The sequence below is a fragment of the Lissotriton helveticus genome, chromosome 1_2 (assembly GCF_964261635.1).
Source record: "Lissotriton helveticus chromosome 1_2, aLisHel1.1, whole genome shotgun sequence".
Classification (NCBI taxonomy): Eukaryota; Metazoa; Chordata; class Amphibia; order Caudata; family Salamandridae; genus Lissotriton; species Lissotriton helveticus.
In genome coordinates, this window is record NC_136058.1 from 441866889 (window position 1) to 442011067 (window position 144179).

At 45.1% G+C, this 144179-nt stretch overlaps 2 protein-coding genes across 4 annotated transcripts in view; one reads left to right on the forward strand and one right to left on the reverse strand.

Annotated features, from left to right (window-relative positions):
• The window catches only part of LOC144808016 (uncharacterized), a 4529-nt gene extending 2999 nt beyond the window's left edge, over positions 1-1530 (forward strand). The window contains exon 2 of the mRNA XM_078673580.1: positions 1-1530. This exon is cut by the window's left edge and continues 575 nt beyond it. The gene's annotated coding sequence lies outside the window, so the exon portion shown is untranslated.
• A 52450-nt stretch (positions 1531-53980) lies between these two features.
• Positions 53981-104268, reverse strand: LOC144807681 (uncharacterized). 3 transcript variants are annotated; one of them, XM_078673319.1, is made up of 5 exons: positions 104116-104268; positions 100996-101130; positions 98733-98787; positions 63198-63368; positions 53981-63017 (listed from the first exon to the last, which is right to left on the reverse strand). In XM_078673319.1, exon 5 carries the CDS (start codon positions 62023-62025, stop codon positions 60916-60918), a length of 1110 nt encoding a protein of 369 aa, XP_078529445.1. In that variant the 5' UTR covers positions 62026-63017; positions 63198-63368; positions 98733-98787; positions 100996-101130; positions 104116-104268; the 3' UTR covers positions 53981-60915. The 3 variants fall into 3 exon arrangements, with proteins under 3 accessions (XP_078529445.1, XP_078529444.1, XP_078529446.1); XM_078673318.1 differs by lacking the exon at positions 104116-104268 and having other exon boundaries at positions 100996-101173; XM_078673320.1 differs by lacking the exons at positions 98733-98787; positions 100996-101130; positions 104116-104268 and adding exons at positions 91193-91268; positions 91709-91863.
• Between the last annotated feature and the right edge of the window lie 39911 nt (positions 104269-144179).

Genomic DNA, 144179 nt, shown 5'->3' on the forward strand with positions numbered 1-144179 from the left:
GACATAGACAAGAGCAGAACAGTGCAGTTACTGTGAGAGGAATGAATTACGGAAAAAGATTCAATTCAAATTATGTGGGACATTGAAATGCCAGGTGATAGAAGACCGGACTAGCAGTAAAGAAGGAAAACAGATAACAGTATTTACAGAATTATAAATGTGTTTGTTTTCAGTGATTATTCACTTCCGTACACATAGCAAAGCAGCATGATGTACCAGGATACACAGTGGGAGGCTAGCACAATGTGGACTAAAAGAAAAGAAAAATTGTTAATTTTTATTTGGTGAAGAAGAGATACAAAGAAAAACATTCAATCGCACCTGACCACACATCTGTAAAAGCAACACTGAACAATACTGGGACTAACAACGATATTTTCAGCTAATTTGTCGGATTAGTGATAACACCTATAAACCAAACACACCCAGAGTGGACATGTTGTCAGGGCTCTGGAGATGGGAAACTTCATTGGTAAAATGTAGATATTACTATTAACAAATGCCACAGCAGCATATATAATGAACTAAAGTGAAGCACAGGTGTTCAAGAAATAACCTGCTTTGAGATATAAAAGAGCATATACCTTGTTTTTAAGTAATGTTTGCTGCATCTTTTACACTCTGTTATCGGTTGATGGATCAGCTCGTGCCTCAGGCCTTATAACTAAGTGTGACCCGTGGCTCCTCACCGACATGGCTCACCCTATTCATTTTGTAACTTGCCCAACTCTACTTTTTACCAGAATTGAGCCATTGTAAGCAGTCGACTCTGTTTGAAGAATGTGGTGAAATAGCGAAATCCCACATCAAAAGTATATATGTGACTGGACAATCAGTTGCACTCCCAGCAACTTGTCTTCCACACTGATTGTCCCTTGGTCTCAAATGTTCTGAAGGATTTGTCGTATGAATGCCAGAAGTGGCAGTGACATTCATGAAGCTAACGCTAACAGGAGTGTGTGGAAGATAGAGAGGGTGAGAGATAAAGAGAGCGAGAGAGACAAAGAAAGGGGGAGAAAAAGAAAGAGTAAAGGAAGGAGGGGGAACGGCAGGTAATATGTATTCACCTAAAAATAGAAGAAGCAGCCGAATACATGTCAATGTGTGACATCACCAGAGAAACAGGGTGAATACCTGTGAATTTATAGATTTATTTTTAATACCTATAGACCAATGTCATGCAAATAAACAGGGAACAAGTAAGGAAAATAGTGAGGGAGCCCATTATCATATGCAAATCACAATGACATCACATGTAGTGATGTCACAAGAAGTGATGTCAGGCCCTCATAATAATTTTCACGTGAAAGGTTGACGGCATGTTTTAAAAACAAAAAACAAGAAACATAAAATAATGTAAAAATAAGATTTGGTTTCAGTTTTTATTCATCATGTGTTTTTCCCACTATCAGTTTGTAACTAAACTCGGAATTGACTGAAAGTGTAAATATTTTTAAACAGATATGTGGAACTTGGAAATAAAAATTTTAAACAGTTTTCAGTGAATAAATAAAATGTGCTTTTAATTTGCGTTTGTTTCCTGACATTATTCTTTATCCAGCCCCCAAGCCCCAAACTGTTTCACATTTACAATGTATTAAGCAATAGAAGGGCTAATTTTGTCAAGTTCTCTGTTCCTCTCTTACACCACTCACACAAACAAACACTCAGAGGCCTGTGTCTGCAGTACTGGGGCACAAAGTAACAATTACCAGTTGCAGGCTAAGGGTCTAGGTGGAACTAAGTCCCGTTTCTAGATAATAGTAGGGGGGCCCCTTCAAACTGTGGCTACCCCAGACTTGTGCCATGCTGACTAAGCAATAGTGACTTTGAGTAATTTATAATGAATTGAAGTGAGAGAAAGAGAAGAAGAGAGCGAGGTGCAGGATATATTAAAGAAAATGAAAAAAAGAGACACAAGACTTTACCCTGTTCTGTGTACTAGCACTTTACGTAAACAAGCTCTGCTGTGCGTTGTGAACAGGCTGTCACCCCCGTTTGTATGTAAATGAGCTTCTGTGACCAAACACCCCAGGTTCCCATCTCTTCTAGCGTGGATGATAATGTGAGCACTGTAAGGTAATCACAAAGAAGAGCTTTATTGAGAAACAATCGGCTTCCAGGTCACACAGCCGTGGTTATGTAGTTCTTTATTCGTTTTTTTAAAATTAACTTTAATTTGCAGGAATTCTCCTGGTTACTTTTTCTCAGTACTACGCTTCAGGTCGCTCATAGCTCTCCATCAGTTAAACGTGAGGTTTGATGTAGGATTTGTTGTTAGTGTCCCTAGACCATGTCCCAATCCATTTGTCCTTGATTTGTCGGCATGGATTTTGTCCACACACTGGTCTACGACGGGCCTTCTCAAGGTAGAAGGCGCTGTAAGAGGAATAATAAATCAGACATATATGAAATTGTATGTAAACAAATATGTGCCTTTCAGTTATCAGGCATCACCAGACTCACGTCTACACATGTAATTGAGCACCAGACTAAAGTGACTCCTCACTATATAAATATGTGCCATCAGTAATCGGGCTGATGGTTCCACTGATACGCATAGCAAATAAAGTTTCTGAGATTGCGCTCATTCGCCTAAATTTTAATTGCTGAAGTTTCACGCAGTTTCGCTGATGTGTACAGCTTATAAGGCTTGTGGATATTGCACACTGTAAGCAGATCACTGAAGTTCACCCTTAAGTAGTAACTAGGTCAAAACATAGTACATACATAACGCAAAATGTCACTGCCCCTCTTCTTTTTGACATCTCCAGGAGTTCCTCCTCTCTCATGGCTGAAGTGAAAGAACGTTTTCACACATTATGCTCGTGTCTGTGGCACTTCCTTAAGCACAGAGAGGAGAGCCCCATTGTTAATGCATTGTTTGGGCTCTGAGGGACAAGAATTCTTTGAACACCTTCCAGAACTCTCTGATAATGACTCTGCAACTCTTGATGAATATGAGATCTGCTTCAAAAAGTTGGACTTGCACCACCTCCCCAAAGTGAGTACTGTCCTTGAACGATATTACTTTGGGAAAAGGATGCAAAGCCAGGTTGAGTAGGTCGAACAGTACATGACTAACTTGCGCAAATTGGCTTCCACGTGCAATTTTGGTGCAGCTTTAGTGGAGCGGTTAAAAACTCAGTTCATGTTGGAATGCGCCCTCGACAAAACGAGAGACGCCCTGTGGCAAAAATACACGCCATCACTTCAAGAAGTGCTGACCATAACCAAAAGTCACGAGCATTCAAAAGGGTGTGTTGATATTATGCACAAAGACAGTTCAGGTGATAAAAAGGAGAATATTAATGTCAAGGTGCTGGTGGATAGATTAGTTGAACCCAAATTTAGCACCACTTCAAAGCTCTTTAACACAAAGAATTTTCAGAGGAAGTGCTTCAGGTGTGACAACTCTAGCCCTATGGCCAACTTTAACCTGTTGCGTGCATCAGACGGCCCCGGCCATCCGACGTCACAGTGGGAATGTGCGGAGGATGGCCGGGGGCCATCCGAACCGCGCCCATTCATTAATATAGCTGCACCGCGGCAAAATTCACGCTGCAGTCAACAGGTTAAAGACTGCCCAGGCTGGAAGGCCGTGTGCAAAACTTGTGAGAGAAAAGTTCACGTCTCAAAGAGCTGCAGAACGAGCAACAAGCATAAAAAATTAGGAAAGTTGATCTTTATTAAGAAGATTTGGAAGGAATCAATACTCTCCCAGTCACAGGAAATGCTAGTGATGGCCCTCAGGAGCTAGTTTTGACCAATGATGCTCCAGTGAGCATGCTCTTCAACTCTGGGGCCAAGATAACTCTAGTCCCAAAAACATGTTATGAGCGTAATCTGCTGGGCAAAGTCACCCTGTTGAAGCCAGACATTAGACCAATAAGTTAAGGTGGGGTGACTATTGAGCTGCTGGGTTATTTCTGGGGCACGTTTGACTACAAAGGGAGAGTCATCCCTGGTAAAATCTATGTCTTGATGAAAGGGGAGTCGCTCATAAGTTGGTCCCATCAACGTGATCTACATATCTGTCTTGATCCCAATGAGATCTGTCTGCCTAAAAGAATTACCACCAGTTAGGGTTGTTAGTAATGCTAATCGAGACTTGATCAAGGAATTCCCTGAAGTCTTTGCTAGTGAACTGGTTTGTCTCAAAAACTATGTACGTTTGATAAAGGTCAAATCTAAACCTGTTCCAAAAACAGTTAAAGTCAGTCATACACCTATGTAAGTAAGGGGGAGCATCATTCAAGAAGTTGAAGCAACAGAGTGGGTCTCTCCTGTTGTTATGGCCCGCAAAGCAATGGGGAGGCCAGGTTCTGTGTCAGCTCGAGGGAGCTCAACAAAGCAAGGCATTTTTCTTCCTTGAACCTGACCTCTGCCTATCACCAGGCCAGCCTTCACTCCTCTTCAGAACATTCAGAATATTCACTCCTCTTCCCAGGACCTCACCTCTTGTGTAACACCCTTTGGTACCTTTAGATTTCCAAGAATGACTTTTAGACTGACTTCTGCAGCCTCAGTTTTTTCAGAGGGCAATGAAGGGCATTCTTGGAGCCCTTCAGGATGTCAAGGTGTACCCAGATGATGTGCTCATCTTTGGTGTGGATTTTGAGGAGCATAATGGGAGGCTGAGGTCAGTATTAAAGAAGTTATGTGAAGCTGACCCCACCATTTGGGCTGACAAGTGCGAATTTGGTGTCAAAGAAAGAGAGTACTTAGGGTATTTTGTGTCCGCTGCAGGCATCAAACCCAAAGACTCATTGCTAAACACCCTTTGTAATTTGTGCACCTCTTTGAACAAAGGAGAGTTTGTAAAGTTTCTGGGCATAGCTGAATTTGATCACAAGTTCGTTCTGAACTTTGGAGGGAAAAGCTCTTGTTTGAGGTCTCTCCTCTAGAAGGGAAGTACATTTGTTTGGTCCAAGTGCTGTGAGGAAGAGTTTGAGTGCATTAAGAAACATCTGAATGAAACACCTTGTCTATGAAGTTTTGACCCCAAAGGTATCTTATCTCATGACTGAGGCTAGCTTGAAGGGGTTAGGAGCAGTTCTTTTGCAGAAGGTTGATGTGGAGGTTAAAAGATTCTTTTCTTCTCTATGCCCTTGAGGGGTGCTGAATACAACTGTTCTGTTGTAGAGAAAGAAGCTTGGGGTGTTTTCTGGGTGGTGCACAAGCTGAGAAAGGTTTTGTGGGGGAAAAGGTTCAGAATTCTTACTGACCACAAACCTCTTAAGGAGGTCTTCTCCAAGAAAGGCATTGACTTTGTCTCCCATGGGATACGGAAGTGGGTTGTGGCTCTACAGTTCTGGCAGACTGTCTGTAAAGACTCGGGGTGAGGAGTGTGAAACGAAAGATGATGTTGAGTGCTTTAGAGGTGAAGAACTGGAAGAAGAAATTAATGTGTGTGATTAGTGAAGGGTTGATTTCCGAAAGAGAGTGGAGGGAACATCACATGATCGATTTACACTTGTAGAAAGTCCTGACCATGGTCATAGGTGGTTGGTGTGAGAAGGACTGTGAAGAGGTCCTCTAAGGCTTTTGGCGAGTTAGGGAGGATCTGGCAGTGGGGGGGTGGTCCCCTGATGCGTGATAGAAGGTTGGTTGTACCCCTTGAATTAAGAGATAAGCTAGTAAATGGGCATTGCCATTACAAAGGAAAGGATCAAGTAAGGATATTGGTGGTCTGCCATAGATGTACATGTAGAGAGGTTGGTGCGTGAATGTGCTGAATGTGTGCGTTGTGACACAATATTGAAGTGCAGGATGCAACCCATGGTTATTAGGGAACAGGCTACTGGTCGTGGTGGACATTTCTATGGATATTTTGGGACCTGTGAAGTTAAAGACTCTGGAACGTTATTTGAACATGTGTATTGATATGTTTTCCCATTGGCCTGATATCAAGGTGGTTCAATCCATAGAGTCTGGTGAAGTGATTGAGTTTCTAGAAGAGTTATTTGAACGTAAGTGTTTCTAGTTAACACTCATGTCAGACAATAGTGTTCAGTTCACAACCTTAGTCATGGAAGAGTTTCTGAGTTCCAGAGGGATCAAGCATAAGAACACGTCCCTGTACCATCCACAAAGCAATGGTGTGGTGGAAAGGTTTGTCAAGGTTGTTAAAGAGACTCTGCAGCAAGCTGTTACCTGTGGTGAACGTTGGAAGTTAGCCATGAGGAAGAAGGTTCACGAGTATAGGTTCACTTCTTATTCGTACACTGGTGAAACTCCCTCTTGTTGTTTATTTAAAGGAAGGGTTCCCATCATGGAAGTCACTCTGTTGTGGGTAATGACCAAAAGGACCTTAGTGGATGAAAATGTGGGTTTTAGAACTGGGGGAAATGGCTTGTACCTTTCCCCAAATAGGGACCCTTGCTTCTAGTCAGAGTAAGGGGGCTACACTCCTAAAATAACCCCTGCTCAACCCTGTGTTAGCTTGGCATGAAATTAAATATCACTATTTGTAAAGCGCACAGCTACCTCCGAAGTGGTGTCCTGGCACAGGGGGCGCCGGGAAGATTAAGCGAGCTATTGCCCAGAGTACGTTTCTCAAGCAGCGTGACGTGGCTTTGCCCCCTGAGATTGTGAGGCCCCCAGTGGATCCCTGCAGTGACCCTCAGCCCCGGTGTGATCCCCGGAGGGATCCACCGTCGCTCCCCGAGCAGGAGGCGAAATAGACATTGAAACTGAACAGAGTCCTGACCTATTTTGGAGGCAGCACCGGATGACAAATGTTAAAAGCGGCAATGAGAGTGGATTTTTATTGAAAAAAATAGACATTGAAACTGAACAGAGTCCTGACCTATATTGGGGCAGCACCGGATGACAAATGTTGAAAGCGGCAATGAGAGTGGATTTTTATTGAAAAGTAATGGATACATGTGTCACATTTCATAAAACGTACGTTCCGTTCCCCGATTGATATTGCTCTAGCTATCTCTGTGGTATTCCGTTTTGTTGTCTCTATATTTATATTAGATCCTTCTCCCCTCTCTTTGCTTATTGGGAAACATGGTGCTAACTAGAGGAAATTAAACTAAGGCCCCTGGTAGTGTGGGTAAACTGTTAGGTCCCATGGATGATTTTATCACCAAGGCTAACACATTCATCGACCAAAGTATCTCTTTGATGAGGGAAAGGGTTTCCTTGGACTTGGCGTTTGCTAAAAGATCTTCCATGGGTAATTTGGCAGATGCAAGAACCCCCGCCCCTGGTAATATTGAAGGGCAGAGGGTTCTTTGTGAGGGTAGGCGCAGTCTGCCTAACAATGTGGACTTGTCGGCCTCCCAGCTTTCTGACTCACAGATAAGCTCAGATCTTGAAAGAACACCTGACCTATTACCCCAAACCCTTCCACAAATGACATCAGATGAAAGAATGCAGGCAAGGGGGAGGAGGGAGGGCGCAATAAGGAAAAGAAAGAACGATCCGAAAAATCCCATCCCTAATGCGACCGATAATACCCCTAGTACTCCACAGAATCCACCCCCTAGAGCAGAACAGTTAGTAGTTCCTGCGATGGTCCATCACCTCAATCACGACACGCCTACCCCTATTAACCTGGAATCGCCTATTCTTCTAACCTGCAGTAAGAAATTAATAGATAGCAACAATTCCCAGCTGCTAAATAAGATCGCTGAGCTTTTAAAACTCTCCTTTCAACCAGTAGAAGCAAAGTTAGCGTTATCCAAGCTTGTTAAGGTCCCACAGTACAATCAACCGTCAGGGGCTCAAAAATCAGGGGGAAATAATCACAACAAACAACCCTCCCTTAAGCCTGCAAACACCCTCTTGAAACCCGCAATTACTCAAAAGAATGTATCTCTAGCAGTAACATCTACTTTAACGAACAGTAAGAGCACAGTGAACCCATCTACCAATTCTGCCACGACTCTGTCACAGGGAAATGCCCTGTCAACAACAACACCAGTATTGAAGGCAGTGGCATCAAATAAAGCTACATCTAAAAACCCTGTGATTCAAAGTGTAGCCTCTAATTCCCCGGTCCCAGTTTCTAACAGAGACGCTCCCAGAGGACCTGCCCAGATTAGATTTCCAGTTGACTTGCCACCGGACGCTTCACCTTACGTAGTGGTAATGACTGGTGTGCCTGAGCTAGTGGACCACAAGGCTGAACCTATGTGGTCCTTGAAGAACAAGGCTCAACACTGGCTAAATTCTAATCGTCCCATTCATCCTACTTGGTGTGGAAGGATTCTGACTGTATGTAGGACCCCATGGGTGGGAAAAGGTAGAAAAACGATCCCAGGAGATTGCATCGTGATTACTTTTGAAGATCCCCGAGTAGTAGATTATATCTGCTCTTGGGACCACACGAGTGCAAACGGAGGTATAGGTATTAAACCACTCTCTTTTTTCTACCCTTCAAGACAACCCAACAGCCTTTTTCATAATTATGATCCTCCCTGGGTTGCACCACCCCCTCGTCAGTTTGAATTCTCTAACACAAGACAATTTGGGGGCCCTTGTTATCGTGACTATGATAATTCTTGGCATTTAGTGGGTTCACGTTATCAGGGAGGAGGTTGGGAAGAATGGGGTCCACACACGCTGAGGACGACTCATAGAGAACCGCCCCGCTGGGACCCTTGGTATAGCATCCCGTTGAGAAATAGATTTAGCGGCCTTGAATTGGTCGACTGACCACCAATGGAAACTGAATCTATTAACTCTAATATTCCTCAGTCGACTCCTAAAATAAGAACACCTCCGGTAACAAATGAAGCTGCAGTAATAAAAGTTGACATACTGCCTATACCTATCCTCTTTTGGAACGTGGCGGGTTTACGTCCAAAGATAGAGGATGGGACGGCCTTGCATTTTTTAGAGCCATGTAAAATTATTTGCCTCCAAGAGACATGGTCCACAACAGAGCTTCCTCTCTTGGGGTACAAAACATATTTTATCCCAGCTGTTCGTAGCTCAATAGGGAGACCGAAAGGAGGGCTAATAACATAAATTGCAAACACCTTGAATCACCTAAAAGTGTTCAATGTCCGCTCCGACCCAAATTTTCAAATTCTCTCTCTTTCCTTTACGAATAAGGAGTCTATCCTCTTGGTCAACTCCTATAATAACTTAGAGGATGACCAATTTCTGATTCTTTTACGTAATGTTCAGGAGAGATTAATTCAACTCTATCGGTTGAAGGATGGACAAGGGGCAAATCATCTTCTATGGGGAGGAGATTTTAACGCCCATCCATGCCCACAGGCTAAATCAAACTGCTGCGGGATAGTGGATGAATTTGATGCTCCATTAGTACACTTTGCTCACACTAAGGTGGGGAATGCTATGAACAATCTGCTCTCTGACTTGGATCTTGTAATAGCCAACAGTTCAAGTTCAGATCAAAATGCCCTCCATTCGACCTATGTGGGCAGGGGACATCAAACGACAGTTGATTACATCTTCCTGTCACCTGGATTGTTACATATAGCTAGAGCTTTCCAGGTGATCGCCAATTTACTTAGTGACCATTTTGCGCTGAGGATGGACCTCCACTTAATTGATTACAGGCCCCAAAATACAGCAATAGCAAAAACTCTTGCCCAGAATAAACTAGATCTGGGCAAACACAATGGCTACACATTAAAATGGGGAAAAATTAATCCAAATGAAATTATAAAAAAACTGGTTGATGTGGCATATACCAATATAATTAAATGTTTAGATTTATCGGTAAACCACGAAGAAGTCCTAAACAATTTTAGTCAAATATTAGAGAAAATCAAGGGATTACTCACCGCAAAACCTACATCTAAGAACCCTATTAAGAAAGGTTGGTTCAATCATAGTTGCACCATAGCCCTTACCAAATTAAAATCCGCCCTACATAATAAAACCAGAGACGCGGGACAGAGCCAACTCCTTAGGCGTCAATACGGAAGGGAACGTAAACTGAGAACTCAAGAACTGAAACAGAAACTCTGGGAAGACCTGCACACGAGTGCTGTTTCTAAAAACAGTGAGGCCTTTTGGCGAACTGTTAGATCTCCCTATCTCACTGATAATAATAGCCCTAAGATCGAAGTGGCTATAGATGAAGAAACATGGGTGGCCCACTTCACCAACATTTTCAAAAACAATTCAACTATAGCCGGGTCAATTAACATACTTCCAACAGTAGAATATCCAATCCCGCTGCATTTTGACATTTCCGATTTACTAGTGGCTTTAGAAACAAGTAAGAATGGGAAAGCCCCAGGACCAGATTGGGTCCCAGTGGACCTTTTTAAACACAACTTGGACCTCTGGGCCCCTATTCTTACTAGAGTGTGTACAGCAGCTGCAAATGTGGGACTGCTAAATTCCTGGACCAAGTCCATCATGGTCCCCATTTTTAAAAAAGGGGACCGCCAGGATGTGAAATGCTACCGCCCCATCTCATTGCTGGACTCACTGGGCAAGGTTGTCGGGAGAGTAATACTTGAGCGACTTCAGCAATGGACGGAGGAGAGGGGCATTATTTCCGATCTCCAGTTCGGTTTTCGAGAGGGGTTCGGAACGGTAGAGCAGGCCCTTAACCTCAGTCTGATTCTGGGCAAATATACACAGGCAAAGAAGAACATGGTTTATATGGTCTATGTAGACCTGTCCGCAGCTTTTGATTGCGTTTCGCATGCAAAACTATGGACGGTCTTAAGGCAAATGGGAGTGGATCCCCCCCTTTTAGATTTTTTGAGGGAACTTTACTCTAGAGCTTCGGCAAGAGTGCGATTTGGCCTGAACGGGGAGTTGACGGCATCTTTTGGAGTACAGCGTGGAGTCAGGCAGGGGTGTGTCCTGGCCCCCTTTCTCTTCTCATTGTACACCAACGGTTTGGCACGAGAGATGTTGAGGGGGCCCAGGACCTCCCACGTGTAAAACAACGCCTGATTCCCGCCCTGCTCTATGCGGACGATGCCGTCATTCTCGCGCGTACTCCGCAAGAACTACATAATTCTCTGAATAGATACACGGCTTTCATGGGCGGTCTGGACTTACAAGTGAACGTCAAAAAAACGTTTGTCATGATAACAGGTACTATGAAAAAATGAGTTAAAGACATCTATCTCGATAACCAAAAACTCGAGGTAACTGCCCAGTACCCATACCTTGGAATTATGATAGACGAGAGACTGTCATGGAGGCCAGCAGTAGAGGCAAGATGCCATCTGTTTATAAGATCCATAGCGGCTCTGATGAGCTTCTCCCAGAGATTGGGGAGGAGGGCACCAGCGGAGCTACTGAAAATCTACAGTGCCAAGTGCCAGGCCATTGCCTTGTATGGAGCGGGCGTTTGGGGCCACATAGATACCAGTGCCCTCCAGGTAGCAGAAAACACTTTCCTAAGATTTCTTTTAGCCACCCCGAGAGGCACTTCAATCTATACTTCTCATCTGGAATTAGGAATCCCTTACCTTGTGGATTTGCTCAAGATCCAACCATTGATGCTGTGGCGCCGCGTTTGGACCTCGGTCAAAAACGCGCTGACACAGTCGATCGTAGCTGATACAATGGCTCTTGATCAGTCCTCAAAAGTAAAGTGGCTTTGCTACATTAGAAATTTCCTTAAATGTAAATGTAAATGTAGTATACTTGTAAAGCGCACAGCTGCCCCAGCAACGGGGCGTCCCGGCGCTGTATAACTCTGGGGAACCCGTCCTGGCTTTCCCTGTGGGATGGTCCCTTGCTGGGAGTCCCCAAGGTGGAGCCAGGCATCCCCGGAATTGGTGGGGCTGTTGTGGAGATTAGGCAAGCTAATGCCCAGAGTTGCCGAGTGGAACCCCTGATTAGAGTAAGCACCGAAGCGAGAATTATCGAGTCCGCTGACCAAGGTCCACGACCCTGCCGCGTCGGGAATTGAACCCTGGTCCTAGGCTGACTTCTGCCCTCGGGCCTGCCGCCTCTAACCAGTGAGCCACACTACTCCACGCTAAAGACCTCGGTCTTGAGAAATACTATTTCCAACCTGAGACCATTGTTGACCTTCCTAAGAGAGCCCTAAAGCAACTAGCCCTCAGACACTTGGAGACATTGAGATTGACTTCTGAGTCGTCAAAACCTTCGGTTCTTCATGCGAACCTGGTACAGACCACACATTGTATCCAGCCATACCTAACACTTCAGTTTACTACTTACGAGGGAATGTTAATGACAAGATTCAGATTGGATATTTTTTTTAGACTGGTAGCATTCCCGTTAGTAACAGTTGGGACTCAATTCTCCCTCTATGCCCCTGTGATGGGGAATCAAACCATTCTAACTACATGTTATCTTGTTCTGTTTATTCCATCATCCACATAGGAAAATTTGCTACTACCTATACTGAGGCGCTGGGGACTTAGACAATGTCATCCTGCAATGCTTCGCCTCCAGATGCTGGAATCTGAATTTGTTTGTTACATTGTTCTTAACTTTTTGAAATGCATTAAGAAGCACAGGAAAAACCTGTAAAAATCACTTTGGAATTAGTTTTAGCCCAATTAACTGAAATGATTTGATATCCTTTAAAACATTTTTATAAATTGTTTATGTATGAATTTCTTTGGAACTTACTTTTGTAACTTGTATTTCTGTGCAAATATTCAAATTGTATTTTTAAATGTTCCTTTTATGGTTTTCCTTTGCGAAAAGCCGAATAAAGAAATGTATATATATTGCCCAGAGTCACATGATGCTGGGCTAACCAGGGATCAACTGTGAACCCGGTAGTCCTGAGTTAGGCATCCTGGCCTCTACGTGTGTAGCAAAGGAGGGGTAAAGGAATTGGATCAAATGTTGATCCTAAGGCTCAAATTACCATTCCAGAAAAGTAGAATGGAAGGTCCAACCTGAGTCAGAGCCCCAAGTAACAATGACTGACAAAAAGGGGACTCAGTTGTTCCTTGGTGAAGAGTTATATGGTCAAGGAGGGAAGAAGGTTAATAGGAGGGTAGTGCTCAGTGGAGGGCTACCCTGGGAATCCCATTAGTTGGAATGAATGGCCTCACACACTCTTGCAAGTGTCATGCTTCATCATCGGCCGTTGCTCCTCGTTGGACAGGCGGTGCAATGTCCAACGGGCTCACCTCTAGGAGGGCCTCTTTGTCGGAGATCTTTTTTCCAACAGCCTGTGGGTGAAGTGCAAGTGAGGGGCCAGGTGAGGGGTGGATAGTGTAGGTGGGTGCGTTAAAATATAGCACGGGATACCGGAGATCAGTTTATTCTGGTGGTTCCCATACTATAAGTAAAACCAGTGGGTAGCCTATGATCGCCAGAAGTTAGGTTCCGTATCACGATCTAGGACTACAAAGCGTTCTGTGAGGTCGACATGTTTCTCGCTTTTGCAATTATGCTGCGATTCTTCAGGACCTAATATAATTATACATCTATCACAAGGGAAGACCTAATAAAGTGTCAACCTATAAACATTATATTTTCTGTTGTACTACCTGGTTAAGACTGCTCTTGCCTAGAGGAGACAAAAGAGAGAGTTACCGAAATACACAGACAACAATTTCCCATTCTTGACCGTGAACACACTGTGGTTGTGTGAAGAGAAGTGACTCTGTGGCTGTGACATTCTGTGAGCAGTGACCATTTAGTATCAACTTAATTCACGTATACCACATGTCACCTCTTTCATAATTCAAATTAAAATAAGCATAAAAATCAAATTAAAACATGATAGCAGCAGTTTCTTCATGGTGTCTACTTCGTAAAACCACTGTGGGTTACTTAGTTACTCACCTACAGGTCAAGGAGTACAGGTGTCAACAGTACCCGGTAGGTGTGACTTCAAGGGGGAGAGCCAATAGGGGCTTAATGGCTATAAGGAAGACAAAGGCACGTAATTCCAGTTTTGTCAGGGGTCCCCAAACGCCAAAACAACTCATGGTTCTAGAATTGGAGATGGTGTTTCTTTTGTGCTTAATGTTTCACGCTAATAGTATTAGACATGCCATTGTAGGGACACTCTTATACATTCATTCTTCCATTCGATAATATGCAGCTTGTTTGGTCAATGCATTCTCTAATTTATGCGGAGGCCTCAGTGTTGTTTTAGCCATGTTCTATTAAATGTTAGCTATGGTTACAGGATATAGGTAAAAACGTCCAAAGTGCAGCATTCACACACTTAGTTCTGTATGCATATGCCAGGGTCACCGATAGTGTAAAAGACACAACCGTGTGTTGGTTGTAATGTCGCCCGTTCCCTTCTATAGCTAGATTGGGGATTCAGAGGCAGTCGTGCTCGTGCGTTATCGGTAAGGAAACGCCAGCACTAACTTCAGCAACGCCGGGCAAGCACACAAGTATCCTGGTGTTGGGGCGAGCGAAACAATCTCACTGCGCTCCCAGCAGACGGTAAAACGCACGCGCCGCTCACTTACTTCTCGAAGCCTTGGTCAGAGCTAGTACGCCTACCCATCGCTACCGGTGTCCGGATAGTAACGGGTTCCCGGTACTCGAATGGTTATATCGGAAGTTTGGGACGTCACCAGCGCGTCTGGTGTATCACGTGATTAGTGGTGCTAGCGTGGTCGCCATCTTAGAAGGTGCAGTCCAGGTGTATCATCGATTAACCAACCAGGGGTGCATCAAAATAAAGGGTGTTAGTACAATTACACTGTAAGCGAGGAGAGTCAACAGTGTAAAAGACAACTAGAGTTGTGGTCAGAACCCATTATATTGGACGTAGCCAAAGCGCCTGGTATATCGTGTGAAGACCGACGTTAGCATGAGCGCCATCTTGGAGAGGGGAATCAAACCCATTGAGTTTATAGACAATGATGGATTAATATGCATTCGTGTATGTAACCCAATGGAACTCATCGTATATTAAGCAATATTACAGAAGCATGGTCAGCGAGTGTCCCTTCATTGTGAATTGCACACTGTTCTTACAGTGGTCAATCAGACTATTGGAGCTGGTTCCAGACTAGACGTTGTTAAAGTCTAAAAAGGAGGTAGGATGCATACAGGAGGGCATGGGAATTTGAATCCACCATACCTAGGACATAGAGGAGTGGTATTGCATCAATGAAGTCATAGGCTGCTCCATGGGATATCCTCGTTGAGTCCCTGCTTATCTGAGGATAACCTATGTATCCACCGCTGTTCCTTTTGGAATAGATCCTGTTTTGATCTTTTATTGGGGATTTCAAGGATGAGCCACCTTATGGAGTCGGCAGTGTGGTTGTGTTCTAGAAAGTGTCGACACATCTTGGTGTTGGATTTCTTACATCGTATATTGCTTCGGTGTTCCGATATACGAATCTTGACCGGTCGGGTGGTCATGCCCACATATTGTAATTCACAAGGGCACCTAATAAGGTAGATGGAATTGGAGGAGTTACAATTGGTATGGTTACGAATTTCCCAGGTGAATGTCTCTGTTAAGTTGATAGACTTGGTGACATTAGTGAAGGGGCAGACACTGCAGGAACCACATGGGTAGTGTCCCTTAACTGGAGGGAGTTGCCAAAGTGTGTTCTGTCTGCGGACTGTACTTTGTTTTGGTCTGGTGTGGACCAAAATGTCTTTTATATTACTGGACCTTTTAAAGGCAAACCTTGGGGTCTCAAGAGTCAGCTCTCCTGTGTTGAGAATTTGCCAGTGTCTCTTGACAATTCTCTTAATGTCATTAGAGATAGGTGTAAAGGTTGTCACACAAGTCAAAGGATTGGTATCTTGTGTGGTTCTGATATTATCCTCCAGGAGTGCCTCTCTATTGTTGTTCTGTGCCCGCTTCCGTGCTTTGTAAATCTCCCTAGTGGGGTAACCTCTTTCTTTCAAATTTCGTGAAAGAATACTAGACTCATTCCTGTAGTCGGTGAGGTTGGTGCAATTGCGCCTAACCCGCAGAAATTGCCCAAAGGGAAGGTTCAATCTCAAGGCTCTTGGATGATGGCTTGAGAAGAGTAATAAGCTGTTCCGGTCCGTGGGCTTCCGATACATTGTGGTGCTGATCTTACCCCCTTCCAATCTGATGGTAAGGTCCAGAAATGCTATCCTGGAGTCTGAGGCAGTGATTGTGAAGGTCAGGAAATTATTCAAGGTATTCAACCACGTGAAAAACTCTAGGTACTGGTGTGATGTCCCTGTCCAGAGTATGAGGATGTCATCAATGAACCTCCTCCATAGTATGATGTTGGAGTGATAAGTTTTCATTGGTCCATTGATGTATTGTTCTTCAAAATCTGCCATGTACAGGCAGGCCACCGAAGGGGCAAAAGTACTGCCCATGGACGTGCCCTGGGTCTGTTGATAATACTGTCCTTTGAACTCAAAGAAGTTCTCTGTCAGGGCAAGTTCAGCACATTCCATAATAAATGAAGGTGGTGTTGCTGATGTCCATACTTCCATACTGAGAGTCCTCTCTATCACCCCGAGTGTGGCCCTCTGTGGGATATTCGTATAGAGGGCCTCCACATCTAGGGTGATGAGGAAGTCAATCTGAATGTCCTCCTGCAGGTTGTCAAGGAGGCGTAAGACATCTTTGGTGTCTTGAACATAGGAAAGGATTCTCTTCACTAGCGGCTGCAGGAAGTAGTCACAGAATTGTGATAAAGGTTCCAAGATAGAGCCTATCCCTGAGACAATCGGGCGTCCGGGTACTGGTGTTATCCCTTTGTGAATTTTAGGGAGGGTGTAAAAATATGGTACCCTTGGATCCTTTTTCACAAGAAATTCCGCCTCTTTTTTGGTGATCCACTCTTGGCACTCTGCAGATTCCACCAATCCTGTAATGGTGGTTTTAAGTCGTGCAGTGGGGTCAGTTGGGATAGGAGTGTAGTAGCGTCTATCCCCGAGTTGTCTTAGGCATTCTATTTCATAGTCTTTAGTGTCCATTAAGACTGTTGCTCCACCCTTATCTGCCTGTTTGATAGTGATGGTTTCATCATTGCCCAAAGAATTGAGTATCTGTGTCTCCATATTGGACAGATTATGGTATTTCTTACATGGTCTCAGGGCCCCAATGTCCTTGAGCACAGCCTGCTCATATGTTAGGACTTCGTTGGGTATCATCCCACTATGTGGTGTAAAAGTTGATGGATTGTGGAGACCTGAGTCAGAACGTATCTCAACGGCTTTATCATCGAAGAAAGCTCTCAGTCTGACTTTCCTGAAGAATTTCTGAATTTCACAAGTCAATTCAAAGTTGTCTATTTTTGGGGTGGGTACAAAGCCCAATCCTTTCTGGAGGACTTTTTCTTCTGGTATTGTAAGTTGGCGTGATGATAAGTTCACAACCAAACTCACTTCCTTCCTGTCCTGCTCCTTGTTTCCATATCTAGGGTTTGTGTGTCCTCCCACTGGACCCTCCCTAAAATTCACAAAGGGATAACACCAGTACCCGGACGCCCGATTGTCTCAGGGATAGGCTCTATCTTGGAACCTTTATCACAATTCTGTGACTACTTCCTGCAGCCGCTAGTGAAGAGAATCCCTTCCTATGTTCAAGACACCAAAGATGTCTTACGCCTCCTTGACAACCTGCAGGAGGACATTCAGATTGACTTCCTCATCACCCTAGATGTGGAGGCCCTCTATACGAATATCCCACAGAGGGCCACACTCGGGGTGATAGAGAGGACTCTCAGTATGGAAGTATGGACCTCAGCAACACCACCTTCATTTATTATGGAATGTGCTGAACTTGCCCTGACAGAGAACTTCTTTGAGTTCAAAGGACAGTATTATCAACAGACCCAGGGCACGTCCATGGGCAGTACTTTTGCCCCTTCGGTGGCCTGCCTGTACATGGCAGATTTTGAAGAACAATACATCAATGGACCAATGAACCCTTATCACTCCAACATCATACTATGGAGGAGGTTCATTGATGACATCCTCATACTCTGGACAGGGACATCACACCAGTACCTAGAGTTTTTCACGTGGTTGAATACCTTGAATAATTTCCTGACCTTCACAATCACTGCCTCAGACTCCAGGATAGCATTTCTGGACCTTACCATCAGATTGGAAGGGGGTAAGATCAGCACCACAATGTATCGGAAGCCCACGGACCGGAACAGCTTATTACTCTTCTCAAGCCATCATCCAAGAGCCTTGAGATTGAACCTTCCCTTTGGGCAATTTCTGCGGGTTAGGCGCAATTGCACCAACCTCACCGACTACAGGAATGAGTCTAGTATTCTTTCACGAAATTTGAAAGAAAGAGGTTACCCCACTAGGGAGATTTACAAAGCACGGAAGCGGGCACAGAACAACAATAGAGAGGCACTCCTGGAGGATAATATCAGAACCACACAAGATACCAATCCTTTGACTTGTGTGACAACCTTTACACCTATCTCTAATGACATTAAGAGAATTGTCAAGAGACACTGGCACACAGGAGAGCTGACTCTTGAGACACCAAGGTTTGCCTTTAAAAGGTCCAGTAATATAAAAGACATTTTGGTCCACACCAGACCAAAACAAAGTACAGTCCGCAGACAGAACACACTTTGGCAACTCCCTCCAGTTAAGGGACACTACCCATGTGGTTCCTGCAGTGTCTGCCCCTTCACTAATGTCACCAAGTCTATCAACTTAACAGAGACATTCACCTGGGAAATTCGTAACCATACCAATTGTAACTCCTCCAATTGCATCTACCTTATTAGGTGCACTTGTGAATTACAATATGTGGGCATGACCACCCGACCGGTCAAGATTCGTATATCGGAACACCGAAGCAATATACGATGTAAGAAATCCAACACCAAGATGTGTCGACACTTTCTGGAACACAACCACACTGCCGACTCCATAAGGTGGCTCATCCTTGAAATCCCCAATAAAATATCAAAACAGGATCTATTCCAAAAGGAACAGCGGTGGATACATAGGTTATCCTCAGATAAGCAGGGACTCAACGAGGATATCCCATGGAGCAGCCTATGACTTCATTGATGCAATACCACTCCTCTATGTCCTAGGTATGGTGGATTCAAATTCCCATGCCCTCCTGTATGCATCCTACCTCCTTTTTAGACTTTAACAACGTCTAGTCTGGAACCAGCTCCAATAGTCTGATTGACCACTGTAAGAACAGTGTGCAATTCACAATGAAGGGACACTCGCTGACCATGCTTCTGTAAATATTGCTTAATATACGATGAGTTCCATTGGGTTATATACACAAATGCATATTAATCCATCATTGTCTATAAACTCAATGGGTTTGATTCCCCTCTCCAAGATGGCGCTCATGCTAATGTCGGTCTTCACACGATATACCAGGCGCTTTGGCTACGTCCAATATAATGGGTTCTGACCACAACTCTAGTTGTCTTTTACACTGTTGACTCTCCTCGCTTACAGTGTAATTGTACTAACACCCTTTATTTGGATGCACCCCTGGTTGGTTAATCGATGATACACCTGGACTGCACCTTCTAAGATGGCGACCACGCTAGCACCACTAATCACGTGATACACCAGACGCGCTGGTGACGTCCCAAACTTCCGATATAACCATTCGAGTACCGGGAACCCGTTACTATCCGGACACCGGTAGCGATGGGTAGGCGTACTAGCTCTGACCAAGGCTTCGAGAAGTAAGTGAGCGGCGCGTGCGTTTTACCGTCTGCTGGGAGCGCAGCGAGATTCTTTCGCTCGCCCCGACACCAGGATACTTGTGTGCTTGCCCGGCGTTGCTGAAGTTAGTGCTGGCGTTTCCTTACCGATAACGCACGAGCGCGACTGCCTCTGAATCCCCAATCTAGCTATAGAAGGGAACGGGCGACATTACAACCAACACACGGTTGTGTCTTTTACACTATCGGTGACCCTGGCATATGCATACAGAACTAAGTGTGTGAATGCTGCACTTTGGACGTTTTTACCTATATCCTGTAACCATAGCTAACATTTAATAGAACATGGCTAAAACAACACTGAGGCCTCCGCATAAATTAGAGAATGCATTGACCAAACAAGCTGCATATTATCGAATGGAAGAATGAATGTATAAGAGTGTCCCTACAATGGCATGTCTAATACTATTTGCGTGAAACATTAAGCACAAAAGAAACACCATCTCCAATTCTAGAACCATGAGTTGTTTTGGCGTTTGGGGACCACTGACAAAACTGGAATTACGTGCCTTTGTCTTCCTTATAGCCATTAAACCCCTATTGGCTCTCCCCCTTGAAGTCACACCTACCGGGTACTGTTGACACCTGTACTCCTTGACCTGTAGGTGAGTAACTAAGTAACCCACAGTGGTTTTACGAAGTAGACACCATGAAGAAACTGCTGCTATCATGTTTTAATTTGATTTTTATGCTTATTTTGATTTGAATTGTGATAGAGGTGACATGTGGTATACGTGAATTAAGTTGATACTAAACGGTCACTGCTCACAGAATGTCACAGCCACAGAGTCACTTCTCTTCACACAACCACAGTGTGCTCACGGTCAAGAATGGGAAATTGTTGTCTGTGTATTTTGGTAACTCTCTCTTTTGTCTCCTCTCGGCAAGAGCAGTCTTAACCAGGTAGTACAACAGAAAATATAATGTTTATAGGTTGACACTTTATTAGGTCTTCCCTTGTGATAGATGTATAATTATATTAGGTCCTGAAGAATCGCAGCATAATTGCAAAAGCGAGAAACATGTCGACCTCACAGAACGCTTTGTAGTCCTAGATCGTGATACGGAACCTAACTTCTGGCGATCATAGGCTACCCACTGGTTTTAACTTATAGTATGGGAACCACCAGAATAAACTGATCTCCGGTATCCCGTGCTATATTTTAACGCACCCACCTACACTATCCACCCCTCACCTGGCCCCTCACTTGCACTTCACCCACAGGCTGTTGGAAAAAAGATCTCTGACAAAGAGCCCCTCCTAGAGGTGAGCCCGTTGGACATTGCACCGCCTGTCCAACGAGGAGCAACGGCCGATGATGAAGCATGACACTTGCAAGAGTGTGTGAGGCCATTCATTCCAACTAATGGGATGCCCAGGGTAGCCCTCCACTGAGCACTACCCTCCTATTAACCTTCTTCCCTCCTTGACCATATAACTCTTCACCAAGGAACAACTGAGTCCCCTTTTTGTCAGTCATCCTGGCCTCTACGCCACACCTCTTCCACAGCAGGAAGGTTCATCTTAGAGGGAGTGTGTAAAGCATTTGTGAATACATACAGCAATACAGTGAAAACACTACAGATGGACACCACATAGGATTTATAAAAAATAGTATTCTTTATATAGACTTAATACAAGACTCAAAAGACAAAAATCCACAATACCGTAATCAGAAATAAGATGATAGAAGTAGCTCAAAAATAGATTATTCACAGGGGGCGTGGCCAGCTGTATGGCGGTGTAGGACGTGCTTTCACCGAGCTCCGGCTGAAAGCTCCAACCTGTGGTAAATATTTTAGTAATTTACCTTGATCGGAATTTCTAGACAATATAAATAAGTTTAAGTATGAAGAGCAGAGTCCGTGGTGGTTCGAATTCAGGGTCTTTATTCAGTAACTCGAGTTAAGGGAGAGCTCCGTCACCTGAGGAGGATCGGAAGAATCTCTAACTTTATTATCAAAACACATTGTATTTATACCCGGAAAAGAGAAAGGAGCTTCCCTTTAATGCAGACACGTGTCATATGTTGCAATAAAACAGAAGTCATGACTAGGAAACAAGGCTGCGCCATGAAAGGAGGAAACATGGCAGAGGAGATGAGGCTGCGTCATGATTAAAATGAGGAAGCACAAGAGAAGCAGAAATGTGGAGAAGTAACACTAGGCTGGTTCCTTAGATAAGGGAGAGGTGGTGGTGACAGGATGTCTGTTTGTCGTGTTTCAGCATTCGGGGGCTCTTCTTCTCGGAATTGGTCGTCGTGGTTTAGCATTCGGGGGCTCTTCTTCTCGGAATTGGTCGTCGTGGTTTAGCAGAACGGGGCCTATTTCTTGGAATCGGCCTGATTATAGGGAAACGGTTACAAATGGGGGGGGGTCTTGTTCTCGGCATCGGCTTGACCGCAAAAATGTACGGTTTGAGTGAGGAAGCTGGTTCTCGGAATCGCCCTGACCATAAGGATGTAACTTTGAATTTTCGGGGAAGGAGAGTGCGTGATCGGTTCTTGCTTGTGTGTCAATCCACTCAGGGGCCCCCACGGACCCCTGCCCCCACCACATCTTCAACAGAGCCGCCAACACCATCGCACCCATGCTCCGCCAAACCATCAACCGCTCCCTGGCGACCGCCTCATTCCCCGACGACTGGAAACACGCCGAGGTCAACCCCCTCCTAAAGAAACCCTCAGCGGACCCCACCGACCTCAATAACTACAGACCCATCTCCCTGCTCCCGTTCCAAGCGAAAGTCATCGAGAAAGCCATCAACAGCCAACTCGCCACATTCATTGAAGAACACAACATCCTCGACTCCTCCCAATCCGGCTTCAGAAAAAACCACAGTACGGAAACCGCCCTCCTCGCCGCAACAGACGACATCCGCACCTTACTGGAAAAAGGAGAAACAGTAGCCCTCATCCTCCTCGACCTATCAGCGGCGTTCGACACAGTCTCCCACCGCACCCTAATACGCAGACTCTACGATGCAGGAATCCAGGACAAGGCCCTCGACTGGATCTGCTCCTTCCTCTCCAGCAGGACGCAGCGGGTCAGACTCCCCCCTTTCCTCTCGGACCCCACACCTATCACCTGCGGAGTCCCCCAGGGCTCCTCCCTCAGCCCGACGCTCTTCAACGTCTACATGGCTCCACTTGCCCCCATCGTCAGAACCTACGGACTCAACATCGTGTCATATGCAGACGACACCCAGCTCATCCTCTCCCTATCCAACGAGCCCAACACCGCCAGACGCAACTTTCGAGAAGGCATGGAAGCCGTCGCCAAATGGATGAAAAACAGCTGCCTACAACTAAACACCAACAAAACAGAAGTACTCATCATGGGCCCAAACCCCGACGCCTGGAGTGACACCTGGTGGCCCACCGCCCTCGGAAACCCGCCAACCCCCACAGACAACGCACGCAACCTGGGAATCATCCTGGACTCCGAGCTCAAAATGGACCGCCAGATCAACTCTGTCTCATCTTCCTGCTTCCACACCCTCCGCCTCCTTCGTAAGACCTTCAAATGGATCCCCCTCGAACACCGAAAGACAGTCACTCACGCCCTGGTCACCAGCAGACTCGACTACGGTAACGCACTCTACGCCGGAATAAACCAAAATCCTCATCCGCAAGCTGCAGAACATCCAGAACGCCGCCGCAAGACTGGTCCTCAACCTGCCAAAACACTGCCACATCTCCCAGCACCTGCGCACACTCCACTGGCTCCCCGTCGAGGCGAGAATCACCTTTAAGATGCTCACCCACGCACACAAGGCCCTCCACGGCACCGGACCAGCATACCTGAACAGCCGACTCAAATTCCACGCACCCCAAAGGACCCTACGATCAGCCCAGCTTTCCTACGCTGTGGTCCCCCGCACCAGAAAGACCAGATCGGGAGGCCGCTCCTTCTCCTTCCTCGCGGCCAAAGCATGGAACGCCCTTCCGCTCCACCTCAGACAGACAACATCGCTCCCCATCTTCGCAAGAAACCTCAAAACCTGGCTCTTCGACAGACCCCCTCCTTGATGGAATGGAACCTGCACCCCCCCAACCCCCTCCCACCCCTAGCGCCTTGAGACCCTTACGGGTGAGTAGTCGCGCTTTAACAAACTCCTGATTGATTGATTGATTGTGTGCTCGTGTGCTCGTGTTCCGGCATGATGAGCTCGGGGACGTGACTGGAAAGGGTGTATGATGGGACATAACCTACGAGAAATAATCATTTTCCACATTCCCTCCTTGTCCCATAATATACCCTTCTAAAATTCTTTTCCTTTTCTAATCCACTTCTATACTCATTAGGCCGTTTACTTGTTCCTGTAACATGATTCTTTCCTTTTCTTTCTTTCTGGACTGGGTTTTGGGAATGCAGGTAGTGGTACAGAAACTACAGAGTGCTGGACCGCACTGAATACAGAGGCAGCAGGTGAGAAGGAAGGCTAGAGCAAGACCTATAACTGTAAGCGCCTTCCATCCCCATGAGGACAGGAGGCCCCAGAGCCAACCCATCAGGGACCAGGCACCAGTGTCTGCATCTAGTTTCCTGGAAAGTATATGAAGGCGGAAAATAGCAGAATACACCGAGGTTGCATTATCTGGGATAAATATACAGCAGCTGGACCCGATCAGTTCACATACGCCACCACGGTCAGCCAATACGATGTCTAGGACCATACGGTTCTGTAACATTATGAGTCTGTCGGCAGCCATCTCAGCGGTGATGTTACTTAATGCACCAGCTGCTTCATTTATGGCTCCCTGGACTACATGAGTCAGTTGTCTTATGTGGCGGCTGTTGATCATAGGCCCCCAGAATGGGATGACTCCTTTAAAGAAGTCGCCGGCCTCTTGGTCCGCTGAATTCTCAGCGTCTATGGCCCCCCTTCGCCGTCTCTTAATTACGGTCGGAGGGTCACTGAGATGGTAATCTGCTGGGGCAGTGTAGGTAGGGGGAAGGAAAAATGCAATGTAGTATTTTCCGGAACAGCCTTGAGGTAGCCAAGTGCGTGCGTGAGGTCCACAGATAAAGTAGGTGTTGGGGGCAGTGGCCATCGTTGGGAAATTTGGATCAGGTAGGGGGTATGTCTTGTTATATTCACTATCTCCCATTTTCTGACCCTTGCCCTTTCCTCTTACGCAGAATAGGCCCTCATGGGGCACGGCCCATCCTCCCTGTTCTGTCTGTCTCTTCTGGACTGAAAATGTCTCCCTAAAGGAGGTAGTGTCATTAAAGAGGGAATAATTGGTGTTTTCACTATTGTCTGCTCGTCCCCATTTTGCTGTAAAAGTTACCATTCTTTCGACGGCTCGTATTGTTTTTGTTTTTATCTCATTCCAGGTACTAGCGTTCTTGATCTGGGTCTCAGGAATTTTTCTAACAGAGGCAGAAAATATCATAGAGAGTGCATAGGTAGATCCAGCATAGCCAAAAGGGAGAGGAATAAAAGGCATTCCTCCGTGCACGGAATGTGGCATTAAACCACAGACCCAACAATTGGTCTGGTTAATCACCAATTGATGTTGGTGGAGTGTGGAGATGAACGTGTTATTGAAGAACTCTTTTCTTCTGTTCTTGAGATGTGGGATAAGGTCTACGTGTGAATGCATAGCGGTGTTGTTCAAAGGTGTGGGGGAAGATGGTGGGAAAGCTAGATGAAGGAACCAACCTAGACAGGCCATGATGCAGAAAATAAGAATCATGATAGAAAGGGAAAAGGAAACTTTGTTCTGTAACAATTTCGCACAATGAGTCTTTATCTTCATGATTTCGGCTGCTTAGTCTGAGTAAAATATGCACCAGTGACCGGACACTTCCCAGCAACCGCTTCACCAAGCGTCCGTCTTGGGCTTAAATAGCCACTGGCAGGCCGAGGTCAGGTGCAATGTCCCAAGTCTGTTTTGGATAAGATCGCAGCCGCGATTTGTACTCTTCTTTTGGACAAAAGTTCTGGAAGGGGTGAAATAAAGTCTCCTGTCATTTCAGTGTCTTTAAAGTCTGATGTTTTAGTGTCTCTGGTCTCGGGATCAGCAACAGCGTCCGAAGGAGTTGGTCCGTAGAAGGGTTTGCAATGGCTCACGTGGAGCCATCCTTTCCGTCTCTCGACTTTGACGGCGGTCCTCGTCGTCAGCAGCACCAGCTTGGGAGACGTCCACCTTCTTTCCAGAGGGCTGGTTCGGTCAAAATTTCTGACAAGCACCCATTGGCCAGGCTGAAGGGAGTGCTCGCCGGGCGTGGTCTTGTCTGGAAAAGCTGCAGCCACCTGTGAACGGCAAGAATGTAGTGCAGACATCAAAGAAGCCAGGTAATCTGTCAGTACATTTGCATCAATGTCAATTAGCTTTTTAGGAGATGGCACACCCCAGATATTCGGAGGCCTCCCAAACGTGATCTCATAAGGGGACAGACCCGTCCGGGAATGTGCCACCATTCACATGTAGAAGAGGGCAACCGGAAGGGCTGTAACCCAATCTATTTGCTTGTCAGCGCATATTTTTGCCAACTTCGTTTTTAATGTCTGGTTATGTCGTTCTACTAGGCCTGCTGCTTGGGGATGTCGGACACAGTGAAATTTCCAGGTGTATCCTAACAGTAAGGAGACAGCCTCCATTAATTTAGAGGAGAATGGTTGTCCGTTGTCAGAGTATATAACTCTTGGCAACCCATATCGAGGGAAAATTCCCTTACCAATTGCTTGGCAGTCATCTGGGCACCATAGTCTGGGACAGGATATGCTTCAGTCCATCGGGTTAAGGTACAGACTACTACGAGGACATACTTATGTCCCCGACATCTCTCCATCTATATGTAGTCCATTTGGAGGACTTCGAAGGGATGATCTGGAGGATGGAACCCTCCTTGTTCAACTGATATACTTTTCCCTGGATTGAACTGACAGCAAATCATACAGGTTCGTACTTTTTGTTTGGCTGCTGCACGCAGATGCTTGTTGTGCCATATCAAATTCAGACTGTCTAACATTCCTTTCTCTCCTAGATGTGCAGGACCATGGGAAGTTTCTATCATTACGGGATCCATTAGGTCAGGGAGAAACCATTTGGACTTGTCCTTTGTTACCCAACCTTGATCTGTGTGTGAACCTCCCTCTTCCTCCCATTTTCTCTTTTCGGTCTCTGTGGCTCGGTTTTGGATGTCTACTACATCTTTGGTGGGATCGATAACTGGACAGATAGTTCTAATGGTGGTTTCGGTATTTAGTGTTTTTGTCTGAGCAGCATGTTTAGCTGTGGCGTCTGCCAGAGCATTACCTCTAGTGATAGAGTCTATGACCTTGGTGTGTGCTTTACATTTCAGTATGGCTACTTCTGTGGGTCTGTGTATTTCTTCTAGTAGCTGGAGGATAAGCTCTCCATGTTGGATCTTGGTTCAATGAGAGGTTAGGAAACCTCTCTCTTTCCAAAGGATGCCAAAGTTGTGGACTACCCCGAATGCGTATTGCGAATCGGTGTAGATGTTGACTCGTCTTTCTTTGGACCATTCACATGCTTTGGGTAAGAGCTATTAGTTCTGCTGCTTGTGCTGAATGTACGGATATTCTGGCTGCTAAAAGGACTGTGTTTTCTGTCGTGACAGCATAGGCTGCTGAAAGTTCGCCTGATTGGAGGCGCATGCAGGAACCGTCTACAAATAGTGTGTGTTCTGGTGTACTTAGAGGGACATCTGTAAGATCAGATCGGGGTTTTGTGACTAGTTCGACTACCTCTAAGCAGTCATGAATCTGATTGTCAACTGGAACAGTAGGCAGTAGCGTAGCTGGGTTGAGGATATTGCATCTTTTGATGATGATGTGGGGTTGGAACAGAGTGACTTCATAACCTGTGAGGCAAGCTATGGTCAAGTGTTGTGTCTATGTCCTATTCAAGAGTAATTCTACTGCATGTGGAACTTGCACTTCAAGAGAGTGTCCTAGTACTATGGAATCACTTTATCGTATTGCTAGAGCTGTAGCTGCGACAGACTTCAAACAGGTAGGCAAACCTTGTGCAACAGGGTCAAGAGTGCTAGAAAAATAAGCACAGGGACGATGTTTGTTGGCTTGTGTTTGTGTGAGTACTGACAAGGCTGTACCTTCCCGTTCTGTGACAAAGAGGACAAAAGGTTTGGCATAATCAGGTGTAGCTAGGACAGGTGCAGAGCATAATGCTTGTTTGAGGGTGTCAAAAGCAAAAGTATGATCAGGTGTCCATGGCAATGGGGAAGAGGTTGTGGTCGATAGCTGTATCAGGGGTTTGGCCAAGTATGCAAACTGGGGAATCCATTGTCTACAGTAGGACGTGTGGCCAATAAAGGCACGGACTTCTTTCTGTGTCTTGGGGACAGGAATGTTAAAAATGAGTTGAATTCTTTCAGGTGTGAGTGCCCTACCCTCCTTTGACAGCAGGTGTCCTAGGTAGGCCACCTGCTGTAAACACAATTGTAATTTTGAGGGTGACACCTTGTGGCCATGTTGTGCAAATGTTGGAGGAGGTATATAGATGACGTCCTAGTCACCTGGGAAGGTGACCGACAATCTGCTGAAGATTTCCAAATCTGGCTGAACAATCAAAACGCCTTCCTCAAATTCACAAGTACCATATCGGCCAACCTACTGGTCTTCCTAGATTGGAATATCTATGCAGAAGATGGGGGTTTAAAAACCACCACCCATTTCAAGCCAACATCCAGAAATTGTCTGTTAAGATACGACAGTTTTCACCCCAGGCACCTGCGTGAAAACTTGCCGTATGGGCAATTTTTACGTCTCAGACGTAATTGCACAGATGTGTCCAATTTCAAATCACAGGCAGAAGACCTGAGTGAGAAGCTAAAACAACGAGAGTACCCCAGGAGAATTATTGCCAAAGCATTAAAAAGGGCCAAGAATAACAACAGAAAGGCCCTACTGGAGGATCGAACAAAAGAACCCAATGAGAACAAACGACCTATATGTGTGACAACTTTCAACACCATGTCCAATGAAGTATCAAAGATTGTCAATAAACATTGGAGGATACTAACATGTGGAAACCTGAACTTTGAAAAACCTATGTTTGCTCACCGAAGGGGACGAAACCTGAGAGACATGTTGGTACACACAAGACCTAAACCAACAACAGCAGTCACGCAACCGTCTGTTGACATCCAGGGTCATTTCCCCTGCGGAAACTGCAGTAGCTGCCACCTGACCAAAAAAAGTAAAAAACTTTCCTTCCGTAATGGAACAACCTGGGAGCAAAGGAAATTTTCCAATTGTAATTCCAAAAACGTGGTCTACCTGATAAAGTGCCCCTGCAACCTTGAATATGTAGGTATGACCACGAGGGCCATAAAAACAAGAATGAATGAACACAAGAGCAACGTGCGCTGTAAGAAGAGCACAACGAAAATGGCAACACACTACCTAACAGCAGGACACTGTGTAAATGACCTCAATTGGACAATTATAGAGCAACTACCCTCTGAAGCCGGGCTCTTCCAGAAAGAACAAAGATGGGTTTTCAGGCTTGGAACCCATTTAATTGGGCTTAATGACGATGTGCCATGGACCCAATTAACCAATAATCAGTAACATTTTTGATGCAATCGTTTTTGCCAAAAACGAATATCTCAGAAACAAAGCACTTAACTTAATTTACAATGAGCATATCAAAAAACCCAGCGCTGTCACCATTAATACAGTTAATTATCTGCAGAGATTCATACACAGTACTTGAAGGACCGCTAAACTCCAAATGCGCATGCGCGATAAACACTGCCTATTCAGTAGTGCCAGAACCCAACGCGCATGCGCTAGAAACGCTATCCTTCGCATGCGCGAAACAACACCTTCCATGCGCGTGCAGGGGTAAATAACGAGACGCTATTTTCATGTTATTCCATGACGGACAGAGAAGCATGATGTATGGCTAATTAGCGGACGCTCCGTACATGGGCATCCATCAATTAACATGGAGCGGAACACCCATGTTAGGCAACACAGATGCTTCCGCCCAATTACAAAACAGGGTATAAATAGCATGTCTACTCGTCCACCACTTCACAATCAGCGGAGCAGCGTGTGGGGGTAGATGGTGTCCAAAGCGTCCTGTCATTGTGAGTATTCCATAGATCGACTTGAAAAGACCATCCTTCTGACATCTGAGTGAGTAAGAATGATTTATTAAAACCTGCATCATTCATCCCAACAGATTGCAATAATAGCAACACCCCAGACGTCCCATTTTGCTCATGAAGCCCGCAAGCAAGCTTCATAAGTATGACCAACAATAACTCCTAGTACCAACTATGTGTGTTCTATGTTGTATGTGTTGTGAGTCCTTTTTCCTTCCACAGGCTTTAAAACAAGCATTTTGGTGAGGTTCCAGGTGACTGCACCTGCTTGAACTACCCGCTACAAGGGTAACCAATGTTGTTTTCTCCCTTTTTTGTCTTTCTACAGGTCATTGTACTTGTAGCAGACCGCTGTAGGCACACTTAGCCTATTTTTCACTTTTCTGTATAATACACTTTTTATTTAAAAAAAACACGTGAGTAAGGTGGGGAGGTCGTGCCCCCGTCCTGAAGAAGGAGCTTGACTCCGAAACATGTCGACAACGCACACCAGAGGTCCTGTTCCCTAATATAACAGCCCTGACCTCACACTGCACTTCTTTTTAATAATACCAGCCAGAGTTCAGAATAAAAAATTTTTCCTTCAACTCAAGCGCCAGGTATTTTTTAACTGTTTTTCACCACATCCCACCACTCACTTAAATTAAATACACTCCACACACCTAACACCACACATAGTCATTACTATTAGTGCTCCCGCGTAGTCGTAGGTCGTAGCACGCCACGTCCCGATAGAGGGGTGCGAAGACCCCGATGATGAAGCATGACACCAAGGGGCCTTTTGGTGTGTGAGGGGTATTTTACAAAACACTGAGTGCTTCAACTCTTGTCGATCACTCTCTTCCCTTCCAATTTTCATGTTGGATTCTCTGTGTTTACCCATGTTGTGCAAGGAACATTAGGACAATTCGTGAGGCTTGCTCACATTCTGGTCGGAGCGTGCGTTGATCAGCAAATCGTCAGCATATTGTAACAATGTCGTATTGGTGGGCATAACAATGTTGTCTAACTGTCTTTTAAGTGCCTGACTGTAGATACTGGGACTTTCTGTATATCCTTGGGGAGCTCTTGTGAAACAGAAGCTACGACCTTGTAAGGAGAATCCGAATAGGTACTGACTGTCTTGGTGGATGGGTACACTGAAGAAAGCATTCTTCAGGTCGATTACAGTAAAATGTGTGGCCTCAGGGTCTATAGCTGTTAACAGATTACTGATGTCTGAGACCACGGGGTATTGTGGTACTACACATTTATTGAGTTCACGTAAGTCAACCACGAGTCTGTAGACTGGTGGCGCACCATCATCAGTTTTCTTTCAGACTGGCAGAACTGGCGAGTTACATATGTTGGAAGGTACCTCTCTGACTACTCCTTTCTGTATCGAGTCATCAATAATCTGGATAAGAGCTTGTTCTGCATCTGGAGGTAACTTGTATTGACGGACACGGGGTAGGACAACGCCTTCCTTCAATATCAAAGGTGTGGTGTAATATCCATGAATCCTACATCTGTTGGATCAGTAGCCCATACTGTAACAGCAATGTCTCTTAGTCTGACATCTAGTTCTCGTGTGGTGAAATGACCTTTAAAATCTCGGAGGAATAGTCGGACTCCTTCCGGTGAACAACATATTATAGCACCTAGTTCTTTTAGTGTCTGAATGCCAAGGAGATTTTCGGGACAGGACTTTGTAAGCACCAAATCGGTGGAAGTTGTAAGAGAACCAACTTTAAGTGATATTGGTTCAGAAACTTTGTTGATGACAGGTGTACCAGAAAAACCCAAGGAAATACTATTTGAGCCTGAGAGGGGTGTCTTGGGAACTTCGTTGTGCTGCACTGTCGTCCTACTAACCCCGGTGTCGATCAGAAATATTGCTACTTTACCTAGGAGTTTAGCATGTACATAGGGACCCTCTGGGTCAACCGGGACTGGTATCAGTGGACAACTATCGTGTTCCTCCCAGCTGTCTCATAAAATCATAGGGAATTCAGGATAGGATGACACTGGGTACTGGTAGAGTTGGGTGGCAGGTTTAGCATCAGTTGGAGGAGCTGATGTGGGTCGAGGGGGATAGTTACGAGGTTGTGTCTTCCCAGTGGCAATATTATGTTGTAATACTGGACAGTCACGCACAAAATGACCTGGCTTTTTACAATAATTGCAAGTAACTTTTTCCTGTGACACTTGGGGTTGTTTAGGGGTCTGTTGGATCGTATTAGTTTGTGCTACCAATACCTTCATTTTAGTATCTTTTGTCCTTTTTCCTTTTCTTGTTCTTGTTCGTCCCTAATTCTATTTTGGTGATATTGGAGCATCTGAAGCGCTTGTGAAGGGGAGCTTGCTTGCCAAGTACTCTCTACTTTCAGTACTCTATTTCTGATCATGGGCAAGGCATTTTCTACGAGTTTGGAGACAAATAATCGACTATAGGCGTCTCCACCTGAGGAGAGGCCGCTGTTGATGAGAAAACATTTCTCTAACCTTGTATAATAGTCCCCTATATCCTCATCTGGTTTCTGTTTACATGCAGAGATAGCATCCCAATCTTCTTTCTTAGAGGTCAGTAACTGGGATAGTATTTTAGGGAGAAGGCGAGGGAGTTCCTGAACTAGAGGTCCCAAGCCTTGTCCAGGATTACGAGTGGTGTCTTCTTTCTCTAAATCTGCCCATGTTACCTTTTTCCCTTCAACCTCCCAATCCTTTCCTTTTAGCTTGTCATACGTTCCTTGAGGTAGAAGGACTTTGAGGAGAATATTGAGGTCTTTATAAGTAAAGGAACCCATATGAAGAATGTCCTTGAGTTCCCCATGGAAACCCGAAGGGTCTTTTTCATGAGAAGGGACCATTTTCTTCATCTCTAGTATTTCTAGTTTTGTCAAGGGAGTGTACACAAACGTTTGTTGCAACTTTCCTTCGGAATCTGCAACGGGGTGTACTTCTCGGAGGGGGAACTGTCCTTGGTCATAGTGATGGGGATTTTTATCATAACTGTCTGTAAAGCATTGGATATATCGCTGTCGTAGTTCAAGGAAGATATTAAGGAATTCTTGTCCCCTGGCCACCCACCTCCCTTCTAAACAGTCTCGTAAGAGAGGATGTAGCCTTTTTGGTGGGCAACCAGTATCTTCGTACATTGTAATGAGGCGTTGAACCATATAGATGCTAGCTTTCCTTTGAGATGCTAGAGGGATCGATAAAAACATTTGAGCAACTATATCAGGGCCATATATGGAGTATTGAGATACACAATGGGTGTTTGATCTAGCAAGTTATTTTTCTTGGGTGGTGAGTGGAGGCTCGTCGTCCATCCAATCATCTAGAGCTTCTTGTGTTCGTTGGAACAACCTATCTGTAGGGGCTGACAATTTCTTAGTTTTAAGTTTGAAATGTCCTTTATTCTGAGAACTAGGGATACAGGAATGTACTGCACCGTGAAAAGAAGTTCCTTCTTCCCTGTCTTTGTTTGTACTCTCATTCTCTGTTTCTCGGGTAGGGGCATCTTTTCGATGGGAATCAGAAACCTTGCTCGTGAAGAGTGGAATAAAGAGATCCATTTCTTTTATTTTATTGTAATTTCCTGCAACTACTGCTTGATCTAGTTGTAGTAAATCATCAGGAACTCTTTTTCCTGTGCTAGCTATCATTCTGATAAAACAAGTGATCATGAATCGTGAGAGGCATTTTCTATGTGCTATGGGTCTATTTTTAATAGCTTCCTGTAGGGCTTCTAAATTTTCTCCTGTTCGGAGAGCCTCGTAAATTTTGTTTAGGCAATTGGTGACATTCGGTACCTCCCGTATACCTTCTAGAGCCTCTCGTAGGCGAATGGAGATATCTGCTTGTGAACCTTCCCCTGGGGTTGGGTCATAATCGCACTCTAACATAGGTAAAACACTACCTGAAGTGTCAGGGATGGGTTCCATCTGAGTAACTATTCGTCTGGCTGTTATCTGATTAGTATAAGCAGGAGGAGGTTCCATTAAATAGGTGGTGATAAAATCATCGGGTACAGAAGGAACCTTAGGACGTGGAGGTGCCGTAGGGGTACTAGAGTCTGAGCTAACCTCGGACCCTATCTTTGGTGAGAGGACAGGATATATACCCGTCACTGAGGCCGAGACCTCTCTTTTCTTTTGTTCAAAACAAATGTCATCATTCTGATCCTGTAACTTTTTCATCTTACTTTCTTCTGACATTCTCTTTGCTTTCTCCACTTTCCCTTGCTCTTTCTGTTCCCTTTCAATGGGCTTCTTTTCTCCATATATCAACGCTCTCTAACATCGAGGGTCTTGCCTTCTTTTCCCAACACTTTTTCTCGATTGCCATAATACAATTCAAATCCCATGTACCACTCTTTGGCCATCTGATCGCAATGTCTAAATCTTTAGTGTAACCTTCCCAAAGATCCAAATACAAGATGGCACCAATTCCATACTTCGTATACATGAAGTAACCAGGAGTATCCTTCGGGGGGACTGGTACAGATTGTTCCAGTAACCCTTTCCGGGTACCCAGTTTACACAGTTTAGAGAACAAAGGCATTGTATTAGATACAAATAAAATTTACACTTGAAAAAACTAGATATACTCTGCGTATCAGAGTACAAACATACCGTTTTCTAGAAACCTAGAACCCGTCTTTACTGTGCTTTGAAAGATCAGAACCCGTCTTGACCGTGCTCTGAAAATCAGAACCCGTCTTGATACACCCCCAGCAGTACTCACCGAGGTGCAGAGAACTTGAAGACCTTGAAGATCTGGACACTTGATTACGCAGCACTCGTGGACCGGGACTGGTCGGGTTTCAGACGACCTCGGGCTCTGGGTCGAGACTTCCGCTGTCGTCCTCACCACCTTGTATGGATGCTCAGATCTTGGTGCAGCCTCTCTCGGACACGAAGGTGTTCATGCAGGAACACCCTGCAGTGTGCACGTAGAAATCTGTCGATGTCTTGAAGAGACCGGTTTAGGTCCGCATCACCGGCGTGTGGGGAGAAAGGGAAGTTCCTGTTCGGGCGCCAATTTGCTGTGGTAAATATTTTAGTAATTTACCTTGATCGGAATTTCTAGACAATATCAATAAGTTTAAGTATGAAGAGCAGAGTCCGTGGTGGTTCGAATTCAGGGTCTTTATTCAGTATCTCGAGTTAAGGGAGAGCTCCGTCACCTGAGGAGGATCGGAAGAATCTCTAACTTTAGTATCAAAACCCATTGTATTTATACCCGGAAAAGAGGAAGGAGCTTCCCTTTAATGCAGGCACGTGTCATATGTTGCGATAAAACAGAAGTCATGACTAGGAAACAAGGCTGCATCATGAAAGGAGGAAACATGGCAGAGGAGATGAGGCTGCGTCATGATTAAAATGAGGAAGCACAAGAGAAGCAGAAATGTGGAGAAGTAACACTAGGCTGGTTCCTTAGATAAGGGAGAGGTGGTCGTGACAGGATGTCTGTTTGTCGTGTTTCAGCATTCGGGGGCTCTTCTTCTCGGAATTGGTCGTCGTGGTTTAGCATTCGGGGGCTCTTCTTGGAATTTGTCGTCGTGGTTTAGCAGAACGGGGCCTATTTCTCTGAATCAGCCTGATTATAGGGAAATGGTTACAAATGGGGGGGGAGTCTTGTTCTCGGCATGTACGGTTTGAGTGAGGAAGCTGGTTCTCGGAATCGCCCTGACCATAAGGATGTAACTTTTAATTTTGGGGGAAGGAGAGTGCGTGATCGGTTCTTGCTTGTGTGCTCGTTTGCTCATGTTCCGGCATGATTGGCTCGGGGACGTGACTGGAAAGGGTGTATGATGGGACATAACCTATGAGAAATAATCATTTTCCACAATCCGACGATGATTCTGGCACCCTGAGGGCCCAGAGAATACCTGTGAGACATCTGGGATCATCCTGAGCTGTGTGGATGCGACGAGGGGTCACTAAGCTGCTGCAATCTAGCGCTACAGCCCGTTACCCAGACCGGCTCTGACCTGGGGGAAGAGTCAAGATGGTGCCATGCGCCTTAACGGGTGCCCAACCCGTTTCTACTTTTATTTAGGATTTCGAGGGTGCCCACCCCTCGATATTGCCCCTGAGAAGTCACTGCCCTCGCGCCGCAAACAGGAAGTCAGGCACCGTAGTGCCTGACGATGGGAGGGACTTCTGGTTTTCAAAGGAAGTCCTGCCCGCCGCCGCGCTGGGATTGGCCGGTGCCCGGCCGGAAGAGGGGACTGCTGCCCCGGAGCCACGAAGGCTCCACATTAAGTCCCGGTCCCGAGATGGGGGACCAGGTGAAGAGCGGGCGAAGCGGGTGCATTGAGAAGGCGGGGCTCCCACCCAAGGAAGAGGAGCCTCCCCCAGCAGCCCAGTGAGTCAGGGCTGGGCCGGGGGACGTGGGGGCATTTCTGTTACCTCTGCCCGTGGGCGCAGATGGACTTTGGAGGCGCCGGTGCGAGGCACTGCGTCAGAGCGGCCCCGTGTGTCAGTAGGCCGCTCTAACGATTAGAGGGGCCCGTGTTCTTGCCCCTGAGGGCCCACTTATTTTGAGAGCCTAGAAGAGCTCCCCGAGAGGCAAAGTCATTCCTAGAGCCTAGAGGGCTCCAACCTTTTGGGTGCACAATTGTTTAAGAGCCTAGAGGGTTCCCATGGGCGCAATCTGTATTTCTAGAGCCTAGAAGGCTCCCACTTGGCACAGTTTTGCTCCTAAGGGCCAGTGAGGGCCCATGCCACCGTTTACAGATCCCAGCTGCCCAGCAAGTAGTGGGCAGCTGCACCGTTTAGGTTTTCTTTCCTAGGGACATATCTCTGGACTCAGGAGTGAGTCGCACTCCTTCGCCCCTTCCTTGGCCTCCACAGATGCGCAGCACTTAGTGCCAGCTGCAGCGTGCTTGTCCTCAGCTGCCCAACAAGTAGTTGGTGACAAAGCGGTACAAAAGAGGGTGGTGATGGACGGAGCATCTGAACCAATCAAACACTCACACCCAGTCAAGAGATCTGGGTTTAATCCATCACCGTTCTTTAGCCCACTCTGCCACCCCAGTTCAGATATGGCCATATGCAAATCAGTCTGACCCTGTGCCTCATGGGAACAGTCCAGCCCAAACTGTCAAGCCATGCCTTTACTGGACCGGAATCAAGCTTCCTAGGACCGGTTTCTGGCATTCCAGCCATCTTCAGCCAGGCTTGCTTGAATCCAGTGGCAAAGTGAGCAAGGCACTCACGTCTGAGCATACCCTGCTAACTTATGGCGACAAAGCGGTACAAAAGGGGGTGGCGATGGACGGAGCATCTGAACCAATCAAACACTCACACCCAGTCAGGAGATCTGGGTTTAATCCATCACCGTTCTTTAGCCCACTCTGCCACCCCATTTCAGACATGGCCATATGCAAATCAGTCTGACCCTGTGCATGATGGGAACAGTCTAGCCCGAACTGCCAAGCCATGCCTTCCCTGGACCGGAACCAAGCTTCCTAGGACAGGTTTCTGGCATTCCAGCCGTCTTCAGCCAGGCTTGCCTCCGAGATAGGCCATGACTGCTCGTGCCAAGCTACCAAGGGGGTGAGCAGGGGTTGTCTTGGCAGGTGACTTCCTTGCCCTGACTAGAGTGGTGGTTTCTGCCTGGCTTTGGCTCAAGTCTTAGCCAACCAGAAACCCCATTTCTAACATTGGTTATCAGTGGTGGGAAATTGACTTGTGTTTGCGCAGTACCACATCGACAACTGGCTCCACTACAAAACTCTGCATTTTAGATAGTCACATGGAAGGGGATTATTGTTTTTAAGTTGGTTCTAAATGTAATTCTTTCGGAAATGTGTTTCTTGTGCACTGTGAGTTAGGTGTCACTAGCTCGGGAGGGTAGATCATCCCCTAAGTGCAGTGTGACTATTCTGGATTCCCCAGGAAGGGTGGGATCCAGTGGTGTCAGCATAAGTGTGTCCAGTGCATGTGTTCCACGTCCCGTTCCCAGAGTATGGTACCTGGTGCTCAGTAAGAGGGGTGCAGTTTGAGATTCATGGACAGTAGATACTGTCTCACCGGTCTGGGGGGGTGTGGATGAATGGTGTGTTGCACTGAATAAATGAGTGTGAGTTCTCTGGGATAGGGAGCTTGCTGAATGATTGGGTGTGAGTTCTCTGAGATAGGGAGCTTGCTGAATACTTTGTGAATTGTGTACTCCTGTGTTAGCTCAGACACCTAGGTTCATTGTGTTAAACTTTTCTCGAGAACGTCCACCAAAGTGGAGCCTGCTTTTGATTTCTGTGGTCTGTTAAGATACAGTATGTTAGATTTGGTAAGGTTCTGTGAAGAGGGATACATAGAGGTAAGAGTGATTCCTAAAGGAGTGGCTGATGTGTCTTCCAGCCCAGCGTGGTGGAAGAGGTTCAGAGTAGCCCTACTAGGTCCCGGTGTAGGGGCTCACGACCTGTCTCAGAGGAGAAGTAGTGGGTGGGACTGCGTGTATCCAGGTGCCCGAAACCCAGTCTCTGGGCCTTAATTGTTTCTTAAGGGAACATCAGGTCGGGGGCCTAGGCTGTACTAATAGGCCACTTGAAGAGGATCTCCCAGTGTCTGGAGAACGTGGAACATCTGTAAGCAGGGTTCCAGCCGTTCTGGTGTCTGGCAGTACCACTCCAGTTGGGAAGGTGCAGAAGTCCAGATGGAGGGGTGCGAGGGGGATAGGCTCCCCAGTGGAAGAACCAGTGGGGCAGGGGCCACCAGAAGGGTTGTGTCGCCGGGGAGTGACCATGGTGATGCCACTTCTCTCCTGGATAACAGGCAGACTTGTTACACGACACATTAGTTATGTGTCACCCTCAAGGAAGTCCTGGTGCACCAGGCATCTGACCAAAGGGTACGTCCCTCGGTTGGGGAGCCAGTAGCCGGTGGTTCCGGATCTGGACGTAAGGGCAACTGTAAGTAGTGTCCTGCAATTACAAGAAGAAACTTCTGCCTGAAGAGAAGGAACTGGGTAAGCTGTATGGAGGAGTACTGTCCCTGACCCGAGGGATTGGCCTGCAGTGGTTGCCTTGCTGCTGAAGGAGAAGAGAAAGTCTTAGACTTTATTTTCAACTTGTAGAAGTCCTGGTGCGCCAGGCATCTAACCAAAGTGTAGCATCTCTAGGTTGGGGTGCCAGGTTCAGGTGTTTGCCTGTCTTGGACAGCAGGGCGACTGTAGCCAGTGTCCTGGCTGGTTTGTCTTCTAGGGGTACCACTCCAGTGGGGAGGATGCAGACCTATGGAAGGGGGTCAGAGGGAGTCTGACCCCTGTGCATCCGGTGAATTTGGATCCCAGGTGGTAGACCAGTGGAGGGAGAGAGGTCCTAAACTGGTGGGAGAGTTGTGTTCTGGAGGGTGCTTCTCCTGGGAGAGTGCGCAACCCCAGAAGTAGAGGTAGGGTGGGGCATTCTTGCCTGTGACCTCTGGTCAGCCTGAGGGTGCGGTCCCTAGGTTGAAGGATCAGTGGTAGTTTGGAACTACACTGAGAAAGGGAGTGGAGAATGGCTATTGTATGCTAGGGGTTACCACCCCCCACTCTGGATTGGCAAGGACCAGTGGTATCTGGGTGGCCTAGGACCGGGTCCTAGCTGTGGACAACTAAGGAGTAGCAGTGGGGTAACCTAGTTGGGCCTGAATATTTTTTATATTTTTTTATGTGTGCTTGTCTTGTGGAACAACGGGGAGTAGAACCGTAGGGTGTCCCTGCAGTATGGGCCCACGTCCGTGTTCTATCACCCAAAGCAGGGAAGTCCATCACAGTGGTGATTGGTCTGCCCTGTGTTTTGGCTGGAAGGGGGTTGTGTTGGACTTGGCCCTTCTGGCAGGTTCACCCCTGAACTTTTTGCATTGAACTCTTTTAATGACAGAGGTATTAGTACTGATTGGCTCGGTTATGACCTTTGCCCACCACCATCTCAGTATATGTTGCTGTCACTCGAACACCTATGATGCTCGTTCTGTTTCCGACTTTTACCTCACCTATTAGCAGGGCTTGCCTATTTGCTTTGGCATGATCTTATGCCTTTTTGCATACTGATTTTGCTCTTTTCCAGCCTAAAAGGCCTATGCTCGAGCGATGCCATGTTCTTTTCTGACACCCTTTTGCTGAGCCTCTTCAGGTGAAAGGCAATGTTTTAGTTTTCCTGTGTTGTTCGCTAGCAGTGAATCAGAGAGTACCGGTTCTTATCGGTGGAATGTGCTCTCTAGTTGTTAGTGTTACTTCTTTCTCAGATAGGTATTCTAAAAGTGTGGTGTTTGTAGGTATCCTGAGAAGGGACTGTGATAAGTATTGACCTTATAGCTCTGACTAAGACACCCTTATTTGAGAAAACATCAGTCATTACATCTTGGCATCACGAACAGGATCGTCGGGTGGAAATTGTGTAGGGGAAATTGATGATATCTTGGCGTCGTGACATTTATAGAGTTGAGGCTAAGTGAATTTCAAAGAAAAGATATATCATGTTTTCTAGGAAAAGAAAGACTGAGTTTCAATTGCCTTTAGAGATTCCCGGATGGGAGTCGACTCCATATGGAGTACTGGCTCATGAATGGGCTAATTCGACAGGTTTGAGTGAAAACTGGAATTCGTGTTTGCTTGAGGCTGAACCGGCTCATGTGGTGTCATGTTTACAAAAAGTGACGGTAGTGAAAGGAGAAGAGCTTTCTATATTAGGACGAAGGGGATGGATTTTGGTAAATGCTTACAGATTAGTGCACGAAAAATTTGTGAAATTACAGCGGGAATGTAAAGAATTCGAAGAACGATATGTGGAAGTAAAAAATGCTAACACGCTGTTAAGATGTCAGAATAAACTACTTGCAGACAAGCTAGAAACTTACCAAACTGTGGCAGAAAAAGCTGCAGTACGTATTGCTAAATACAAATACAGACATAGACGAGGCAGAGTTAACAGCAGAAAGGTACGTCTAGTCATTGCGAAAGCAGGGCTTGATTGGGGCCCCGAAAAGAGGGATGGCAATATCTGGGACTCTTCGGAGTTTTCAGGTTCAGGTGAGGAGGAAAATAACAGGACAGAGCCTGCTAAGGCTCAAAATGAAGACAAGACAGAAACGCGCAGAGAAGTGCAGGCGCAACCGATACATCGGAGAAAGTTGCAGGGTGGTCCTAATAGTCCCCATGGGATAGCTCTTGACAGCTTAGACGACTTCACACAACAAGAGATCAATGATATCCTAGACAGATTTTGCCAGAAATCTGGTGAGAGTTTGCTTACATGGATGGTCCGAATTTTTGATTTGGGTGCCGCAGGTATAATGTTAGACCGCGGAGATGCAGTGAAATTCTGCACATTAAGCACAGACCCAACTGTTCAAGAACATTTTAGATGTTACGAAGATGATGAGCAAGTCAGTCTGTTATAACTAGCCGTGACCGGTTGTAGTCATAAATAACCAACTGAATCAGATTGGCCAGTGAATGAGAAACCATCGTATACGTTGAGGGATGCGACACAGAGATTAACGGAAGAGGTGATGAAAGCCTCTATTTTCCTAGGTGCTGCACACAGACTAATGGAAGGATTGCTTAATACTTCTGTGAGAAATAAGATCATTCGTACCGCTCCTCCTGCTTACAAGCAGGTGATGATGGCACTGTTAATAAATCAGACAGGGAACACCCTAGCCAAAGTGATTGAAGCAGTTCGAGTGTTAGGTGAGTTAGGAGAATGGATGAAAGTAGACAGACCATCTAGACCTGAAGTCCGTACAGACAATAACCGACTAAGTAGATGAGATATGTTCTTGCCCTACTTAAGGATGGGGTGAGTGTAGCAGAAATCGATGGGGAACCGACTGCTAAATTGTGGTACATGTTTCGAAAACGAGGCTTAGACAGAAAGGAAGGGAGCAGAAAAGTTAACAAACAGAACCAGATGGGACTGGTGATGAAGGTTACCAGAGAGAGAGAAGAGATGAGTTTGTGAGTTACTGAAATCGACGGGAGAGAGATGAATCTCCCAGACAGAGGTCATTGCAAGGGAGAGAGAGAGAGAAGAGTACAGTGACCGCAGAAACAGGAACGAAAGGGGAAGGTCTACGGAATGGAGAACGAGAGATGAACGAGAGAAATCTCATGATCGGAGATCACAATCTTGCAGGAGTGGAAGGAATCCATTTTACAAGGAAAAAGTGTACGAGCAAGATGTGCTGCTGTAGCTGTTACACTGGGACACTGAATTTGATCCTGCCGGATTCTGCAATTGGGAGCCAGTTTTGCTGAAGGAAATTCAACTTTGTGGAATCACTGCTGCTTACATACAGGGGCCGGGACTGCGAGACCCAGGGATCCGCGCACGACCAACGCAGCGCACCTGGTGTCTCTTCCCACCCCCTGCTCCTCCCTGTTTCATCGGCCATTTACAGCTCGCGGCTCCCGCTTCGCGGGAGCCGCTCGTAGCTGTTACACTGGGACACTGAATTTGATCCTGCCGGATTCTGCAATTGGGAGCCCGTTTTGCTGAAGGAAATTCAACTTTGTGGAATCACTGCTGCTTACATACAGGGGCCGGGACTGCGAGACCCAGGGATCCGCGCACGACCAACGCAGCGCACGTGGTATCTCTTCCCGCCCTCTGCTCCTCCTATTTAGTCACACCCCTTAACGCTCAGCGGGACGCGAGCGGGAAGCCGGACGAAGCCCGGACAAAGGGCGGACAGTCTGAGACAGTCCGAGACTGACCGTGACTGGACTGGGCCAGGATTCTTATCCGTTGCTTCCGTTGCCTTCCTGCGGCACTTTGACCGTAAGACTTACTGTTGTTAACTCCCTTGCGTATTGTTGGCGTTGTCTTCTATTGTTAATTGCTAATTGAGGTACTATTCGACTCTCCCGTATAACTGTGGTACCAACCTATTGAGTCCAATATGTCTAAACAGAAGTCTTCTTCTGCTACCAACACTATAGACAACTACCTAGTGCAGGTAGTCAGTTAAATAAATAGCTCTAGAAGGATATCACTGGGCTTGAGCTCCACCCCCTTAATCCCCACAGAGTACTCCCTATTAGATGCGAACCAGGTCGAAGTCCCGATACAGGTACATTGTAATGATACTCTTGATAATGTATTCACTCAGGAAAATAACCCGATCAAACCACCTCCACCGCTATTAACTTGGTTAGTGATTCCTTAGATCAATCTAACATGACCCCAGATAAATCCTCTCCCCCCCTCCCCTGTGTCCGTTCCAGCAACTAGAGCAGTTAGAGCATGCAGAAAGGGCCAGAGCAAACGCTGTGGGCTGCGCTCTAGTAGGAAAAGGATTGCCTCCCCTCTTAAAACCATGCCGACAAAAGATAAAACTGGGGAGCTCGGTGGGAATGTGTCACTGGAGGATGATCAAATTAAAATACTTGTGAGCATAATTGATTCCAAGTTTAAAAGTATTGTTAAACCGCTGATAACCAAAATTGATCACCTAACAGCAGAGGTAATTAGGCTTAGGGGTATTACAAACCAGACAGTGGAAAAGGTTGGCAACAATCCAACTTCAGCCCCAAGTAGAGCCGATCTCACAGAAAATGCACCAGGTGACGGGATAGAAGGCAGGGAAAAAGAGGCCCCAATTCCCCGAACACCCCATTACTGTGCACCCAATGATAACCAGGGAATTTATATCGAAGCTCTGCAACCCAAACCCACTAGCATAGGTATTGAGAAAGGCCCGGTCCAACTTATTGTAGAGGCTTCCCCCCTAGTTTTGGTCCTGGCCAATGTACCCTCTTTAAAGCCGGGTCAAATAGAATCCACTGCTTCTCCGATTAGCAAAGCTTATCACTGGCTATCTAATAATATGGTGATATCCCCTTGGGGTAAACAGCAATTAGCAGAGGAAATCACCATGGCAAGAAGGGTGGACTGGATAGGGAACGGTGCTAAAAAATTCAAAGGTGACTGTGTAGTCTTGCATTTTCTAAACCCAGAAGTACTTCCTGAGGTTTTGAGGAATCTTCTTCCTCCACAACGTAGGAGCACAGACATTGTTCCGTTAACTTTTGATTTTTTTTATCATGGCAGTAAAATAGGGAACCCGAGTATCCTAAAGACCAAGTGGAACTTGGTGTCACACAAGTGGGGTAGGGTCCCCCAACCTAGTGAATGGGAAATTAATCTAGAAAATCGATTTGGGGCACTGTCAAACCTGAACGAATGTGATTGACTCAAACTGGCCGATAGAGTAGTGCTCAATGAATCAGCGGAGTCAAAACACATAGATATCCCCACAGAGAAGGAGCACTGTCTGACATATGCTATTTCGTCGTTTTTGGGGAAAGGGCAGAGGAAGCACCCACTCTAAGTAGTAGAAACACGAATAGACTTCGGGGGCCACAGTTAGACCCTTTTTTAGTGGAATCAGCTCCTGACCCGGTTGTATCCACGCTTGAACCCCCATGTTACAATAATAATTATCTAGATCTAGAAAAAGGGTGGGGGGACGATTTACAAGGTTCTTCCCTTCCTCAGGTCTCCCTAGACGTAGTGGTGGATAGAATAGTAGAGACAGGATTGACCTTCCTTTCCTGGAACATTGCTGGAATCACCAACAAGTTGATATCTCCCGAATGGTGTACATTTATAGATCAATTTGACATCTTACTATTCCAGGCAACATGGTCTGTGACCCCAATACTCCATCAAGGGTATCTTAATTTTTATATTCCAGCTACAAAGAACCCTAAGGGTTGACCGGTAGGGGGACTGATAATCTGGGTTCGACAAAATTTATGCTGTAGAATCCATCAAAGGAGCTCTCCACTAGCCGATATATTGTCAATTACTCTTACCTGGGCCAATGGTTGTGGGATGGTCATTTTAATATCTACGCCAGGGGAATAGCGGGTGGTAAAACATCAGAAGTAATAACCGCTCTGGACCATGAGCTTGAAGTTCTCCCAACATATCTGCCTTTTATTGTAGGGGGCGATGTTAATACCACTTTCGAACCTCTTGGCCAAGAAGATCAAATTTTAACAGAAGAAGAGGACAGCAAGTGGGGTATCCCGCAGTTAGAACTTCCTGTAGCTCATAGATGGACAGCGGTGGCCATCCAAATGAAGGCCCTATGTTTGGCAAGAGGACTTAGAGCAGCAAACGGACGAACTCCATCAGATCGACAGGGGAACAAAACATTTGATAAATCTCCAGTCGAATAGATTATATCCTAGTGGATGTCAGATTATGGCATAGGTTGATCGATATGGCAGTCAAAACCCGAATAGAGAGTGATCACAACCCTCTCTGCATGGTTCTCAGAGCAAATGCAGGGTCAAGAAAACCAATCCTAGGGGGTGGTAAAACCACCCTAGATATTGTATTCTCGAACAACCAGCGCCACATTAAATGGGGTAGCCTTATTGAGAACATGGAGAGACTAGAGGACCTTAAAAAAGCTGTGCTAGAAGAAGTGGCTGAGATTAACTCACACGTTAACAAGCAAAATTTCCCTGAAATTATGCTTCATGCCCACACAACCTTTTTTTACAAAGCTTCAGGAGTTTTTTAAGAAGGAGAACAAACCAGGAAATGTCCAGAATAAAAAGCCCAAATTAGGATGGTATGACAAGACCTGTAGAGAAGCTTGTGAGAACCTTAGTATAGAACTCAGAAACAAGAATATTTTAGGGGTGAAAATAGCGAGGGATACCTACAGGAAGGTACAAAAAGAGGCTAAGAAAAAGTGGGATGAGGCCCATTGGCGTGATTTGAAATCCGCCTGTGACGCAAGAAATCAGAGTCAATTTTGGGCCCTGGTTAAATGGGATAGAGGAGGGGTGGCTCAACCCAGCACAAAACCAATGGGTAGATTTTTTCAGACCACAATACGCGTGTGTGCCAATTGAAGGGGAATATACTTTAACCCCCACAGTTTTCTACCAAGGCCAGCTATTCACCATAAAAGATGTTAGTAAAGCGTTGGATTGCGTGACAAGGGGCCGTGCCCCAGGAATAGATGCCATACCAGCAGATGTGTTCTTAAGTGATCTCCCATCCTGGTGCCAGTACTTTGTGTGGTTAGCAAACTCTGTGGCCAGAGGTGCACCTATACCTACCTCTTGGATGGGCGCAGAAATAATTCCAGTTTTTAAAAAGGGAAATAAATCACTACCCAGCAACTATAGACCTATTAGTCTTATAGACTCTGCCCAAAAAATTATAGGTCATTTAATACAAAATAAATTACAAACCTGGATCGATGAAAACGATATTTTATCCCCTTACCAAGCCGGGTTTCGTCCCTGCACAAGCTCAGTTGACCAGGTCTTCTTTTTTATAGCTCTTTACTGGAGGAATGTGTTGCTCACCAATGGAACTCTTTACGCGGTATTTGTAGATCTAAAATCAGCCTTTGATCTAGTTCCTCGTTCCAAGCTTTGGGGGGTACTTGCTGAAGCTGGGATGACCCTGGAACTTCTGACGCTACTCGTCCGCTTACATGAGAACAATTATGCTAGAATCAGGTGGGGTGCTCAGGGCGAGGTGACTGACACATTCCCTGTCGAACGTGGGGTTCGGCAGGGGTGTGTCTTGGCACCGACACTGTTCTCTATCTACATCAACGGGATTGTAAACCATCTAAGCCGTTCCCCCACCGATGCACCGATCTTGGCTGGAGCGCGTGTGCCTGTTCTTATGTTTGCGGACGACACGCTCATAGTCTCCCGAACACCTAGTGGGCTCCAGAAGGCAGTTAACGCCTTCGGAGAGTTCTGTAAAGCACATGGACTTTAGATAAATACATCTAAAACCAAGTTCATGTGCTTAAACCAGAGGAAAACCTTCAGGGGTTCAATAAAATTTAATGGTATCCCATTGGAACAGGTTGAAGCCTTCACATACCTGGGAATAAACCTCCAACGTAACCTGAGCTGGAAAAAACATACTGATATGGCCGTGTTCAAGTTTCATCAACTGGCAGGATTAGTGGCTCACAAACATAAAATTTCATTGACCAAGCCCATTACCCCCGCCCTAGAAATTTACAACATGAAGGTAATCAGTGCCTCTCTATACGGTTCGGAACTTTGGGGTTTCTCCAACCTGAAACAGCTAACATTGGTGGAAAATAGTTTTCTCTGCCGTTTGATTGGGGTTCCCCAAAGCACCCCCACCATAGCACTGGCATATGATCTGGGTAAGAAAAATATCAAGGACATGCCACGGTTACGTCCGCTACTATACTGGAGACGCCTTATGACCACCCCTGAACTTGTGCACTTTGCAAATGCCCTAAAGGACATCATAAGGGCAGACCGCTTCCATACGATCTTATGGTTAAATGAAATTAGAGGTTTGCTTAGCAAGCTGGAATTAGACCATCTGTGGAATTCTCCCAATGTTGAAAGTTTCCCACCAAAGGCTACATTAAAAAACATGTATTGGGAAATGGTATGGACATCTACCCAATGTACAGGCTCTAATACAAACCTAACAGGACGCTACTTGAACATTAAATCTGTACCATCATGCAAGCCTTACTGGGACATTATCGAAAGGCCACTTGACAGAAAACTATACTTTCAGTTTAGAATTGGGACGCTTCCTACAAAGGTGTTTACTCGTAAATGGTCGACTATCCAGGACGATAAATGTCCCCATTGTAAAGATTTGAATACGGCCCATATACTGTTTGTCTGCCCCTTATATGTTAATCCACGACGTAAATGGATAAAACCAGTGTGCCTAAATCTAGGAACACGAAGGTGCACAGAGGCGCTGGGAATATTGGAATCAGACTGTACACCTCATTTAGCGATTGCTGTCGCAAAATTCCTAGGTTGGTCATGGATTATACGCACCTCTACTTTACAACAGCTAGACACTGTTTAAAGATATCTTCGATATGGTTGTTTGTCAGGATTTTATGTAGCTAATCTCGTAAAAGACAGCATTATGTTTAATAAGTTTCTTAAAAATTGTTGATTTTAATTTTGTTGTAGTATTTATTGTGTATGTAAGAATGCAAACTGCTTTTATGACTGCTGTCGAATAAAGCTTTGAAATTTGAAATTTGAATTTGATGTGCTGCTGCCTAAACGATATGAGAGTCTTTATCCTAATTTATCGTGGGCATCTGACAAAAGCAAAACGGATTAGGAAATAGGTCAAGCTCCAGTACAAAATTGGGCTCGTAGAGATTATAGGCCATATGTAGACACCGTAATGTACAACGGGCCCGAGCATTGGTAGATACGGGAGCGGAGGCCACTTTGATATATGGAAATCTCATGAAATTCAAAGGACAATATTTTACTATCACCGGATTGGGTGGTAAAGAGACCCCAACAGTGCAAACTAATCTTCAGTTGAGAATCAGTAAAATACCAAAAAGAGAATATAGTGTATTAGTGGTGCCCCTTTCTGAGAATATAATTGGAATTGATATTTTAAAGGGAATGACTTTACATCTGAGTGATGGTTATTACCAATTTGGCTTGAAGAGTTATGTTTCGACTAAACCTGTGAGAGTAGGACGTTTAAAATTTCCTCCTGTAAAATTACCTCAAGCGACTAAGATTATTTAAATGAAACAGTATCGAATCCCAGGTGGGCATGATGAAATCAGTGCTACTATTCAAGACTTGATGGATGCCAGGGTTTTAATTCCGGTCACTTCTGCCTGGAACAATCCCGTGTGGCCCGTGCGCAAGAGTGATAACTCTTGGCGTATGAGAGTTGATTACCGTGAATTGAATAAACATACACCTACTTTGACTGTTGCTATGCCATACACTGTTACTTTAATAGAGAGAATCCAAAAACACCCAGGGACATGGTACGCAGCTATTGACATTGCTAATGCTTTCTTTTCTATTCCTATTGCTCCTGAATGTCAGGAACAATTCAGTTTTACATGGAATGGCCGACAAATGACGTTTCAAAGTTTGCCCCAGGGCTACTTACATAGTCCGACAATCTGTCAACGGCTGGTGGCAGAGCACTTAGACGAGGTACCGTTAAGTTCAGGAGTGCAAGTTTGTCATTATATTGATGACATCATGATTCAAGGCGAGACGCAGGAACAGATTCAATCTCAGTTCGATCAAATTGTAACCCATTTGCAGAACAGAGGATGGGAGATTAATCCTGACAAATTGCAAGGTCCAGCACAAAGTGTGAAATTCTTAGGCATTCAATGGCATGAGGGAAATCGAGAAGTGATTTCACAGGTGAAGCAGAAAATTAAGAAGTTCGCAGTACCGCGAAATAGAAAAGAAGCTCAGAGATTCATTGGTGTGTTAACCTCCCAAAAGTTTTCCAATGCTGCGGGCTTTATTTATAATTTAGCCTCACGCATTGGAAAAAAAACTGTGGATCTTCTTTTGGAAGTTTTTAGGAGCAAGTGTTTACCGATCCTTACTCACGGGGCTGGTATTTGGGGGTTTTCCAACAGCCTTGCTCTGCAGACAGAATCGAGTTTTGAGACGTTTCTTAGGTTTACTCCTGCTTGCGCTACATATATTGTTCATCAGGAGTTGGGGGGTTCAGTATGGTGAAGAACATGTTAAACTGACCCCCTTGGTCTTAATTAGAACTTTTTATAGAGACCCTTGTGGGTATCAGAGCGCTTTACAGTAAAAGAGTTTAGTTATGTCATATATAAAAGATATGAAGGATCAAGATACATAAACATAAGAGTGAAAACAAAAAGCAAATCAAACAGGATGCAGAGCAGGAGAGGCCTGATGAGTCAAGATAGTACAATAAGCCTAAGTAAGTCAAATATATAAAACATCAACTGAGCAGACAAAAAGCAAAGCAATGAGGTATGTATAAGACATCAACTGTGCAGAAAAAAAGCAAAGCAATGAGGGCGGACTGTTGAAGCACGGTAATATCCATTATCTTGGTTAGATTGACAAGTTTGCTGAAGTGTATGGAAGTTCTCGTGGAAATATGGTACTTTGTTTAAGTGAATTTTGCCATAAGGATGCTTTTTACTTCCAATTTGAAGGGTGAGGTGGAGGGGTTCAGTCTTGTTTCCGGGGGAAGGGCATTCCAAATCCTGGGTGCCATTCCTGAAAAGGATCGTTTATAAGTTTTTCTCTTGTTGAATTTTTGTGGCTTCAGGAGGAGGTTTTCCGCACTTCTTGTGGACCTTATCCCACCACATATTGTGAGTTTTTGTGTGAGATAGCTGGGTGCATTGTGATGTAAGGCCTTATGCGTCATACATGGTATTTTCAGGTGAATTCTGGCTTCAAAGGTCAGCCAGTTTAGAGATTTTAGGCCAGGGGAGATGTGGGTCCTTCTTTTCGAGCCAGTGTTGAGTCTCGCTGCTGCATTGGTAGAGGCTCTTAGGGGAGATGTAGTGGCTTTGGGGAGACCGCATAGCGAGACACTACCATAGTCCAGCCAAGGTAGGATTAGAGCTTGAACTGCATCTTGAAGTCATTGGCAGGCAGGAATGGTTTCAGCTTCCTTGGTGTATTAATCTGAAAGTTTGCTCCCTTCGTTGCATTACTAATGTGTTTCTGCATATTGAGGGTGCAATCCAGAGTTATACCCAATGATTTTGCTGAATCCACAATGGTTGTTTGGACGTTGAGTGCTGTAAGGTGTTTGATCCAATTGTGCATTATGGGGACTTTGGCGGGTAGGGCAACTAGGAGGAATTCAGTTTTTAAAGCATTCAATTTGAGGTGATTCTCTGCTAACCATGTTTGGGTGGTCTTAAGAGTGGTGTTAAGCAAGTTGATGTCGTCAAGGGTGTTGATGTTAAGGTACAGTTGGGTATCGTCAGCATACATGTGAAATTGCATGTTGGACGCTTGTAGCAGATCGGCGAGTGGCTCCAAGAATAAGTTAAAAAGTGTTGGGGATAGCGAGGATCCTTGTGGGACTCCTAGCGTAACTGGAACGGGTTTGGACAGGGTGTTGTTGATCTTGAATTTTTGAGTACGGTTTTGCAGAAAAGAGGTGAACCAGTTAAGCACTGATCCTGAAAGACCCGTTCTTGAGTGTGTGAATTAATTTGCTGACTGAGTGTGTACAGCAAATGCTTAACACTGTCCTCTGATACTGCCTCACTGCTCGACCAAGCTACCACTTTAGAGAGTAAGGTTCTATCTAACTTTAACCTCTGCCTATCGCTGGAGACCCTTGGACTCTATACACACTATACCTCACTTTGGTGCAGTATACAGAGCCAGTTTCTTACACTACCTCACTATATGTCTCTCCCAATTTACATGTGATGTTGTTGTCCAGTGGAAAGAGGAAGCTACTTCTGGGTAAACTTTTACAACGCGGGAGTTACACACCTGGATGAGGGCAATATAACTCTGCTGTGGTCTGTACTTCAGGATAGCATCTTGAAGGGTCAGAGTTATCACTAAAACTTTTTAACATGGGATTTTAACACTCATATCTGTGGGGACATCAGGCAAGGAGGAGTGGAAGCTATGGGCTGTGCACGACAAGCAGGCTTACACATGGAACATACTCCCCAGGGTATTGAGCTTAGCTCCATCTTGCTTGAATTTGATCTGACATCTGTAATGAATAAGCTGCCTCCGGGGAAAACAGACATTACTCCCACCTTTATTGGGAGAGGGTGTGAGACCTTTATTGATTTCACCTTTGTATCTACCACTTTTTACTCTCTGTTTACCGATTTTTCTGTGCAGTCGAGTGAATGTAGTGAACACAACCCAATTTGTGTCTTAGCAGGCTGGTCCAGAACACTCAGACACACCAAGGTGGGTGGGGGCTGATGTCCCCCTTAAAGCAGTGGAAGCGGGAAGGAGCATAACGTGGGGTTGTATTGTCCCAGAGCTACTCCATTAGTCCCTTTTAACTCAGTCTCACAGTGAGTTTGCCACCTGTCTTGATGATGATGCAAGTGCTCCCGAAATCATGGGTGCATTTGGATCCATGTCTACTGTCATAAGGAAGTTACTATGGTCCCCGAGTGGGGGCTGTAAGCAACCAGGTCCACGAGGGTTTGACTCGGCGTGCTCCCAGGCTTCCAGGAACCTGAGACAGGCCTTGGGTGTTAAGCCCCGAGACCGGGTGGCGGTCAAAGGCCTACAAAGAGCATATAAGGCTGCCCTAGCAACTCACAAGTCTGCCCTGAAGGAGGAGGCCTGGATCGATTTAGTGGAGGCTAGTACAATGCATAATAGCTCAAAGTTCTGGGGCATTATTACCAGCCCATTTCTATCTGGAAATAATGCTAATTTACTGGATGCCCATATAACAGAGGATGATTGGGTACATCATTTCAAGGGTATCTTCCAGTCGGAAACCCCGCCAACTGAGGGGCAGGAAAGGGTGGAATGCAAGTCAGAACTTATTTTCACCATGCAAGGTCTGTCTAAAAACAAGGCCCCCGCGCCAGATGGGATCACGACAGATCTCTACATCTCCCACGTAGAAACCTGGGTGCCTGTCCTCACAGCTGTTAGCAATGCTGCAGTCCAGGTTGGCAGGCCAGATTCTTGGGCTTTATCGATTATAGTCCCAGTATTTAAAAAGGGAGATCGGGTCAGGACCTACTGTTATAGGCCCATTTCTCTTCTGGACTCTGTGGTGAAGGTGGTGGGCCGCATGGTACTTGACACACTTGTATCCTGGGTTGATGAAAACAACTTTTTATCCGATATCCAAAACGGCTTTCTTTCAGGTCGTTCCACTGTGGGACAGTGTTTAAACCTGTACATGGTTCTGAACAAATACACTGTGGCTCGTTACAGCCCCATATACCTAGCCTTCAAGGACCAGAAAGATTTTGCAGCCGTTTTTAACTTTGCCAGCAGAGTGGGAGGGAAGCCAACAGGGCCTCTTTTGAAGATATATGAAGTTAACTATATTTCAAAGGTTAGTTATGAGAGTGAGATATTGGGCCACATTGGGGTAGGGGCAGTGCAAAGTGCTGAAAACTCTTTCCTGTGATGGGCCTTTCAGTCCCACAAAGCACCCCGTATTATGTCGTGCACGAAGAGTTGGGTATACCTTTCCTCTCAGATGTACTGGCTTTCCATCCCCTGGCTTTGTGGCTTAATATTTGGGCTAGCCAAGACACTTCACAAAGACGTCCTATGGGAATGCCTTTCACTTGACCAGGTCTCGCGCATCCGATGGCTCCAGTATATAAGAGTTAGCCTCTCCAGGGTAGGTAGGAACTATTCGCTAACCCTGAGCGCCGATGTAAGAGGGACCTTTCTCTGGTCAAAGAGTGTTTTTTAAGAATGAGCCACTGTGATAGAGAGGGAAATGAGCTGTGTTAGCCTAGTGTGCGTATGTACATCGTGTTAAAAACTGCACCAACCACCGAACCTTATCTTCTAGGGCTTAAAAGCATCCGTGATCATTTTCTATTGACCCGGTTTCGGCTCAACCTCTGCCACTACCTCATGGCACACCCTCCCGGCTTCCACAGAGGCCAGTGCCTCATGCCCTGTAGCTGCAACAGTGAGTCTCCTCAGGACATGATGCACTTTATAATGTTTTGTAGTTTTTATGCTGTTCCTAGAAAGTTATTGATTATTCCCATTCTCAAAAAAGTGGGTTTTAGCTTGGTCAGACTCAGTGTGCTATATTGGTCATGTAATTATTTAGTTGGGAAGGCATATACGCAATCAGGGGCTGGTGGGGTGGGGGGTTGTTTGCTGGTATAAAAGTCTACGGCATTATTGTAAATTCATTAATGTGTGCTGCAGTCTCCAGGTTACAGAGCTACGCAATATATGTGACCTGTGACAAATAAAATCTGTTTTAAAAAAAAGAAAAAAACTGGGTTTTAGGAGGATGAGACCAGCTCTTATCTTTTTACAACTCCTCTCTAATGACACTGTTTTGCAAACGCTTTACTTTTTACGGTCAAGCTGCAATTAACTTCTGTATTGTAATTCATTAATTTGTATCTTGTGTTCTGATTAACTTGGACATATTATATTTGTCAATCTGTAACTTGGAAGATGTTTTATCATTTTATGTATGACTTTTATGGTTTTCTTTTATAAAACCGAATAAAGTTTGTTGATAATAATCACTAGGGGATTCATTTACAGGGTAGCATAGTATCCCTCACAATAACTCAAGAAATCATAGTCCACACAATGTACATGCTTTGTTCCCCCTACTTCCAGCCTTACATATACCCCTAATCACCTGCCCAATCCTCTCCCTGCTGATGCCAATGTCGTCCTCCGTCAACCCGCAGACCATATTTTTGGCCCCTTTGAAAGTGCCCATACAATAAAAATGCTGCAGTTGTAAATACATATCAACTACCATTTGTTGTGTTTGAAACATTTTATTGAATAATGAAACCTAATAAACATAAGCTGATTATTAAAACAAAACAAAACATCAGTTGCCATACACATAAGAGACAAAATTTGTACATAAAAATCAACATACTGTAACACAGCAAAGTTATGTAGAGCACAATTCTTAATTTCGGGCAATCTTTAAAGTTTAACAATAGAAACAATCATAAAGAACAGGAAAGGAAAGAAAGAAGGTGGGATACAGTGATTTCATTAATGTAATGCTTCCTACATATAGAAAAACAAATACTAATTATTTTCCTTAAACAATAAAGTCCTCACATTAAAATACTAAGAGAAATATATTGAACATTGAACATTTCATATGTAATTAGAATTCAATTGGAATATTTTAACCTCCTCAGCATTATTTGAGTCATGATTACAACCTGAATGCTTTCTGGAAAGGAACGGCCTCATGGGGTTCAAAATCACATCTTTTCCAACAACAGGATTCAAATGATAAACTTGAATTTCAATTCAATTTATTGATTTAGGCCTTTTTGGAGATCAACAATTTGAAATATATACAAAATCCATACACTTTTGTAAAATTGTCTCCTAAACTTGAATTCCATCCACTTTTTGAATTAACACTTTCCATTCCAGCAAGCATCACAGGACCACTTGTTGTTATCATCCCAATTAGTGATAATGTTTCGGCTGGCAACAACAATAAATATGTTTAGAATTTTACTTCCGAAAACAAAAACATGCCATTTCTGAATCAAGGTGCACAATCAAATGTAGGAACAGAAGGGCATCTTTTGGTGTAGCATTCATTAAGGTTTGACCAGGCTTGAAACTAGAATTCCTGATTTTTGGGACATTTAAATGTCATATTTTTGAAAAAGTTCTAACAGACCCAGCATGAGCTCCGAGAAAAATAGAAGATGACTGAATTGTACGTAGAGAAAATGTGCTGATAAGTAATCTATTGATGTAAAATACAGTGGTCAGGCAATGCTTATGGATCTAATCTATTCAGATTTTAACTCCATAGTTTGTTCAATAAATTGACTGAGCATAATACTTGATGGTCCATCTCTCAGATCAGTTCTATTACAGTTTTAGTTGTGATAACACTAATACAGGTCATTGATAAATAGATTTTAAAAGCCATAGGTGGAATTGATCCTTGGTCTAAATCTAGATTAAAGTCTGCAATGGAAACCAGTACAAACAGATCAAATCTAAATGCATTGAATATGTTTATTATAGTGGTTTAGAGTAAACCCAGAAGACACACATTGTTCCTGAAACTCAGAAAATGTATCTAAAGATTATGATTACATCCTATTTTATGTCCAGAGACTGCTTTAGCTGCTTTCCTGTTTAAGTGACAAAAGTTCTGCCGCTCAATGTAGTCCATCAATAACAAGCATTGTCATAGCCAATAGGTCTCGCCTTTGGGGCCTTATAAGTGTTTAGCCATACAGGTCCAGTAACAATGTAAAATAATTTCTCTTAAAAAAGAAGACTATAAACTAACTAAGCTAGACGTGACTTTATTACTGGTTAATCAAATGTTTCTGGAGGTTTAGTATATATAAACAACTCCTTTTTTCTATGGTGTGTCATATAAAGTTGATGCTTTAAATTTTGGTAAGAGTACACAACGTCAAATAATTCAATACTGCTTTTATATTAATATACCTTTGAAAGCTTGAAGTGAAAGACAATTCTAAGTGGCATTTGGTTATGAGTAGGCGCCAATGACTATTTCCGGATGACAATGTAAGTAGCATTTTTTGTATAAGATGTGTTAAAAGTATGGGTAGGGAAATGGCTATTTTGGCCAAAGGCTGCCCTTTCTATATGCATGCTAGTTTTAATTTGTAAACAGAATCACAATTTGTTATGTGGTACACAGTAATGTTAGATGAATCTGTTTTACCCTTCTGATAAGCAAGGGATGGCGATGAACCGTTTTTTCGTCCCTGGTTTTAAATGGATTCAGGTTGGAACAGAAGAGGTGTTGGTTGACTTTACCTCAGAAAATGGTTGTTTCCCGCATGCTGCTTTCATGCGACTTAAATCCCTTCAGAGGAAGAGGCGGCTGCATGCCTGCATATATGGCCAGATCAGTACTTGGTTGTTTCGGTTCTCCAGTTGGCTAGAATAGAAGCTGTTAAGGGCAGGGGCCCAGCTTCCCATTGGTGCAGCAGGTGCAGTGGCACCAGGTCCCAGAAGCCTTAAAGGCCCACTGAAACCTGATAACTGCTGTTTGTCACAGTTCAAACAGAGGCCTGAGGGGGCCACAGAACAATGATTATTGCTGTTTTCCACAGTCCAAATAAACGGCAGAGGTCACATTTCCTTTCTTGTCTTGGGGCCCAGGGCACACTGGCTAGGCCACTGGTTAAGGATGCATTGAGGAAGAGGTGGCGAGACAGGTGGATTATCTAAACAGCTCGACGATGACTTCATGCCTGGGTATTAAAGTATTCATTGCAATTAAAGACTTAAGCAGGAATAGATCTCATAATATAGGAAGGCCTATGTACAAATGCAGCTCGATTAGCGGCTGCCTTTTAACTTCTCACTTATCACTTCTCCTAATTTACAGTTTTATATTAGATGCAGACATAAATCGTGACCTATGAATATGTTTATCTATCTTTAGGTTCAAATGACCCATCTTTTCCATATGCAAGTATCAGACAGGTCGGGAACGCCTAATGGCGTTGAACTTGATAAAGCCACATTAATCACTGGTCTTGAAATACAAATGGCAGCATTAGGCACGCAGAGGTGTAATCTACATAATCTCATTATGTTCAGGGTACGGGGGAGTATTTAGGGCATAAAGCACTTTGACAAAAACATTTCTGCCACCATAGAAATTCAATCTTCCTTGTCCTACCTTAGTATACAAGTAGTACCACATTCTTTGTATACCTGAACTAAATAGGCACACAAAATAGTACCGTATTTAAAGGCCCAGTTCAGAATTACATGGAAGGTGCACTGTCCCAGACTACACAACGGTGCAGTTTTCAGTGGGTGCTATCATCCCACACAGGGGGGAGCACACCAGATTATGCTGGAAAAAACATGTGGTGCCCCAACGTAGGCGCAGTTGTAAACCACCAGTCTGCTTACATAGTAAAGCGTCTAGCCGCTATTAAGTTAGGTGGCACGTTTCCCCTGCAGGTGGTTGGGGTCTGTCACCATCCTGTCAGGTGGGGGGTATACAATCAGTGCGCCTCCTGACTGCTTGTTTGCATTTTCGCCCGTGTCAATAATACAGTGCAGTCCTTGGAGGAGTAGTCAATTTGTATTCATGAAAGGCACTTGTGTTTCTCGGATGTGTAATCCCCAGATGATGCCTGAACTGTTCCCCAATGGACTATTTGTACATCGTATTGAATTCTATGGTCTTATGAGCATTATTAATAATAAAAAAGAAAGATTTAGTGAGTGTTTATTGCCCTCTAAGTCACTCTACTTCTAAGCACCTAATACAGCTTGTACAGTGCTTACTGTCATCTGCTCACTTACATTATGCTTATTATGCTTAATATAAATAGTGCACAATTTAGGTGTTTGTGTCTGCCTACAACGTGGACCTGATACAAATAGCAGTACCTACAAGGTGGATGTTACAATTCAACAAGAGTTTAGGATACGCCAGCACAGATGACTTTGCATCAACATTACGGGGCATCAGTCTTGATGGCAAGCCAACTTAAAACTTATCAGTATTGTATACATTATTATCAGAGACTATACTTGCCTCTTGGATACAACTTTATAACAGAATTTTATTAATTTGTGTACAGTTGTGTGTATACAATAAAACAACCTCCCCACCATAATTGATCTGTCTATTCATCTTTTTGGGATCTGGAGTAGCATGCTACTCGCCGAAAAGCACTTCAACACTTCATCAGGGGTAGCAAGCGTTATATAAATGCAAAACCTTCCCTCTTCTATCTCCCCACAATCTTTTTTAACCCAACTAACAGACCAACATGTCCAGCTCTCATATACATTTTATATTACCCTATACTAATTCACCACAAATCATTTTTGGATCCTAGAGTAGTGTGCTACTTGCCGAAAAAGCTCTTCAAAGTTCGTATGGGGTAGTAAGTGTTATTTAAATCTAAATACATTACAATTACTGTTTACATCGGGCTGCACTAACACGAGGATAGAAGGAGAGTGGGGATTAGAGTTTATCTGCCCAGAACAAAGCATACTACAGAAAGTGTGTGAACAGTCTATATGTTGTGCACCGGGCAGAGAAAAACACAGCAGAGGTGGGAAGAAGGTAGGTAATCTGATGGTCAGACCTATGTGGAAAGAGGCTATCACTTTGGGCAGAAAAGAGGGCTTACACGGAGGACTACTTTGTTTGGATGGACAGCAAGAAAGGGAGGTCTGGAAGATAAGCCTGAAGCTCACTCATCCTGCAAGCAGAGGTGATGGCAAGCAAAAAAGCAGTCTTCAAAGGAGGCGAAGAGGACAATTATGTAGGCGCTCAAAGGGAGCACACATAAGATAAGTGAGGTCAACTCCCACTAGGGCATTACGAAAGGAGGAGGAAAGAGATGAGTAATGCACTTCAGAAATCTGTTAACAATAGGATCGATGGCCATGCTCAAGAACTCGGGGTACCAGACTTGGGACTGATCGCCTTTGATCTTCTTCAGCAATCTTGGCAGAAGTGGTACAGGAGGCCCCAACTCCACTCGCAATGAAAAGGGTCGCCGAGCGAGAGCCGCTTTGGAAACTCTAACACGCAGAACTGCTGACATTGAGCATTCTCTTCGGGGGCGAATAGATCTAACCAAGGCTCTCCCCACTACTGAAAGAGACCTAGCACGACCTTCGAGTGAAGATGCCATTTGTGATCCATCATGCACTGGCGGCTGAGTTTGTCCGTCCTGGCGTTCAGTGAACCTGTTAAGTGTTGAACCACCAGAGATATGCCCTGATGTTCCAGCCATGTCCAAAGGCGAAGAGCCTCTTGACATATGGTCCACGACCCCACCCTGCCCTGTTTGTTGCAGTACCACATGGCGGTGGTGTTGTCAGTGAACACCTGCACCACTCTTCCTTTGACAGAAAGAAGGAATGCCTTCAGTGCAAGATGAATCGCCCGGAGCTCCAGAAGGTTGATGTGGTGCCTGGACTTCGCCGGAGACCAGAGGTCTTTGATCTCCACCATTCCCATATGGCCACCCCAACCCAGGAGTGACGCATCCATCACTACTGTGAACTCAGGTTGGGGGAGGATAGAGCCAAAACTGTGCTGTGTCCAGAACCGCTCCGATGAAAAGGAGCTTATCGGTTGGAATCAGGTGCGACTTCAGCACGTTAACTGAGAACCCCAGCAAATGCAGGAAGTCCGTCGTAGTCTGGAGGTGGGAGCCTTCAACAGCCAGTCGTCGAGATAGGAGAAGACTGGAACCCCTGATCTGCGCAGATGAGCTGCGACCACCGCCATCACTTTCGTGAACACCCGGGGGGGGGGGCTGGTAAGGTCAAAGGGGAGCGTGATAAACTGAAAATGCATGTGGCCTACCGTGAACCGTAGGTAATGCCGGTGGGCAGGCAAGACGGGGATGTGAAAGTAAGTGTCCTGCAAGTCCAACGCTACCATCAAATCTCCAGGGTCGAAGGCAGACAAGACCTGAGCCAAGGTTAACATCTTGAACTTCTTCTTTAGGAGGAAGCGGTTGATGTCCCTGAGGACTAAGCTAGGATGCAGGCCTTTGTCCTTCTTGGGTACCAAGAAGTAGTGGGAGTAGCAACCCCGACCTACTTCTGGCACAGGGACGCGTTTGACAAAGAGATCCACAACTTCCTGGAAGAGAAGGGCCAAATGATCCTCCGACATGGGATGAAATCACCACAAACTGCATGACCCTTACGCACTCTGCTGCTTGCGGAACTCCGCGTAGACCGAGTTTTTTTGTCACTTTGCGGAGTTTCTCACTGAGGAACTCCGCATAGGCTTAATCTTATCATGAAAAAATAGATATCAGTCATATGTTAAGAAACAAGGGTGAGTAGAAACCTTTTGGGTGGAGTAAAATTTAAGACATTATTATTGTGATTTTTTGGGCAATTAGTTGATTTTTTCAAGCACTAACACTTCTCTGTGTAAAGTAAAGACCTTGAGAGTTTTGTAACTTTCAGATATTCAAATTGTGGATTCTGTTGCAATTAAAAATATTTCCAGGCCTGAAATTTCTTTGGAGGTTGCATGCGGGCAGCCTAAGTTATCCTGCAAGTTTCTTGATGAATTCTATTGCAACTACAATATGTGCTCTCTCATGTAAAGTCAGGTTGTGAGAAGCTTTTCTGCAACTCAAGCTACGCCTTACTTTTCACCTGGTGTGGATGCACTTCTCATGTTTAGTGATATCTCCTTTCTGAGTACAACGTTTCTGGCTTTCCCCTCCTGTATATGGCTTTAGTCCAGTGTGAATTCTCTCATGTGAAATGACATTGTATTTGAGACTAAACCTTATCTGACATTCAGAACACACATAAGGCTTTTTTCCCCCGTGTGAGTTCGCTCATGTCAAGTGAGAAGTAATTTGTACCCAAAACATTGCTTGCATTTCGAGCACTCATAAGGTTTTTCCCCAGAGTGAGATCGCTCATAAAGCATAACACTGTCTTTCAGATTCAACCTTTTATGGCATAAGGATTTTCTCTAGTGTGGAGTTTCTCATCGTGAAATAGCATTTTTTGCTGCAGCTTTTCTGTCATTCAGAGCACTCATAAGGTTTTTCATCAGTATGGAGTCGCTTATGGTTAGTGAGGCTGTGCCTATTAAATAGGAATTTCTGGCATTCACAACATTGGTAATGTTTTTTCCCTGTGTGCGTCTGCTGATGTACTGTGAGATTGCATTTAAAATTGATGCTTTTCTGGCATTTGGAGCACTGAATCATTTTTGATGGTGAGTTTTCTTATGGTGCATGTAACCATCTCTACCTCTGAATCTTTTCTGACATTTAGAGCACTGATAATGTTTTTCCCCAGTGTGGATTTTCACATGTGCAGTGAGACTAGATTTTTGGCTGAAACATTTTTGGCATTCGGAGCACTGATAAGGTTTTTCCCCAGTGTGGGTTCTTATATGCTGAATGAGACGTCTTTTTTCACTGAAACATATCTGGCATTCAGAGCACCTATAAGGTTTTTCCCCAGTGTGGGTTCTTATATGGTGAGTGAGATTGCGTTTTTCAGTGAAACATTTGTCGCATTCAATGCACTGATAAGGGTTTTCCCCAGTGTGGGTCCTAGTATGTTTAGTGAGTTTTCTTTTGTCACAGAAAAATTTCTGGCATTCAGAGCACTGATAAGGTTTTTCCCCAGTGTGGGTTCTTATATGCCGAGTGAGATTGCGTTTGTCACTGAAACATTTGTCGCATTCAATGCACTGATAAGGTTTTTCCCCAGTGTGGGTCCTAGTATGTTTAGTGAGTCTTCCTTTGCCACAGAAACATTTCTGGCATTCAGAGCACTGATAAGGTTTTTCACCAGTGTGGGTTCTTATATGCTGAGTGAGACTGGGGTTGTCTCTGAAACATTTGTCGCATTCAATGCAGTGATAAGGTTTTTCCCCAGTGTGGGTTCTTATATGCTGAGTGAGATGGCATTTTGCAATGTAAGATTTCTGGCATTCAGAGCACTGATAAGGTTTTTCCCCAGTGTGGGTTCTTGTATGCCGTTTGAGGCTGTTTTTGTCAATGAAGCATTTCTGGCATTCAGAGCACTGATAAGGTTTTTCCCCAGTGTGGAATCTCAAATGTGCAGTTAGAAATGATTTAAGTTTGAAATGTTTTGGGCATTCAGAGCACTGATAAGGGTTTTCCCCAGAGTGGGTTAATGCATGTTGATATAGACTCCGTTTAATACGAAACCTTTTCTGGCATTCAGAGCACTGATAAGGTTTTTCCCCAGTGTGGATTCTCATATGCTCAGTGAGATAAGATTTACTGCTGAAAATTTTTTGGCACTCTGAGCACTGAGAGAGGTTTTTCCCAGTGTGCATTCTCTCAAATTCAGTGGGATGAGATTGATGGCTGAATCTTTTTTGGCACAGGTAACTTATTTCCCCAACTTGGGTTATTTTGCTTTGATTGAGGTGGGTTTGAACACTGAATTTGTTCACACAGCACGTGTTTTTATAAGGTGTATTACTAGCGTTACATTTAGTTTTCTCTTGCTTATATGCCACGGTACGAGTGAACCCGATTTTAGAGTCTGGCTTGTTTAGATAATGTTCAGTATTTATCTCTAAAAGAAATTATGTGTAATCTTCTTAACACTTTAATTGAGCAAAATATGTCTAGAAGCAGCCCTGTAACACCTGTCGAAATGTTTCTAGCAGATAATAGTCTTTTGGTTATAGCCTCTCCGGCAGCAACATATTTTGTGACTGAAGTTTTTCTCAAAACTATTCTTATAGTGCAGTGATAAGGTGTTAGTCTGATATTTAATGATTAAACTGAGAAGTACCTTTTTACACTGACCTAATGGCAGTAAGTGAGAACATTAGAACATGCACAGTACTATTTTGGCTCACCAGTCGCAGAACATCAGTTAATTTTACCCTTTCTATGTTTGGTGTAAGGTGTAGTTCTGAAGACGAGGATTTATTTACATTAGCTATAGCGCAACGATGCTCATTTAATCAGTTTTTACATATCACTCCTGCACAACAGATAATGTTGAGGCGATTTACATAGAATTACAGAACAGTACACATTAAAAAAGAAACAATCTGAGATAGTCATGAAAACAATAAAGTGGTGGATTTTTAAGGTTTTCGCCAGAGCAGAGTGGGTCGAGGTGTTATATCCCGAGGCAGATAGTCTCAAACTTGTGTAACTGGTTAAAAATGGTTGTTGAACAGAGGCGATTTTCCAATCTTTTGGTTGTTAACGTGTCAGCTTCGGAGTCTTCTTTCAGAGTCTTTTCTTTGATGGTTTACAGAAGAAACCTTTTGTTATATCTTTCTTTTATGCAGTGTGTGCTTCCTCTCTGAAATTACATGATGCTTTAGATGAACGTTATTCTGTCATGCTGAGGCAATTTGTCTTTCTGATAATATTTCAGATGAGGATGCTGTGATTGGTCTTTCTGGGATTATTTCTGATGCTGTGTGCACAGATATGGCTTTGCTCAGTGTTAATGAAATGCTAAATTAGAGACTTCACTTACAGATATAGTACTTTCCTCAGCTCCCACTTCCTCGCCACAGCTAGATTCTGGAAATTGTTTAAACTTAGAATGCTGGATGTCCTTCAGTTTTTCAAAATAATCCTTCTTATGGCACTAACATTCAGTTGCCTGGTGCTAAATCTTGCTTTCTTCGTCCGTAATTTCAATCACCTATAGTATTAAAATTAAATAGTTAATGCATAATACATGTACATTTCCACAAAAATAATTTACAAGCAGAGTGTAGAATGGTAGCCTGAGAGTACTTGGATGTAGGAGTGACGATTTGTAGAATTTCCAACATTTTATTAAGCTCACAAAGGAAACATGTACCCTATGGACTTGTAACATAGAACCCCAAAGGCAGATATTAAAGTCATATGGACTGGCACCAAACAGATATTTAAAAAAGAATACTATTAATTTATTTTTAATGTAGATTTTTGAGATGGGAATTTCCCTCCCACGGAAAACAGGTGTTTTCCCCTGCCCTGAGTTACCACCTACTTGTATCTGGTACCGTGACTTTTGAGTTCTGGCCTCTGCTGCAAGCAAATCTATAGTGTGTTGCAAGGACTATGCCTAGACCTATCCCTCAACTATGGTCCAGAGTATGAATCAAGGGCAATGAAATTAAGGCATACTTTCATGTGTCAGATAGTTACTAACTGGTACTATACGCCGGAGCGCGTGAATCGCTTTGACCCTCGATGTAGCGATCTGTTGTTGAAGGGAGTGTGGGGAGAAAGGAACATTGGAACACATCCTCTGGAGTTGCACCCACATACAGCCATACTGGTCCCAAGTACTGGATGAACTAGATCTTCACTTAGAAACTCGGCTCTCTCGTTTTCCCTCCTATATCCTCCTGGGCCTGCCTAACCCATTGATGAATCCACTTAAATCCCGAAGGGGACGACTAATAGTGATTGCCATAGGGGAGGCCTTGCAGAACATCTTGATCCCCTGGCGCACCGCCCAAATCCCTACACTCTCCGGCTGGCTTCAACGGCTTTGGATGATACTGGGTATGGAGAAATTCACACTCACACTGGCTGGTAGGGGGTCGGAGTTCCCTGAGTTGTGGTGACCCTTCTTGACCCTCCTGGTGTCCGAATTTCGAGAGTTGACATGCCCCAGATATCTTCGACTACTGCGTCTCCCAGACACGCAGACTCCTAGTGACAGTTCCATGAAAATTATACAAGACGACGCTGATCAGGGCGTAGCCTTCCCCTTTATCCCTTCCAATTTTACGTTTTTCGGTGGACAAGGGGCGGATGGGGCGGGTGGGGGGTTAGTTTGGAAAATTCTTTATTTGTTCTTCTCTTGTTGATTCTGTCGACTCGCTCCATGCTGCTTGCCTGTGGTAATGTTAGAAATTGCGACCTTGTGGTCTCCTTTGCATTCTGTCGTGGGAGCTGAGGGTCCTGTTTTTCTTCTGTCTAAAAATTAATAAAGATTTAAACCATAAATATTTGGGCGTGTTTATTACAAGGGAGCCACAGACAGGAACATACTCCAGAAATTAGACCGGCTTCGCTGGGATGCCCCACACTTGCAGGCGCTCCCGCTCTCCTTTCTGGGCCGAGTTGCCCTATTTAAAGTGAATACCCTCCAGGGTCTCCTGTACATCGTGCAAAAAACGTCCTTTAAGATCCCACCAGATATTTACTTTCAAAAGGTAGACTGAGAACTTTGGCTCCTGTTGTGGGATGGTTGCACTTCGTGCTTAGTAAGGTATAGAGGGGAGATTAAGGTGGACTGGCGGTCCGGAGCATTCTCAAGTATAACTGGGTCACGCAGCTGGTGGCAGTCAACAACTGGGTTTTTGCGGACCGCGAGGATCCTGCTTACCGGGTAGATCAATTGGCCATGGGCAAGAGAGGTTACCTCACCCCGGTGCTGTATTGAAGAAAGTACTCATACCCAAACAGTGGTAAGGGTGTGGAGAGAGGCTACCAAGTGTTTAGGCTGAGAAGGTAAGCTGACTGAAATTACTCCACTGTATGATGGTGATCTCTTAAGTGCAGTGGGAGGATTGCAGGGCTTCACAAAATGGGGATTGGTTAGCTTAGAGCGGCCGGGCGATGTGTGGAGGGGACAGGCGTTTGTGTCCTTCACGATCCTACAACAAAAGTATAAATTAGGTGACTAAAAACGGTTCTTACATTTGCAGGTGGGTCACGCTCTGCAAGGTCACATCTGGGAAGGGGGGAAGTTGCCTGATGCATCCCTACTGGAGGACCAGCTGCTAACTAATCCACTGACCGAAAAAGCAATCTCAACCATCTATAGGAAGTTGATCTACAATTCTCTGGATCCCTTGGGGATGTTTCAGGCAGCCATTCACCAACTTTTGTGTTTTTCAACAACAAGCTTTCAAAGCTGGAGTTTGTTTTTAAAAACCAATAACTAATCACTCTCACACCCTTGGAACTTTCTCCCTGATTAATTTTCTCCCAGGAAGTGGGATTCATTTAAAAAGAAATTCTCACCACGACTGCCATGTATTCCCTGTTGGTCCTGAATAAGAGAAAAATACATTAGACAGCCTGATCTAGAGAGGAAGGGCTGTCCGATCTATTTACAGGCAGACCATCCGTTTGTTGGACGGGATACCCCACCACGCTTGTGAAGGAGTACCCTGCTCACCAAACTCTAAATCAAGACCTTTATCTTGTCTGTGCTATGCATATATCTCTAGGTCTGCTTCATTATGTCCATCAGTCTTTGTATTAGTTACCTGTTATTGAGGCTTGTGTGTTTAGTACAGCGTAATCTTACGGTGTGTGTGTGGGTTTATTTGAACCCTGCGGTTTAATTTGCACTTGTTGTTTATGCGGTGTTATGTGGTGTTGTCACACCCTTGTAATTATAAAAAGTATGTGACAGGCGACCAGGAGCCTCTTGCCCGTGACTTCTGAGGAAGTAATGGTGCACAGTTAACAGCAGCAACATTTCAAAGTGTCAAGAGCCTGATTTAGAGTTCGCTGGCCGGGTTACTCAGACACAAACGTGACGGATATCCTGGCTACCGTATTACAAGCACCACTGAATATAATATATGGGAGCCTCATTTCTTTCTTTCGTACTTTCTATTCCCTTGTTTTTATTATCTTTATTTTACTCTTTTTTTTCTTTCTTATTTCTTTGTCTGTTTCTCTCTATTCCTGGTTTATCTTTCATTCATTTCTTAATTTAAGAATGCTTAGCCTCCTAAAGCATTTTTTTCATTTGCATTTCTTCTTTCCTGTCATGGGGATGACTGCACAGATATCCTCAGAAGTAGGATCTTTTGAATTCTGCAAGAACCTATTTACTAATGGTCCTAATTGAAGGTGTCATTTAGAAGTTAAATATAAGTTTCTTATGTGAGGTACGGCGGGTATGTGTGAGAATGTGTGTGAGAGAGACAGACAGAGAGAGTGTGTGTCTGTGTCTGTCTGTCTATGTCTGAGTGTGAGTACTTGAGCGTGGGGAGCCGGCTCTCACTATACTATACCAAAAAGAGGTATAGTGTGCAGAGAGTCCAGCGGATCCCCAGAGATTTTACAGAGGTTAAAGCAGATAATAATAATGCTCTTTTGTGGTAGTGTGGGGGAGCAGTTAGACATATGTGAGGGTAGTTTTAAGCATTTGTTGTACACACAGGTGCAATAAATGACACACACTCATTGAATAAATCTGAGACCAATTTAAGAATGATACTTGGTTAGATTTATTTTGCTGAACCACAGAATTTCATCTTGAGTAAATACGTTTTGCAATAGAAATACTGTTCAATATAAAAAGTGGACAATTAGTGCAATTTTCAGACTTTGCAATGTTAACCTATGGGGTGAAGAAAACATTCAACATACATACGGGGAGCATCTCCTTACAAGACCATTCTTCGGAAGTTAAGGTCAGTATTGGACAAGGTTCACTTCAGAACCAACAGTGCACCACCAGCGGCACAGGGGCGCCCAAGTGCAAGTTCAAGGTTGGAAACCCAATATAAATTAAGGGGGACTAGGGCAATCGGACAGAGGCTGCTTGCAGATAAGTAACAGCGGCTTGCGGGAACTAGTTTGTAGTTCAGAGACTGGGGATGCCACCTAAAAACTAGATTTAAGGGCGTTACAAGGGAGTGACAGGTAATGTCCAATGGGCCCTTTGCCTGGGGTGTCTACACCCTCTAACATGCCCACCTTCTGTGAGAGGAGGACACAGTCCTAGCCCAAACTGGATAAGTCCCATCATATTCAAGATGGTGGGCACTGAAAAGTGTACTTGACCTAGCCTCCAGCACCCGTGGGGAGGAGTTGGCAGAGGGGGGCACATCTCCTATTCTATCTAAGGTTTCCGGCCTGTCCTGCCGCCAAAAAGGGGGTGAGGACAGGATGGAGGCCAGCTCCTTCGAACAGGAGAGGCTGGGGTCGCAATACAAAGGAGGCAAGACCTTTGAAGCTCCCCACCACGGATGGCTCTTCCTGTCCAGGGAAGACCTGAACACCTCCACCCAGGAAAGGCATTGTTCTCAGCTTCAGAGTGCGCAGGCACTCTCCCCTGAGGTCAGAACACACTCTGGTGGTAACAGGCTTGCTCAGGCCAGTCAATGACCACACTAAGGATTGGTAGGTTTCAGGGGACCCATCTAAGGGGCCCTCTGTGTGCAATTTTTATTAAAATCGACACTGGAATCAGCACAAGTTTATTATGCTGAGATGCTTGGTGCCAAACATCACATATTTCAGTGAGGCAATCATGGAGCTGGCGAACTCATAATGACTAGTGTCCAGCCTAGGTACTTACTATGACTTCCCTGGTCACTTACAATATCCAGGAATCGACTAGGATATTGCAGGGGCATCAGGGGCATTTGATGCAGATATGCCCTCACAGGAGGGGGGGATGTGGTGCAGCAGCCAGAGCTGCCGAATCAGGAACTGGGGATCAGGGTTCGAGTCTCTGCTTCAGTGCAACATCCTGTGATTCTGGCCAAATCACTTTATAACCCGTGACCATAGACAGCGTCTGGAAACCATCACGGGTGATGAGTCGCACTATATACATCTGTGAACTTTAACTCACTGCCTGAGATATGGGTAGGACACCCCTCTAGCAGTGGTCATGGGTATGGCACACAGGTTGGCTCTTCAGTTTTGTCTGCACCAAGACACTCAGGATGCTGTGGCAATGTGCATGTGCTAGGTGAGGTACCCCTTAGGGTGGCATAATTTGTGCTGCAGCCCTTAGGGACCCTCTTTAACCACAAGGCACTTAGTACCAGGGGTACCTTTTACTAGGAACTTATATGTGAGCTAAAGGGGTGCCAATGTGGAAATGACGGGAACAGTTCAGGGAATGAGATCTGGCACAGGAGGCCTGGTTGGAAGGGAATCTGTGCACTTCCAGTCGAACCCACAATATTTTCCAGGCAACAAGTGGGGGCTAACAATGTCCAAAAGAGGCACGTGTATTCATGACACCCTCCCCCCACAAATGAAAGAGATGAGACTAACCTTCCTCTACAGAGACTTCATCGTCCTCTTGGTGGACAATGTGAGTAATGCAGGGATACAGGGCCTTAAGTGGCTTACGTCTTTCCAAGAGGATCGCACTCAAGATGTACGCTGTGCCCAATTCTCTACCTCTAAAGTCAAATTGACTTGTGGGGTTCCGCAGGGCTCCTCCCTGTCACCGCACCTTTTCAATCTGTATCTGTATCCTCTAATTCAAACCTTAGGCTAAAGAAAGGTATGCACTTTCAACTACGCTGACGATCGTCAACTGATCTTGTAAATCGACAAGTCTGCAGCCTCTGTTAGTAACTTTCAAACTACCATGTGAGATATTGGTAGCTGGATGAACAGTAACCACCTGCATTTAAACCCAGACAACACTGAAATGATCCTAATTGGTGGGCCCTGGAACTCAAATTTTTGGCCGACTGAGTTGGAAAACCCACCCCTACCATCTAGATCAACTAAAAGACTTGGCATCACAATCGCTGCGATCTGTCTATGAAATCCCAGATTGGGACGGGGGTCTCTAACTGCTTTTATCCGCTCTGGAAGATCAGGAAGATGAACATAAGTTACTTACCTGTAAACTGTGGTTCTCCAGTATTGGTATCATTTATAGATTCACATGCTTGAATCTCCGTCGCCGAAGTGGGATTCCCTCGGTACACAGAATAAATAGCAATATAGCGAAAGCATAGCTAAAAGAGCAATAGGAAGTATTGTAACATAGAAGTTAACAGGAAAAAACTTGTCACTTTAATAACTTGTCCAAGTCCTTAGATATGGTCCAAACTCCAGCCAATAAGGCGACAGCACCCTCTGGAACTTTCTCATCAGAGGCTCAGGCTCTCCGATTTTTTAGCACAAGTGTGGCATAAGAGCCAAGGAGAAGAGGGGAGCCTCTGAGGGGAGGTGGGTGGATCACATGTGAATCTATGAAAGATACCAATACAGGACAACCACAGTTTTCAGGTAAGTAACTTATGTTCTTCTCCAGTATTGGGGTATCTTTCATAGATTCACATGCTTGAATCAGAGTAGATAGGAGTAATTCGAGAACTGTGCATAGTAAGCCATAAGTACATTGTAAACAGAGTACGAGAGAATACATATACGTATATTACAGTTTAGCAGTAAACATGGGCACATCTGCAAAAGCAGAAATATATACATATATACAATGTGTGCAGGAGGAGGTAAGTAACAGAGGCTCACCTTACTTAAAAAGATTACGTAGCACCGCTTGCCCCACAGTAGTGTCAGCATTGTTGGCAGCTTCCAGACAGTAGTGCTTGGTCGCAGCTCTGCAAATCTGATGAAGAGGCACACCAGCAAAGAGAGAAGTAGAAGAGGAGACTGCTCTAGTAGAGTGCGCTTTAATCGTTGCAGGAAGTGTCTTGCCTGCTTGCTGATGGCAAAAGGAAATTGCTCTAGATATCCAACGTGCAATAGACTGTTTAGCAACTGGAGGTCCTTTACGCATCCTGCCGTAGGCTATGAAGAGCTGATCAGTTTTACGAATACTGGTTGTTCTCTGCAAATAAAATGTCAAACATCTCAGAATGTAAAGTCTTTTCTGCTGGCAACTGTGGATTAGGGGAAAAGTCTTTAAGATGACAGGCTCATTCAGGTGGAAATCAGATGGAGCTTTAGGAATTAAGGCCGGATTAATGCGGAGCGCCACAGCGTCTTTGGTGAATTGAAGAAAAGGTGGTTTGATAGTAAAAGCTTGTATCTCGCTGACTCGAAGTAAGAGCTAAAAGCAGCGATGTCTTCAAGGAGATGAATTTAAGATCAGCCCTACGAATGGGCTCAAATGGGGACATCATGAGTTGTGCCAACACAATGTTCAGATGCCAAGGAGGAGGCGGGTGTCGAATTTTAGGGAACATCTGAAATAAGCCTTTGAAAAATTGTTGAATAATTCTTGAAGAATAAAAAGAATTGGAGCCATCCTGACGGAATTTGGAAATTGCAGCCAGAAAAACTTTCAGAGTAGAGTGAGAGAGTCTGGATTTTGTTAATTGTAAGAAAAAAGGCAGAAGCTGCTCTGGCGTAGAGTGAACAGGGTGAACATTTATTTATTTATTTATTTATCATTATTTGTAAAGCGCAACTGACACTCTACGGGTAACCTGGCGCTGTAATGCAGGCGACTAGCTTAGGGCCGAGAGACTGTGTCCCCTGCCAGGAAGAAGTTAGCAGGATGCCAAGGAGCATACTCGAGGGTAGAGCCAGGTTTTTAACTGTTTTCTACACTGTAGGACGTTGTCTATTTGTCTCGTATCAAATGGAAGAGTATTCCAAAGGCGGGACGCTGCCGCACTGAAGGCCCTACCTCCTGATTTGACTTTCCTAACTCTAGGCACCCTCACCAGATTAGCCGATGAGGAGCGCAGTGCTCATGAAGGGACATATCATGTCAGTTTCTCCTGCAGAGATTTGGGCCCGTGACCATGTGGAGCCTTAAATACTATATACATAGTGCCTTAAATCGTATCCTCTGCGAGACTGGCAGCCAGTGTAAATATGAGAGTGCCCAGGAGGCGGCTGAGTGGCGTGGTTGAACTAGTACCAGTTTGGCCATCATGGTCTATACTGGAGTTCTGGACTTTTTGGTTCTGTCCAGAGGTGTCAGGGATAACACCCGAAGACCCTGGAGTTCTACCTGTCTCGGTGCACAAACAAACAGAAACACGGGCTTCTCGATGGTGGCGTCAAAGACCAAAGGTTTATTACTGCAGGGACACAGAAGTCACAGAAACTGCACACGGGCAGTGTCTAGGAGCCTGTTCAATTTGTACAAAGAGGGTTGCTCCTTATATACTGAATATTGGGCTTCAGGCAAATTCTTTACATGTTAGCACAGTTCTAAACATTCGTGTCTTAAACAATAAATATTTGGCGTTGCACAGGAATCGTCAACAGTATCTGATGTCAAAACATTACGAATGAGGGGTTCCCACTATTCCATCATAATCCCATGTCAATTTCTCATTCAAGACCCGGACCGCCTCATCGTAAATTTCGTTACCTCCCCCTAATAAAGGCCCAGAAGGAAAGGAGCAGAGCCAGGTGCAGAAGATAGAAAGACAAGATAAGAGATGTTTGTGGGTCGTAAATGGGCACGGCTACCAGCTTCGGCCGCCTAATCATGATCAGGCCAACGAACACAAGAACCAGTATAGCAGGACTGGCCTCAGGCTGGGGAGGCAGCTCTTGCCGAGTCATGCTGCCACAGCGTTGCTGGCCTAAGGTGCACGTGTGACTAGCAAGGTGAATCGCCGGTTAAGGTCTACGTGTCCTTAAATGAAAAGAGGTCATTGCGTGTCCATTGACTATGTGAGGGCAAGGAATACAAAATGGCTTCCGTGTTCTAAGATGGATGCCACGGGTAGATCACAAATGTTTTTGTAACCGGAGTGCTCTTGCTCGTAGCATAGCGAAAACACCAGGATATACTAAATGGATCATTTGCGGTTCACTGATACCAAAATTATGTATTTACGACAATGTTACAAACACGGGTTAAAACCGTCACGGAACCTCAGACCCTCCTTTTGCCCTTACATAGGCAATTACTCAGTCTATGTCAGAGTCTAATTCTATGCTCATTAGGTCAGCAACATGTTGTTGCATCATCATCCTGTCTCGTGCCTTTTCTCCTAATGTAGGTGGTTTTCTGAAACAGGTTGCAGCACAGAGACTACACAGAGCGGGACCACATTGGATAATAAGGCAGCACGAGAACAGAAATACTAGGATGACACCAATGACCATCAGAACCTTCCATCCCCACGCTGATATCAGAGTCCAAAACCACTCCATGAAGGACCAGTTTCCCTTGTCTACGTGTATAGAGTCGGAAATCTTGTGTAGCTTAGAGATCGCTTCATAGACAGTTGGAGCATTATTTGGAATAAATACACAGCAGCTCGATTGGATCATTCTGCATACCCCACCTCGATCTGCAAGTATCACGTCTAGAACCATTCGGTTCTGTAACGTCATGAGACGATCCGCCTGAAGCTCAGCTGTTAAGTTACTAAGGGCACCTGCAGTTTCTGTGATAGTAGATTCAACTACCCGTGTTAGTTGACGTAGATTTCTACTATTGGCCATAGGCCCCCAAAACGGAAGGAAACCTTTGAAAAAGTCTCCAGCTTCTTGACCAGCGGTATCTTCCTTGCTGAAAACACCTCTTGCTAATCTGGTCTTGTGATAGTCTGGAGAGGCAGTGTATGTCGGAGGCAACAATCGAGCAATATAACATGAACCTGAAAAGTCAGCAGGCAGCCATGTATATGCTCTGTCCTGACAGATGAAGTAGGTACCCCTAGCAGTCAGAAAGGCAGGGGAGGAGTTAGACGGAAATACGTAAGTCTCAACGCACTCACTCCTCCCTAGCTGAGCTCTCGGATTTCTCCCATTTCCTTGCAAACAGACTTGACCTCGGTGAGGCACGACCCAGACTGGAGTGGAGCTTTTACGTTTACTTTCTCCCAAACTAAGACGATACTCTGTAGAATTCCAACTCAAATACACCCGTAATTCATCTTTAGGGTAAGATGGGGAATTATTGACGTCTTTAATCATGTCAATGATTCCCTGAACTAAAGCTTTATTGGCAGAATTGTATTTAGTGGAACGTGGTGGACGCGGAGGATAGGTCTCAAGGGCATAGGAAAAAATGGTCTGAAAGGCCTGAAATGATCCATTATAGCTAAAAGGCAAGACCAGATAGGGGATGCCTTTATCCATAGTGTGGGGTATCAGGCCACACACCCAGCAGTCTGTTGTGTTAACTACCAGTTGGTGTTGATGCAAGAGCTGTACAAATGTATTGTTAATAAATTCTGAGCGTCGAGCTTGTTCGTGTTCAGGAAATGAGTGAAAAGAATGCATAGAAGAAACAGTAGAAGTAGTAGGATCAAGGGGAGGTACTGTAGTTACCGGCATGAAGATCAAATGTACGCCAAAGATGATTCCACCCACCAACGTTATCAAAACAATTAAAAATGTAACTGCACATTGCATTAGAAAGCATTTGCTGTGAAGTATTCTGTACAGTCTATTTCTGCGAACATAAATTACATTCTCTCGTTGCAGCTCAGGAAGCTCCATCTTCTACGACCGTTCGCGACCACTGATGATGTGTACGTAGATGAAAATGCCTCTATCAGCCCTGGGAGTTCCCAGAACTAACAGAAAGATCGACCTTGTGTCTGACCCCCGCAGATTCAACTAGGTACACAGCCACGACCCTACGGCTACCCAGACGGCAAGGCAATTTTAAAACAAAAAGAAACAATACAAAGTATTAGCAAACTTCCTGGCTGGAGGCAATGTATCAAAAATCAAACATGTAAAATGGGCAGTTTCCTGCTTTATTTGTCCATATTGCGAGAACGTAAGTTGTATCTCAGTTTTGCAGGAGCTGTCTGATCTGGAAACAGTGTATTTTCAGCCGACGTTGCAATGTTCACGTTTTCAGATGGCAAATGTTCTTTTGGTGCAGATGACAAATGTTCAGGGTTCAAAAGAGCAGTTTCAGGAGGAGAGTCAGAGTTTGGTGAATCAGTGATTAGTTCTGCATCGCTGAAAGGTATGAACCTGGGGACTTGTTCCGTTTCAGAGGTACCGATTCCTTTCTTTACCCAGTTGTCGTAAGGAAGTGGCAGAGGCACACGTTTGACATGTGTCGTATGGATCCAGTTCTTCCTTCCGGCCACACGAATAGCAGTTCTCGTTGCTAGTAGGACTTGAAAAGGGCCAATGAATCTGGGCTGAAGATTTTTCGTTCTTGCAAAATTTCTAATGACCACCTGGTCACCCGGTTTCAGCTGATGGCCTGGACTCTCCGGTGGCTTTGGCAATGCATCGAAAACCTGTTGGTGAATAAGGCTCAATTTAGCAGTCAAGTCGAAAAGGTAATCAATTAACATTGGGTATTCCAGCTGCTTAAATTCTTTCGGTCTAGGTACCCCCCAAACATTTGCAGGACGACCAAAAACTATTTCATAAGGACTAAGCCCTACTCTAGAATGTACAGTTGCTCTTGTTGATAGCAAAGCCAAAGGCAATGCGTCTGGCCAGGACAAACCCGTGGACGCTTGTATCTTAGCAAGTTTCAGTTTAAGGGTGCCATTGTAACCCTCGACTAAACCCGCGGACTGGGGATGATTCGCACTATGAAACTTCTGTCTAATCCCTAGGCCGGCACACACACTCTGCATAACTTTCCCTACGAACTCACTTCCGTTATCTGACCATACAATCCGTGGCATTCCGTATCTGGGGAAGTATTCTTTAAGAAGAATTTTGGCAGTGGATAAGGCAGTATTTTCCTTCAGTGGGTATGCTTCGATCCATCTGGAGAAAGCACAAACTACCACTAGGACGTATTTCAGATTATTGCAACGATCCATGTGAATGAAGTCTAACTGAATTACTTCAAAGGGGCAGGAAGGAGGAGCGAAGTGACCTGCAGGTGTGGGGATTCCCTTGCCAGGATTATGCATCAAGCATACCATACAATTTCTCACCACTCTCTCTGCACACTTACTAATCCCATCATTCTTCCAGACCGGAGCCAACATCTTACAAATCCCTTTAGAACTGATGTGCGCTGTTCCATGTGTCATCGTTACTACTGCAAGCACATACGCATCAGGCAACATCCAACGCTGTTGTTCCGACAAATCAATCCAACACCCACTCGAGTCCAATTTACCCGTGCTCTCTTTCCATGCAAGCTTTTCCTCCTCAGTCGCCTCTTTCTGAATTTCTTTCACGCTTTCCACTGTGTCTTCACACATTCCAGACTCAGAAATCCATCTTGCAGACGTTGCAACATACATTCTACTCATCATATTTCTAGCTGTCTGTTTTGCAGTCTCATCGGCAAAAGCATTTCCACGACCAACATCATCCGTGATTGCTTTATGAGCACTGCATTTCACAATCGCAACTTCAGTCGGCAAGGTTAGAGATTCCAACAAGTCATTAACTAGCTGACCATGTTGAATCTTAGTCCCATGGGACGTAATGAAACCTCTCTCTTTCCACAAGCGGCCAAAACTATGGGCCACGCCGAACGCGTACTGACTATCTGTGAACACATTCACTCTCTTTCCCTTAGCTAAAACGCACGCTCTTGTTAGCGCGATCAATTATGCAGCCTGGGCAGAATTCTGACTCACTCTTGCAGTCTCCACAATCGTACTCAAAGTCGTTACTGCATAGGCAGCAGTCACATCACCATTCTCCAATTTGAAGCAAGACCCATCAACATACAACGTTCCATCTGGATCTGATAACGGAGTGTCTTTTAGATCAATTCGTCCTTTTGTTTCTTCCTCAGTTTTGAAACAACAGTCATGTGGTTCGGAATCACTCGACTCTTGACTAGTCGGCAACAATGTTGCTGGATTCAATACATTGCATCTCTTGATCTGAATATGACTCGCTAACAGTGTCAGTTCATAACCTGATAATCTAGCACTGGTAAGGTGCTGCGTCTTGGTTCGGTTCATGAGTGTATCCACAGCATGAGGAACCATAACCACTAGCATGTTGTTCATTACTAAACCAGCAGATTGTCGAATGGAAGCTGCAGCTGCGGCTGTAGCTCTCAAGCAACTAGGCAACGCTCTGGCTACCGGATCTAATGTTGATGAAAAATACGCACAAGGGCGTTGTTTATCACCAAATTTCTGCGTCAAAACACTCAATGCACAACCTTCTCTCTCGTGGACATAGAGCGTGAATGGCTTACTGTAGTCGGGTGTACCCAATACAGGTGCTGAACACAGTGCATTTCGCAATTCAGAAAAACTCTGCTGACATTCGGCAGACCATGGTACCGGACTCGGAACACCTTTCCCAGTCAAGGCTACCAATGGTTTTGCTAAAAGAGAAAAATTTGGGATCCATTGCCTACAATATGAGGTAATACCTAAAAAGGCACGTACTTCTCTCTGCGTGCTAGGAACATTCATCTGTGTAATTGCTTTTATTCTCTCTGGGGTCAACTTCCTTCCCTCCTTTGACAAGAGATGACCTAGGTAGGTCACTTCTTGGCAGCAGTATTGCATTTTTGAAGGTGACACCTTGTGATTCAAATCTGACAAGTGATGCAATAAAGAAATTGTAGCTGTTTTGCAAGTTTCCTTGTCATCGGCAGCCACTAGAAGATCATCGACATATTGTACTAAAGCAGAACCAAGAGGAAGTACAAATGAGTCTAACTTGCTTTTTAATGCTTGACTGTAAATGGATGGGCTTTCACAATAACCTTGTGGAGCGCGTTTAAACCTGAAGCTTCGTCCTCCTAGAGAGAAACCGAAGATATCTCTGCTTTCCTCGGCTATCGGAATGCTGAAAAAGGCATTTTTCAAGTCGACAACCGAAAACCATGCTGCTGTAGCAGGAATCAACGTTAACAATGCAGTAATGTCTGGAACCACAGGAAACTGTGGAATCACAATTTTATTAACCTCTCTAAGATCAATTACAAACCTATATACTGGAGGCTTTGTTGGGTCAGTTCGTTTCAAAATAGGCAGTACAGGACTATTACAGACATTACCTCTAGTCTCTTCTACAACATCTTTCTTGATCAGATCTTGCACAATTAATAAAAGTGCGCGTTCACCTTCACTAGAGATTCTGTATTGTGGAATTCGTGGAAATTTGACATTTGCTTTCAAAGTTACTACATAGGGTGGAATTTCCAAGAGACCTACATCATTAGGACCAGTCGCCCAAAGAGTATCAGGGAGTGAACGCAGCTCTGGTGGGAGTGCATCCATCGACAAGTACATCGGAGAGATGATTCTTTTACCCAACGTAAGCTGTACTCCTGCTGGAGAACAGTACAATGTCGCGTACAGGCGTTTTAACAAGTCTAAACCAAGCAGATTTTCGTTACAACCTGTCGTCAAAATCAGGGGTGCTTTCAAGTGGCAGGGTCCAACAGAAATAGACAAAGGACCAGAAACCGGATTGTGAACAGGGGCGCCCGAAAAACCTACTGAAACATTTGTTGAGCCAGACAAAGGTGCGCCAGGGAGTTTTGCATGAATGATAGAACTTTTTGCTGCACCAGTATCCAACAGAAACGGTTCGACTATACCTGATGTTGCTACTGCGACATAAGGCCCACTCTGATCTACTGGAACTGATACTACTCCCTCTCTTTGTCCATGGCTGTCCTAGTATTCACTTTGCTGAACTTCCTCACTAGCTTCATAATAGTCTTCAACATGATACTGTGGAGACCTATTCTGTTGGGAAGATTGTCCATTTCGCTGGTCGAAATAATTAGAAGGGCGATCACTCGTCTGCGGAGGCATAGCACCTCGTCCTCGACCTCTAGAGTTCTGCATAGAACTACCACGACCTCTCTGAGCTGCCGCAGTATTATTTTGCGTTCGAACTGGACACTCACTTTTGTAATGACCTTCCATTTTGCAATAAGCACATTGATTCCATTGGTATTGTGGCCTTTGAAAATTATAATCCGTTCTTTGATATGACCCTTGCTGCATGTTGGTCTGATTCGTGCGAGGCGGATATGCTTGCTGTAAAAGGACTTTAGTTTTTAAATCTTTCGTCTTTTTATCTGTTTTTTCCTTCTCTTCTTTATCCCTATTTTCATAGTACTGGGCAGTCGCAAGTATTTGCGCAGTCGTAGAGACAGCCCACGCACTTTCAGAATTCTTTAATTTACCACTAAGTTCTGGCAACAAATTGTGCACAAATTTATCAACAAATAATCTCTGGCCTCCTTCTGTGCTCATATCCTGACCACTATGATCCACGAAAGTCTCCTCAAATCTTGTGAAGAAGTCGGAGACGCTTTCGTCTTTCTTTTGTTTGCACGCGGACAATTTGTCCCAGTTAACGCGCAATGCTGGCATCAAGGTTTTCATTAAATCGATTATTCTACCAGGCAAATTAGCAATTAAGGGTTCAGGTTTAGAACCACCTATTTGTTGACCATCCGCTGCAATTATAGCTGCCCAGTCACCACCTAGGGCAACTGGATGATTCTCTTTACGAATTTTTGCCCAAATTGGTTGTGGTACTACATTACCAAATAGCAAATCTATGTCAGCAAGATTCAATACACAAGCGTCAACTGTTTGAGCCAACTCTTTGTAGTACCCTGCAGGATTTTTACGCGGATCTGGCAAGGCCTGTTTCACTGCTAATACTTCAGCTCGCTTCCATGGAATATGTATCCACACTCTCTGGAATTGGGCCGGAGCGGCTGCAATACCAAGGTTTACATTAGCTTGCACAGCTTCACGCCAAATTGGTGGAACCTCCCTCATTGGGTATTGACGATTTTGTTTCGTACTACGTTTCCCTAACTCTCTTGGTGAACGAAGGGATGGGTCATTCCTATAACTTAAAATCAGTTCCATCGCTTCTTTTATATTTTGACCGACTATCATACCTGCAGCAAACTCTTTCTGAACATTAATTAATTCTTCTAGGTTTGATTCAGGGTCATCCTCTTCCAATTCCTCACGTAGAAGAAAACACATTTCATCGAACACATATCGTTGTGTCGGTTCATTCCATTGCATAAATGTATCTAATACATCCTGTACATTATATCTTCCCACTTTCGAAACCCATCTAAGAGCAGTGGAATCTAATATCCCTCTTTCTTCAGTACTGGGAAGCTGACTACGTCTCTGCACAGAGTCAGAGGCAGGAGTCTTAATCAGAGTTTTATAGAAGGGAGATAGAATATTAGAGACAGAATCAGTGATTCTCCGACGAACAGAAAGTGGAGTCATAATATTAGCAGAAGCAGTAAATATAGTAGCAGTTGGAACAGATAGATCAGGAACAGTAGGAGTAGCAGGCAAAATAGCTTGTGAACTAGCAGGTGTGAGCGACACAGGCATAGGTAAAGAAGCCGGCAACCCTAGAAGAGGGGGTGCCGAAGGAACATTAATATTGGCCACAGGAGGTACAGCAACTTGATTCAGGGGAGCGGGAACAGGGACACCAGGTTGTCCAGCAACCGGTAATTGAACATTCGGTATAGGTGGAGCCGTAGCACCCTGTGCATACGGTGGGGGTGATCGTAACAAGTAAGACAACAGGGGATCCTTTTCAGGGTCCTCTACTATCTTAGCCGTACTCGATGGCAAAGCAGGATAGCACTTGTCTATCGCTAAATTACGCTCTCTATTGGCCACCTCCATCGCCTTCTCAGACTCGTTGAGTTGCAGCTGCTTAGCAGACTGTTCTAAAGTCAACTCTTGCTCTTTCTGTTCTTTCTTCAACTTTTTAATTTCTCTCTGTTTAGATTCTTTTCGCCAATAACGGAAAGAATCAAACATTGCCGGCCGGGCTTTCTTCTTAAACAACCTTCTTTCTAGATTATCGAGAACTTCAGGTTCAAAACTACCATGTAGTGGCCAACTAAGGACACCATCTTTCTCTGTATAGTGGATCCATATCTCGTTATAAGAGATAGGGCCCACACCAAATTTGCAATATAGATCATAAAGGGGAGTTCCAATCGGAGGAACCAAACACGAGTCCTCCAACTGGGAATCACTGTTGCAACTAAAACAAGACAACATACAATTTTTCCGACTTACCATTTTATAATGCGGAACACAACACAAACAAAACACAAACAGAAAAGATGCGCACTCAAACCAAGAACTTAGGCCTACCAGAACTGACAAATGTATCGATACCTGAACTGAACAGAATGATTATCGTAAACAGAATAATCAGTGATAATCTCACAGAACTGAACTGAACTGAGAACTAAAAGGACAAAACCGAACTGAACTGGGAACTAAAAGGATTATCCAAACAGGAGTAATCCTTACAAAAATAACCAACTAGCAACCACTGAATACTTAACTGAGGCACTGAAGATGTCACCAAGGAGAAACCCGTCACGTCTCGCCGTACTAAGGACTGCACCTCGGGTCCAAGACAGGGCGACGGTCAAGGCAACGGACCACTGCAGCCGTCTGAACGGGAACCCTCGTGGAAGAGAACGTCGGGCCACTTTTGCGATATGCCGGGATCGATGAAGTGGGGCGCCTCCCTCTGAAATCTTCACACGAAGCTCCTCGAACTCTTCAGGCTTTTGGACCGGTACCGAATGACGTCGCCCCACGTGGGCGCCAATTGGAGTTCTGGACTTTTTGGTTCTGTCCAGAGGTGTCAGGGATAACACCCGAAGACCCCGGAGTTCTACCTGTCTCGGTGCACAAACAAACAGAAACACGGGCTTCTCGATGGTGGCGTCAAAGACCAAAGGTTTATTACTGCAGGGACACAGAAGTCACAGAAACTGCACACGGGCAGTGTCTAGGAGCCTGTTCAATTTGTACAAAGAGGGTTGCTCCTTATATACTGAATATTGGGCTTCAGGCAAATTCTTTACATGTTAGCACAGTTCTAAACATTCGTGTCTTAAACAATAAATATTTGGCGTTGCACAGGAATCGTCAACAGTATCTGATGTCAAAACATTACGAATGAGGGGTTCCCACTATTCCATCATAATCCCATGTCAATTTCTCATTCAAGACCCGGACCGCCTCATCGTAAATTTCGTTACCTCCCCCTAATAAAGGCCCAGAAGGAAAGGAGCAGAGCCAGGTGCAGAAGATAGAAAGACAAGATAAGAGATGTTTGTGGGTCGTAAATGGGCACGGCTACCAGCTTCGGCCGCCTAATCATGATCAGGCCAACGAACACAAGAACCAGTATAGCAGGACTGGCCTCAGGCTGGGGAGGCAGCTCTTGCCGAGTCATGCTGCCACAGCGTTGCTGGCCTAAGGTGCACGTGTCACTAGCAAGGTGAATCGCCGGTTAAGGCCTACGTGTCCTTAAATGAAAAGAGGTCATTGCGTGTCCATTGACTATGTGAGGGCAAGGAATACAAAATGGCTTCCGTGTTCTAAGATGGATGCCACGGGTAGATCACAAATGTTTTTGTAACCGGAGTGCTCTTGCTCGTAGCATAGCGAAAACACCAGGATATACTAAATGGATCATTTGCGGTTCACTGATACCAAAATTATGTATTTACGACAATGTTACAAACACGGGTTAAAACCGTCACGGAACCTCAATACTCTCTGCAATCTCTCAATCAGATATTGCGGGGATTCTAGTAACAGGGCATTACAATAGTCCAGCTTACTGAGGATGGTGCTCCGGACTATCAGCGCTCTGTTCTGTTAAGAGAACATCGGAAGGATTTTCCGAAATGCTCTGATTAGAGTAAAACAACTTCCAGCTGTTTTGTTGACAGTTTTCTAATGTCAATTTGTTGTCAACCATGACTCCCAGATTATGTACCACGCTACTGGGAGCCAATGGAGTAGCAGGGAATGTTGGCCAAAACTCAAGCGGACGTTTAGGAAGGATTCTACCTACTGCACAGTGTAGAATCTCTGTCTTCTCAGAGTTAAACTGAAGAATTTGAATTTGAAGCTTCACACCAAAGCTAGAACCGTTTCCACTTGAGTTTGTAGGTTTTGATAGTGGAGGGTGCTCTATCGTTAGTGAGGACCTCCCTGCAGTCGGAGGAATAATCAAATTGGCAAGGCTCAGGCAAGGTTCAGGCGCCAGGCTGCCAATCGCAGAGAAGTTGGATCCGGATGGCAGATCCGGCCGTGGTTCATAGTAAAAAAGATTCGAAATTGGGCACAGCCAAATTGGATTGCACTCCGACAGGGAGGAGGAGCTCCATAAACCAAAACTGGCGAGACCATCTGGGGGCTATGAGAAGAATGCTACAGGGTTCTTTCTGCATTTTTCAAAGTACTCTTGCGACTAGAGGAATTGGTGAAAAAGCGTAAGCATATATTTTTGACCAGTTCATCAAAAACGCATTCCCGCACGATTCTGAGTGGGGCAGCCAACTTGCATAGAATGGGCATTTGCGGTTCAGGTTGGTCGCAAATAAATCCATATTGGGGTGTCTGCAAAGCGGAGAGATGCGGTCCAGTGCCGGCTGATGGTAGTTCCCACTAGTGGTTTGACAAGACCGACCTGCTCAGGGAGTCCGCTAGAAGGTTGGACACCCCCGAAACATGAACTGCTGTTAAAGTGACCTGATGTTGAATCGCCCAGTCCCAAATTTGCTGAGCTTGTAGGGATATCAAAGTGGATCACATAATGCATGCTTTTTGTGTTGTCCATTCGGATCAACACTTGAGCTCCTTGAATGAGGGTGCAAGAGGACTTCAGAGCCGGGAATATCACCAGTAACTCCAAAAGGTTTAAGTGCCAAGTTCATAGGTGGGTGTCCCATTTCCCCATGACTGTGAGGGCTTGAAGATGCGCTACCCACCATTCGAAGGAGGCATCTGTCGTGAGGATGAAACTTGGAGTGTCCACTACAAACGAACTGCTGAGATGTTTGGTATGCGAGTCCACCGTAGCAATGCTCTTCGTAACTGAGTCGTGATGTTGATGACATCGTTTAAGGACCCTGAGACTTGTTGCAATTGGTTGTCGAGTTCCTCCAGTCGGGTCCCATTTTGAGGCGACAGTTGGGAATTAGGGGGATACAGGAAGACAGCATTCCCAGAAGCGATTTGAACTGTCGAACAGAAACATACTTTTATGTGCGCAGGAGAGTTGCCAGTTTGGAAATCCGCTGTTGTCTTTCGTTTGAGACAAAAGCCGTTGTTTGCTGTGTGTCTATGATGGCCCCCAAGAAGGTCGTCACATGAGAGGGGGTGAACTGAGACTTCTCCAGATTGATGGAAAGACACAGAGACAGTCATGACTGAGTGTGTCTGGTTGCGACTGCGAACGACTGTGCCTTCATAAGGCAGTTGTCGAGGTCGCACAATATTTGGACACCAGCTTGACCAAGATATGCTGCCACCGGTGCCAAGACTTTAGTGAACATTCGGGTGCAGAGCGAAGGCCAGATGGAAGGACTTGGAATTGGAAATCTCTACCAGCCGCTCTGAAGCGCAGGAATTTTCTGTGTCTGGGTAGAATAGGGACATGAAAATAGACATCTTGAAGGTCCAGTGTTGGCTTGCAATCCCCTTAAGACAAGTAATTGAAGCACTTCTAGGAGAGACAACATCCGGAAAGTTTGATTCTAAAGAATCTTTTTGAGGACACGAATGTCCAGAAATGGGGCTGATTTGGAAGAATCTTGAATAGAAGCCTGCATCCCCTTGAAGATTCGGTACACTTTGATCGCTCCTTTCCTTAACATGAGATTGATTTGGCATAAAAGATCCTTCAGACGGGCAGGAGGAAGACCTCTGGGGGGAGAATTTGGAGGGAATTTCACAAATTCCAGAGTGTAGCCTCTGGATACTATGTCCAAAACCCATCGATCTGTAGTTATTGTGGACCAATTGGAGAAGAAATGGGAGATCCGCCCTCCAACTTTGGTCGGATTGATGGGAAGAGCGGTTGGCAGTTGTAACTGTTTTTTTGAGGAATCGCTACCTCAGCATGAGGATTTCCCTCTGTACTGCTTGTAAGAGGCCGCTTGTGGCAGTCGAAACGACTGCTGTTGCAGGGAGGAGGAGTAACGCGGTTGGCCCTGATAGGGATGGTACTGCTGGTATTGGTTGTAACCTCCCCGAAAGGAAGAGGAGGAGCCACAACCCCTCGCAACCCCAAAGGGCTGCATTTTAAACTGTACAGTAGTCACTACACACTACACACGGACCCGAGAGGCCTGGAATTTAGACTTTGACATTCCAATGGAAGATCAAGACTGGCAGCGGTCCTGTGAACTAACATGCATGGTTTCTAGTAATGCCCATTTTCGACTGATACATTATAATTTTCTGCGAAGAACTTACTTAACGCCACAAGACCTTTATCGAATGGTCGTGTCTTGCCCCGATATATGCCTGCGCTGCAACACTGTGGGGGCTGATTTCCTACATTAACCATGGCCCTGCGATGTAATACACTCCTTCTGGCAACAAGCTGTCGAAGAAATGGTGCATGCCACACAACTAAGTATTGAGCTGACACCAAAATGCTGCTTATTAAGCCTCTTTAGATGCCAGAAGGGCACAATATAACCTATAAATTTGGTCAGTCGCCTATGGTACTGGCATGACGTAGAATGGCAATCACATGGCTGTCCCAGCATGCCCCAACGATTGCGCTCTGGCATAGAGATGCGCTCGACTGGGCCCTAGCTGGGGAGACACATATGCGCCTTAGCAGAAAGGATGACATATTTGAGGATACACTAAACACTTGCGGTGCTCATACAGATAACTCCTAGCTCCTGCTTCACGAGTGACAACAGACAGAGACTCTGGCTCTGAAACTGATGAGGCAAAACACGACGACACTGGGGACGAGCAGGGCAGTGTCTGCACATGATAATTATAAGGTACGGTCCCAATTAGGGGAATGGGACACTTATTGATCACCTGGAGAATGGTAAAGCAGATTAGTGCATGTGTAACTATTGACTGCTTCTTGATTAACCTACTTACGTAGAACATATTGGTATGATATGTCTCTGTATACTCTGACTGCCAGGTTGTATGTTGACAAAATTAAAATAAAGTTCTAAAAAACAAAACAAAACAAAGCCATTACATTGTGGGTGATAGAGGGAAGTGAACCGGTAATTCACTCCACACTCTTTCGACATGTGTTTCAAGTAGCCAGACATGAAGTTGGTACCTCGGAATGACATCACCTCCTTAGGGAAGCCCACTCTGGGTAAAGATGCTAATGAGGGCCCTAGCCACTGCAGGGGCAGTGGTAGTCCTGAGGGGAATAGCCACAGAATACCTGGAGGCATGATCTACTACCAGCAGAACTGTTCCCTGATGCTGGGGTCAAGGGGACCAACAATGTCAATCATTGCCTTTTCAAAGGGAACACCAACAACTGGAAGCGGGATTAAGGGGGCCTTTGGGTGCCCACCTGTCGTGCCACTGGCTTGACAGATGGGACAGGAGTTACAAATCTCCTTCACCTTCTGGTGCATCCCTGGCCTTTAGTTCTGGTTTGGTCAAGGTGTCCAGCTACGGGGATGCCATAACCGGGTCCTCTAGGAAAGATACAAACAAGTTTGCCCCACTGAAGGGAAGATGGCTTAACAAGAGCTTCTGAGAGTTACTTACCTTCAAGACTCTCATCCAGATATGCTCCGTGGCTGCTTTCACTGATCTTAAAGCAGATGTGGCTGCACAGACGCCAAACAATACGTCATATACAACTCTGACCCGAAGTTCTATCATGGAAAGCCGTGAAGCACAGTCCGTTCGTTGATAATCTCAAAGAGTCTGGACAGAATAAGTCGCATATGTGGCTGCGTATGATGCACAAATGGAGGCGCAGGAACTCCCCAAACGCCCGAGGCTCTACCACTCCCCTAGTGGCACTAGGTTTGGGGTCTTTGGCCTCAATGTAAAGGGTTCCTCCCAATACGTCCTGTGGGCACCACTGCCATCACCTCCTTCCTGTGCTGCAGCTTGCCGTCACAGGTTTTCAAGAATGGGACAGGTTTTCTGTCCCTGGCACAGATCTTCCCTAGAGGGTCGCCCCAGGGCCAAAAGCTCATCCTGGTAAAACTTCAGCTCCTGAGGCTCAGTTGTCTCTGGGGCTGACCGTTCTTCCTCCTGAGGAGAACGGTCTGGTGTCTGATTAGAAGCTGGTTCTCCAGTTTTCCTGACTTTTCTCTTGGAGGACTGAGCCATTATTCCAGACTTTAGCACTTCTTTTACACCCGGGCTCTGCTCTGTGCTATGGTTTTCACACATACACCCAGTGAGAGGTTCCAAGCATTTCTGCATTGATCCTCAGTTCTACCTCAGCCCAGGCTAAGGGTTCCAAATCATTGCCAAGAAAACAATCAACTAGTATGGATGAAGAGACTGCTACCTCTTAGTTGCCAGCAACTGCTCCCAAATCAAAAGACACCTTCGCCTGCGGGATGGGTTTTTGTCACATTTTCAGCATTGATGACTGGAAAGGTCCTTCCAGGCAGATACTGTTCCAAGGAAACTATCTGCTCAGTCACCGTGGTGATGCTGGCACCAGTGTCTCCCAAGGCCTCCTCCCTAAACCCATGTGCATGTTAGTGGGCCAGGCAGCTAAGGTGGCTACGGCCACATCCCTTCTTGAGTCGCCTAAGAGAGCTCATTGGCATGGCCATTGCTCTCCTGAGATCCCATCTGGAGATTGGCAGCTGCAGGTACTGCAGGTGGACCAGAGGTATATTTCTTGTTTTTACAGCCAGAGTCTCAAGCTCAGTGCCCAAGTGACCTACAGCCATGGCACCAAGCCTTCTTAGGATCCCATTTCTTATCCTGGTACCCACCCTTTCGCTGTCAAGAGTCTCTGGGCCCACTCTCTTGAACAGGTTTTTGGGGGCCTGAATTAGAATCTTTCTTTTTCAAGTTACCCCATTTCCCTAGGGTCGCTTTCTGGCCTCTTTCTTTTGATCTCCCTCCACCAGCAGGAGTCTTGGTCACCCTTGTTTTGACCCAGTGGTCTGCCTTCTTCCCCAACTCTGGAGGAGAAAGGGGACCAAGGTCCACCAGGAATTGATGTAGCTTCCCTTGGTAACAATTACTTAACAGATGCTCCTTCATTACCAAATGATAAAGCCCTTCAAAGGCATGCACATTCTTACCTTCTAACCAACCTCCTACTGATTTCAGTGAGTAGTCTACAAAATCAACCCAGGCCTGGCTTTGGGTTTTTCGAGCCTCCCTGAAACTGGTGCTATACTCCGTACTGAATCCAAAGCCCTCACTTAGGGGCCCCTTCATGAGGTCATAGGATTCCGCCTCTTTCTCACCGAGTGACAGGAGTCTATCCCTGCATTTTTCTGAGAACATTTCCCACAGGATAGCACTCCACGGCTTCCTGTGGACCTGCCTGCTAAGACAGGCCCGCTCAAAAGCAATGAACCACTTGGTGATATCATCACCCTCAAATAATGTTGGGCCAATCCCTTTGGGATTTTTAGGGTCAAAGGAATCTACTTTCTCCTTATTTATGATTGTGATGCCACCAAAGATGGGTCCTCGGCCAAACTCCTTTCTCTCTCTTCTGTAGCTAGGAGTTGGGCTTCTAAAGCTGCCCTCCTGGCTTGTCTTTGCAGAGCAAGCTCTTCGTCTCAAGAGGCTTCTTTGTCTTGGGCTGTCACACGGTCACTCCTACTGTCAGTATTTTGATCTGTAAGATCAGAGTCATCCTCTGGATGCTCTTTGTCATATTCTGCAAAAAGATCCTGGAGCTTTGCTTTGGTAGGGTTTGACCCAGTCCTGAACCTGTAGGTTTTACCCAAGCCTCTGAGCTATTTTATATTTAAAGACATAAGGTGTGAGGTCGATTTCCTTCACCTGTATCAGCTCTTCTGAGTGACTACTTCTAGCACTCATTGTCTTTACAAAGTTGGGAACCTTTTTGGAGAGGAAATACCCTAATACTGGTTTCCTAACTACAGCAAGAGTTTGACTTTTGAAACAGCTGTACTCAAGGGGACCGAACCAGGGCCCTGACATATTTCAAAATTTGGAAAAATAGTCAATTTGCAAAACTACAATTTAACGAAAGGCAATTTCTGGATTGAATCTTGTTGTCATTTATTGTCAGAGTGGTCCAGCAAACGCAAAGTTGTGTACCCTACCGCTGGCCCCCCAGTGTAGGAAGCTGGCTCTCTATATACTATACAAAAGGGGGTGGTGATGGACGGAGCATCTGAACCAATCAAACACTCACACCCAGTCAAAAGATCTGGGTTTAATCCATCACCGTTCTTTAGCCCGCTCTGCCACCGCAGTTCAGACATGGCTATATGCTAATCAGTCTGACCCTGTGCCTCATGGGAACAGTCCAGCCCGAACTGCCAATGCCTTCCCTGGACAGGAAACAAGCTTCCGAGGACCGGTTTCTGGCGTTACAGCCGTCTTCCGCCCGGCTTGCTTGAATCCAGTGGCAAAATGAGCAAGGGACTCACGTCTGAGCATACCCTGCCAACTTAGGGCGAACAAATAAAAACCAAAGGTGGTGATGGACGGAGCATTATGATCCATGATCCACAGAACGTCCAACGGCAGTCCTCCAAAGGTTCTGGAGGTCGCTGGGCTACTAGACGAGTTGACTTTTGGTTCAGGATCATCCAGGGATGCAGACAGGCCAGTAGGGCTGGGACCATGTCCGTAGTTCTCTACAGAGCCTCACCAGCAGAGAAGGCTGCAGTGCCCGGCTCTTCTTAGGTCGGCAGGTACTGAGATTCAGGGTCTAGGGATGCCACCTAAACTCTTGATTTAAAGGGTGTTACAAGGGAGTAAAAGGTAGTGGCCAATGGGCCACTTTCCAGGGGTATCTCCACCCTCTTATCATGCCCACCTCCTGTGGGAAGGGGACATAGTCCTAGCCCTGATTGGATAAGTCCCACCATCTTCAAGATGGTGGGCACTACAAAGTGTACTTCACCTCGCCTTCAGCACCTGAGGGGTGGAGTTGGCAGAGGGGACGGGGGGCACACCTCCTATTCTATCTAAGGTTTCCCACCTGTCCTCGCGCCAAAAAGGGGGTGAGGACATGAAGATCGCTTGCTCCCTCTAACAGGAGAGGCTGGGGTCGCATTACAAAGGCGGCAAGTCCTTTGAAAATCTATGCCACAGATGGCTCTTCCTGACCAGGGGAGGAGTGAACACCTCCACCCAGGAAAGGCATCGTTCTCGACCTCAGAGTGCGCAGGCACTCTACCCATGAGGACAGAACACTGTCTTGTGGTAGCAGACTGGCTCGGGCCAGTCGATGACCACACTAAGGATTGGTAGATCTTAGGGGACCCCTCTAAGGGGCACTCTGTGTGCAATTTTTAATAAATCGGACACTGCAATCAGCACAGGTTTATTATGCTGAGATGTTTGGTAGCAAATATCCCATATTTCAGTGAAACCATCAATAAATATGCTTAAACTGGAATACAAGTGGATTTGCTTCCAAGGGAACGTGATATTAATGCACTTTTACGGGTACAAGCTGTGGAGCAGGAGACACAGACCTGATCTAGTCTGGGCTATACAAACAACTGTAGCCAAATACATTTCCCTTCTGGCACGCGATGAGTGGATTACATAAATACTACAATAATGAATGAAAAATACACGGCATGCATAGACAAAGTTTGCTATGTAACCTCTGGACTCCTGTAAACCTAAACAAACACCGGTAATCAGACACTAGGGACATCACCTGAAGCTCCTAAGATTCTCCTTTTGTTTGGTATCTTGTTTTTAGAAGGTGGGTTTTTAGGATAAGCTATTTTTAGGTGTGACTTCTTTTATTCCAGGATGGGCACTAGTTTTAGCATTGTCATCTCTTATACTCTGCATACCAAGTTGCTGATTTTTTTTCACGCATCCCTCATTTCCCCGAACGGGAAACGTCTGGGGGTGGGGTGTGTCAGGTAGCCCCTGTGGTAGACGATTGGATAGAGGCTAAGGAGTGCCATGCCATCCCTTCATATATTTCTCCCCTCCTATATTCACAGTCCCCTTTTACCAGTTGCTTTCCAACCAAAGGGTAGTAAGGTATTTCTGCGCAATGTCTGATGGTTAAAGTGTTACTCTGTGTATAATTTTATAATCTGCTACTAAGGGAGTCCAGACAGTCACCACCCTATACTGCCAAGTTGCAATTTATGAAAATTTATGAAAATTGCAATAATAAAGTCTCAATTTAGTAGGTCCCCCTGAGCAAAAAGTATATAACCCTTCTTGTGTCGTTTCACAATTCTTCAGAAAACAGTTCAGCCAATAATAAATGTCCAGAATGGAGTATCCGTGATCTTTAATTTTTCTTCAATTCTTTTTCTTCACATGAACTCATGAGACAATTTTCTTCACACACTTGTATCTTTAGATCTCCACAAAACAGCCAACATGCATGTTTCGTCTTTGGTGCATCAACACCATAAAGACTTCCTCAGGGCTGTAAATACAAGATACAAATAAAACCAACATCAGGTACTTCTCCACTCATGGTGGAAGCTAAGCCTAACCTCCACCAAGTGGAAAACCCAGTGTGAACCTTATATCCCTATAGGGTCATTACGCCGCACAGAGATAGGCAACAAAGAAAAGCATAAGTCCAAGTGTAATAACAAAAAGAAGAAAGAAATATTTAAAAAAAGTAAAAAAGTGAAATAACATAATTCAATGTAAGGACCTCTTACATAGCAACCACCAAGAATGACCCAAACATTCATCTGATAGGACATGCAGCGTGAAAACCAGCCCAAAAGGTAAAGCTACTTATTCCTAAAACTCACCTAAAGCAACAATCTGTAGTTCAATAATTTCCTTTATAAGTATTTAAGGCAAATAAGCACAGCTAAAAATAAACATATAATAAAAACCATAATAATTATTTACAACATTATACCTATATTTACAATTGGATAAACAGCATTAGAAAACATCAAAAACCATATTAGTGGTCCCTTACCTTAAACGAATCTCTAAACGAGGCATATTATTAATTTCCTCATATGATTATCTTCACACATATTAGTGTAGTACTCCTGTGTGAGAAAAGTAACTCCTTAATGTATAAAACACAACTGCCAAAGTATCATCGTCTACAACAACTAAAACCTACAAGTATAGGTCGCCATCATTAGAGGTAACAGCAGCAATTACTCAATGACATTATAGAAAATAGATTCAAATTCGCGTTTTATCATGACAAACCAGTTAATACCCTTAACATTTAAATATAGTAGTATGCCAAAATCACTGTCATGCCAATGTCCGTGATTAACTATTGTCCTACAGAGATCTAGCTGTATTAGACCTTAAGCCGGGGACAGTGTAACATCCATAGACGCTCTCCTCACCTTAAATAAAGTAGTACCTCTCGTCCACGCAATCTGTGAGGCGTTCGGCGTGTAGCCGAATATCTAAAAACCCTCATCAAACAACTGTGTACCGAGAAAATAATATCTAAGAGCGCTCTCCTCACCTGTAGTATAGTCGTGCCTCTCGCCCACGGAAACAAACAATCGTTCGGCGTACCGCCGTGCCACCTAGTTAAAAACACCTGGTTAGAAGACGGACTACTCCGATGTTGCGCAACCGAAAATCACGGGCGCCATCTTGGAGTGGGTTCGTCCATGTAATGGTAATAATATATAAACAGATAGCGTTATATTGGGCTATTACTATCAACAAATAGCCGGTATATAGCATATCGTGCACCCTGAATAACCTCTCACATTGCTCGCATGTCCTGCAGTGAGTATATAATAATAAAATAATAAAAAAGTGAAGAACTATATAATAATAAAATGAGAAAAATAAGAAGAAATAAGAAGTGATAATCAAAAAATTAGTTGGACACCAAAAGAAAAGAATTTAGAGTGAACAGGTCACATATAGGAAAAAAGAGAGAAATTACTGTACATATTTACAATTTAGGGGTTGACACCTAAACACATGGGGACAGAGAAAGTTCTAGACCAGTTCGTTCATGCCCTCCAATATTGCAAAGTATCAAAGAATCTCCAATAATGACCTTAATACAGACAGTTGTATGAGACTGATAATACATTCAAAAAAATCATCATTATTATTCCATTCAATCAAGGTCATCTTGATGTTTACAGTTCATCACAACACAAGATCAAGTCAATGTTGCCAAAGAGATACAATTTAACATCCCAAAAAATATTGAAGTTCAGAATCCACATTTAACCCCTGCTCAACCGCCCGTAATTTGAGTATCCATCTGGCCTCACATTGGCGCACCTTGAGTTCCCTGTTGCCACCTCGTTTATCACCGAAGACATGTTCTATGCCATGAAAGGTAAATGATAAATGTCCCTTTGACTAGGGCAACTCTTAGCATGGTTGGCCAATGGGTATCTGAGATCTAATTTTTTGAGAGCCCTGAAATGTTCTGCGATTCTGTCCTTAAGGCACCTAATTGTGCTTCCTATATAGATCTTTTGGCACTTACACCTGATAGCATACACAACATACTTAGTACTACAATCAATATGTTGAAAGATCTTATATTTCGCAAGCCCATTGTATTTGAATTCCTTAATACCATTTTCTGCAAATTTGCACATACTGCAGTGCCCGCATTTAAATGAACCCTTATTGTAAGTATGGAGCCATGAGGGTCCTTTGTTGACACTTTTGGGATAGCTAGGGCTAATCATGCTACGTATTGTTAAACCCCTTCTATATGAGATACTTGGTTTATTCTTCATATAAGTATTTATACTTGGGTCAGACTTCAACAAGTGCCAATGTTTTTTTAGGATGTTATAGATTTTATGGGACCAAGGATGATAATTCGTTACCAACCTAATGATGTTAGTCTTTTTCTTCTCACCCCTTGGCCGCAATGTTTCACCTCTATTTAACTTCAACGATCTCTTCTTGGCCACACAAATAGTATCTTTATGATAACCTCTCTCTAGGAAGCGTACTTCCATATCCTCAATACAATTGTGAAAGTCCTCATCCCTACTGTTATTTCTTCGAGCTCTAAACATTTCCCCAAATGGGATAGCTTCAATCTGTCCCTTGGGGTGAGCACTACTACCATATAGAGTTGAGTTACATGAGGTACTTTTTCTGTAGAGACGACTATTAATTGTACCATTAGCAATAAATAGCTCCGTGTCTAAGAAGACAACACTCTCCTTACTAGATGACATTGTAAAGGACATGTTAAATTGATTGTTATTCATATGGCCTACAAATTCATTAAGTCTCTCGGTATCACCTGTCCAAATAATGAAACAGTCGTCAATGTATCGTCCATAATACAGAATGTTCTCCTGCCATTTTGCACCCCCTGGGCCCCAGACATGCACCATCTCGAACCTCCCCATAAAGAGGCATGCCAGAGATGGTGCAAATCTGGAACCCATGGCGACTCCACACTTCTGTCTATACCAATCCTGGTTGAACAAAAATACATTATGTTCTAAAATAAGACGTGACATAGTGATTAACATGTCAGAGTGCTCCATCAGTCTTTTGTACAAAAAATATTTTAGTGCATCCAATCCCTGTTCATGTTTGATATTCGTATACAGGGATACGACATCCAATGTGACTAAGGTCATAGTATTGTCCCAATTAAAATCTGCCAGAATATTAAGGATGTGGCCTGTGTCTCTAATATAAGAAGCTAGGTTAAGAACATGGGGCTGTAAGAATATATCAACGAACTCAGAGAGTCGTTCCAATGGCATTTTTATGAATTTTGGGCAATGTATAGATGCACGGATAACGTGGTTTCACAATCTTAAGATAAGCATGTTCATCATCATTCAACAAGCCTTTGATATTCCAATCTCTAAGTTCTGAGATAACAATTCGTATAATATCAAAAATCAGAGTGTTAGACAGTTTTATATAACATTCTGCATTTTCCAATTGACCCAACAATTCCGCCTCATACATCTCTTTTCCCATCACAACTATATTTCCACCCTTATCTGCTTCTTTGATGACAATTTGATTGTTTAAACTCAATAATTTAAGGGCATTCTGTTCTCCTTTAGTTAAATTGTGTGGGGTATAGGGCCTACTAGATTTACTGAGCATTTGATCTTCATATTTGTCAAGCTCTTGATTAACAATACGATGGAAGACCTCAATATTGTTACCACTAGTAAGTTGCGGTGTCCACTTGGACTTTTGCCTTAAGCCACTGTCATCACTCCCAACTGTATTTAGATCCAGGTCTCTCACAACTTGATCTAAAGTGATCGGATCTTGCTCATTATCAGTAATAGATAACAGTAATACAGTGTCTCTGATATCTTGGATAGATTGGTTACCCACACATACTGGTGCTTGTTGCAATGGTTTATTTTGTTCAGCATTTGCAAAATATTTCTTAATCTTGAGATTGCGTACAAATCTATACAGATCAATTTTAACATTTGACATATCACATTTTGGTGTGGGGCAAAAACTCATACCCTTCTTAAGCACAGAATTAATAATATGCCTCGTTTAGAGATTCGTTTAAGGTAAGGGACCACTAATATGGTTTTTGATGTTTTCTAATGCTGTTTATCCAATTGTAAATATAGGTATAATGTTGTAAATAATTATTATGGTTTTTATTATATGTTTATTTTTAGCTGTGCTTACTCGCCTTAAATACTTATAAAGGAAATTATTGAACTACAGATTGTTGCTTTAGGTGAGTTTTAGGAATAAGTAGCTTTACCTTTTGGGCTGGTTTTCACGCTGCATGTCCTATCAGATGAATGTTTGGGTCATTCTTGGTGGTTGCTATGTAAGAGGTCCTTACATTGAATTATGTTATTTCACTTTTTTACTTTTTTTAAATATTTCTTTCTTCTTTTTGTTATTACACTTGGACTTAAGCTTTTCTTTGTTGCCTATCTCTGTGCGGCGTAATGACCCTATAGGGATATAAGGTTCACACTGGGTTTTCCACATGGTGGAGGTTAGGCTTAGCTTCCACCATGAGTGGAGAAGTACCTGATGTTGGTTTTATTTGTATCTTGTATTTACAGCCCTGAGGAAGTCTTTATGGTGTTGATGCACCAAAGACGAAACATGCATGTTGGCTGTTTTGTGGAGATCTAAAGATACAAGTGTGTGAAGAAAATTGTCTCATGAGTTCATGTGAAGAAAAAGAATTGAAGAAAAATTAAAGATCACGGATACTCCATTCTGGACATTTATTATTGGCTGAACCCTTTTACCAGTTGTCCGCTTTGCTGTCATCAAGAAGTGGAGAGAGGGAAATCGGCAGGCGGCCCTTTTAAGCCGGAGCTTAGGACGGACATCAGAGGATACACACTCGAAGAAGGCGGGGGCGGAGAGCGTGTCAGGTTGGTCAGTAGTTGGTCCAGCTACACGCGGCATGGGAACGCGAGGCGGAGAAACCAGCGGGGGAAGACCGGAAAGACAGAGAAGGACTAACAGCTTTACGAGAGAGCGAACCGGAACCCAGGGGAGGTCACAGCTTGTCTGCGCTTTAAGGCTGTAACTGCCGCCTACCTTCATATTGGGGTCGAAACGTCGACTTTTGATTTCACCTCAACAACGGCTTAAGCTAACAGTTAACCTGATACATGCAGGAGCTTTTTGAGCATGTTGTCTAACTAAATGGTCATGAACAGTTGATGTCGTTCTTCATAACTGGCTCACATTTGAAGCCAGGGCTATTACGGACTGTTTTATAAACTATGAAGAAATGTTTACTCTTTAGATAGGAGTTAAGATCTGCTATATTTTACCTTCACCCTGCACTGCCTCCCCTTCTCCCCTCTTCCCTTGGGGCACACATTTTTCTATGATGATTATGAAATGCCTTTATTGGTTTTGTAATTTGTGTAATCCTTTGCTATGTTATCACACTGTGAGTAAAAACAAGTGTGATAAGACTTCAGTTTAGTTGTATTTTCATTTAGTATTCAATTGTTTGTCTGTTATCTGTACTGGGACCCCCTTGTATATGTAACAGCTTGTCGGCGGGCAGAACACCCGAACCTGGCGGAGGAGGGAAAGCCGAAGCAGAAGACCAGACCTCACTGAAGGACGCAGAGTCACCACGCCACGGCCCCGGAGTGACGTGGCTCTTCCAGGTGCGTGGGCGTCTACAGGGCTTTTGGAAAGGGGCTGAGTAAGAGAGGGACGGGAGGGAAGGCTGAGGGGTGAAAGGGACCAAGGGAAAAGGAAATAAGTGAGAAGGAAACAGAGACAAGAGCAGAAATCATCGGCTACTCTTTTTCTTTTGGTTGCTCCAACTTCTACACCACAGCTTTCCAAACTATGTGGCGCGACCCATATGCAGGTGTGTCGCATCGGCAAAATCGAGCTGCAGGGGCTCTTAGAAGGGGCGAAGCAACAACAAAGCCCTATTAACATGCACAAGGTCTTAAAGACCTGTGAAGTGCTCGGGTGCGGCTGTGAGCGGTCCCGGGCTGCCACACACGACGGGGCAGGGGGAGGGGTGCTGAAGTAGGGTGACCACCGTTTTTGGCGGAGTGTCCCAGTGTCCCGACACTTTTCTCCAAATTAGAGAAATGTCCGGGTTTTACAACAGCATCCGGGTAAAACATCCAAATGTCCCGGTTTTAGTATGCTGTTTAGATCACCCCCGCGGGCCTTCCAGCAACAGGCAGAGTGGCGCTGCAGGGGCTCTTATATGAATAACAACAAAGCCTTATTAGCACGTTAAATGATCTTCATTTGTGGATAGTCCATTTGGCAAAGGGCCCTTCAATGAGTGAATACGGTGGGTTATTGGGTCCAGGGGGTTGGCCTGGGGTTTGGGGCAGCCCCGGGATCGCGGTGCATTGGGAAAAAAAGCTGCCAAGAAGCCCTATAGAAGCTTTCACATTTACATCATACTGCACGCTGCGGCTTGTAACCTTACGAAAACAAAAACATAAACAATTCAGTTCAATGGAGAATGCCCGTGTGAGCCTTGGGCATGGAGGAGTGCGGGGGGGGGGAGTGAGTAGGGGCGCTGCGCACCTGGGCACCACCAATACAGGAAAATATAAAAAAGATTTAAGAATGAAAGCAACATTTTTTCCTCTTTGTCACAGACCCTTATGGAACCCACAGAATATGTTGGTCGGGGGAGAGGGATAGAGTGAGACAGAGAGAGAGAGAGTGAGACAGAGAGGGAGGGAGTGAGATAGACAGGGAGGGAGACAGAGAGTGAAACAGAGAGAGTGAGACAGAGGGAGACGGAGGGAGAGACAGAGGGAGACGGAGGCAGAGACAGAGGGAGAGGGAGGGAGACATAGAGAGAGAGGGAGGGAGACAGAGAGGAAGGGAGACAGAGAGGAAGGGAGACAGAGAGGGAGGGAGACAGAGAGGGAGGGAGGGATACAGAGAGGGAGGGAGATAGAGAGGGAGGGAGACAGAGAGGGAGTGAGACAGAGGGAGGGAGACGGTCGGCAGGAGAGGGAGTGAGACAGAGAGGGAGTGAGACAGAGAGGGAGTGAGACAGAGACAGAGAGGGAGTGAGACAGAGGGAGTGAGACAGAGAGGGAGGGAGACAGAGAGGGAGTGAGACAGAGGGAGGGAGACGGTCGGCAGGAGAGGGAGTGAGACAGAGAGGGAGTGAGACAGAGAGGGAGTGAGACAGAGACAGAGAGGGAGTGAGACAGAGGGAGTGAGACAGAGAGGGAGGGAGACAGTCGGAGGGAGAGGGAGTGAGACAAAGAGGGAGTGAGACAGAGAGGGAGTGAGACAGAGAGGGAGTGAGACAGAGAGGGAGTGAGAGAGAGGGAGTGAGACAGAGGGAGTGAGACAGGGAGGGAGGGAGGGAGGGAGACAGTCTGAGGGAGAGGGAGTGAGACAGAGGGAGGAAGACAAAGAGGGAGGGAGACAGAGAAGGAGTGAGACAGAGAGGGATTGAGACAGAGAGGGATTGAGACAGAGAGGGAGGGAGGGAGACCGATGGAGGGAGACAGATGGAGGGAAAGGCCACCTCTGCCACTGATTCCCTCACTAGTACCCTTTAACAGTGTCCCTCAAGTCTCTCTGTGTGGGGTGTGTGTGTGTGGGGGGGTATGTGTGTGGGGGGTGTGTGTGGGGGGGTGTGGGGGTGTGTGTGTGTGTGTGTGCGGGGGTGTGTGTGGGGTGTGGGTGTGTGGGGTTGGTGTTGGGTGTGTGGGGTTGGTGTTGGGTGAGTGGGGTTGTGTGTGTGTGGGGGTTTGTGTGTGGGGGGTGTGTGTGGGGTGGTGTGTCTGTGGGGTGGTGCCTGTGGGGTGGTGTGTGTGGGGTGTGTGTGTGGGGTGGGGTGTGTATGTGTGGGGCCCGAACCCACCATAGGTGGTTCGGGCTCGCTCGCTGCGCTTTCTCGTGTTACTGTGTCCCTGAAAATATTTTCACAAAAGGGTGTGTCACCAACAAGAAAAATTTGGAAAGCTGTGCTCTACACCCTCCGTTCACATTTATGCATAGTTATTATTTATCCCTCACATCTTCCCTTGACTAAACCATAAAGCAAAAACACTTACCTGAGTCTTTTCCTTCTGTCCGAGGGACGGCGGCGGCCAAGGCACACCTAAGGGACTGAAGAATATAACAGAGACAATCAATCATTGTGATTTCCTGTAATACTAATAAAAAGTGCATACCAAGAAATTATTCAATGCAGTGTGCTCCTTATTGACCGACTCTTCTACAAAGGGGAGCTACATACTTTCCCTACAGGGAATGGGAGACAGAAACACAGAGACCAACAGACACACACATACGGGAAAGCATAGTAGGAAAACGCTATATACAGTTTTTATATGCTTGCATATGTACATTGTTAGGACTCGCTATTATATCCCGCAGGGATTAATAGCGAGAGTATATAGTAGGCAAAACAAACTCTCGACCAAGCGCAGATTACGTCCAGTTCATGTGAACCAGTCGTGTGAGACGCGCGTCCACGTCAAACCCATCAGCCTCGCACCGCAATGGAATGCTGCCTCCCAAGCTGCTCCCCCGCCATCAGACTTCAAAGCAATGCGCTCCCGCCCCGCACCCCCCCAGCAATGCCAAGAGCTTGTTTAACAAAAGCGAACGGTGCCGCTGGTTTCATTTATGCAGTCTGCATTAGGAAAACTCTGGTCGTTCAATCTATGTCCTAGTTGTGTTTAAAACACAAAACCGCAGTGGTGTGAGACAGTTTCTTTTTCTTGCCTTCTGCTCCCCTGATTGTACTCGTTTTTCTAGCCTCTGCCCCCCTGATTGTGCCCGTTCTCTTGCCTTCTGCTCCCCTGATTGCACTCATTTTTTTGCCTTCTGCTCCCCTGATTGTGCCCGTTCTCGTGCCTTCTGCTCCCCAGATTGTACTCGTTCTCTTGCCTTCAGCTCCCCTGATTGCACTCGTTTTTCTTGCCTTCTGCTCCCCTGATTGTGCCCGTTCTCTTGCCTTCTGCTCCCCTGATTGCACTCGTTCTTCTTGCCTCTGCTCCCCTGATTGCACTCCTTCTTCTTGCCTTCTGCTCCCCTGATTGTACTCCTTCTTGCCTTCTGCTCCCCTGATTGTGCCCGTTCTCTTGCCTTCTGCTCCCCTGATTGCACTCGTTTTCTTGCCTTCTGCTCCCCGGATTGTGCCCGTTCTCTTGCCTTCTGCTCCCCTGATTGTACTTGTTCTCTTGCCTTCTGCTCCCCTGATTGCACTAGTTTTTCTAGCCTTCTGTTCCCCTGGGAGCGGGGCAGCCATGATCAAATGCTGGTCCTGACATGCTAGAGATATTTGTTAACATATAGGGGCCCTAGATCACATTTTGAAACAATGGGGTCGATTGGCTTGGCATAATAGGAAAATACATGAATATTTAATGAGAGCCTTTTTTAGCTAATCTATTTGAAAAATGTGCTTTACAATGCACTATTTGACCCAATACTTAAAAACATTTCCTCAGTTTCTGAACCTCTCTGCACACTCCATAGAGGAGGTTTGGCTCATTTGCTTCACTTTCTACAATTCAGAGCTAGTATTATTTCCCACCACTTTCGAAGATCATATCAGCACCATAATACAGGTGGAAATTAAAACAGACATTTGTTTAACTTGTATTTTCATAATAATGATGCAGTTATTATAGAATGTTAGTGATGTCAATTCTTGTGATGTCCTAAGGATTAAGGTTATATGACTTCACCTCCTGGAAAGACTCAGGATTAAAGGTCATATGATATAACTTCCTCTGGTTCTCAACACCTGCTCTGCCCGCAAACACGCGGTTGAACTCTGAGACCTACTCGACTCAACCACCCCAGACGTCACCTTCCTGACGGAGACCTAGCTGAACCCCTCCTCGGCACCCGACATCGCCATAGCCATCCCGGAAGGCTACAAGATCACCAGCAGGGACCGCACCAACAGAGTAGGAGGAGGAATCGCCTAACACCGACGAAGCCCTCAGCACCACCGAACACCTCCACTTCCAGATCCACACCGACCCCAACACCACTCTCAGAGGAACCCTTGTCTATAAACCCGAGTAAGTAGTGCGCTTTACAAATGCTATGATTCATTAAGGTCAAAGGCTGTGTGATGTCACTTCTGATACCCCTGGAATTTTGGTGAATCGATGTCCATGCAGAAAAGTTACAGACAGGAGAAAGTCAGCCGCAAAAGATAGAAAAACACTGGAAAATGAAGGGATAAAAAACCTTTGATAGTAAAGTTGAAGAAAAGTAAATAGTATAAATGTACAAGGCCATACTTTTACTAGTGGGAATAGTTACAAGTTAGAAATAATAATAAACATGATTTACTGGGGTCGCCAGAACCATCTGCCAAGGCTGCAGAGCTGGTGGTGGGAGTCGACTTGGTGGTGGTTGTCTTCCCACCTTCCGCAGCACTGGTGGTGTTGGCAGCTGTTTATGAAGGTGCCCTCTTGCCCTTGGGTGCTTATGAAAGGAATAAAGATAAAAAGAACAATGATTGGCGGTACTCTCTCTTTACAAAAAACAGTTTGACAGGGAAAGTATTGATTATTTTAAATCAGATAACCTATTCCTAGATTCCTAATCTAAAATTACATTTTGAACTATTAATTCATTTCCATGAATGATCTTTGCTTCTCCAACCTCTTTTGATGGGCCAAGTTGGTCTCCCTTTGCATAGTACAGTACGTACATCAGGGAGATTGAGACTGTATGAGCTACATAAAGCCACAAGGAAGACGCTAACACCCCTGGTATACTCCTATCATAATAGTAGTAGCATCCCTTAAATGTTCCCAAGCGAACACCTGGCTGGCTAACACTGGAACAGAATCCTGGCAGTATCAATCACTCTCTGATGCAAAAAGTGCATTTATGTGAGTGAGGCACACTAAATCTCCATAGCTGCCAAGGTTTCAGATTGCTTATGTGTGACATTTTCATAGTTTCAGTGTACTTATGAGTGACTTCCAACGACCAAATGTGTGACACTTAGAGTGACACTTTCTATCAAAATCAAGTTATGAAAATGGAAGGGTACTTACCTTCTCATATACGTTTTATTTGTTTTAGAGAGCTGCTCATAACAATGTAGAGTGTCAGAGATCGATACATCACACACACATTATACAGAGACAATGAATCATATCTGTGTAAATGTAGTCTATAGGTAAACTCCGCCATATTGGATGAGTATGTGTGCCCAAATCTGGTATGATAACCGGAAACACCCAGCTTTCAGTCCGGGGCCCATATAATCGGTGCAAGTGTATTATAGTTAAGAGAAAGAGTAACTCAATACAGTAATTATTAGTCCACTGAATAGTCTGTTCGGCCATGTCGACAAACACACATTCGTGCCCTCCGAATATGTATTGCTTAAATGACACTCATTGTGCGCAGGTGTAGGCACAGATCCAGCCAATATCTTGCTATCATCATCCTATTTGCACTGCAGGAGTATCTGGTGTCTGACAAATGCGGCATCTTGCAGGGGCTTTGGTTTTCTCAGAAAACGTAATCTGCAAAACCATGAAATGACTGCCACTCTTATGATCCCTCGGAGGGTCTGTACAAGGAGTGACCGGTGACTGACCCTCTTATGAACCCTCGGAGGGTCTGTACAAGGAGTGACCGGTGACTGACCCTCTTATGATCCCTCGGAGGGTCTGTACATGGAGTGACCGGTGACTGACCCTCTTATGATCCCTCGGAGGGTCTGTACAAGGAGTGACCGGTGACTGACCCTCTTATGAACCCTCGGAGGGTCTGTACAAGCAGTGACCGGTGACTGACCCTCTTATGATCCCTCGGAGGGTGTGTACAAGCAGTGACCGGTGACTGACCCTCTTATGAACCCTCGGAGGGTCTGTACAAGCGGTGACCGGTGACTGACCCTCTTATGATCCCTCGGAGGGTCTTTACAAGTGGTGACCGGTGACTGATCCTCTTATGATCCCTCGGAGGGTCTGTACAAGGAGTGACCGGTGACTGACCCTCTTATGATCCCTCGGAGGGTCTGTACAAGGAGTGACCGGTGACTGACCCTCTTATGATCCCTCGGAGGGTCTGTACAAGGAGTGACCGATGACTGACCCTCTTATGAACCCTCGGAGGGTCTGTACAAGGAGTGACCGGTGACTGACCCTCTTATGATCCCTCGGAGGGTCTGTACAAGGAGTGACCGGTGACTGACCCTCTTATGATCCCTCGGAGGGTCTGTACAAGGAGTGACCGGTGACTGACCCTCTTATGATCCCTCGGGGGGTCTGTACAAGGAGTGACCGGTGACTGACCCGGGGTCTGTACAAGGAGTGACCGGTGACTGACCCTCTTATGATCCCTCGGAGGGTCTGTACAAGGAGTGACCGGTGACTGACCCTCTTATGAACCCTCGGAGGGTCTGTACAAGCAGTGACCGGTGACTGACCCTCTTATGAACCCTCGGAGGGTCTGTACAAGGAGTGACCGGTGACTGACCCTCTTATGAACCCTCGGAGGGTCTGTACAAGCAGTGACCGGTGACTGATCCTCTTATGATCCCTCGGAGGGTCTGTACAAGGAGTGACCGGTGACTGACCCTCTTATGATCCCTCGGAGGGTCTGTACAAGGAGTGACCGGTGACTGACCCTCTTATGATCCCTCGGAGGGTCTGTACAAGGAGTGACCGATGACTGACCCTCTTATGAACCCTCGGAGGGTCTGTACAAGGAGTGACCGGTGACTGACCCTCTTATGATCCCTCGGAGGGTCTGTACAAGGAGTGACCGGTGACTGACCCTCTTATGATCCCTCGGAGGGTCTGTACAAGGAGTGACCGGTGACTGACCCTCTTATGATCCCTCGGGGGGTCTGTACAAGGAGTGACCGGTGACTGACCCTCTTATGATCCCTCGGAGGGTCTGTACAAGGAGTGACCGGTGACTGACCCTCTTATGAACCCTCGGAGGGTCTGTACAAGCAGTGACCGGTGACTGACCCTCTTATGATCCCTCGGAGGGTCTGTACAAGGAGTGACCGGTGACTGACCCTCTTATGAACCCTCGGAGGGTCTGTACAAGCAGTGACCGGTGACTGACCCTCTTATGAACCCTCGGAGGGTCTGTACAAGCAGTGACCGGTGACTGACCCTCTTATGAACCCTCGGAGGGTCTGTACAAGCAGTGACCGGTGACTGACTCGGCTTCTTCAACACTGCAATGCTCCCCCCGCCCGTCCCATGACCACACTGGGAGCTCCAAACTCCCCCCAGCCCCAGTGGCCGTTTAAATGTCCCAGATACAAAGCGACCAATGCACCTTAGAAACGGGGATGACTGCAGCCAGGCTTAGCATGATCGGTCTCACGCGCCGTGCAACTGCGCATGTGTAGAAAACAGACGCTGTCTCCAGCACGCGCAAAGATGACAGTCCCAATGGAGCTTGGAAACTGGGATTAGAGTGTCTCACCTCTCCTGTGCACCGCTCAGTGGGGGCAGCAGGGCCTGGGGGAGAGGCTAAGTCCGGCACCCGGGGGCCCGGATGCCTGTGAGGAGTGGGGCCCGGTGTGTTATTGCCCCCGGAGTGACGCGCACGCTCACGCCGAGCCACAGGCGGGCGAACAAAACAAGGCGTCTCACTGCTGCGCACGCGCAGGACCGCTCGTCACTTCTGCGCATGTGTGGAGCGAAGACACTACTTTCAATCGCCGAGTTAGGACCGTGCACGAAGTGCAGCCTGTGAACTACCCTGGACAGAAGACGCTCAGTCTCACTGCGCCTGCGCAGAGGAAAGACACTTCCCCCAATATAGAGGAGCCAACCCGAGACGCTTTGCACTGAAATCTCAGCGTTTGCTGTGTCGCGAGGCGCCTCGTGGTCCTTGGTGGGAGAGGTGTCTGTCCTCCGCGCATGCGCAGTTAATCCAAGGCCTCTTCACCCCTTGCTCATGGTTCAGTCCTGCACTCGGGCTCAGCAGGGAGCCCAGGCCCCGAAATAAACCCCAGGTGAGGCCATGACCCACAGCAGGGAGCCCAGGCCCCGAAATAAACCCCAGGCGAGGTCATGACCCTCAGCAGGGAACCCAGGCCCCGAAATAAACCCCAGGTGAGGTCGCAAGGTGGAAAGATTGTCTGGAGCTGGAGGGTCTCGAGCCTGCTCTCCGGGGTTCATCTGTTGTTGTTGTTGTTGCATCGATCGATGATTATTTTGTATCATCAATGCTCCTTGGCCCTCATTGCTGGAGTTGCGTCGCTCTTTTCAAGGCCTCAGCAAACGGGGACATTTTTTCACCTGAAAAGTCTGTGATGCGAAGATCGACTTGAATCCCGTTTGTGGCTTTCACCAGAGTGAAGGGGGGGCAGCCATGCCCCCCCCCCCCCCCGCCAATCGAAAGTGAAAGAACACACTCCCAGGCAGCACCGACTGCGCCTCATTGCACCTGGGCCTGCACAGCATCATCTGATGAGGATAAAACTCCCCCAAATATGACTCAACCTCACTAGGGCCTCAGTAACCAGGCAGCACCGACTGCGCCTCAGTGTACCTGGGCCTGGGCCTACACAGCATCATCTGAAGAGGCTAAAACTCCCCCACATATGACTCAACCTCACCAGGGCCTCAGTAACCAGGTAGTGGTCAGCCAATGCCCATCAGGTAAACAAGCATTGGCATAGCCAGTGGGTCTCGCCTTTGGGACCTTATAAGTGTTTAGTTATCCAGCACAATATCCTTGGTGCAACAACATCAACTGTTGCAAGACTAAACACTTATAAGGTCCCAAAGACAAGACCTATTGGCTATGCCAATGCTTGTTTTAATTGGTTCCTGTTTGTGCCTTTTAGAGATGCAAGCTTCTGTTTCATCCTCCTGTCTAACTACTCCAGCATTTTGTTGATCTAGGTCACAGATACTCACAAACATTTTCTCGGGGCCGCAAAGTTTGGTCTATGGTGTGACCGAGTGCCGCACTGATGCCAGCGGGGTGTAAAGTCTGGGATGGGGAAACAAAGCATGTATATCTAGTGGCTGCCTTTAAGAATGAAGGTGTTCCTAAATTTAAGGGCCTAGTTACTTCATTTTCCTAACTGCAATTAACCTTTAAATAAGTGTTTGCTGTATATGTACGTTTCTTGTTCATGTTAGTTCTGACTCGAGTAAACAGCAGCCCAGTGCTGCTGCTGCCCAGGAGTCCGCATGTAAAGGCCATGAAGGGCCTTTTGCGGCCCCCGGGCCGTATTTTGAGTATCACGGATCTAGATCCTCCCGGCGACCACCCCAGCTACATGTGTATTTCCATGTTCTTCAAAAAGGGGTCGCAGTTGAGCAGACAGGCTTGTCAAGTGTTCAAGGAAGTGTGAGTGTGACGAGGCTGGTGTATTTATTCACCACTTAACTAATCAGTCTCCTGTCCCTCCGTCCTCACGTAAGCCACAATTTGTGACACATTTGCTATTTTAAGGATTGTAATAACATCACTTTTGTATATTTAAGTCCATACAGATACTGAAAACAGCAAACCGCAAGTACAAAAATGAAAAGTACAAGGGGCACGAGCCCTAAACAAAACAAAAAATAGGTTTCAGAGGGGCAGGGTTTGTTAATTAGCATAGGCAGTGTGCAGTAATGTCACAGAGAGGGACATTGCAAATCTATTATGCCTCTCTTTAATGGTAATGAACCGGCATTCACGTAATATAAGCACGCACATGAGCAGCGTATACCCTCATGTACATGAATAAAGAAGTCTTAAATGTATTTTGGTACAACAATGTGGGAGAGTTTTAATGAAATGTGGGGGAACATGTTAACATTGACTTTCATTGGGCAGAGCAAGTTTCCAGTGGGAGAAAGCTAAAATATTTTAATGCATGATATAGAATGAATATAGTGCTCTCTGAATCTGACTTGCATATCTATGTACTTTTTTTACTGCATTGCACAGATATTCTATGCAGTAGTCTATTATTATTTTCCTTTTGCATGATAGCTGTGCATTACAGTTAGCTTATAGATGCCACTTCTTCAGCTATTCACTAATGGTGAGCATTTTTATTTTGGTGCCCGTAAATATTCTCTATCTCAGTGCGACCCTGATAGTTGGCAGCCCACTAGCGATTCATTTGATGTTTACTAAATACCAGGCAGTTGGGGTAAACCTGCTACTTGCTACCAAATGGGTGTTTGGACACACAACAAACTGGAACAAGCATTTGCAATGCAATTTGTCTCACATTTTCGCAAGTTTGAGCTATTGGCATTGTAAATGACAATGCCTTTTATTTATGTTTTGGGTCTCAAAACATAAATAAAATGCTTTGTCATTTACAATCCCAATAGCTTAAACTCGTGTAAATGTGCTACCTGTTGCATTGCAAATGCTTGTTATCTTCAGTCTCATGGTCTTTTTAGTAACATTAGAAAACTTAAATTTGAAGCTTTTGTGTGGACCCCTATGGCCTAGGGCGCTGTACACACAACCATACATTTCTAATTCGTTGTCAACAAAGTTTGAATTTGAATGATTCTGCCCAGGTTTAACCAAAAGCTGTCAGTTACTGAAACATTTTGCATAGTGTATTTTCCTGTCAACAAATAAACATGTGTGTGGAATAAATGCCTTAGTGGCCGCTTACTTCCTTGAAGTACTATTTTCCTTACAGTAAAGTCCCCAATTTAATTATATTCAAATGGCATTAGATTTATGGAATTCCCCCTTCCCACCCCACAACAGAAGCAATCCTATGGATTACCTAGATACCTGTGTGTGTGTGGTTTGATTTCCACAGTTGTCCTTGACGACTCCGGTTCTGGTGTGCATTACTGGGTCAATGGTGAAGATGGACATATACTGTTTAAAGAAGTTATGTCCAGTGGTCCTTTTGGCAGCGGCTATAAACCACTCGCGCCTCTTTGTCCTATGCTCCACTGGCATCCCACTGATTTTTCAGGGAAGATTAAATCTGCCCCTGTAAGTGTATCCCGCTCCTGGGAAGCCTGTGGGATCTATTCAAAGCCAATGGCCTGTTACATTAAAATGCGCGAGCTACCGGGGCAGAACCCACAGATGGCAGCCGCTTTACACACTTATCACACTATCTGCTGGTATTCACCATGCACGCACTCACCCTGCACGCACTCTCCCTGCAGTGGCTAGTGGCTACCTAGCTGGTGATCCCCTTTGCACACACTTTTGTTGCAGTGACTTCCTAATCGGCTGTGGTGACTTCTTAACTTTTGACCCCCATACACGCACTCCCCCTGCACACACTTTGTTGTAGTGACTTTCTGCAAGAAGCCTCTCTATGCACAATCTCACTGACACACTCCCTCTGATATAACGTCTGCACAATGGTTCCCGGTGCACACATTTCTCTGAAGACACGCGCCTTGCACGCACTTTCCATGAGGGGTGTCACAGCGATATATATACCGCCAGCGCGTTTTCAGGGCATCGGTGACGTATCACGCACTGCTGGCAGACAGTTGTTCTCAGACACTACCTGCACTCACAGTCCCCTCACAATCACGCTGCACACACCTTCAACGAGCAGCCCTTCATCGCTGCACACAGACTTCCAGCAGACAGTCATTACACACACTGGTTCACCCTCTCCTTGCTTCCTCACCACCTGCACGGATGCAACCTTCACTCGGTGATTCCATACACTCACTATCACCCGTGCACACATCCACTCTCCCCACAGTGACTTCTTGCAGTGTGCGCCCTATTCACACCTCAACCACACGCGTGCACACACAGTCCCGGTAGACAGGGGCTTCCCCTCCCATACAAACTCACTCCTTTCAAGATCTCACTGTGACGGCTCACTACCAGATGCGCACCTCTGATCACTCCCCGAGTTACACCTTCAACCAGTGACGCGCTGCCCGGCCTCCCTCCGGGGGGCATCCAATCTCACACCAGAGGAGCGCCCGTTTACACACTTATCACACTATCAGCTCCATCCTTTTGTTGTTGTTAGCCACTGCCATGGCACTCCGCTCTGTGGTAGTGCCCCCAGCCTCACCCTCTTCAATGCCCTCGATGAAGTCTGCAGCGATCCCCTCTCATGCACAGCTCCCAGGCACACGTCAGTGCCCTTCTCCCACCAGCAATGTCCCCTCTCCCCCCTTGCAGGGCATCCCTTGCCCCCTGCAGCCCCCGTCCCCGAACCCTGTGTTACCCTTCTAACCCCCGAATTACTGCTTGTCTACTACAGTGCCCTTTCGCTCCCTCTTCAGCACATCTGTTACCCCCACCAGGCCCTCTCTCGCTCAAGCAGTGCAGCTTTCACACCACCTGGAGTTCTTTCTCACATCTAGCAGAGCCCCTTTCACCCTTAGTAGCGCCACTCTCATCCCCAGCAGCACCCCTCACAGCGCCCTCTCACCACCCCACAGCGCCTCTCACATCCTCGCAGCGCCCATCACACCCTCGCAGCGCCCATCACACCCTCGCAGTGCTCATCACACCCTCTCAGCACCCATTACACCCTCGCAGCACCCATTACACCCTCGCAGCGCCCATCACGCCCTCGCAGCACCCATCACACCCTCGCAGCGCCCATCACACCCTCGCAGCACCCATCACACCCTCGCAGTGCCGCTCTCACACCAGCTACAGTTCTCTCACCTCTCGCAGCCCCCTCTCACCCTTAGCAGCTCCCCCTCAAGCTTTGAAGCCATCGCTGTTGCATATTTATCTTATGCAACTAACAACCATTGACAAAGCCAATAGTCCTGGCTTGTAGTAGATGTAATGTTACTTGTTATATATGGATGGAATGGCGAAGCAGCAAAATACCAGTGGGGCGACACACTATGCCGAGCACGTATTTTCAGTTTGGGTTGTTAAGCCACACCCTTCATTACATCGACCACGTCCCTCTGGGAGCCATCACAAGGTTTTTCATTCCACTTAAAGCCCTTCCTCCGGTATAGTGACTTCCTGCTGAAAGGGAGAACAAGTTCACTCAGGCCATCATACCTGCCAACTTGAAAAACCTGCATCGGCAAAAGGCAATAGGTTTCGCCTATATGAAATCTATTGGGTTTGGCAATTACTTTTTTACATATTGCATAGCAGTTGAGCTTCTGTGAAACATGGCTTAATGTAAAAAAAAAGGTCTATGATGCGCACACCATTGACTGCGTCATAGTGCCTTTTTTTTACCATGAGATATGTTGCGCAGCAGCTGTAGTGCTGTGTAATATGTAAAACAATTGACAGAGCCAATGCATTTTGTAAAGGCGTAACCTGCTGGCTTTGCCAGTGCTTGTTGTCGGTGGTTGGAAGGGCGCAAGTGTGTCTTGAGTAGCCTGGTCAGGATGTGGCTGCTGCTCATTTAAAATAAGCATTTGCTTTGCAACAGGTCTCCCATTACTGAAAGTTTGAGTTATTGGTGTTTCATTATTATTTGCAAAGCCAACAGCTCAAACCTTCTTTAATACGAGACCTATTGCATTGCAAATGCTTGTTTTTGGTAGTGTACTTACTATTGGGGTTTGATCCGATCCATAACTTCTGTTTAAAGCGGAAGCAACACTGCCTAACTTCAATCTCGGTATGCTAATTGTTTTATAAAAAAATAGTGCGCAGTAACATGCGCGCGCTAACTTACGCTATACGCATGCGCCAAAAGTATCCCACTATGAAAAACAGGAAGAGATGTGCACACACCACTCTTCCATTTGTCTGTCTGTCTCTGGTGATCTTCCTGCTGGCGCGCACTCACGCCATGGGGAAGAAGATAGCGGTATCATTATTGTCGGCTGCTTCTCAGTGTTTCCTTTCACATATATTCTCTGGTGTTCCTCGTGCACCCTCTTCGCCTCCCACCTTTCTTGACTGTCTTTAAGAGAGATGCCTAAATTAACTCTGCCCGCTCTGGTAAACACTTGTTGCCATCTAAATGCTGTTTGCGCACTGCACCCAGGAAGGCAGACCCCACTCCTAGTCAGTCTCTCACATTGATGCTGTTAATTGGCCACAACTGTTACCGTGGCAGGCTGAGAACTGCAGCCAACCCTTTAAACATGGGATTCAGGTGCGTAACCTAGGCCCTGCCATAATCCAAGCCCCTCCACCCTCCCCGCCCCATCACTCAAGGAAATTGTATTTTATTTATATAGCTCGTACTACCTCTGACGAGGCGTAGGAGTGCTTTCCAGCGAGTCAGAGATGATTTCCTTTCATTTTTTGCAGTCTTATACATAGCTGCCAAGGTTTCAAATTGCCATGTGTGACATTTTCATAATTTCAGTGTAATTATGAGTGACATTTCAACGACTATGAGTGACACTTTCTCACGAGCAAAATCAATCAACCATTATAGACGAGGGAAAGATATCAATATCAGAAATGACACCAGCCCTGCTAAGTACAACGCATCAAGAGATGGACTAACACACACAGCTGCCAAGTCTTTAGCATACACACCAGTTACATGTTTATGTTTATACTCTACTTATTAGTGGTATTTACGTCTATCACATGTGACTCTTTTATTAACATTTTATCAAGAGAAGTTTGAAAGAAAGCGTGTATGGGACAAAATATCAAATCAGCATCCATGTATTGAAACCCCTAGATTAGACCACCAATTCCACCATAGGAGAGTTTCAGATTTCTAAAGCTGGTGAGCATCAGGTTCCATAGTACTGTGGTTCCTCTCATTTTTTTAAATTACATTCAAAATCTATTTCATTCATTGCAACAACTAACTGCCCCACCATCATTAGCAACCTTAAAAACTCCTTACTGCTCTTGCCCCACCCCCATTCTCCATCATTGAAATGCCTGCCCAGAGTCCTCAAAATAAACATACCAGGGACCGGGCAGAGAACCGGAGCTGGGGAGGGGCAATAACAGGGCATCAGAGGAGGAAATAACAGGACCTAAGACGGGGCAATAACAACATCGGAGGGGCCAATAAGAAGGCATCAAAGCAAGCTTTAATAGGGAGTAGAGCGGGCAATAACAATGAATCAGAGGGGACAATAATGAGACATCAGAGGAGGCATTAATTAGACAATAGAGGGGGCACTACTAGCATCAGAGTTGTCATCAAAGGGGCTAATAAGGCCTAAAATGGAACAATGGCAAGGCGTCTGTGAGGGTAACTAGACACAACAATAATATGGCACCAGCGAGGGCAATAAACAGGTACTGGGCATCATAGAGGCTAAGAGTTGCTTTCGCCCCCAGTTCACAACCTACACCATCAATCGAACCAGCGCTGAACTGCATAAGCCCATAAGTGCCTTTCCTTAAAATTAAGTGTTGGAATTCACCACCTGCTCAAATTAGGCACTATAATTCAACCGCCTCGCCCAGGTTCCAATAATGAACAGAAACTACCCCTGAACTCGCTGGAAATGCCCAAGGGCCCATAATAAGTTATTTCTGCCGGGACGGTTAATATTTATAAAGTCCCAGTGATAATTACAAGATCCCAAAAATGTACTGCCAACATGTTGCATTTAAAAAGGAGATTTATGTTGCTTAAACCTCTGCAGGGTAGTCCGTGGGAAAATTAAGAATTACTGTTGAATCGGGACTGTGTGGGTCCCACTAGTAATCGAACTGTAACGCCTCGCCCCTTTACCCCCGGTGTCGGTTACTCGGTGGGGGATGGGGCTGTTGTTGGCAGAATTAACAGCCCATCCGTGGACCTCAAACTGTGAACCTAAATAGGATTGAGCTGCATACGATTTCATATGCAGCTATTACATTATTTGAAATAATGAAATCAAAATAAAGAACAAAAGTGGACATGTCTTGTGTGTGTGATTGCGAATATTACTTCTGTCCTTCAAAAGTGTATCTTTCCTGTTAGAACATTCCTGCTAAATCGAACTGATTCTACGTACATACTGGGTATTAATGCAGCATCAGGGAAATGGAGCACCAGGACCGAAATATCGATATGATACCTACTTCACTTGGCTGCAGTCTGGTCGCAGATGAGTCATAATGTTTGTGTGTCCGGGAAGCTGCAGAAGGGTGGCACCTCACTCCGGCCTGCTAGGGCTGGCTGCAGCACAGCAGGCTGAGGTCTGGCGAGGCCTTGATTCCAGGACCATTTGCCGCATGGCCCACGGCCTCCACCCAGTGATAGGGCTGCCTGCAGCTGTCCTGGAAGTTCAGTGAGGGGCCGCCCAGTAATACTCTCCTGGCTGCCGCTTTACACTGAAATCCCCAGGTCATCACTTCTCCAAATCGCCTGCATTCGATACTAGCCGGTAGGGGTAAAATTAATAACAGCTGACAGGGATTCGGCAGAAGCTGTTCTTTGTTTCTGAATAACAGCACCTGAGGGGAGAGGCAGGGTCGTGTAGTAAAAAGGGCCGATTGATTCCCCGACACCTTCGCACTTGCAGGTGGAACTAGTCAAACTAAAAGTAAGCGGTTCCAGAAATTGCTGCAACAGTTTACAAATACACAGAGAACATTACCTCCTTCATTTTGTTTGCTTTAGACACTTGCACGAGTGCCACCATTGCCTACGTAATGTTTGTTCTTGTGCTGTTGAACGTGTCTGCCATTTATTGCAGTATTATCGTAGTTCTACCTGTGTCTAGGTACTCTTTTGTAACATGCACAGACACGTCACTTATTCCCTGTAACACACTTTGCTACCTCGTACATTTTCTTTGCTTCAGATTGCACAAGTGACACCATTGCCGCGTTTCTTATTTGTGTTTGAGTGCTTGCTGCCTATCTGCCATTTAGAACACTATTATAGGGTCTACACTTGTTACTTTACACGTTTTTATACTTGCACGCATGCCACTTTTTCCTCCTGTAATATTAAGCACCGCGTTTCACGGTTTGCTGTGTATTTTTGTTTGCTGACGATTGACACTTTATTTTGCCTCATGTAATTATAAATTAACGTTTTGCTTTGTTGTAATTTGTAATTTTCTCCTTTAATTCATGTCAGACAAAGTCATTGACTGTCTTGTGAAGCGCTGACGGCGTCCCGGGGTAAACAGTCCGCGCAAATGCATAATTATGAAATAAAACCATAATGAAGTCGGCTGACCCTTACTTCTGTTGAGCTGGGCGGCTGCCTGCCGCGGCGGCCGGGCACCGCCGCCGGGCCCTCGCAGTTTTCTTTCCTGGTCACGGTGGCGGCCAGAGCGGTGTCCTGTGTCGGCGGCCGGCTCAGCTGAGCTACCAGGCTGCGGCGCCCGCGCTGCCACAGGTGCGCTGCAGACCCTGCTCTCAGCCTCTGTGTTTTAGCGGGGGGGGGGCTGCACAGGGGGCCGCGGCGGGTGGCCATGCTTGCGAGTGAGGACTGCGCGCCGCCCGCACCCTGCTGCCTGCACTAGTAGTCTCTCTCTAAATCACCCGCCGCTTTCCTAGTTCCTGCTTCCTCCGGACGTGACGGTATCCCAGGCTGGCCGGCACATCCGGATTAATTCCTGGCGCCCTGTTGCGCATGGTACCGTGATTGACAGCTCTGAGGCTGTATCGACTGCGGGCAGGCCGGGCGCCGGCCGGCCCCCCTGCAGACTCAAGTTTCCAGGGCAACGGGAACAGTGAGATACATTGTAGCGCGGCGGCGCCGCTCAGAGAGCTCAGCTCAGAGCTGCTGCAGTCTGTGGTTCCAGTTTAGGCACACACACAGTAGTCGGCAATATGCGCAGGCTGAGGCAGCATTAACTCAGAACTTAGAGCCCGGGCCACATGAGCTGCTGGCGCGCCGCTGGCACAGGTGGCAAAATGCGTGACAAATGCATTCAGTGCGGTGATGCGGATCACCGCACTGATATGCGTGAGTGTCACACCAGTTGCGTGACGCTTGACAGGACTGCTTATACTATGACGAACAAGACACACAGAGATTTTTATAGTATTTAGATGTGAGTTGCACATTTTCAGACGATTCCTTGTTTTACTTTAAATACCTGATGTTTCTGAAGAAAGAGTTGATCGCGCCACGCGAAGAGGCTGCCATGAAATAAGCGGGCTAGTGTCTCTAAGCTTTGCAAACAGACTAAGAGGTGTTGCCAAAGTGGCTGAGAGGCAGGGCTGTGCGTAATGACCTCTTGTGATGCTTACAGAAGACAGCTGGCCACCTTAGAAGGGAGTTCAGAGCCAACCTCTCGCCAGCCTTTCTGCCATTCGCACTAGTCCATGGATTGCGGTGGCATTTATATGTCTGTTGAGTATGTTTGGGAAAAATTGGTGGGCTTTAAAATACGTCTCTTACATAATACCAAAAGTTAAGATGCACTGAATTTAAGTTTATATAGCGATTTCTACCCCTGACGAGGCGCTAATATTTCACACAGATTTTACGTCAAATATTGATAAAATCTTTTGATTTTTGCTTCATTTTTATTTTACTGAAATCATACACATTGCTCAAGGGTAAGTCTCAGTAGATAAAAGGGCTCTCGGCGCGCTCTACTTGTTATCACAGCGCGTTTAACCCCTCCCATTCTCTTGACGGAACCGTTCCGTCACGAGCCTCGGGTGGGCTGTGCTGGTGACGGAACGGTTCCATCGCGGCCCGTTAGCCGCGCCTGCGCGGCGCGAATTCCGCGTCTGCGCTGAAGGTTCTATTAGGCAGGCACGGCCGTTACGGAACCGTTCCGTCATAAGCACAGCTCACCCGCGGGCCGTGACGGAGCGGTTCCGTCACGAGCACGGGACCGCCGCGCGGCCCCGCCTCCCCCTAAGCGCTGCGGCGGAATAGCCGCCGCAGTGAAGGGGTTGATGTTAATTACCATCTGTAGTGTGTAAAAATGCAGAAATAATTTCTTTTAGGTTTTTGGCAATGGCATTTTCTTTGTCTATGGTTCTGGTTACCATTTTCTGCAACCCTGCCTTCCATGCAGTTACAAATTATATACTGCAGACTCCTGAAACATATCTTAAAATATTGAGATTAAAAGGAAGAGAATCGAAGTAACAACTTACAGTATCAGAGTGTCCAGTGGCTTGAGACACTTGCATTGGACTTCACTTCTCTAATAGAGTTATGGCTACAGCCAAGGGAGCGGGTGGAGGAGTGGGCGTGTTCTCCCTTAGGGAGAGCGATGCAAAAGCTGGTGTAAAAGAAGTACAGTCAATCAAAGAAGAGTGCCCTTTCCTATGTTTTGCACGCTGCAGCGTGCTCCTTGAAGCTTTTTTTGCCTCCTCCCTCCGCTCCCAGGGTTCTCCCAGTCCCCACTCCACCATGAAGTGCTGGCACTCGTGGACACCCGCAGGGCTATAAAAGTCTTACTGCCTCAACAGATCCCTACAGAGATTGTTGTGTTTAGATTTAGATACCCGTACATAGATTTCCCGAATCATGTCCTTATATAGGCACAACTCTCACTTCCCTTATTTAGGCATAGAATCCCAGTCCTGATTTAGGCATCAGCCATGCTAATCAAATACAGGCATGGTCACCTACATCCGTCCATCCCACGTCACAACGAGTTCTTAGAAACCAGACTCTTAAGCCATTGGGACTTCCCCTGCTTGGATTATTGATTTCTCCAAGAACTCATTTATTATGCATGCACAACTGTTCCTTAGGGGTTCATTCATGATGTTCCTCTGCCCGACTTTACGTCAATGCTAGCATTCCTAAGCACCTTCCAGGTATAAATATACCTTCACTTACCCTGGCAAACCACGGCTCGGCTACACAGCTCGATATGGCTCGCCACAGCAAGTTTGGAAGGAATTAGAGTCCCCACCTGACGCACTGACCAGATGCTGTCATCCTGCTCGCAGAGAATCCAGCTTTCAGTGTTTCTGACTCCCTTCGTGGAGTGTTAGAAATTGAGACCCGGAAAGAGATTCCAACAGCTCTCATTCTAAGGTATGGAGCATACTGGAACCTAGAGGGACTCTTAGCAATACAAAACTATAGCTAGCTATACTATATAAAACAGCACCTACTTCTTACCTCGTACTACACTTAGGTTAGGTACAGTGGGGTAGAACAATTTAGAAGCACCAGACAAGCAATTTAGCCTGTGTTATGTATGTATGTGTATAGGAATATATGTCATAGCTAAAAAACCATGCTATTGCAGTATTATTTCTTCTTACTGCTCACGCTGTACGTATTATATTTAGCATTCCGTCTTACGATTGTGACGGATCATATCTCTTGCACGAGAAATAAGACTGTTCAATAAATTCTTTTATTGATACGCCCGTCTATCTATTTCTGTGTAACTCTGAAGAAATGAAGCTTGCACGATTCACTGAGTGAAATTGTTATCTATTGTTTCCACGATTCTGAGAACTATTTAGATTCTAAGTGGAAACACATTTGTCATGTTTATGCGGTTGTCAGAAACTAATCCCTTCTCTTCATTCAAGAAGTTTCTAGTGATCTCTGAGTTAGCTGGCACTACAAGTAATTAAGTTTAATGTACTCGATAGAGGCATACTGACCTCGGTCCTATGACAAAAGTATAGTGTATATTATTCCAATGTGGGGAGCCTATGAAGGAAATATAAACTACACTACAAGGTGCTGTCATCTCTGTTAAGTAGACGCTATTTAAGTTATTAAAACCTGTTGCCACCTATTTAAGCTCTTACTCTGTGCTTTTAATACTCGAGGTGTCTGCATGTCACATTGCCTCTCCAAATGCATTAGCTTTGTTTAGGGGTGGGTTATCTCAGTTTCCCTCAGTCAGCCTCCCACCATACCGCCATCCTTTACCCCTTCCTCTCTTTTGTTTCCCTGAGCACCAGCCAGCACAGGACAAGTACTTACACTTAAAAAAAACTGCGCTTTGCATTCGGAGTCTCCCTTCTGGGGGCCCTCACTTCCAGCCCTCACAACATAAATCTTCACAGGCTGCCCATTTGCTTTGCTCTCATGTTATTTCTCCCGTTGTCCGTGTGTTGCAAATGCTTGTTATTTAAAATGCAAATTACGTTTTTATTTGTAATTTATCGGTGAGGATTCCTACAGCCCTTTTCATTTAAACCGACCCTCTCCATTTACCTTTTAAACTTAACTCTTCCCCCCTCCCCCCTCTGCCCCTAATACCCTTCCACTGCCCCCAGTCAATTAAAACAAGCATTTCCAATGCAATAGGTCTCGCATTTGTGAGAATTTGAACCATTTGGCATTGTAAATGACAATGCCTTTTATTTACATATTGGTTTTGAAAACATAAATGAAAGGCAAATGTGAGACCTATTGCATTGCAAATGCTTGTTAATATTTACAATTTCATGAATTTGGGTGCATACTTAAAGATACACGTCGACAAGTCACAAAGCGGTAAACAAAACTTAAAGACCTAGAACAACGATTTGACACTACCCAAGGCATGGCCATACTGGGAGAGATTCGTACCGTAATCTCTGAGTACCAAGAGTTTGCTGAACAAGAACTTAAATACGTCGCTAAACATGGCGTGGCTCGATCTTATGGAGAAGGGGGTAGACCGGGAAGAACATTAGCTCATAAAATTTGCACAGGGCGTACCACACATACCATGATTAAAATTGTAGATCTTCTAGATTATACACTCTATGACACAGCAGGTATTTTACAAGCCTTCATGGACACTTACAGAAACCAATATAGTTCACGTAACGTAGCTTCATCACCGGACATATTACAATACCTTGACGATGTGGCCATAGCCTGGCTTTCAGATTCCCAACGGGAATACCTTTCACAAGCAGTTACAGTAGAAGAGGTAACGACCGTGATAAAAACACTACCTAATGGCAAAGCTCCCGGCCCAGATGGCTTCACCATCGGATTTTACAAGGCATATGTTGATTTAATAGCCCCACATATGGTTGAGATGTTTGGCGATGCCCATGAGAAACAGATACTGCCCCCTACCTTAAGAGAAGCTATGATCATTGCTCTGTTAAAGCCGGATAAGGACCCATACCATTGCGATTCCTCAGGCCATTATCACTGATTAGCACTGACACTAAAATGTTTGCTAAATTGATTGTTACCAGACTCCAGACCCTGATGCCTAACATCGTCTTCCCAGACCAATCTGGATTCATACCACACCGATCCACAGCCCATAACATTTGCACCCTGTTTGCCTTATCACACCAGCTTAACCCCGACTTACAAGCCGCTGCAGTCTTATTAGATGGTGCAAAAGTGTTTGATTCAATTGAATGGACTTACCTATTTACAGTATTACAAAAATGGGATTACCCCCCATTTTTCTACAATGGATGAAAATACTATACACAAGACCGGTAGGTAGGATACGGGTCAATCAATATGTGTCGGACACGTTAAGCATTACACGGGGCACTCGATAGGGATGCCCATTATTCCAGCTTCTATTTGCCATAGCATTGGAACCCCTGGCGTGTAAAATAAGGCAATGACACAAGACCACATCCTTGCAATTTCCGCAACACCCCTTGAATATTTCACTGTATGCTGCTGATATGGTGTTATATGTCCGAGATCCCGTGTTTAACCTATCTCCCCTAATTAGGGAATATATTTAATTCAGGACTCCAGATAAATTGGAGTAAATCAGCAATCCTACCTTTAACTGACGCTACAAGGTCCTGTCCGACTGAATTCCCATTGGAATGGCAGACAGATTCCATTAAATATTTGGGGATCTGGCATCACCGGCACCTTGCGGTGGTTGTGTGTGAAAACTATGGTGTGATTACTAGTAAGCTAGAGGATAAAGTAGAGAGGTGGATTAAACTGCCTCTATCACTGGCAGACCGCATGGCTGTTGTTAAGATAGTTATACTACCTAAACCTCTTTACCTCTTCAACAACATTCCCATCACACCGCCATCGTCTGTATTTCGCAGGTTGTCATCCATGATTACCCGACTCATATGGGCTGGTAAACCAGCGCATATCGACCTCTCTACACTAACTCTGCCCTACTCAGAGGGCGGCTTCAAAGTCCCCGATTTTTTTTACTATACTACCTGTGCGCACAAGCACACTATGCGCACTACTGGTACCACCCAATTAGGTATCTACCACACACGACAGTTGATGATGATGACACATACCACTACATAATATTCTACCACACCTACGCACACATATGGGCAAACACGAGATAAACACAATCCGCACCACCAATCTGGCCTGGCAGAAAATGTGCAAATTAGCGAATAGATTGCCACTATATGCACCAGCACAACCACTGCAACACCATCCAGAGTTATCTGTCACCCAAGACAAGGTGGGAATGGAACTACTTCATAAAGTGGAAATAGACAAGATGGAAGATCTATTCGATGATTTCGTCTTCATAGACCTTGATAAACTTGACTATATAAGCAATCCCACACTGCTTTTTAGATTCACATATCATAGGCTACAGGGAGCTCCCAAACGATTATACGTTTATACGATTATATGTTCCCAGATGAACCACCCACCCTACAGGCTTTGCAAATGATCATCCACAATGCACTGTTTTGTTTTTGTAAGATTGTATGTATGCTTTGTACAAAAAAAAGAAAAAAAAGATTTACAATTTCAATTTTTTTGTTTGCTAGACTCTTATGCTAGTGTCCAACAGCAAGTTTTTGGCCCATGAAGTAACAGTAGATAGTGTAGCACCCAGGATAATGTGCTGCATGGCAAAATACTTATAAGGTCCAACAAGCGAGACCTATTGGCTATGTCAAAGCTTGTTTTAAGTAATTCCACTATGTTCATTAGGGGCCAGATGTAGGTAAATCATATTTACCGACTCTTAAATACCGAATTTTACCGATTCGGTATTTAAGAGTCGGTAAATATGAAGTACCGAGATGTAGGTAAATCCAGATGTGGATTTACCGATTCTTTAAAAGTCGGTATTTACCGATTCGGTAAATACCGACCGGTAATGCTCCATTCATTCCTATGGGCTTTGAAGCCCATAGGAATGAATGGGGCATTACCGGTCGGTATTTACCGATCGGTAAATACCGATTTTTGGCAAGGGTGCAGGGGGTGTCACTTTGACACCCTCTAGCACCCCCAAAAAAGGTTCGGGGGCCATATGGCAGGCATACCTGCCCTAAGGGCAGGTCTGCCTGTCATATGGCACAGGTGTGCATGCACACATGTGCATGCACACCTGAATCGGTATTTCACCATCAAATTGAATTTGATGGTAAAATACCGATTTCTTAGGCCTTGTGGGACTCATAAGTCCTACCTACATATCGATTTTACAGATTCTGTAAATATACCGGTCGGTAAATTTACCGACCAGTATATTTACAGATTCGGTAAAATTACCGATCGGTAAATTTACCGAACGGTACATTTACCGATTCTGCCCCCTACATCTCAAATTCCTTTTACCGGTCGGTTACGGCCGAATTCGGCCGTTACCGACCGGTAAAACCCTACCTACATCTGGCCCCATGTTACTTCTGCTCTTCCTTAGGAAAAGCATTTTTTGTCTTGCCAATAACTTTGGGACCGTTTTATGAATCTCCACAAACTTTCAAAAAAGGTCCTCCTTTTTGACTAGTTTTTGCATAGAAAGTTGGGGGATAATTCATCAGGCGATGGCCGAGAAAAAAGGGGGGTCCCAAAATGCAAAATCCCCATGCTTTTTCCATAGACTTCTACATAAACTGCTGAATGGAATTGCCTCAAGTTCGGCAGGAAGCTAGACCATGGTCCGCTAATTGTGCTTTTTATGATTTGGTATAAATCTGTTCAGAAGTTTTTGTGAAATTATGGTTGTAAAATAATTGAATATATCTGGACTGTTGGGAGCAGCAATTTAAAAATTTAATTTTCTGATTGGCCCAACAAACTTTTCCTTGGGCTATCTCTCTCCCACGGGAGTCAGACTCCTGCAAGAGCGAGCTCTATGATTGGATACCAGCAACATGAGAAAAATGTTGCTAGCAGCCATTGCAGGAGTAAGGAACTTAGTAACCTGCCCTGAAGTAAAAAAAAAATACTATAACGGGGCAGGACAATAAGAAAAAAAATTGTAAAAAAAATACAACGATCCCTCAAGACTCGTGGGAACAGGAAAAAGAAAACACAAAATGGTAGCTGGTGACACAGGGATGAGCTCCTGATTTTGCCTCAAGGTGGTGACGCAGTGAAGACGATTGAGAGTGGACGGTGGTAGCATGGAACTGGGCAAGGTGAGGGTGATGAGTGGTGGATAGGAGGTAAAATACCTGGACTGGTGAAAGCAGCGTGGAGGAGCGTAATTCGACATATTGCAGGCTGGTCTCCGAAATCCGTTTAGTGGCAACTACGAAGGAAATGGTGAAGCCAAAAGGCCATCTGACAACCTAAAGAAATGAAAATAAATAAATACACTGCCGCCAGAAAGGAAGATCTGCACAGGTCACAGCTGACGGAAGTCCCGCCTGGGAGGAAGATCTACACAAGGTGCAAGCGACACAAGCCATGCCTGGAAGGAAGATCTGCACAGGGCACAGCTGACAGAAGACCCGCCTAGGAAGGAAGATCTGCACAAGGCACAACTAACATTAGACCCCTCCTCCTGGAATGAAGACCCACACATGGCGCAGCTGACAGAAGTCCAGCCTGGGAGGACGCTCTGCACAGGTCACAGCAGTCAGAAGCCCTACCTGGAACGAATATCTGCACAATGCACAGCTGACAGAAGCCCCTGCTTGGATTTAAGATCTACACAAGGTACAAGCAACAGAAGCCCTCCCTGCAAGGAAGATCTGCACAAGACACAGCTGACAAAAACCCTGTCTAGAAGAAAGATCTGCACAGGGCAAAGCTGACAGGAGTCCTGCCTGGAAGGAAGATCCGCATAAGGCGCTGCTGACAGAGGTCCTGCCTGGAAGGAAGATCTACACAAGGCGTAGCTGACAGAGCCCGCAGCCTGAAAGGAAGATCTGCACAAGGCGCTGCTGACAGAGGTCCTGCCTGGCTGTGACCTCAAAGCAGTGAGAGACCCACAAACTACAAGATCCTTCAAGCCCAGTTAGCCACATTGGACACAATGTACATTAAAGGCCTTATTTAGATTTCAGCGGATGGTTTATTCCATCACAAATGTGACAGGTATCCTGCCCGCCCCATTAAAAATGCATTACATCCTGTGGCAATTATAATAAGGCAGACAGGATATCTGTCACGTTTTGATTAGGCCATGGTGTAGTTCGCAGAGTTTTACTCCGCTTAACTCCACGAAGTGACAGGGAAACCTGCTGCACTCTGGGGACTTCCGCTAGTGGCAGCGTTTCTAAGTTGCGCCACTCTTACTGATTTTTTGCTCCAGGATTTTGTCCCGCACTGTAAAATCAGCATGAACAGCACTACGCGTCGTGCCAGAGGGCGCTGCTGCTTTCTGCCGCTCGAATTGACATTCTAATCGAGTGGCAACTTCATCAACGAGAATGGCAGATTTCTACACTCGAGTGGTCACGACCTGCCACGACCACCCGCAATGGGAAATCTCACCAGGAGGAGGTCTAGCACGTTAAATTTTCTCACAAGCACCCGTCACATTACCGTTGGCAATCTGCTTGAGAAAAAAAACTCTGTTCTGCATCACTTCGTGGAGTTTTTTGGAACAGAGTGGGCAAAACTTTGTGAGGTCTGCCGGCAGAACGGAATTCGTCATCCACCCCTAGTTTTGAGGCAATAATCCATTGGACAAACTCCTAACTAGGCCCTATGTCGGCAATAAGTGTTGTAGAAGAAGTGAGATCCATGGCCTTGTGACTATCAGGTCATTATCTGACTTCTGATGAACCCCACAGAGTGAGTGCATAGCCAGAGGGCATTAGGGGGGCCGAAGGAAAGGAAATTAGGTAATCTTGAATATGAGAAATATGGAAAGGTAGAAATGCCGCATCACCCGTGGATAACTATCACCTCCTCCCGCTCTGCCAAATGCCCATCCAGTCACAAAGTGGCATCCAGGGCCCCAAACGGACAACATCATGCCAGATGCCATGTGGAAAAAAGAGTAATATGCACACATCTGCTGCGGGGATATGTCAGTTAAATTATTGGTTGTGATGGATTCTCTATAAGTACTAAATTACTGATATCGTTGAGTATTAAATTATATGAATCAACGTTTGTTTGCCTTATCTGCGCTTATAATGTAAAGGATGGGCCTTACAGTGAAACCCTTGTTCTGTTTGACACAAAAGCCCCGGAAGGAGCTGCATCTTACAGAACTTTATCTACTAAGAACTAAAGACTTGTTTATTAAAGTTGTCTTTCAGGGCCAGAACCGAGCGCTGTAAGTTGCACTAGTTTCAGGGAGATGGACAGATGTTATGGCGATAGGAAACCCCCTCAACTGACAATAATGTTCCAATCTTCGTAGTTAGGAGAAACCAGAAATGCTTGAACCAAGGGAGCTGTTGAAAGTGTCAAAGGTGGCTTATGAACAGCGGGTAAAGACAGGAGTTGGTATTTGAGATGATCTTAAGTGAATAGGAAAAGAATGAGTAGAAGTGTGTGACTGGAGTTACTTTTGTTGTATACCTCATGAAAAAGTTACTGGAAATTTTTCAGCCCAGCCTGATCCATCTCATTTTTTAAACTCTATTGTTGTTTAAATGAAATCCTGACCATATGCGTCTATCTTAAGCTATACCTCGAGCACTTGGGTGCTCCGGGGGCGCCCTTACTTTGCTAAGTTAGCCTGTAAACGCTGGTAAATCACCTCCTTTTCAGACATTAATAAGATGTCACCTGATCAACAGAACTTTTAGTTAAATATCTGTGTATGATGAACAATTCCTTGCTAAGTTTTTAAGGCGGTAAAGAAGAAGGAGGAGATTTACTAATATTTTGTGCCGTATTTTCGTCACAAAAGTGGCACAAAACAGCACAAAATCTTTTTTTCCTAATTTACTTTCCAGCCCTACTCTTGTTTAGCGCTGGAAATAACGTAAAAGTAATGTGAAGCAGTACATATCACTGCTTCGCATTACTTCACACCTTGATGGCCTGTCAAGGGGGGTGCATGGGCGTTCCCGTGCAACCACCCAAGGGTTCTCACGCTAAAACCAATTTACCAAATACAGTAGATTGGGTTTAGCGTGAAAAAACTGCACCCTTTTAAACTAGGCGCAAAGGAAGGAGAAATGCTTTGATTTATCCTTCCTTTTCCGACTTTGCATGCATGCTGCAATCTGCAACACACATACAAAGTGCGAAAAGTATTTCCTCGTGTCTAGTATTTTGTCCAGGAAGGGTGTCCGCCCTGTACAAAAACCTATGCTGGGCTCACACACATACACCATAGCGCTGTTGTGCTAAGGTGTGTGAATGGCGCAGGGGCGCTGTAATCAGTGCTGGCGCAACGCAAGGGAAAGGGAAGAAGAGAGCCATATCTTTGAAAATATGGTGCTTTCCTGCTCCCTCCCTGTCGAGCATCGCAGCCTTGCGGGGGGAGGACTGCTCTGCATTGCGTGGAGATTTGGTAAATCTCCCCCGAAATGTCTTTTACAACCAGTTAACATTGTGAATTATAATTCCAATATGTTTCAATTTAGTAATTTTATATATCTTTACATCCAACAGAAAACAAGCCTCGACTGTATGAATTGACCATCAATAATGATGCGAATGCTGTAAATCTTCAATAATAGCAGAAATAATGAGCTACAGTATTCAGCACAGTCGGCGACAGATGAACCTGCACACAAACTGACAGATCCTGGATGAAGCATCAAGGGCAGTTCAGTGATTATAAGAGGCCGAACTGTACACCTCCACGCCACAAGATAAAGAAATGACCTTAAGAAAATTAAGGCAACAACAATAACAAACCATCTCCTGTATAAACAAGTGTCCAATACCAACTTTGATCATGGGATCTGTATGGTGAGATTACCACAGTGCTCTGTTTTCTAATATGATGACAAGCCATCATTCCGTGCTCTAGGTGAATTGTAAACTCTTTCTGGAAAAACAACAGTAACCAGAGAAGAGCAAACAGAGCGGAGCCAGACAACTGACAGGTAAAGGAAAGACGAGTTCTTCTATCTACAATACAATAGACTGTCCTAATTTGCACCGGTCAGAAGGAAGATACATCTTTACCCTCAAGCGTGCATAGCCATAATCCAATCTAAAGGCACAATTACCTACAAAGACACCTTCTACGAATTAGGAGTGTGGCAAATATTTGGTGGCTATTGCATTTAATGTTAAAACAGAAATCAAATGTGCAAAATACTGCACGCATATAAAGTGTGTATGCTTAATCAGCCATGTTGGCCCATCAGGAAGGAAATACAGTCATGGGATGTAGACAAATATATAACTGACCCACAGACACTAACCATGAAAGAAGAATCATACACCTGCAGCGAGAGCTTTAGTTTGTCATCACCACTCAAGCTTCATCAGCAAACATACACAAGAAAAAAAACATTCAAGTGCAGTGAATGTGTCATGAGCTTTAGTAGGTTATCAGAACTACAAAGACACCATCGAACACACACAGGGGAAAAGCCATTCAAGTGCAGTGAATGTGTCAAGAGCTTTAGTCGGTTATCAGAACTACAAAGACACCATCGAACACACACAGGGGAAAAGCCATACCATTGCATTGAATGTGGGAAGAGCTTTAGTCAGTTATCAAGCCTTCAAAGTCATCAGAGAACGCACACAGGGGAAAAGCCATTCAAGTGCAGTGAGTGTGTAAAGAGCTTTAGTCACTCATTATATCTCCAAACACATCAGCGAATACACACAGGGGAAAAACCATTCAAGTGCAGTGAATGTGCAAAGAGCTTTAGTCGGTTATCACACCTTCAAAGACATAATCAGACACACCGAGGGGAAAAACCATTCAAGTGCAGTGAATGTGCAAAGTGCTTTCGTCAGTTATCAGAACTAAAAAGTCATCAGCAAACACACATGGGGGAAAAACCATTCAAGTGCAGTGAATGTGCAAAGTGCTTTAGTGAGTTATCAAGTCTTCAAAGACATCAGCGAACACACACAGGAGAAAAACCATTCAAGTGCAGTGAATGTGTGAAGAGCTTTAGTCACTTATCAGACCTACAAAGACATCAACGAACACACACAGGGGAAAAACCATTCAAGTGCAGTGAATGTGTGAAGAGCTTTAGTCGATTATCACACCTTCAAAGTCATCAACGAACACACACAGGGGAAAAGCCATTCAAGTGCAGTGAATGTGCAAAGTGCTTTAGTCAGTTATCAGACCTAAATAGTCATCAGCGAATACACACTGGGGAAAAACCCTATGATTGTAGTGAATGTGACAGTAGTTTTCGCAGCGCTTCAGCATTAAGGAATCATCAGCGAACTCACACAGGAGAAAAAGCATTCAAGTGCAGTGAATGTGGGAAGAGCTTTAGTCGGTTATCAAACCTCCAAGCACATCAGCGAACACACACAGGGGAAAAACCCTATCATTGCAGTGAATGTGACAGTAGTTTTCGCTTCTCTTCAATATTAAGGAATCATCAGCGAACACACACAGGAGAAAAACCATTCAAGTGCAGTGAATGTGCAAAATGCTTCAGGAAGTCTTCACACCTACAAAATCATCAGCGAACACACAGGAAAAAAGCCATTTAAATGCTGTGAATGTGGGAAGAGCTTTAGTAAATTAGAAAATCTAGAAACACATCATCGAACTCACACAGGGGAAAAACCATATCGTTGCAATGAATGTGAAAGCATTTTTAGTCGTTACTCAACATTAAGGATTCATCAGCGAACACACACAGGGAAAAACCATTCAAGTGCAGTGAATGTGCAAAGTGCTTTAGTCACTTATCAAACCTCCAAACACATCAGCGAATGCACACGGGAAAAACCCTATAATTGTAGTGAATGTGACAGTAGTTTTCACTTCTCTTCAGCATTAAGGTATCATCAACGAACTCACACAGGAGAAAAATAATTCAAGTTATATGAATGTGGGAAGAGTTTTAGTCGATTATCAGAGCTACAAAGCCATCAGCGAACTCATACGGGGGAAAACATAGAAGGGCACTGAAAGTGTGAAGGGCTTTTATCAATGTTCGATCCCACACAACCCTGTGTGAATACACTGCTTCACTTAACTCAATGGAAATAATCCTAGGGATGCAGAGAAACCGAAAAGATTTTAAGAACATCAAAAATAATATTGACCCATCGGAGGACATAGACAAGAGCTGAACAGTGCAAGTATTATGAGAGGAATGAATTACGGAAAAAGATTAAATTCAAATTATGTGGGACATTGAAATACCAGATTATAGAAGACTGGACTAGTAGTAAAGAAGAAAAACAGAAAACAGTATTTGCAGAGTTATAAAAGTGTTTGTGTTCAGAGATTGTTCACTTCCGTACACAAAGCAAAGCAACATGATGTATCAGGATACACAATGGGAGACGAGCACATTGTGGACTAAAAGAAAAGAAACATTCTTGATTTTTATTTGGTGAAGAAGAGATACAAAGAAAAACATTCAATTGCATCTGATCACACTACCTGTAAAAGCAACACTGAACAATACTGGGACTAACAGCGGTATTTTCAGCTAACTTGTGTGATTAGTGATAAAACCTTTAAACCCAACACACCCAAAGTGGACATGTTGTCAGGGCTCTGGAGATGGAAGCTTCATTGGTAAAATGTATGTATTACTTAAGCATGGGCGGATTTTGCGAATTGGCAATCCGCGAAATTGCGTATTTACGGATTCGCAATCCGCAAAATCCGCGAACTCTCGCGAATTTGCGGATTTTTTATTTTTTTTGTGTTTGCAAGGATTTCTGCCAGTTCGCGAGGATTTTGTACCAGTTCGCAAACGGGAACTTACTTTTCGGGTGGCAACGGTCGCGAACATGTTGTTTCTACATCTGGTTCATCACAGCACCCTCTGTTTCACCACTGCCACCCTCTGTTTCACCACTGCCACCTTCTGGCTCACCCATGCCACCCTCTGGCTCACCCATGCCACCCTCTAGTTCATCACTGTAGATTATGGGTGGAAAAGCACACCTGCCCTGCCTCAACTGACATAAATGAATTAGGGGCTGATTAATGTGTTACTGAATTTGAACTTCCTGGCTGCAACCTGCTTCCTTATCTGTAATTGCTTTCTCTGAGCCTGCTGTGAGGGTCAGAGCAGGGTCATAGAATAGTTGCAAGTAGGCAACTGAACTTTGAACGGGCCCCTCAGGAAGCACTACAGGGAATGGTTACTAATGATAAGATTGAACTTTTGCACCTGCTGAGTGCTTTCAGTTTTGCAAAAATCCAAATATCCAGCAGCATCCACAAAAAGTAATCCTTCCAGGCAGTACAGGGAATGGTTACTAATGATAAGATTGAACTTTTGCACTTGCTGAGTGCTTCCAGGTCAAGATCCAAATCAAAGTATCAAAGTGACCAGCACATGAAGAAAGCACTGAGAGGAGCCTGCTGGACAGGAACAGGAAGTTGGAGACTGTGGGGCACTTCCTTCCTCCCCCCCCAAAATGGACTCCTTGCAAAAAAAAGTGCAGGCAAATGTCAACCTGAGGAGGTATTCTGATAAAAATCATAATTTTCAAGGTTTATGCTGCCTGCTGGTGGATTTCTTGTGCGAAATTGCAAATTTTGCAATCTCGCAATTGCGAGATTGTCGCTGCCCGCCGCATCTACGTTTTCGCAAGTGTTTACTCCCGCGAAATTGTATAGTATTCTAGTTGGCAAGTGCGACCAAGCAAAAAAATCCGCTTCGCACGGATTTACGAATTTTCGGTAAGTTCGCGAGAGTTCGCGGATTGCGAATTTACCGAAAATCCGCAAAATCCGCGAGCGGAACGGATTTTACGCCCATGCTTAGTATTACTATTAACAAATGCCACTGCAGAATATGTAATGAACTAAAGCGAAGCAACGGTGTTCAAGAAATAACCTATTTTTAGATATAGAAGAGCATATACCTTGTTTTTAAGTAATGTTTGCTGCATCTTTTACACACTGTTATCGGTTGATGGATCAGCTCGGGCCTTATAACTGAGTGTGACCCATGGCTCCTCTCCGACTGGGCTCTCCCTATTCATTTTGTGACTTTCCAAACTCTTACTTTTTACCAGAATTGAGCCATTGTAAGCAGTCGACTCTGTTTGCAGAATGTGGTGAAATAGCGAAATCCCACATCAAAAGCATATGTGTGCCAGGACAATCAGTTGCACTCCCAGCAACTCGTCTTCCACACTTGATTGTCCCTTGTCCTCAAATGTTCTAAAGGATTTGTCGTAGGAATGCCAGAAGTGGCAGTGACATTCATGAAGCTAACGCTAATAGGAGTGTGTGGGAGACAGAGGGTGAGAGATAAAGAGAGCGAGAGAGACAAAGAAATGGGCGAGAAATAGAAAGAAATGGAAGGAGGGGAAACGGCACGTTATTTGTACTCACCTAAAAATAGAAGAAGCAACCGAATACATGTCAATGTGTGACATCACCAGAGAAATGGGCTGAACACCTATGAATTTATATGTTTATTTTGAATACCTATAGACCCATGTCATGCCAATAAACAGGGCACAAGTAAAGAAAATAGTGAAGGAGCCCATTATCATATGCAAATCACAGTGACATCACATGTAGTGACATCACAAGAAGTGATGTCAGGCCCTTATAATAATTTTCACGTGAAAGGTTGAGGGCCTGTTTTAAAAACAAGAAACAAAATAATGTAATTGGTTTCAGTTTTTATACATCATGTGTTTTCCCACTATTAGTTTGTAACTAAACTCGGAAATGACTGAAAGTATAAATATTTTTATATAGATATGTGGAACTTATAAATTTAATTTTTAAACATTTTTTAAGGAATAAATAAAATATGCTTTTAATTTGCGTTTGTTTCCTGACGTTATTCTTTATCCAGCCCCTAAGCCCCAAAGTGTTTCACATTTACAATGTATTAAGCAATAGAAGGGCTAATTTTGTCATGTTCTCTGTTCCTCTCTTGCACCACTCACACAAACAAACACTCAAATGCATGTGTCTGCAGTGCTGGGGCACAAAGTAACAATTATCAGTCGCAGGCTAAGGAGCTAGGTGGAACGGAGTCCTGTTTCTAGATGATAGTGGGGGGACCCCTTCAAACTGTGGCTACCCCCCGACTTGTGCCGTGCTGATAAAGCAATAGTGAATTTGAGTAATTTATGATGAATTGAAATGAGAGAAATAGAAGAAGAGAGCGAGGTGCAGGATATATTAAAGAAAATGAAAAAAGAGACACAAGACTTTTCCCTGTTCTGTGTACTAGCACTTTACGTAAACAAGTTGTGCTGTGCGTTGTGAACAGGGTGCCACCCCCTTTTGTATGTAAATGAGCTTCTGTGACCAGACATTCCAGGCTCCCATCTCTTCCAGCGCGGATGATAATGTGAGCACTGTAAGGTAATCACAAACAAGGGCTGTATTTAGAAATAATCGCCTTCCATGTCACACAGCGGTGGATATGTAGTTCTTTATTAGTTTTTTTAATTTACTTTAATTTGCAGCAATTCTACAGGTTACTTTTTCTCAGTATTACACTTCAGGTCGCTCATAGCTCTCCATCAGTTAAATGTAAGGTTTGATGTAGGATTTGTTGTTAGTGTCCCTAGACCATGTCCCAATCCCTTTGTCCTTGATTTGTCGGCATGGGTTTTGTCCACACACTGGTCTAGAATGGGCCTTCTCAAGGTAGAAGGCGCTGTAATAGGAATAATAAATCAGACATATATAATATTGTATGTAATCAAATATGGGGACGTGTTTTTCACTTGTTGGCCATAATACTGTGGGGTCTTGACTTACTTGGCACTCACCCCTGGATCCCGTACTGCTGCCTGTATCACCTGGACCTGACGGCCGTACCGCTGGCCCTGCTGGCCCAGACGCGGACGGCTGAGAATTACATCTCCCAGCATCCCTCAGTGGCGCACACCACCAGCATCACTACAAAGCGCCAGGAGGCGTTTAAAATACCTTTGTGCCTCCCGCTGCGCGGGCGTGTTTTTCACTTGTTGGCCATATTACTGTTGGGTCTTGACTTACTTGGTACTCACCCCTGGATCCCATACTGCTGCCTGTATCACCCGGATCTGATGGCCGTACCGCTGAGCCTGCTAGCCCAGACGCTCCGGCCGAGAACTACATCTCCCAGCATCCGTCAGTGGCGCACGCCACCAGCTTCACTATAAAGCGCCAGGAGGCGTTTAAAAGACCTTCGTGCCTCCCGCAGCGCGGGACGTGTTTTTCACTTGTTGGCCATATTACTGTTGGGTCTTGACTTACTTGGCACTCACCCCTGGATCCCGTACTGCTGCCTGTATCACCTGGACCTGGCGGCCGTACCGCTGGCCCTGCTGGCCCAGACGCGACGGCCGAGAACTACATCTCCCGGCATCCCTCAGTGGCGCACTCCACCAGCGTCACTACAAAGTGCCAGGAGGAGTTTAAAAGACCTTTGTGCCTCCCGCAGCGCAGGATGCGCGCGCGCGCGCGGGCGTGCCTGGGCACTGGCCGGGCGAAGCCCAGGCCATGGGGGGGCCCATCCGTGACCGGATGAGGCTGGGCTGGGCCACCCCTCCAACATTTACTCCGGGACTTTAAGTAAGCATTTGTTAAGGATTGTTTGCACTTAAGTGGGAGTGATAACTTGTCAAAGAACATCAATATTTGCAAACAAGCAGACTCTTTTAATATAATTGGCACTACATATTTAGTTTGGAAATGAGTAAGATCACACGCAAAGTGGGGATGGGAGTTGCAGGGACTTTGGATGCCTTCCTTACTCTGTCTGAATCCGTGCTCTGCTTGGAGCATGGATTAAGGGCGGTCCATGGGAGGGCGAAATCTGACCAGCATGGCTCCCCCACTTATAGAAGCGGTTTGAGGTGTAGTCCCATAGACTACATACTCATTAACAAGGATTTTGCAGCGTGAATCTTTCTGGATTCACTATGCTGTGCATTATTCCACGGTCTAGTGGCTGGGTCCGGAATCGTAGTATTTTCTTTGTTTTTGTATTTTTTTTTGTAGCCCAGATGGGCGTCGACGTCCCACTTTTTGGTATCCTTCCGTGACGTCGGCATGCTTCCTGCGGAAGCTCCCTCCCTTGGGCGCCATCTTCAGATTCTTTTTTCCACCGTTGGGTCTGGATCGTTCCTGAGAGGCTCCAGAGTTTTAGACGGGAAAAGACGAGAGAAGAGTCGAACTTGCAGGAAAAGACTGAGAAGATGACGAGGAAAGAACAAACTTAAGCCGGGACGACGAAGAGGAAGGAGAAGTTCGAAAACTTCGACGTCCAATGGAGAATGCACACCTTTTAACTTCTGCCGTAACTGCCACCACAAGTACGCGCAGAAGGACCAGCACCCGGTTTGCAACCTCTGCCTACCGATCGACCACGAGAGCAAGGATTGCAACGCTTGCTCTGCCTTCACACCGAAGACCCTCCGCATCAGAGAACGACAGAGAAGGGCCAACTACACCATGCAGGGGAAGGGCTAACCTCCGTCCCTTCGAGACCTGGGACTGTCGACCGACGAAGAAGATAACATCGCCGTAGAAGATGACGACTACACGGTTGTAGAGACCGATAAGAAAACATCTAAAGAGGTAAGAGAGTCGTCGACCCCTAAACCCCCGACAGACAATCGAAGGTCTGAATCAGACTCTCGAAAAAATGAGTCAAAGTCCTCGAAGGGAGCACTGGCGCCGAAATCCTCCACAGCCGAGCTGCATCCAAGGACAAAGGGCCCAGCGGATCCTTCGAGAAGGACTCCCAGTCGTCGAAGCACGTCCCCGAGAAGGAACGTTCGACTTCGAAAGAAAGTGCCCCGAAGACCGCCTCGGCCTCGGCCTCGACACAAGACCCGAAGCCCATTTCGACGTCGTCGTCGAAATTTTCAACAAAAAGACCAGCCGAACAGTCAGACGCATAACAGGCCGCCGAACTGGAAAGAAAGAATAGAAGGCTTGAGGCCGAAATGGATAACATCCTACAAAGGAAAAGGGAGTTTGATGAAAGGCTCAAACAATTCACGATTCTGTCGAAAACACCGACAGTAATCGTCGAAGAGGAAGAAGAGGAGGAGGATTTCGAGGCCGAAGAGCTGCCGAAAAGCCCCGAAGCTCAAGAACACCAGGAGGATGAGGAGTTCTACTATGAGGAGGAGGGTGACGACGACCAACGGACAATCCTTGGGTCGGCATCCTCGGGGACACAGGACCTGGAATGGCAGGACCTCGACACCGAAAGTCCAGAAGAGGGCGTAGACACGTACCCTACGAGGCCTTCGTTGCCAGACGACATTGGGGCAAACAATGTAGTCGTGAAGAACGCGGCAACGGCATTTGGGGTCAAGCTGGAGGAGGAAAAGCAGAAATCTGACTTTTTATTGGAGACCCTACTCCCCACACAGACCAGGAGCCAGTATCTCCCAATGCTAGAGAGTGTCATGGCTCAGGGGAAGGAGGCGTTCAAGGAGCCAGTGTGAGAAGTTGGCCTGGTATATGATGTTCACTATCCTAGTGATCACCTTGCGCCAGTCCAAACAACCCTTATGGTGATGGTTGTAAGTCAACCTTATAGACCAGCTATCCTAGTGGTAGCGTGGACAGAACAGTCTTAGGCTAACAGACTCTTGAGGGCGTGTAAAGCCAGCTGTTTTACCATATGTAACCCCTTGAATATCAAATGAAAGGACACCACACAGGATGTATATACAATATATATGTATTTATTTACTAACACACTCCTCTGGACTCTTTATGAGATCAGGGGCCAGATGTAGGTGGGCATTTACCGGCCGGTGATGGCCGATTTCGGCCGTTACTGACCGGTAAATGGGTATTTGAGATGTAGGGGGCCAATTTTACAGATTCGGTAAATTTACTGATTCGGTAAAATACAGAATCTGTATTTTTACCGATTCGGTAATTGCTAGATGTAGGTGGGACTCTTCTGAGTCCCAAAGGCCTTACAGATTCGGTATTTTACCACCCAATACAATTGCGTGGTAAAATACCGAATCCAGGTGTGCATGCACATCTGTGCATGCACACCTATGCCATGTGACAGACAGATATGCCCTTAGGGCATGTCCGTGTGCCACATGGCACACATGCCTGTATTTGGGGTGCTAAAGGGTGTCAAAGTGACACCGCCTGCACCCTTGCAGGATTCGGTATTTACCGAATCGGTAAATACCGATTCGGTATTGTCCATTGATTCCTATGGGCTTCAAGGCCCATAGGAATCAATGGGCATTACTGAATCAGTATTTACCGATTCGGGAAATACTGATTTTTACAGATTCGGTAATTCAATTACCGAATTTACCTAAATCTCCCTCCCTCTATTTTACCGATTCATAAATACCGAATCAGTAAAATTCGGTATTTATGAGTCGGTAAAATAGAATTACCTACATCTGGCCCCAGAGGTCAAAGCACATAACAAGTTACTTAGAAGAAATACTTTAAATAGCACAATTTACAGCTAGGCCCTAGGGGCACGTGAAACCATACATTAAGAAAGTGGTATAAGTACCACGTCACGAGAAAAGGAAAGGCCTAGGGCCTAGGGAATTGCTGGGGCTACACTATCTGCCCCTTTTCCCGAGCCCAGAGACACTGTGGGAGATTGCTGTCCCCTTGGATTTTCAACTTAGCAGCTCGCCGCTCCCGCTGCGCGGGAGCCGCTTCGCTCTGTGGGTGGACCCACCAACTTTATCTGCGCTGACCGTCACCGCCTGATTGCCGTTTTTGCCGTGAGGGAGGAACTACTGAGGAGGCTGCAGGGGTAGCGCGGCAGGGACTCACTATCCCAGGAGTCCCTGCATGACCACGTGACATCCGGTCAGCGCCCCCCTGACTGCCCCGCCCATCACTGCCTAGCCTACAACATCAAGAGAGAGGCTATCTTGCGGGACGCAAGCGGGACGCCGGGCTAAGCCCGGGCAAAGGGCGGGCCGTCTGTGGCCGTCCGGGGCCAGCAGGGGCCGGGACGGGCCACCCCTCCAACAACACAGGTACGACCGAGAACTGTTTTGCAGGCATACTTAATTACTATTTCCCCTAGTGATAAAGATCTCTATGCCTGGATATCCCCAAATGACTACCCGCTCCGGTAGATGTTCACGAAGAGGGGGGAACAGCACACTAGGAACCATGGATAATTTCATAACACGTGCCGTTTCTGTTGTAGAAAAGGAAATCATCCTGGCAGAACGCAGGTTATCACGAGAGTTCGTGGCCCATAAGCGTTCCTCCATGGGGTCACTGGCGCAGGCCAAATCCCCAACAAACACTATTACATTGGGAAATCAAGTCAATACAACCCCTAGTGATCTGCAACCCTGCATCATTGACCAGAGATTAGATAGTGACATTTTTGACATCACCTCGGACCCAGCACCTACAAATAAAACCACAGGTGACACCAACAGTAGACATTGTGCTCCATCTTTGGCCCCTGATCTACCGGCTTTGCCTATAATAACGATACATGATACTCCTTTAGAAGATGCCACACAATCCCCTCCTCAAAAATCTAGTAGGGTTGCTGTAAAAAGGAAAAGGTTAGTTACCCCACGTAAAGCCTATAGATTAAAGGCCTTGAAGAGAATTCGTAAAAACTATATGAATGGGGGAACGTACTATAAATCCCAAGTCACTGATTGCGCGAACACTGGGACCGAACTAAGAGAGCAAGGAGAGGGTGATCTATTACTAATTACTTCCGACGGTCCTTCCCCGGTCATTGAATTAGCAGATAGTCTTAAAGATCCACCAGTAACCAATCAGTTGACTGACCAGATTCAACATCTCATGACTACCTTATTGCAACCGGTAGTCGAAAAACTGGAAGTGCTCACGAAGCGTCTGGACAAATTTGAGCAAACATCTTTAGACAACTTTTTTGCCCTAAAATCCCTGGTCAAACTCCACTCTAAGATTGGAACAGACACCGTAACAATGGAATCAAGTACAATGGCTTCCAAACCAGTGCAACAAACTTGCCCTTCCAGGAAAGACAAAATGATAGATCAAAGCAGGCCTAACGCTGTCCTGGGAGGATCGCGTGCGGAACTTTCAGATAGGTACTCAAATAGTGGTGGAACACAATTGGTTGTCCCCCCAAAGCCCGCACCGCGTAAACTTAACCAGGCAACCAACACCATTACCTCTCAAAACACAGCACCTCCAAAATCCATGGAGGGAATAGGATCTATAGCTCCCATTTCAACCAGTGTGAATAATAACAACACTCAAACATCTGTCCACAATATAGATAACTCTGTGCTGAAGAAGGTCCCAAACGCACACCTTCCACCAGGGTGCCAACCGTATGTGGTAGTGCTCACCGGTGTCCCTCCTCTAAAACCTAATAGAAGGGAATCATACGACGAACTAAAAAATAAGACCTTATACTGGTTGAGAGAAAACAGACCTTTACCACATACTGTTAACTGCCAGGTCATCCAAGTGCGAAGAGTAAGTTGGTTGGGCACTAGGACGAAAGACATTGAGGGAGATTGCATCCTAGTGAATTTCAAAGATCCCTCAACTGCAGAACTTGTATATAGCCAACAACCAAGAAGAGGTAATCTAAGAATTGGAACCTGTGATCTAAGCTATTTCTACCCAAGGCAATGGACTCATGACAACAGAGTACCACCCAAAGTGGGGTTCACAAATGATAATAGATTTTCTTTTTTTGATCCCCCAACTCCTGCTGGCTTAATAAATTCACACAATATGGACGTGGACAAAAACTGGTCATGGTGGGGCCATTGACAAATAAAAGTCTACGGATCAGGCGGATCAACTCCCTCTATGTCTACAGTACCTCTAGTGGAATCATATGTACTAGCGAATGCACGGTCCTGCGAAATGCCCTTGGTAACCAAGATAGCAGAACTAACACGGGCTGAGAAATCATCAAATAACATCTTGGTTGATTATCAAGGAAGAGACCCAGCCGATCTCTGTACTATTGAGGACCAAGACATGCTGTTAACATTAAATAATGAGGCCCTAAATCTGGCAAGTGTAAATGAGCCCTTGGAGGCCCCAAAGGAAGGGGAAAATCCAAATCTATGTTCTAATGATCTTGGCAACCCAGTACAATGTAACCTGAAACGAGAGATAAAAATCCTGTCATGGAACATCGCAGGATTGACAAGGAACCTTCGAGATAGGAATTGGAGTACTTTCTTAGAGGAGCACGATATCATTCTCCTTCAGGAAACTTGGGCAATTAACATGGTACATAGGCTTGGTTATAAGGTGTATCATTGTGGGGCAATTGCATCAGTAAGAGGTCGACCTTCAGGTGGTCTATTAATTTGGATAAGGATATCTCTGAACGTTGTGGTTTCTCCCTTGTATTTTGCTTCTAATGACTTGTTGGGGGTTAAGATAGCCACGAAAGATATGGGAGATGTTTATTTGATAAATATCTACAACAGACCAAATCCCCGGAATAAGGAATCAATGATTATAGAGCAGCTTAGTGTATATTTGTGCAACTTAGAGCCTGATTCCAAAATAATCATAGGCGGGGATTTCAATTGTCAATTTGAGCCCATATGTGGGCTGGAAAGTCTGCTAGAAAATGAAGACAGGGCTAATGATATCCCTCCCTTAGATAGTGTGAAATCTGTTAAAAGTACAGTGGCAGCTATGCAGATTTATGAACTATCTGTATCCAACAACCTAAGGGCATGTAATGGGCGTTTAGCTTCTGATAGGCCAGCTAATTTTACATATAGTAAGGGGTCGTCTAAATCATTGATTGACTTTATGCTGATTACGATTAACCTATGGTATCTATTATTAGACTTCAAAGTTGTGATTAGACCAGAGAGTGATCACTTTCCTTTGCAATTGGGGATGTCCTTGGAATTATTTTCTATGTCAAGTGATGAGTCTAAACTTAACAGGGAGGTGGCCGAGGTTACTGTCTCTAACAATAGGAAAGCAGTAAAGTGGTCACACATCCTAGGGAAAGAAGACACGCTTTTGGGTATTTATAACACCTTCTCAGATATCATTCCCTTATATGGAAACGTGAGGTTGGGATCTAATGATGTTCTCAAAATGCATTATCACTTAGTAGAGTCACTAACCCCCCTTCTGAGTAAAACTTGTTGTAAAGAAACAAAAGATAATATAAGACGGCAGTTGGAATTAGAGACACCCTGGTTTAATAAACAGTGTCGCTTAGCCAAAAACAACTTAACCATTGCTGTGAAAAACAAGGACCAGCTGAGGGTTAGAGAGTGTAGACATGACTATAAAAGACTCCTATATAATGCAAAAAGGGAATGGGATGACTTAATCTGGGAGGACCTTCTAAATGCAGCCAGGAACCATGACCAATGTACCTTTTGGAGCCTGATAGCTAAAAACAACAAAAAAGGTAGCTCCAATAGGGATTTTTTCCTAGACGAAAAAACTTGGTTTGATCATTTTGTAAAATTATATGATGTGGCCGAGGTGACCCCAGATTACAACCATCTTGGAATGACTCCCCAGTGTACTAACCCACTTAAATTTAGCATGGAGGAATCATTAGGTGCTATAAAAGCAATTAAGGCGGGCAAGGCACCAGGCCCGGATAAATTACCTGGGGATTTATTTACTCACAATATTGATGTATGGTGCCCCTACATAAACTTCTTGTGCAATTCCATCTTGTTGGGAACCCCGATCCCTGAATCATGGAAAGGGGCAGAAATAGTAACCATCTACAAAAAAGGGGATCGTTATAACCCAGGTAATTACAGACCAATAAGTTTAATCGATATTTTACAAAAAATTTATGCCAGACATATTTTAAATCGACTTTTAACTTGGATAGAGGAATCCAAAATCCTCTCAAAATATCAAGCAGGATTTAGAGCTAAGACAAGCACTGTGTATCAGGTGTACAGGTTCATGTGCATTTGTTGGAAATACATCCAACTTAAGAAGAGCAGCATATACGTAGCGTTTGTAGATCTACGCTCAGCGTTTGATCTTGTCCCTCGCTCCCTATTATGGGATACTTTAATGAAGATGGGTGCCCCTGATGACTTGTTGGTTAATCTTATAAAGCTTCACACTGATAATTTTGCTAAAGTAAGGTGGGGAAGAAATGGCGAACTTACTCAAGCCATACCAGTGAAAAGGGGTGTAAGACAAGGGTGCGTGTTGGCCCGACCCTTTTTTCACTTTTTGTAAATGACATCCCCCCATACTTGGCTCAATGTAATCATGACTCCCCTAAATTGGGTAATGAGGCTGTTACAGCTTTGTTATTCGCGGATGACACCATTTTAATATCACAAACACCGAAAGGCCTGCAAAATCTAATAAACCAATTTCAGAGTTATTGCGAGATAAAGGGGTTAGAAATTAATTCATCTAAAACCAAATATATGGCCATTAACCCTCCAAAAACTTTAAAAAAGAATTTGTCTCTAAATAACACCAAATTGGAGTATGTGGAATTTTTTGATTATCTGGGCATCAGACTTGACAGTAAGATGTCTTGGACACAGCAAATAGAAAAAAGTAGGCTAACACTCAAGCATAACTCTCTTCCCATTCTAAAAATTCATGGAGGGAGTACTTTAAAAGCTATAACTCCTGCGATTGAAGTGTTCAAAGCCAAAGCGCAATCTGCAGCCTTGTATGGGGCTGAGATTTGGGGGCCTTATTCAAATCAAAAATTCAACACTGATGAGAATGTGTTTTTCAGACGCTTATTAAAATTATCAGTAAGAACGCCTCTAGTACCTGTCTATTTAGATATTAACTTAAAACGCACAGATTATTTGTGTTGGTTGAGGCCACTGATCTATTGGGTAAGAATGTGGTCTACCCCGGAACTCGCTGACTATAAAGCAGGCCTGCTGGAAATTAGGGAACTGGACACTTTCAATTCAATTAAGTGGTTGAAGCATATATCTACTTGGTTTACAAAAATAGGCCTTTCAAATTTTTGGAACACCCCGACCACGTCAATTACTTCGTTAGCTACCTGTAAAGAATTAGTAAAATCTGCTTATTGGAACTATGTAAATATTAATGTATATGAACGTGCTACTGGTCCTTTAACTCACAGGTTCCTGCAATTTAAGGATACCCCTCTATTTGAACAATTAATGGATGATGTCGAACCACCCTTGGCTAAAACCGTATATTTACACTATAGATATGGGGTTTTACAGATAAACGCCAATACTTGTCGATGGGGAAATTCTAAAAGAACCGACTCCCTTTGTAAATTGTGTGACTTAAACCAAAAAGAAGATGAGGCTCATATCCTTTTTTTTTGTCCGTTGTATAAATCACAACGAATGAAATGGATCAGACCCCTTTGTAATAACTTAGGAACACGTTCATATAAAGAGGCAGAAAGGATACTTAGATCCTCAACTACTAGGCTGATAAAATTTGGAGTAAGTAGGTACCTTCTAAATGTCTGCTTGATTAGAAAGAAAATAGGAATGAAAATTTAGTATTTTAGTGTTTTTTAAGCTGGCATTTTTAATATTTTGATTATTTATAACTGTATTAATATGTTTTTATAATTGGTCTTGTATTATACGGAAGAAAGGTTGATTGTATTGGAACAATTAATCTACTGCCCCAAAAATTGTAATCAAATTGTGATGATGGTTATGGTTTCGTACACAATGCACTTTTGCACCTATCTTGTGAATGTACTGTTCAGTTTTTAATATATTTGACTATGTGTGTATTTTTTATGAAATGGCTTAATGACAAATTGTCGAATAAAAGCTTTACTACTACTACTACTATCTGAACCTTAGTTTAGAAGTAGGTGCAGTGTCTTTACACACACGCCGGAGTCAATACAAAGTCAATGGGAATCTCGAAGTTAGATTTAAAAGGATTTAGGACACTTCCGGTTTAGCTAGGAGGAAACAACTAAAAACCTAGACACTTGGGAGCACCGAAGTACTCGCGTTACCTCACCCACGGACGGCGGGTGCATAGGTGTGAACATCTGTCGGGTTTCGTCGTTGATTCCTGTGGGGCCTTGAAGAAAGATGCTGCAGGCGACCAGGAGGAAGATGTCCGGGTGGATCGAAGATGTAGAAGACCTGAAAGCAGAGGGGACAGAGTCTAGGTCACTAGCCAGTGACCGGGTGGAACCAGGAAGGAACCAGACAATGTCGAGGAGCAATCAGGTGCTGCCTTGAAGCTTGTCTTTGCAGCCACGCAGACCAGGAGGCGTCGAGGACGAACAGGTGCTGGAGAGGAGCTGTCCCACAAAGGTTCTCGCAGATGGAGGGGTCGACTGCCGGATTGGAGTCAACAAGCCTTGGCAAAGGCAACCCACACAGGATACACAAAAGGCTTCTGGTGCAGACCAGCAAGGTCTGAGGTACTCCACCTTTGCAGGGAAGCAAAGGCCAGTCTGGAGCAACCAGACCAGCGATGTAGATAAAAAGGATTGTGGTCACAGAGGTCACTTGCTATCCATGCACATGGAAGGCGATGGACATAGCCGGTTGCGAATCTGCCCATTTTTCTGTCACTATTAATCACCATTTCACTTTTTCTGGCTTACTCATTTACCGGCTGCCCGGTCCGGATGCTGTTTTCAGGGCTGCTCTTCCTGATGCAGTTGGCGCACTGGCTTTAAAAGCTGCCAATTTTAGCGTGGTGTGTGATTTAAATCTTCATTTTGACTCTCTCTCCTCTCCTGCGGTTAGTACTACTCTTGACGACTTGGAGGCTCTTCAGCTATTTCAACTAGTTAAACATCACACCCATGTGGGTGGCCATATTTTGGACCCTTTTTTTACTAATCTATCTTCGGGTACTGTATTGCCTCCTAAGCCTATGGCTTGGACTGACCACCACCTAATTGAAATACACCTCGCGATCAACTCCTCTCCCCATGGAGCCCCTACTCCTGCTATTTTTAGACGTCCCTGGAAAAAGTTAAAATTGGCTGATTTTCAACAGCTTCTTGAACTTCACCCTTTGAGCTCTTTTACAGATGTGGAATCTGGTTATGCTCTTCTCTGCAACTGGCTTACTAAAGCTCTAGATATGCTAATTCCTATTTCCAAGAGCAAACATCGGCGTATTAAATCTAGCCTTTGGTATGATGACTCACTTCGGCTTTTAAAAATATCTTGTAAACAAGCTGAAAGAGCCTGGCGCAAGTCCTATCAGCCTGAAAAGAAAACCCTATATCTCACTAGGATCAAGACTTATCACAAAGCGATATGTAAGGCCCGTGCTGCTTACTTTTCCCTTGAATTCAGCACCAGTTCCAACCCGACTAAACTTATATTTAAGGTGCTCAATGATCTCACAGCTAGTAGAGCCCCAGCCACTGAGATCTGCTCTCCTTCCCACTGTGAGGATTTGGCTGTCTTTTTTGTAAAAAAGGTGAAGGACATCTATTGCTCCTTTACTGGCACCACTTTATCATCTGATAATCAGGAACTTGCTTCTAAAACTACTATGTCCCTGTCTCATCTTCCAGAACTTTCGATAGAGGAATTTAACAAAATTGTAGTTAAAGTTAAAACAGGCTCTCCTTTGGATCCCCTTCGACCCTCTGTATTTAGAGAATCTGCTTCCCTATGTCTCCCTCCGCTGCGAGATCTTGTTAACCTATCATTATCTTCAGGTATGGTCCCGGTTATCTGGAAACAGGCGCAGGTTATTCCCATCCTAAAAAAACCTGCCCTTGATCCTCTGAAATTGGAGAACTACCGCCCTATTTCCCTCCTTCCTTGGGCTGCCAAATTGACTGAGGCACACGTTAATACCATCCTATCCAATCATCTTGACTCTGCGAATCTATTAGACCCGTCGCAGAACGGGTTTCGGCCCGGTCATAGTACAGAGACTGCGTGGCTTTCTATGGTCGAACATCTCCGGACTCTGATAGACTCTGGTCACACCGCGGCACTGGTGCTTCTTGGCCTCAGTGCCGCGTTCGACTCGGTCTCCCACGCTGTTTTATTACAGCGTTTGGTTGAGGCAGGTGTCGACAATATGGCACTGGAATGGTTCCGCTCTTTTTTATCTGGTCGCACCTTCAAGGTCACCACTCCACCATATGAATCTCGACCGTACCCTATTGACCAGGGAGTTCCGCAGGTCTCGGCCCTCAGCCCCACCTTATTCAACCTTTATGTGCAGCCGCTGGCTGCTGTCGCTAAGTGTTGGAACCTCACCTTGATATCCTACGCGGACGACACGCAGCTGGCGGTTGCAATAAGTGGGGCCTCTGATCTTGAGGCTGCCAAGTTTTGTGAGGGTCTTCTCTCAGTGGCCCGATGGATGACTGACAATTACCTCCAACTGAACGCCAAAAAAACCGAGGTGCTCATTGTTGGTAAGCAGAGTCATCTCTGGGATAATAAATGGTGGCCATCTGAACTCGGTCCGACTCCTGCCATCGAGGTTAAAAATCTGGGGGTCTGGCTCGATTCTCAACTGAATTTTGTTACCCATACTAAAAAAGTGGCTGACACTTGTTTTGGCACTCTTCGTAAACTTAGAACTACTTTTAGGTTCTTTGACGCTCCCACCAGACAACTCATTGTACAA

Coding starts and splice junctions, on each gene's coding strand:
- LOC144807681 (XM_078673319.1), bottom strand. CDS start 62,025: ATGCACACTGGGAAAAACCTCTCTCAGTGCTCAGAGTGCCAAAAAATT.